Below are 138,039 nucleotides of genomic sequence, written 5' to 3'. Positions count from 1 at the left end.
TAGGGCTGGGCCATAAGACGATATATATCGTCAAAGGAATATAAAAAAAGTCTATATTTTTCTATTTCGTTTCTATCACAATGTCAAAAAAAAACAGCAGTTGAACTGTGCTAAAGCAATATTTATGTTATTTGGACAATGCCTTATGCTCCGATTCTTTTATTATGTTCATTTTGCACTAAAGTTCTAAAATGAAAAAATACTCTACTCTATTAGGTTTGACCATGTGAAATTTTCATAAATACTATTTATTTACTGAATTACCAGAAAAAATAATGTATCGTGATATGTATCGTTATCCACATATGAAATGAACTATATTGGGATATTTAGCGTTATCGCCCAGCCCTAGGTGGAGGTATTTTACAAGTGAGGAAGGAGGTCTTCTTTCTGATTTTATCTGAGCAAACTCAAACTGGTAATCTTTTAACAATTTCATCAATCAGGTCTGATTCAGAGTCAAACTCAATGTAAATATATTACAAATATGAACTTCTTTTTTCTGTGTAGGCTGATTTGAAAAAAAAAGTTAGACTTGATTGGCACCAGTGTGTGTGTGTTTGTGTGTGTGTGTGTGTGTGTGTGTGTGTGTGTGTGTGTGTGTGTGTGTGTGTGTGTGTGTGTGTGTTCACCTCTGCCAGGTCAGGTCTTCCTCCAGGAAGATGTTCCTGCTGGCCTTGCGTCCACCCACAGGTGTCCGCGGCTCGCTGGGCTCCAACACACTCACAGAGCAGGGAGAGTCGGACAGGGCGCTTAGGTCCTCTCCAATCGAGCCAGAGTCCGCTGAATGAGCGTAGCTTAGCGCTATCTTACGGCAGTACGTACAGGCCCGAAGGTCTCCTGGGTTCAGAGAAGTCCGATAGACAACAAAGAAAGACCGGGAAAGGAAGAGTGTTTTAATTGGTTTTCACTGCACAACTAAATGAATCAGATGTGTTATGATACACTCATAACTACGTTAAATTCTCAAACAGAGGCCAGGGCCTTTAATTACCTTAACTGAAGAGGGTACCAGGACTTTATATAAGGACCATGTTATGGAAAAATTCAGTGACTCGCACAGGGTTGTGGCTTGAAGGAACACAGCTACGGCTGGAAGTTACGCAAAATCTCGCAAAATGTAATATATTATATTATATTATATATATAATTTTAATACTTTTTACAGGAAACGCGTGTTTGTTCCTCAGGAGCGTTTTAATCCAAACCCCAATGTTTTTCCTACACTTAACTAGTCGTTTTGGTGCCTAAACTTAACTGTCGTAGCCGCAGGACGCTCATTTTTTCTCGGCTAAACACCGTAGCGCTCTCTCTTCTTGCCACAACCCTCGCACGGTTCTCATACAGTACTTCAAATGTAGCTACTGCCATCTTGTGGCACATGTACGTTACTACAAAATACAATTTGTCTCAGACATTAACACACATACTAGCCTGGGTCCTACCAGACTGAAGGAAAATGAAAATTTAGCGGAAGTCCGTAGGAGGGCGGAGCCAGGCTACACACATACACCCACACTGACTGAAATAGGACAATAACACTGAAGAACAACAAAGGGTTGAAAAGAGCACGTTCATATTGTTGAAATTATTAAATCAAAGCCATGGAAATGTACATTATGCTTAGCTGTCATTTACATTATATGAGAGGCACCAAGAGTTTATCCACCTTGTTTTTTTTGTATTTGAGACCCGGCTTTTATTTGAGAAATACAGCAACTCATCGTCACTTACCCGTGTAGCCCATGAACTTTCCGGGGATTTCTTGGTTGCAGCAGCGGCTGCAGAAGATCTGGCCACACAGCCGGCAGTGGTGGCGGCGGCGGAAGGTTGTGAACTTCTCATTGCAGTCGTAGCACTCTTTACACTGGCTATCTGGCATCCAGTACTGCTTCAGATCGCTGTCCTGAAGAGGACCAAAAACCACAGCACACTGCTTTTATCCACAAAGCGAAACTGCATGGGTTCAGCTTATGGCAAGGCTTTTCAAATTGCCATGGCACAGAATACAAATATTTTAAATGTTCTTAGCAAAAGTGTGTTTACTGCTGTGTCTGTTCATTTACTGTATAATACATTTAAGATATGTCAAGATGTACAAATGTAGCAAAGAAAAAAGGTTTGTAAAGGTTAAGATTGGATGTGAATACCTGGCTCTTTCCCTCCATTATTTCCTTCAGCCTCTTCAGTGCAGTGCGAAGTTGCACAGCTGTGCGAGGGTCATGATTGCTTAGAGGCGTATCTGACTTCCTGCTGCCGTCTAAAGTCATGCATGTAGACAGAAACACACAAACACAAATAAACACAAGAACCGAAAAAGGTTAATGTATTCTTTACAATCTATCCTGCTGCATTGTCAAAGATGCCTTTTTTTCTTTAAATATTTATTGAATATACAGCCGTAATAATTGAATTCCTCTTCATCACAGTTCATTTAAACATGACCGCTAAGTGACAAACATTTGACAATGCACTTCAACACATCATAAAACACTTTCGTAAAAAGTTGCAAATGTGTATAAAATAACACATGATGCAATTAATAAAAAGAACAAGAAACAAAAACATGTTGAATATAAAGGTTAGCTTTTGAAGTCATTCATGACAAACATCATTCCAATTATTATTAGTACCTGAGTGGAAAACATTAGGGCAAACCAAAGACTAATAGAAAGTGCTTCATTGAAAATGCAAATATCAAAACACGCGCACACACTCGCATGCACTCAGACACACAAAACCGTTTGTGTAAGGCCACTCAGTCAGACCGAGTTGTTAAAGTCAAGCTAAAAGCATCTTTAGTAAAACAACAGTGCAGAAGACCCCTCACCTGGCCAATCCACTGTAATCAGAAAAGACATGAGAACGGATGTTACAGCCTGTACATTCATTCATCTTTCTGATGACATTACATTACATTACATGTCATTTAGCTGACGCTTTTATCCAAAGCGACTTACAATTGCTATATATCAGAGGTTGCACGCCTCTGGTTAAGTGTCTTGGTCAGGGACACATTGGTTGATGTACCGCAGTGGGAATCGAACCCAGATCTAAGGCATGTGTCATATCCACTGCGCCATCACCACCACCTTGACAAAATCTGTTTCAACCCCAAACATCATATTTCATTTGCTTCAAGTCTGCGCCTTTCTTTTGCAGATTCCTCTGGAAAGTAAAATATGAAATGCAAAAAGAACTTTCTGTTTATGTGGATAAATACAGATATTGAAATTAAATTATTCAACCTAGAATAAAAAAAATACTATAAAACATTGACTGCAAGAAAAATAAAAAATAAACCAAGGTGACACACTCCTCTTAACAAAAATAATGACAAACGACAAAGTCCAGAATTCACTTTTTATACATTTGAAAACACTTGTTTCTCTACTTCATCAGTATTTTGGTGTTGGATATGATTTACACATGTCAACCCTGCTAATAATCGCGATATCGCTCTTTATATGTAGGTTCTAATATTTACAAAATTACAACTGACACAATTAAACAAAACAGAGAAAAACAGACATTACACCACTCCGAATGAATCTATATCTAAATAATAAGAGATGACAAAAAGCCCAGGTAAGAGACTCACTACAAATAATCAGTGTTAGATATTGACGTTTCTTTGAAGGTAAACAACTAATTGTTTTACAGCTTTAAGAGTGCATGAGGTAACTCAGCTTAAATCTACGACATGGTCCATGATGCTATCAGTGGCCTCTGATTAGTTCACTCATTACAAGACAGTGGCTTTTGATCAACTCACAGGGTTTCAAATTACAGATAATGCATATCAGGTTTCATAAGAATTGCTAAAGCCAGATGGAATAAAATGAATGTTCTGAAGTATTGATGCTCCTGTATAATCTGCCGGTGAAAGAAAAGCAGCGCATACTGTACATCAACAGCAACATTTTACAGAATTCCAAACTAAAACTAAGATGTCAATCATTTAGTCGCCAAGCTACTAAGAGACCCTGACTTAATGAGATGCATTGAAGTTTCATTTAAAAGCTGCAAAGATTCTTCACTACTTATGGAGAACACCTTACACCGACAGCTAGAGAAAAACAATGTGAAGCCCCGAAGAAATGCTTTACAATAAATGTTTCGTAGAATGAACATTAACCGCAAACCTGTTTCTGACTTAAGACAACTTTTCTATCTGATCAATAACACACAAATGTCAAATAGCAACATCTGTACGTTTGTGTGTTGTGTGTCTTACCGGAGGCAGTGGAGGTACGTCGGAGGTGGTCTGGGTGCTGTTTCCGGTGCGGCCTCGAACCGTACAGGGAGTGAGTCGGACTGGAGGACCAGCTCCTCTCCGATTGAGGAGAAGGGGGTGGCACATCTGGCTTCTCTGAAGATGTTGAGGGAGGACGTCCCTCCTCTACACACACACACACACACACACACACACACACACACACACACACACACACACACACACACACACACACACACACACACACACACACACACACACACACACACCCTTTAATTCCTGTTTTGTGGCGTCCCTAGTCAGCTCAGTACTTATGAGCACTCTTATTTGTTAATTTTAATCGCGATTACGATTTTGTCTCCTAATGTTCACAAAAACAGAGTAATCCAGAAGAATTATTATGCACATTACCTTTTGCAAGTAAACTCTTATTTTGTCTTGTGTTATGAATAATAATACAAAAAAATTCAAACAGGAAAAGTATGAAGGGAAATTCCACAGCTCAAGGTGTTTCCACTGTTGATCTGTTTTACTGTTTTTTTAACTTCAATAAATGCAACATCTTTCCAAAAGACAATGAGTAATTGTGTGAAATAATCGTGATTATTTATTTTCCTCGAGAGCGCAGAGGGTGGGGTGGTAGAGGGTTTTTGTTCATGTTCAATTTGTGTTTATCTGTTCTGTGCACCGTCTGCTATTACCTGTCACACGTTGTGGAATTTGTTTGTATTTCTGTAGGTGCAAATAAAAAATGTATCACAATTTTTTATTTTATTTTTTTATAATCGTGATTATGATTTTTTTCCATAATTGAGCGGCCCTTACATAATGTCATTTTTACACACATTTTATATATATTTAAATATAATATAATAAAGTGCATCAGGCCCGCGCTGCCACAGTGAGGGGAGGAGTGTTGTTCAGAGTGCAGGACTTCAGAGGCGGGACTATAAACACCAGAGTCATGTGACTCGCTGGTTCCTGGCAGGCAAGTCCATTCACATGACCTCATAAGACTGGTTAATAACTTCTGTAAACTGCTGCAAAACACTGCTCAGGATAGCTTTTTTTCATATGCTGTAATGTTCGACGACCAAGTTGGTGTAAACACACACAGGGAATTCGACTTAAGCTTGTTGTTGCTCTCAAAGTACACAGAAACATACGGCTAAAAACAAGGACAACAAAGCTGAACACCGTAAACTGAAACATGCATATTCTGCTTTTTATACTGTAAGGTCACAATGTAATACGAAATAAAGATTGGAATCGATTAATCGATTAGTTGTTGGTCTATAAAATGTCTTCCCAAAGCCCAATATAGCGTTCTCAAATGTCTCGTTTTGTCCACAACTCAAAGATATTCAGTTTGCTGTCACAGAGGAGAGAAGAAACTAGAACAATATTCACATTTATGAAACTGGAATAAGAGAACTTTTACAAAAAAGTTGATTAATTTAATGGTAGACAACTAATGATTAATCTTCGCAGCTCTAATCAATAACTTCATCTAGGTGCTTGTAGGCGTGCGTCCCTGACCTTTGTTGTTGAAACGAAACAGGTTGACAAATGAGCTGTATGCGGAGCGGAGGGGGGGCTCATCCTGCTCTGGAGTCAGTGGTTTGAAGTGGGTCAAGTGGGATGGGCTGGTGGGCGAGAGAACAGGCGGCTCGACGCTCCAGTCCGTTGAGGATGACGACGAGGACTTGTCATCAGCAGCCATGTCACTGCTCGACCTGCTAGAGATGCAAAAAATATATATATCTTAAGCATGTACAGTACAGGCCAAAAGTTTGGACACACCTTCTCATTCAATGCGTTTCCTTTATTTTCATGACTATTTACATTGTAGGTTCTCACTGAAGGCATGAAAACTATGAATGAACACATGGAATTATGTACTTAACAAAAAAAGTGTTAAATAACTGAAAATATGTCTTATATTTTAGATTCCTCAAAGTAGCCACCCTTTGCTCTGATTACTGCTTTGCACACTCTTGGCATTCTCTTGATGAGCTTCAAGAGGTAGTCACCTGAAATGGTTTTCCAACAGTCTTGAAGGAGTTCCCAGAGATGCTTAGCACTTGTTGGCCCTTTTGCCTTCACTCTGCGGTCCAGCTCACCCCAAACCATCTCGATTGGGTTCAGGTCCGGTGACTGTGGAGGCTAGGTCATCTGGCGCAGCACTCCATCACTCTCCTTCTTGGTCAAATAGCCCTTACACAGCCTGGTCAAATAGCCCTTACACAGCCTGGTCAAATAGCCCTTACACAGCCTGGAGGTGTGTTTGGGGTCATTGTCCTGTTGAAAAATAAATGATGGTCCAACTAAATGCAAACCGGATGGGATGGCATGTCGCTGCAGGATGCTGTGGTAGCCATGCTGGTTCAGTATGCCTTCAATTTTGAATAAATCCCCAACTGTGTCACCAGCAAAGCACCCCCACACCATCACACCTCCTCCTCCATGCTTCAAGGTGGGAACCAGGCAGGTAGAATCCATCCGTTCACCTTTTCTACGTCGCACAAAGACACGGCGGTTGGAACCAAAGATCTCAAATTTGGACTCACCAGACCAAAGCACAGATTTCCACTGGTCTAATGTCCATTCCTTGTGTTTCTTGGCCCAAACAAATGTCTTCTGCTTGTTGCCTCTCCTTAGCAGTGGTTTCCTAGCAGCTACTTGACCATGAAGGCCTGATTCACGCAGTCTCCTCTTAACAGTTGTTCTAGAGATGTGTCTGATGCTAGAACTCTGTGTGGCATTCATCTGGTCTTTAAACTGAGCTGCTGTTAATTTGCGATTTCTGAGGCTGGTGACTCAGCAGCAGAGGTGACTCTTGGTCTTCCTTTCCTGGGGCGGTCCTCATGTGAGCCAGTTTCGTTGTAGCTCTTGATGGTTTTTGCAACTGCACTTGGGGACACATTAAAAGTTTTCGCAATTTTCCGGACTGACTGACCTTCATTTGTTAAAGTAATGATGGCCACTTGTTTCTCTTTACTTAGCTGATTGGTTCTTGCCATAATATGAATTCTAACAGTTGTCCAATAGGGCTGTCGGCTGTGTATCAACCTGACTTATGCACAACACAACTGATGGTCCCAACCCCATTAATAAGGGAAAAAGTTCCACTAATTAACACTGACAAGGCACAAGTGAAAACCATTTCAGGTGACTACCTCATGAAGCTCATTGAGAGAACACCAAGGGTTTGTAGCACTATCAAAAAAGCAAAGGGTGGCTACTTTGAGGTATCTAAACTATAAGACCTGTTTTCAGTTATTTAACACTTTTTTGTTAAGTACATAATTCCATATGTGTTCATTCATAGTTTTGATGCCTTCAGTGAGAATCTACAATGTAAATAGTCATGAAAATAAAGAAAATGCATTGAATGAGAAGGTGTGTCCAAACTTTTGACCTGTACTGTATAATTGATCAACTTTCTTTAAATGGTGTTAGGACTCTTAATCAAGTAGTGAGAGTGATGATTAGGTCTTAGATCAGTTATGGTAAAAAGCAATATCAACAACTGCTGTGTTTTCATATGCTGATTTTCACATCATCAACATAAAATTTATTTTACCCCTGCTTTACATCCTTTTTCCCCTGCCATTATAAGGCTTATTTAGGCTTAGGCTCAGCACCAAGCCGTTTTGGGCATCGCCTTAGTCTATATTCTTCGCGTTCCACTTCCGGGATTGCTCCGGTGCTGCAGGAAATTCTGTCGGATACACGTATTTTCCAATTCCTTCCGCTTTCTTTGTGTTGGAATTTTAAGTTTGGTGGATTTCTGAGGACTATGGTTAACTGCTCCTCAGATCTCTGCAGGGTAAATCCAGACAGCTAGCTAGACTATCTGTCCAATCTGAGTTTTCTCTCGCATGACTATTTTGCAGCAGCTCTGTGCGGAGTTTAGCGCCGCCCATGACGATTCTGATTGGTTTAAAGAAATGCCATTAAACCAGAGCACGTTTTCCTCCCATCCCCGAAAGCTATGTGGAGTAGCCAGACCCTCCTTCAGCGTGCTTTGGAGGAGGGTCTGGCAAAGTGAGACGAGTATAAGCCAAATTAATGTAAAATGAATTTGAGCATTATAAATAACTAACCAACATTTTAGACACAGATATGGTTACAATAATGGTCCAAAGTGATGTGAAATTGCATTTTCTTTTAATTGAAAAACTTTCAAAAAAATTTGAGGGAGGACTACTGAATCCCCAGCACCAAATATGCGCACCTAAGTCTTCCACAAACCTGGGGAAAACACTGCATACTCACTGCTGTCATGCAGTTTTTTGTTTAGCAACTTATCAATCATTTCATGATTTTGATAATTAACTTGTTCTGTCATTGATTGAGAGGGAATCAGAGAACTAGAACTACGTTCAGGTGTATCATTATCAGCACTGTCAAAAAAAACAGTGAGGAAAGCACTCAGCCCTCTTGTACCCCTGTGAACTACTGATCTGACTGTACGTTATAAGCCAGCATCAACCCAACTGTATATTTAGTGACTTACTTACTAAAACGGCATGTACAACCCTGTGTACACGAACACATAAAAGTGGAAATGTGAAGAAATAAAGTGATTGCAAACAGGAGAATGACCTCAAAGGAAATGCAATCATATGAAACTTAACCATGTGATAAATTACCACAACTTGAGGAAGTTAACATTTCAGTGCAACCCTTTTATGTTTCAAATAATAACAACTTTTCTAAAACATTATAGGATAGCTTTAAAAGAGATCCATCTGATTCTGGTTTCTTATTCTCAGGATATCACGAAACATGTTTCTTTTGTCATGGCTGTGTTTTCATCTTTTGTACTACATGTGTGATTGTTGTCTAACTTTGTGCGTACTTTTCTTTTTGTTTGAGCGGAGCTGCTTGTGAACGCAAATTTAATTTCAGTGTAAACTGATAATAAAGTTGTACTGTATCGTATTAGTAGAGTTTGAACATTATGAGATTTTTTTTTCTGCTCTTCTGAAATTTCTGTTTTCCCTGAACAGGAAAAAGATTTTATTTTTTTGTATCCACACTGTGCTATTACAATCAAAATCTGAACTATCTAGTACTGGATCCCTGGATTGCAGTGGTGGAATTTAACTAAGTACATTCACTCAGTTACTGTACTTAAGGACAACATTTAAGGTACTTGTACTTGAATATTTTCTTTCCATGCTACTTTATATTTCTACTCCACTTCATTGCAGAGAGAAATATTGAACTTTTTACTCCACTACTAATTTATTTAACAGCTTTAGTTATTTCACAAATTAAGATTTTTGCAAACAAAACATATGAAGAGATTATAAAATAAGATGTTTTGTTAAAAATTAAACTACTACTGTACAACACATACAAGTAGAGCTGAAACGATTAGTTGATTAATTAATTGACAGAAAATTAATAACAGCTATTTTTCATGCAAATATATTTCAGGGTTCCAGCTTGAAAAATGGGAGGACTTTGTGGCTTTTTCATGTAATTCAATTCAATAAAAACAATTCAACTTGTAACACAGTTGTCACAGTGTGGCTATTAATAATAATACTTCCTCCACTCCTGCTGGATTGCATGGATGTATTAAGTGAACGCTGGATTGTCCAACAGATGAAGTCGAAATCAGGATGTGAACGGGTGATTAGACTCGGCTGATAATTCTACTGTAGGCTACATCTGTTAAACTCGAACTACATTCCTTGTTCATTTAACGTTACTAACAGTGTAATTAAACGGGAACACCCTTCAAATCGCCTCTAGACTTACCCTTTGAAGAAAGCTACCGACTCTGAGTTTGAAATGCATGCCATTTTAGATAATATGAAAAGGGAAAACAAGGGGGGAAAGCAGAAGTAGCAGCATCACATTCTCCACCTCATCATGTGATCATAACAGGAGGCCGCAGCATGACTGCTGTGTACCGACTATTTGACAGATTATGGACCAAGCCCTCCGCTTTATCAGACAGGATATCACTAATATAACGAACATACGATAATGTTCACTATCACTTGGATGTGCCGATAGTCTGCAGACAGATTACGACCGCCAAAAAAAAAGTATTTTAAGTAGTTGTCGAATTCACTTAGCAACTGCCTTGTAGCCTCAGCTAGCGAATTTAATTGCATTTTGTACAATGTAGCTTATGTGTCATCGTGTTTGTAACATGCGACATTTTCAACCACATTTAGCAGCAACTACCGTTGAACATAGAATAAGTAATATAGGGTTAGCTAGCGTTAGCCAACTGGCTTCATAAATTACAGTAGTACAGCTGTATTTTCTTCCCAGGATAGCGAAGGCATGTCCCGCCCTAATCTGCCACTGAATGGCTTACATTGACATTCTTACCCTAAACCTAACCAATCCTGTCCCGTGTGCCTAAACCTAACCAACCCAACCAGAGCAGGAAGCGAGTACTACCCAATCTCAGGGAGATAAGGGCGAGTCAAACTATCGCCATCCTAGGAAACATTTGCCCAGCTGTATTTCAAGATAGCTAACGTTAGCCTCATATGCTAACTAGCCGGTAGGTTGCAACAACCTCCTTCCTGGAACAGTTGACGCATGAAACATAACGGAACTGCCGTGACAGCAAAAAAAATGCGAATTACCCGTTAACTGTATGAATTTGACATCAATGTATGAAGCAGTCCGACCTCGGAGACATCTGTAAAACACCTGAAAGAAACCGCGACACCAGCAGCCCTGACGAATCGAGACCTGCACTTCTTTGATGCAACTGTTGTGATCCATGAAGAAAAAACAGCACGTAGAACTATCGATTGAAACCATAAACGGCAGCTTGCATACTTCATTGTTGCACTACTGCCATCTTCTGGAGTTAGTTAACTACTACAGTGTCCGTCCAGTATTTTTTAATTTATTTTTTTAAATTCACTTTTTATTATATAACAATCGTACAAACAATCAAGGCACAATGTGATGTGTCCGTCCAGTATGTCATATTTACCTAATCAGTTATGTATACAAATACACAGTTTGTTTTTTTCGGTTCAATCGTTGAAATCAAAAACAGAAAACGGAAATACGGCTTTGTTTTTTTCCCGTTTATTCGTTTTTGAATTGAAACGAAAATCGAAAAAAAAAACATGCTCTTTCTGTTTGTTCGTTTCGTGGTTCAAACGAAAAAAATAACTATTAAATGAACGAACCATACACTGATTGTACACGGACTGTCGGACCCAAAGAGATTATGGCAATGGATGTAAAGCAAAGTCATGGGCAAAGCAGGCAGAAAAGGGTTAAATCAATATATCGTTTTTGATTGGCCTGCATCTTCTATGACGCGCCTCCAAGCGCATGCGCGGAAAGACGGCGGACTTTTTGTTTATGTTTGAAAGTTTAAAATGGAAAGAGAGCAGCGTTTCCCCGTTTCCCACTTTCTTTAACTGTCTATGGTTTCCCACAATGAATTTAGGTTTTTTTAAGGTCATGAAAGATTAGCTAGCTTACTTTGATCAATTCACGGTCATCAACAAGGACATTTGGTTGAGCAAAGTCGTCCGCTGGTTAACAACGGTAGGTTTTTGCCCCACATTTTGAGAGTAGCCTAACTACTAGCTAGCTAGTTAACGTTAAAGTTAACGTTAGCTAGCTAGCTAGGTTTGCAAAGCGGATTCACCATTCAAATATACAGGCTTCAAAATTAACTTTTTCGTCTACCAGCCAAATGGCTAATGAATGTTCAAATATTACCAGCCATTCAATAGATTACCATTGGGTTTTTTGGCTGGTGAGTGAAGCAAATCTACCAGCCACTTGCATATTTCACCAGCATTTGGCTGGTAAACGGTGTTAATTTAGAACCCTGCAAATATACCGTTAACATTAACGTTTGGACGATAACATAAACAACTTTTTTTGTTGCAAAGTTAAACACCTAGCTAACCTAACGCTCGCTCTGTGTTGGGTATGATCGGTTTGCAGATGGAAAAAGTATTGTCGGTTACTTACCAAACGGGCTTTGCTATTGGTTAACTTAGGTGCTAGTTTTATTATTGTCGCCCAACATTCCGTGTGTCAGTATTGCATTTTCACAAATAGAATAAAGCTGTCACAAATCTGAAACTGTTTTAAGGTTAAGTAAAGGATCTGAAAACTTTGTGCACATCACCCAACAAAACCAACGTTAGCCAACTTTGTTACATGCTTCTGTGTGTGCTAAATCACTGGTGATGTACAAAGTTAACGTGCTCGTTTTCTTTCAGGTTATTAATTTCGTGACTCAGGAAGCTCTACATATTTATCTATCCAGCAATGTTACCTATGAGGAGGACCATGATGACGCCTCTCAAGCCTTCCACGAATACTTCAGCTGCAACAAAGATCAAAAATAAGATTCTCAGTGAGTCTGTCATTCATTTGAGAACACATTTACACACCAATATTTATGTGGCTTTATGTTGCACAACTATACTAGCTACAGGCTTTGTGGCATTCTCCAAAGGAACAGAACATGTTACATTGATGTTGCGATGCTTCTCCATACTTCTTCTTGAATAGACACCTCCTCCTTCTTCAAGGTCTCTTTGAAGACCAACAACAAGGCCTTAGCCCTTGCCTTGGAGGCACAGAAGGAGAGGAGCAGGCAGCTGGAGAATGGGATTGTGTACTATCAGAGACAAGTGGAGGAACTGTGCTTCGAGCTGGCCGCCAAGAAATACAAGCACAGGAAACTGGTTGGTTTGTTTGCTCAAAATTATTTAGAGTTACAGCAATTAACATCAAGACCTGTTTGGCAGAAGGCAACCATTTTGTACCATACAAGTATTGATTATGATGCACAGACTGTTTCAGAAGTGTTCTGTTTGATTGGGTGATTAATTGCATTGACTGCAGTTCATCTTGTTTTTCTCTCACAGCTCCTCATCCTGAAAACCCTCCACAGCAACACTCTGCAGCACTTGGACATGGTGGCTGACCTGTTCTCTGACAGTGTAAGGATTCCTCTCAAAAAGTATTAACAATTGCTGTTTTTGTAACATAGGTAGGAACAAAATCACACTCAAAATTAGTACAGCAGTATCTTGATATAAATATTTTTACGGTATTTGTTGCAATATTGTAGAGCTGCAACGATTAATTGACTCGTTGTCAAGAATTAAATATTCGCCAAATTCTGATAACCGATTAAATGGTTTGAGTGATTTTTTTATTAAATAAAGTAAACAATTATCTGATTCCAGCTTGTTAAATGTGAATATTTTCTAGTCTCTTCTCTCCTCTGTGACAGTAAGCCGAATATCTTTTGAGTTGTGGACAAAACAAGACATCTGAGAACGTCATCTTGGGTTTTGGGAAACACAGATCGACTTTTTTTCTCCATCTGACATTTTATAGACCACACAACTAATCTATAAATTGAGAAAATAATTGTTAGTTGCAGCCCTAAAATATTGAAAACCCTTATGACAAAAACTGAAAGATGTTGGTCCCGACGAGACATGAGAACTGTGAACCTCGATGTGTCAGTGAGAATTTTGTCAGGATAGTATTATATGGAAAGATAAGAATTTATATTTGTGATTGCACAGGGTGTGAAAGTGTGTCTTTGTTGTTACCAGATCTCATTGAAATAGTTACAGACAGAAAACTGAACACACTAAGCCAATCGCACACAAGCACATGCATTCAAACAACAGCTGAAACAATCGCAGGCATCTCTAAAAAGGCCTAATTCATCAAATGGGATAAAGCTGGGATAAGTCTTTTGTAATTCTATTCATTTGGGGCAAAATACTGGACTGTAGTCATCCCGCGTACATTATTTACTGATGAGTTATCAAGAGTCAGGGGTCTGGTCTAATGAACAGTTCTAAATTTGGGAACAGAAGTGATGTACTGGGGCAGCTTTAGTAGGAGACATTTTTAAACAAAAGTGCTAGAATTTAAGTTCTCTTCTTGTTGCTAGTGATGACGGGATATTTTTTATAGTCGAGCACAGACATGGTGCTCGGTATATATATATATATATATATATATATATATATATATATTAGTTCTTGTGTCATTTGTTCCACATGGGGTTTTAAAAGTCAGACTGCTTTCTAACCAAATGCACACATATTTATAAGATTAAGCAATAGAAATATTGTAACAATATATAGAAAATGCCTGCAAATATCAAACTATGCCAAACATAATCTGTGATTACCCACAGGATCTTCCTAAACTGTCTGAGGACAACAAGACCTTATCTGGTGACATCGACAAAGAAAATCTTATAGCGGCAAGGTGAGCAAATACTGTATTCAGGTTTATGTTTTTTTTGTTTTTGTTTAGGCAGCTGTGAATGACTTCTGCTTTTTCTCTCTCTGTCCTCTAGTCTTACAGATCGGAGACCTCCTCAGCCAGAAATTTTAGGGGATTTGTTCTGTCCCCTCCGAAAAGTAACCGCGGACTTGCCTGAAAAAAACATTGGTGCAAATATCTTCAATATCCAGAACAGACCACGAGAGGCCACTGATATTTTCTGTGGTAGGGTGCTTTAGAATTTTTGGTGTTACTCATTATAAACCCACATTTTCCAGTAGCTGCCCTGAGATACTGATGAAGAATTCCCTGGAAATAAGACATTTGTTTATTTTTCATAACTTCTTTTTCACAGATAACATAGATGCTGAGAAAAGGCATTCAAGCCAGCTTATACAAGCTCCCCAGACAGGAACATCCCGTCCGTCCAGCAGTCTTAGGGTTGAAGTGGAGAGGCTGTCGTCGATGTTCTCTCAATCATCGGTGTTTGATATGATTCCGAACAGTCAAACCTCCTCAGCTGTAAGCACGTGTGAAAAACCTCAGCCATCTGTTTCTGACGACATTCCCCTACCAAGTAGCTCATCCATGGAAATGGAACCAGAACGTGGTAACAAACAAGAGAAGACTGTGCTTCTGGATACAACAATGGAGATGACGCAATGTAATGCTCCTGAGATAGTCACTGTGGCAACCAAGGCCAAGAAAACGGGCTGCTCTGGCAAGCCGAAAAGCAAGAAGAACAAGGAACAAGCCTGTGGGTCAAGTGTGGCTGAAAATCCACAGGTGAAAAAAACTGTGGATTCTAGGTTGAGTGAGGTTCAGAGTGCTCCCACTGGCACGTTGTTACAGACAGATGGCCATGCACTAGAGGATAACACACACTCAGCGTCAGAGTCACCCAAAGCACAGTGTAGGAGTGTCCTCACATCTCGCATTCCCAAATTTAGCAAGTCTAAAGCCGTCAACAATCAGAAAATGGTAAAGGACAAATTAAAATCCCGTGACCATACCGAGTCAAAAACAGTGTCCCCGGACATTGCTATGCCGGACATGGACGATTATTTCATGGATCCTGAAAATGAATTACCAAAAGCCAGCAAAGGTGTAAAATTACCACAGGAGATTAATACGACGGAAGAGGCCGCGTCCAATATCACATGCAGGAGGTCCAGGAATAAAGGCAGGAGCCGGTCTTCGGTCGCCAGGAAAACGTTTTTCACTTTGCCTCCGCTATCGCGTGAAAGTGAGTGCGGTCGGTCCAAGTTGGACCAGGTCCAAAACGAAGTGGAAGAAGTTGTTCAGGGAAAATATGAAGCATGCAAAGACCAAGAACTTCCAGAAGAGTTCCAGCTTTGTGCAGATAAAGTCACACATCCAGAGTCTGCACATGAGGACAATAATCCACAGCACAAAATAAAGGCAAATTTTGGGGCAAGTCAGAAATCGAGATGCAGAGGCACGTTCGTCGTCTCAGTGGCCAGAGATGGCACCTCACCGAACGGAGCATCAACAGCAGAAGGTGCCGTAGAGCAGGACGTAACACCTCCTACAGGATCCTCGGACCGTGAGACTATGGATGCTGGTGTCATTCTGAAACATTCAGAATCGAACCTGCTCAGCGATGGAGCCTCTGTCAAGGAAACACCGAGCTCCTGTGAGCGTCCTTGGTTGGCCACTCTGGATTCAGGAAGCCCTCAAGATGGTTTGAGCTGCAACGATAAACGCGAAGTACCGCCGCTGGACAAAGACTTCACTTCAGGAACAGAGTTTCAGAAACCTAAAAAAGCCAGGAGAGAAGAAACTAGTCGATCCAGTAAGAAGAAAGCCGTGCAGAGGGAGGAGTGTGTTGATCATTCAAATGACAGGAAAAAGAAGGAAAAAAGTAGCCGTAGCAACAACAGATTTAGGTCCAAATTGGACCAGGTCCACAACGAAGTGGAAGAAGAAGTTCAGGGAAAATATGAAGCAAGCAAACGCCACGAACTTCCAGAAGAGTTCCTGCTTTGTGCAGATAAAGTCACGCATCCAGATTTAGAACTTGAGGACAATAATCCACAGCACAAAATAAAGGCAAATTTTGGGGCAAGTCAGAAATCGAGATGCAGAGGCACGTTCGTCGTCTCAGTGGCCAGAGATGGCACCTCACCGAACGGAGCATCAACAGCAGAAGGTGCCGTAGAGCAGGACGTAACACCTCCTACAGGATCCTCGGACCGTGAGACTATGGATGCTGGTGTCATTCTGAAACATTCAGAATCGAACCCGCTCAGCGATGGAGCCTCTGTCAAGGAGACACCGAGCTCCTGTAAGCGTCCTTGGTTGGCCACTCTGGATTCAGGAAGCCCTCAAGATGGTTTGAGTGGCAACGATAACCACGAAGTACCGCCGCTGGACAAAGACTGCACTTCAGGAACAGAGTTTCAGAAACCTAAAAAAGCCAGGAGAGAAGAAACGAGTCGATCCAGTAAGAAGAAAGCCGTGCAGAGGGAGGAGTGTGTTGATCATTCGAATGACAGGAAAAAGAAGAAAAAAAGTAGCCGTAGCAACAACAGATTTAGATCTGAGGACGCGGCATGTTATCTTGAGGACAGCGGTGACGCCTCACCTCTCTGTGGTATTGATGGTCCCGACGGAAACGACAAGCAATTAGAAGATTTACGAGTGGTTGACTCACATTCCAGGATCAGTGAAAAGGATGAAATCTTTGAACATTTGTTTGATTCAAACCCCAACGTCGGGTCCAAGTCCAAAATGGCTCAGGATGCAAAACGGTATAGAAAGACTTCCAAGCTTCAAACACGCACAGAAACCAGAAATCCACGGGAAACCAGTGACGAGGCAGTTCATCAGAAACTGGGACACCTGCTGGCGGATGAGATGCCCCCGTGGCTGGACATAGAATTCAGCGTCGCTGACACAGAGGTCGGCTCTTTACCCGCGAGTCCCAGGAGGGAGACATCAAGCAGGGCGGCAGTGATCGAGGAGTCTGCTGCTGTCGCAATGGATTATTCTCCAGGTGTGGTATCCGTTATAGCCTTTTTCTTTTATTTAAATGTCTACCTTGATACACATTCAATTTCCAGCGCAGACGGTATGTTTTCTAGTGTTGCATTTGAGTGGTTGGTCTGCAGCGTTGTTGAGGTATCTTGAGTGCAAAATAGTTATTTACTGAAGTAATGAAGTTGGAGCACGTTGACATTGATGTTTGTACACCTGCAACCTGTTTAACAAACACCGTGATGGATGTAAAGTGCAGTGCAGATTACAGCTTTTAAGGGTTGCAAGGACTTCTTTTTATTTTTTATTTTGGTGGCATCTGACTAGGTGGCATCTGATTAGGGGTGCACGATTCAGAAAATGTCACGATTCGATATTGATTTTTAGGGCCAAGATTCAATTCAAAATCTATTTTCGATTCAAAAACGATTCTCGATTTTAAAAAAAGTGTTACTTTTCCCATGTGATTGCAGTAGACCTACAATTTAAAATATAAAATAATTGCATTTAAAAAAAATATGAATCGATTTTTGAAATTCTGTGAATCGATTTTGATCTTGATGTGAATCGATTTATTTTTATTTTTTTCACACCCCTATTGGTTATTGTTTAAAAGTTATGGTATTGATACCAAAAAATATACCTTTTTTGAAAGCTTATTTAAAAATAAATATGAACATGTTTTTCTACAAAAACCCTTTTCTTCATTTGACGAAAGCTGCTAAAGCTTTAAATACTGTTTAAACACAACGAGACTTAGACAACTCTACAACTAGCAAAATTTTGATTTTGAAACCAAAAAAAGTATTAAAGGAGGATTCCGGTCGATTACAACACGTAGCTCTGTTTGTAAATTTGGAGTAGTGTCAGTAGCGAGAAAAACAATCGGTGTGTTGCCTACACCGTGTTATCCTCCTGCTAGCGTTAGCACCCGGGGGTGCATGCTTTTAGCCTCTTAACATATTTGAAATGTCATTAAAAGTGCCTACCCATGTGAAGTGATGATGTGAAAGAAATGCGTAAAAGTCGTGCTAATTCAGCTCTGTTTAGTTCTGCTGTTGAGACGGCAAGACGAGCACTTAGGGACCGTCTACAAACTACAACACCGAAAAGAGATACAAAAATATTTTCAAAAATATGCTTATTTTTTAAAAGTAAGTACTGTAGTACAACTAGCAGGAGACAAGTTATAATTGAGGTAAGTTTGGAGACACTACCTTATTTAATCATTAAATTAATATTTTTGTCGCTACTGACAACACTCCAAATTTCCAAACGGAGCTACGTGTTGAAATCGACCGGAATTCTCGTGTGTGTGTGTGTGTGTGTGTGTGTGTGTGTGTGTGTGTGTGTGTGTGTGTGTGTGTGTGTGTGTGTGTGTGTGTGTGTGTGTGTGTGTGTGTGTGGGAGCTCCGCTCTGTGTCAATATGCAGAGAGGACAGATAAGCTTGCGCTTACGCCCATTTTTCGGTGCCATAAAAGTATCGACGTTCGGTACCCAGTCCTATTTAGATTACTATCAGTTAAAGCTACAGATTGTAGTTTCTGTCTCCCCCATGAGTAACTAGTACAGTGCCCGTTGTAGTGTTAATTTCGTCAGACGAGACAAGACTAAATATGTTCGTCAACGACCTTATTTTCCATGACTAAGACGAGATGATGACGAGACTGCGCCTGGTCTACCCTGGCTGTAGATAGGTGGTCCAACGCATTTTTTGTCTCAGTGCAAGTAATTAGGTTGTTTTTTGTCTTTTGTTGGCTCACTTTCACTCACAAGATGCTAACCGGCAACATAGGATTCCATTCACTACGCTAAGCTAACTAGCGGCGGCGCTGCCGGTGTTGCACCGGACTAAAACAATGCATGCACAAAAAATGCGTTGGCCCACCTATCTACAGCTAGGGGAGACCGTGATGAGCCCTATTTCAACAAACGGTGGTGTGTCCTTTTAAAGCTACCTAACCCTAGGTTTTAAAAAAAGGGCGATTTAAAAGGGATAAAAGTCAACTTACTTCTGATGTATTCTGTTGCAGCAGGACGAGTCTTGACATCTCTAACGAACACCCCAGACAGGGAAAATGGGGGGAGAACCAGGAGACGAAAAGGCGTCGTCAGTTATAAGGAGCCGACCCTCAACAGGTGAGGACGTCTTGTCCACCATCTGTGGTTGCAATCCTGTTTCAGTATTGATTATACCAGAAAACAGCAGCATCTAATTGTTGTATTAATTAATTTTTTTTTATTTTTGGAACAGCAAAATGAGGCGTGGAGACAAATTCACCGACAGCGAGTTTCTGAGTTCTCCGGTGTTTAAGGACGGGAAGAAAAAGAAGAAGAAGCAGCAGCAGCAGCAGAAGATCAATCCAAAGTTGGATGAATCCATTTTTATGGACTAAATAATATTATTATTATTATTATTATATTATTTTTGGCCTGGTTTATTTTAAGTTATTTGGTTTTCTTAAGATTAATAAAGACCTTTTGGTCTTGGTCTTTTGAGTCACACTTCAAACATTGTTTGCTGGTTACCATTTTTGTACCGTATATTATATTCTTTGTATATTGTGTGTGCAAACATGGAAACTACTCTGTATGTTCTGATAACCACTGTTCCACTTATTTCCCAGTATTATCTAGTTGGTAATGTGTCAGAGATGGACAGGGGGTTGGTCATAAATGATTCAGTCCAGACTGTTCACCTGAGAAGTCTGTTCTGCATCGCTGTCTAAGGCTTGTGTTCCCCCGAAAGGTTACCATATTCAGTGTTGCACGACCGCAGCCAACCACGTGTACGTTTTTTTAGCATCATGCAAACAGAAGGTCTGTAAGCTTGTTTACGGTCATACAGAATTGTGTGGTGAGTACAGATGCTTGCATGTTGACCTTGTTTTAAATATGCCACTGATTGTTTTTTTGTTTTTTTTTTGTCTGCTCATTAAAATTTGTTTTTGCACAGGAGAGCTGGATTCAGTTTGGGATTTGTTGCACTCTGTCACAAAGGTGGACTAGACGTACTGGACTGTTGTGTTTGTTAAATTTGTTGGTAGCTCTCCGTGTGGGACCAACAAGGTGTCAAGTTCATGTCTTGACTATGCAGCAGTAAATGAACCCCTTATTTTTAGGTTAACGATGTCATGCAAGCTAACTTTTAGCCACAGGTTCATCACTTGTTGACACTGGCTTTCCACTTCACTCTGTTCTAGTCATCATCCTTTAAGAAGTAAGACAGTTGTTTAGATGTTTCCTGTTGTTTGGTTTGCAGGAGTCCTACATGAAAGGAATTCATTCAGAGAATGGAGGCAAGGCAGCTGAAAAGAGCTGTTGAGGCGCTTATGTGAGTGGCTGTTGAAAAGCACAGAGATTCCTAAAAAGCACATTTTAAAATGCCAACTGATTATATGTTGTTTTCCTAATCTTAACAGTGGTGATTACATTGGGCAGAAACTGAGAGAAACTTCTTTTGATCCAAAGGGGAAGGGGACCTCTACAATGCTGGATGACCTGGTAAAAAACAGTTAGACATGTTGTCTTTATCTGAAGCAGAGCTGTGACAAAATGTTCCATCTGCAAACATCAGTGGGTAGAAGACACAATTAAGGGGCTGAGCTGTATAAACAAAAAAATGTAAGAAATGAATCAACTAATCATTGCAATAAGTGCTTCAGTCTCACGTTGCTATGTATTCTCTTTCTGTGCATGCTACAGGCTCACTATGACCTGGCCATTAGTGTTGCCCTTTGGTGGTTGGACAAAGAAGAGGGACGGGACATGCTTGACGGAGACATCATGTGAGCTGCTAGTGTTTTGATAGACTCAAGTTAGACTAACGATTTCATGGAAGAAGTACAGTAATGCCACAGTGTGGAAATACTCTGTTATAAGTAAACGCTCTGCATTCAAACTCTTACTTGAGTAAAGATACAAAAGTATGAGCAACAACATATACTTCCAAGTACCAAAAGTACTCCTCATTGAGAATAGCTGATTTCACAATAATATATTATTGGATTATCATTTTGATGCATTATTGTGTTAGCATCACAAAATACTTACTCAGTTTTTTTTTTTTTTTTTCTATTTTAAATGGATTATGCATTGGAGAGTGCCCAGATTAAACCCCTCTGAGGGTTTTTTGCATCTCTTTTTTATTATGTGTATATTAATCTGTAGAATGTGTACATGTGTAAACCAATAAACTAAATGTTGCAGCCTGTAAAGCTCATTTGAACAAATTTATCTGCAGGGTAGCTTTAAAGTGCTCATGTTATGCTTTTTGGCTTTTTCCCTTTCATTTATTGTGTTATATATCTTTTTTTTGTGCACGTTACAGGTTTACAAGGTGAAAAAGCCCAAAGTCCCCCCCCAAAGGGACTTACCATCTCCAACAGAAAACACTGTTTACCAACTGCTCCAAACAGCTCTATTGTAGTCCAGCCTTTACTTCAGAGACAAACATGGTCACTTTGTAACACACGTTATAATGCTCGCCTAGCTGCTAGCGTGGCACGCCCTCAAACTGACTGACTGGCTAGTAGTCCTATAGCTACTGCGCATGTGCGACTCTCAACAAAGATGGAACAGAAGTGAGATGCCTCACTCTGTAGCTAAAACAGAGAGCTCAACACACAGGGTGAAAAGAGGAGCTGCAGCAATGTGCAGTACAACTAAAATAGGGTGTTTTTTGAAAATTAAACCACATAAACCTATTCTGGTACAACCTCTAAATACAATTATGAACCTGAAAATGAGCATAATATGAGCCCTTTAAACCTGCCTTCAACAGGCGACACCAAAGACAGCAGTAAAGGGGCATAGGGTTAGGAAAGAACTTTAGAAAGGGTGTCAAAAGAAGACGTCCTGTAAGAGTCAAGCTTTGTACAAGAAAGAAGTGTGTGTTCTGTGTGTGTGCGGTCTGCTGGGGATAGTGGATCAGATAGATAGATAGATATTGATCCCAAAAATGGGAAATTACAGTGTTACAGCAGGAAAATATCAGACACACGGCACACATACAGAATATACATGAAATAATAATAGGATAGAATACAAGAACAAATACTTAAAATATATACAAGTTGGAAATAAAAATGTACAACTGCTTAACTAGTATTGATAAAGATGTAGATAAACCTATTGTGCAAGTTGCACTTGGTGCTTTAAACTGAATAAGGCTCATAGGAGCTGGAATATTTCAGTTCGACGCCCCTACCTGTATGGAACTTCTCTGGCTGCGTCCAGGTATAGAGTTGTTTGAATAAAACTTCTCTCCACTTTCCTCTCTACCACAGTGGAGCAACAAGCAGCTCAGGAAGTGCCCAGTACCCTAATCGCTTAGAACGAGAGGCCATGATCCTGTCCTCATTTGCTGGGATAATTATGGTGAGTGTCATTTATACTTGAATGCAGTTTTTATTAAATCATCTTGATGTCCCAGTAAAGTTCAATGCCTACAAACAAGAAAAAGGCTCAGTTTGCTAGTGGCTTACCTTTGCAGCATTTTCCTGCTTCAGAACAGCCTGCCGGTGGACGAAATCCTGGCTCTGTACAGGTGTAAACCAGCTGCTTCATACTCGAACCAGAAATCCAAGGTGCAAGCATCCTGGATAATTTTTTTACACTCATGCTTAGAAGAAGCAGACAATTATTTTGTACATGTTTGTCTTGCATAGTTCTGGTAATATAGAAATGTTAATCTTCTACATTTATTGATTTTTTTTTATCCCTAGGGCACAATTGTGTACCCCTTCACTCTGTCCTACCATCCGTTTGCAATGCTTGGCTCTTACAAGGCGGTGTACCACTCCAAGAAGCACAGTAAGTGTGTGGAAATATTAAACAGTTATCTGGTATTATCTGGCCTGTGACTCTTTATAGCCAAACAATGCCTACTCACATGACCTGTCATCGCAGGTTGCACACGTCAGCCAGTAATGCTGAAATGTTTTCTGTTACATTTCTTATTTTATTTTCAAAATGCAGATTTATCTATGTCTGTGTGTGTGTGTTGTGTGGTGGTGTGGTTGGGGGGGTTTAAGCTCTGCAGAGAGAACAAAATTGTTAACATTAAAGGGATAGTTCGGATCTTTTGAAGTGGGGCTGTATGAGCTAGTGCGTGTGTTAGCTACAGTAGATTGCGGTCGGAGCGCCCCCAGTTTGGAGAAGCAGTGAGGAGTACCGACACGGAAGCTAAGCTATGTCCTGCTGTGGACGGGGGCAGCAGCTAAACACATTTTAGACACCTAAAAAAATGTATATCAGTTTAAGTGCATGCTTTAATTAGAATATTTTCAGCACTTTACCTTGCTGTCAGACAGCCCTTAATGACGCCGTTATCTCTGCTCTCGTCAAAGCCACCAGACTCATTTTACCTCACAGAACCCGGGAGTTGCTGCGCTACTGCTGCCTCGATCAGCTAGTTAGCTTGTGTTATTGTCTGACTTTGGTGAATCCAAACTAACCTTTTACAACACTAAAGTCACACAATAACACAAACTAACTAACTGATCGAGGCAGCGATAGAGCCTCGATCTGAACTATCCATTTTGGTACTGTATTTGAGTGAATCGACTTTCCACCACTTGCTTTTTCTGTCCTAATCTAATTAATCATCACACTCATCATCAGGTGTCAGTTATTTTAAAATCCTTCAAAATCTCTCATAGGTCAAAAGTTGAAAAGATGGCTGTCTGAGAGAGAGAAGGCTAGTGTCCTACCTGGACGAGTTTCAGTGCACTCTTCTTCATCTTCCTCCTCCTCGTCTCACTCCTTCCTCAGTGTGAGTAGCCACATTATCCTCATTTCTGCTGTATTTTTGTTTATTATCATTTTAATCCAGAATATCTCAGAGGAAAAGGGAAATTAGAAAATGACGGTACAACAGAACTAGACTAAATCGTGTTTCAGGCTATTGATAAAAGCCATACTGTAGGTTTAAAAAGAACTGTGTGTTTGTTTAAATGTGCATGAAAGGCCTCTACTGCCACCCTGTGGATCTGAACAGACACCACCTATATCTAACACCACCTCTCCTCTGTGTCACTCTCAGGACAACAGTGATCGCCGGGAGGAAAGAGCTGAGCACCATGAAGGTTCACTGGAGTCTCTGCATGACTGAAGTCCGCCTCCTGCAGTCACGTTTTGTCCTCACGATGGACTTGATATCTAATTTCTTGAGGGAAAAAAGTGTTTGAGTACAAGAGTTTCTCACTTCTGCTGTCTTTACTTTTCGGTGTTCACTTTATACTGTCACACTGACAATGTTTAAACTTCATGTAGTGGATAAGTATCTCATAAAACCACACTTCAAAAGATCCAAACAACCCCTTTAAGACAATTTCTATATTTAAAAGTAATAAAGGATTTATTATGTATATATCTAACCCAATCCACATGATTATTAATTGATTGACAACAGTAGAGCTGGACTATTTCCCTGTTATTTACACAGATTATTTAAGTTTTTTAGATTTTCAGCTCCCACAGGTTCAAATTTCAACTAACGGTTTCAACGGTTAAAGACTGTGTTGTTTTGTGATGACCTCTGACATTCTGCGTGGAAAGATTAATCCTCCTGATGATGGATTAGCGGATAAAATGTCTCTCTGATGTGCATATCAATAAAGAGGGCCCAAAGTGGGTCAGTAATTTGCCTGGTAGGACTTTTGCATTGATGATTCAGGGATTTTTGCTCTATACCCAGGATCAAGAACTTTGGCAGCGATGCCAGCGCGTTAAATCCCCGCTCATTGAAAAAACAGCTAAAGTGGGATCGGCTAACCCTTTGATTGAGGTTTATATAGCGGGGCTCTGGTGCTGCTTTGTGAGACCACCATTTTCCGTAGGTGACTGGCTCCAGCACTCTTTCCAGGATGAGTAAGGTATGTTTTCTGTCTACAATGGTGTTCACAAACCCGCTAGCAAATGGTTGAACACACTATAATTATAACCAGAGCAATGCAGAAAATACTGGAGATTAATGCATCTTCTAATGATATCAGATCTCTTTGGTAAAAAGGCAGCAGTTTAACAAAGCTGCTGTAACTGTTGTGTAGCTATTTACATCATGATTATGTCCTGGGTGGGAAACTAACTTTCACAAAGTGGATACAATGTAAATCACCCACACTTAAAACTGTCTTTGACCTCTTTTACTGGCTTTTCGTTGAAGAAAAGCAGCATGCAGGAAAAAGAAAAAGGAAGGTAAATAACTTATATACAGCAGGGACATGGTTACTACTGCAACAATAAAATGTTCTCCATTGGCATGACCATAATCCTTGCAGGTTGTGCAGTTTATCAGAGCTGCAAAGATGAATCGGTAAGTTGTAGTCTTTTATCCTCGGGGAAAAGACTACAATCCATTAAATCTAATAAATTGCACACTGCACCAAATTCCAAGCAATTTAGTTGCATGGCAATAAACCATTGAATAATAGATTAATCAGTTTGAGTCATTTTTGATGAAAAAAACTTTTCTGATTCCAGCTTCTATAAATGTGAATATTTTCTAGTCTCTTTACTCCTCTGTGACATTAAACTGAAACATTTGACAAAACGAGACATTTGAGAACGTCATCTTGGGCTTTTGGGAAACTGGTAGACATGTTTCACCATTTTCTGACATTTTATAGACCAAACAACTAATCGATTTTTCGATTCAAATCTTTAGTTTGTGTTATATTGTGTCCTTTTACTTACAGTATGAAAGGCAGAATATGTATGTTTATGTTAACCGTGTTAGCCTTGTTTTTAACCGTATGTTTCTGTGTACTTGGACAGCAACATTTTTCACCATTTCATAGACCAAACAACTAATCGATTAATCCAGAAAATAATCAACAGATTAATTGATAATGAAAATAATCGTTAGTTGCAGCCCTTAAGTTTATAATGTCAATATAAGATGCTGTATGTAATTCATCAGTGTTTTATGAATGTTATTGTGCCCTGTGGCTAACTGATCTCTCCCCGTTTCTGCTTCCTCTCCTGGACTCAGATCACATTTTACGAGGACAGGAACTACCAGGGTCGCTCCTATGAGTGCGACATCGACTGCCCTGACATGCATCCCCACTTCAGCCGCTGCAACTCCATCAAGGTGGAGAGCGGCTGCTGGGTGCTGTATGAGAAGCCCAACTACACCGGCTACCAGTACGTCCTGACCAGAGGCGATTACCCAGACTACCAGCGCTGGATGGGCTACAACGACACCATCCGGTCCTGTCGTACTTTCTCCTATGTGAGTCAATATGTTGTGTCACATATATTGGTTTTGTGACGTGCGTGGACCTCAGAGACAATGAAGAAGAGGAATGAATGCTCCTTGGTGCAAACCCTGTTTTATATGCACTCTTGAGACGGTAACATAGGATAATTAATGAAATATTATTTGATTTAGATGGTTTAGGGGTTAAGGATTATAGATGTATAAAAATAATGTTTTGTTTCTGAGAAGCAACTTGTTATGTGTGTTTTTAAGTCCCTGCATGTGTGCTTTGTTCTGATTTCTGTATTTTTTGTGTCTGCATAATGCAAAGAATACTAAATATATTGTATATTTAGTTTTTCCGCTTATCCTCCTACCGAACATAAACTTCCACAAGATACTAAACTAGATGGTTGCTGCCGTGGTCCTGCTCAACGCCCTGCTACGCCCTGCACTGCTACTACTATTATTACTAGCCATAGTTTTATTATCTTTGTTGTTACTATAATTGCCACTATTCATACCTGCACAACTGCTATAACTATTATGAATCATATTTCTGTATATCTGTATATGTGTCTCTGTGTCCCAACCAGCAGCGGCAGATGGCTTCCCCACCAAGAGCCTGGTTCTGTCTGAGGTTTCGGCCTGTTTAAAGAAAGTTTTTCCTCGCCACCAGCACCAAATGCTTGCTCTTGGGGGGAATTGTTGGGTCTTCGTAAATTTTAGAGTGTGGTCTAGACCTACTCTATCTGTAAAGTGCCCTGAGATAACTCCTGTTATGATTTGACTTTAAATAAGATTGAATTGAATAATGGTTAAAGAAATACCTCAGACACACACGGTGGAGCTCCTTGTCCTGATGCACTTCCTGTTCTAACCTTGTATTTCACTTAACCGTGTTTCTCCAGACCAGCGAGGGCCCTTACCGCATGCGCATCTACGAGCGTCCCAACCTCCAGGGTCAGATGATGGAGTTCAGCGATGACTGCGAGTCGGTGCAGGATCATTTCCGCAGCCGTGACATCTACTCTTGCAACGTCATGGAGGGCTACTGGACCCTCTACGAGCACCCCAACTACCGCGGCCGGCAGTACTTCATGAGGCCCGGAGAGTACCGCAAGTTCAGTGACTGGGGGGCCACCTGCGCCACCACCGGGTCCTTCCGCAGAATCACAGATTTTTAATCAGGAATCTCATTCGATGCGATTTAATTTACATTATAGTTTCACCAAAGCACCCATTTCCTTCCTCTAAAAGACATCTTTTTGGGGTAATGTTAATAAAATATGTGGTACAATATGGAGTGGGATGTTTCATTCAGCTATGATAAAAAGATTGACCTGGCAAAATCAATATGATATTGTTTTAAATAACGTAATAAATGAATCTATTGTGAACTATTTTCTCTGTGCTTGTGAATAAATATTTTGGTTTTGACTGATTAAACCAACGGGCTCGTAAAAAAAAAAACCATTTTGGGTAAAATAAAAATCGTCTTTGGACACACATAAAACTATTGTTATCATGATCATGAATAAGTATTTTCACTCTTGGTCCATTATGGCCCTCAAAAAGATCTCATACCTATTAGTCAGCTTTTCTTTTTTTTTTAAGGGGAGTGGGGGGCTTTTTAGGCCTTTATAGGACAGCTGAAGACATGAAAGGGGAGAGAAAGGTAATGACATGCAGCAAAGGGCCACAGGTTGGAGTCAAACCCACGGCCGCTGCATCGAGGAGTAAGCCTCTGTGTATGGGCATGCGCTCTACTAGTTGAGCTACCCAGGCACCCCTAGTGAGTATTTTTGCGCATATGTGAACACTGCGAAGGGACTCCGACCCCTCTGGAACGAACCATACTCAGACGTGCTCGGGAGGTTTTTCTAAATACAGACCGCTTAAAGTCCGCGTTGTGGTTCTCTTCACCTATGTTGTGAACACAACACGCTTCAGATTCGTTTGGCCTTGTGCCCTGTATGTATTTTAGCCCTGAGGTCCCATCAGAGCTGAGGTACCAAAAAGAGAACTGAGTCCTCTTTCAAGTAAACAGACAATGTGAATGCAAAAAAAAAAACAGTGTCCTTTTTCTGTTGGTCCACTTTAAAGCAACACCAAAGATTCTTTTGTACCTTAAAATAATCTTTCCAAAATCGTTTCAGTGGTTCATCAGCTCGTAACAGGATGAACGGCACTTCTGCATTCGCTTTGCGGCCCTCTATCGGCTATATGCAAGTTTGCCAGATCGGGTAGCGGATTTGTAGTTCGAATGAGACATAGACATGGACAGTTCCGCTTCCAACCTGTAGGGGGACCGAAGAGGAAAAGTGCTGTGGTGTTGCTTTAAGTAAGAGGACTCGTTCGTTTCAAGTGTAACATATGTGAAAACACCCTAACATTAATACAAGACCCCATTACCACACATACTTCACAAGAACAAAAAAAGGAGGCACTTTAAGAATTTAGTGTTTATTGCTGGTTTTATTTATTTTCTATGAGATCCACATGGTTGGACATTCAAATAACTTTGGTATTTTCCTCTATTTTGGTCTGTCAGTCACATTCCCACAGACTGAATGACAGAAAGCATCAATAGTGACAATGGGGCTACTATTCACACCATGTAACTGATGGTAGCTACAGTACAGAACATATTTAGAAAACACTGTTTACAGTTATTCGTATATCTATCTGCACTTATTTACAACATATTTTTTGATACACGCTACGGATACACCAACTCTATCTGATTTAAAAAAAACAGAAGATAGTTAAAAGAGCTCAGCATTGACTGTTCCAGCCCATCCATGTTGTGGCTTTTGCTAGAAGCTGCACAGTGTCTGTAACAGTGGACATGACAAACAGGAGTAGGAAGACTCCTGTAGGGTCTCTGCTGACACCAGGCCTCATTTGAATAACAACACACCTGTATATAAAGATGGACTTCAGCTTTGGTGATCAAAAACACAGGAAGCGCTTTGACCAACAGCCATCATGGGAAAGGTTTGTGTCCAGTTTTACTTTGCAAATGAAGACAATGTGCGAACAAGTGCAGTGTTGGGGAGTAACTAGTTAATAGTAACTTGGTAGTTTAATTACAAAATAAAGGTAACGGTAATCCGTTACAGTTACTGAGAAAAAAATGTGTAATTAAATTACAGTTACCTATGAAAATGTTCATGATGACATTGGGGGTTACATGTGAATATTTTCTGTAAAAAGCTAGGCTATATGTTGAATAATATTATTTTTGGTGCTCTGGATCAATTTTGGGATTTTTAAGTTCCTCTGGCTGCAGTTCCTGTAACTCTTTCAGCTCCTATTCATATAGGTCAACGAGGGTCGGGTTTCCGGTACAGACAGACCAACAACGGGACAATTTTAACAATTTTCGGCATCTTATTCATCACTAAATTCACTTCTGACAGCGTTTTAACTGTTTAGATTTCGAATATAGGCAGTCTTGCGAAAATTGATGCCGAATTGACAATTGGCTTCAAAGTTTTCGGAGTTGAGAAGCTCCATGAAGTGAAGCGACAGCCAGCTAGCGCAAGACCCGGCCACTAGCTTGTTGCTCGGCCAGTCATGCTCAGAGACCCCACTGTAAGCTGGAGGTCTCTCAGACCGGTCTCGTAAATAAGAGTACTGGCCACTTGGCCAGTGCGAATGCAAATGGAAAAAAACAGTTTTGGGAGAGAGGAGTTAGTAGAGCTGCTTAGAAGTGGACTTTTCCTATAACTACATTCCTGTAACTACTTGGTCGGAAAGCGGCTAATGTCTTCTTTTGCCATCCAGATGCTTTTGATTGGTTCTCCTGTTTGAATTTGCAGGGCCACCCGTCTAACAGTTAAATTGGCTCTCAAACTGTCTGAGAGTTGAGTTGAGATATTGGAAATATAAAAAAAAACAACATTTCATACAAAAATCTGACAATGGTTCGAACATAAGCATGCAGTGCAAAGAACGTTTGCCAGCGGTCAAAATTCTAGTGATGGTCAAATGAAGCTTCGTGAACCATTTCTTTATTTTCTGAGCTCACTAGATTGGTTTTCAACCATTTGTTGAAGAGAGAGCCATCTAGTGGGCTCAGAAAAAAGGGAAAATGGTTCACGAAGCCTCATTTGGCCATCACTACAAAACTCATAAATCAATAATTGTTTTATTTCATATTTGGGGCTGTGTGTGCTGTGATATTTTTGTTGTTGTTTTGTTATGATTTTAAATCTGTGACCTCAGAGTGATCTAATATTAAAAAGAGGTGTTGAAGTCTGACTTTGTAGGTGGCTGTTCTTCAAAATGAAATCATCACAATCTTAATTCATGTGATGAAGGAGTACTGCTGCCAGGTCTAAACATTTGACAATGGTTAACAGTTGAAAACAGTCATAAGAAATATAAAAAGATAATCAAAAAGTAAATTTAATGTGATAAGTTACATTACTTTGATAAAGTCATTGAAATAGTTAAACTACAATTACATTTTAAATAGGGTAACTTGCAACCTATTACATTTCCAAACACAGTAACCTTCCCAAACACTGAACAAGTGCAGCACTGGCTCTCTGTGGTTGGTCATTGTGATTAAACATCCGAATGTGACTCATTCTGCTCCGTCAGATTATCTTCTACGAGGACAGGAACTTTGAAGGCCAGCACTATGAGTGCATGAGTGACTGCGCTGACCTGCACTCCATGTTCGACCGCTGCCGCTCCATCCGGGTGGAGAGCGGCATGTTCATGATCTACGACCGCCCCGGCTACATGGGAACCCAGTACTTCATGAAGAGGGGAGAGTACAACGACTACCTGGGAATGACGGGCATGACTGAGTGTGTCAGGTCCTGCCGCATGATCCCCGTGGTAAGGCCTTCTGTAAAATAATATACTTTATCTTTCTTAGTATGATCCAAATGAATAGGGATGTTATGATATACTCAACTCACGATTCAATTCATGGTTTTAAATTCACAATACGATTTTTCTCAGGATTTTTTTTTAACAGAATGAGCTGCAGACAAATGACCTAAAAATATTCCTTTATTTCTATAAACTGTGCAAAACAACAGATGTGTCCTCTTATCAAAAGTGCAACTGACATTATATTTTATCTTAAAGGTGCAATATGTAATATTGTATGTAATACTGGCAGCTAGCGGTTAAAATAGTTACTGCACTACCAATTCAAAATACTAGAGAGTCGTTTCCCCCGCCCCCTCCTGCCCAGACTCGAAGTTCACGGGGGTTGCCAGGCTGAGACCGCAGCATTCACAACAATGTTGCTAGACGCTTTTCTCACATAGCCAGACATTACTTCACAGCACAGCAGAGTAGCTAACGTTAGATGCTAGTCTCACATAGCCAGACATTACTCCACAGCACAGCAGAGTAGCTAACGTTAGATGCTAGTCTCACATAGCCAGACATTACTCCACAGCACAGCAGAGTAGCTAACGTTAGATGCTAGTCTCACATAGCCAGACATTACTCCACAGCACAGCGGAGTCTTTTCAATGAGCGGAGTAGCTAACGTTAGATGCTGGCTATATTGACAGTCATAAAAGCCTGTGCTCACGCGGAGCTCTGTAACCAACTGAAAATTACAGTATGAACTGCTAAAAACACAACAACCTCACCGTCCTCTCCACACGCCAGTCAGGCACACTTCCTGGGCTTAGAATTACAATACGAAACGCTAAATATACCACTACCTTGCCGACGGAACACACTTCGTTGGCTTAGAATTCCGACAACAATCGCTAAACATACTGCAAACTCATAGTCCTCTCTTTCCGATTTACAGCCCCCCTCTCGTGGCTTAAAATAACTCACCGTTGTCGGCTCCAGCCACTGAACTACACGTTGTAAACAGACATGGGCTGCTTGCCTGGTCCTCCCGGTAACGTTAGCAGTTAACAGGGTTAGCATGGCGGCGTTAGCCAGGACCAGTCGGGATCACTTTACTGGCTGTGTCTCAATTGTTTTTGCGAGTAACCAACTCGGGTACTCTAGCTATATAATGGAATGTGAGTACACAAATGTTGAAATGACATAAAATGCCCGTCCCTAGTGGCTGTGATAAATTAGCCTGAAGCTATGCTTACCTGTTCAGGAGGAAATAAGCCAACTCAGCGTCCTTTTGGGCTCTAAGCTGTCTCCATCTTTCAAATACATCTCCATTATTTACCAGGGGGTTGTTACGTCTCTGGTCACGCAACTGTTAGAAACATGCTGTTTTCTTTTTTTTAGGTCGGGTAGAATCTATCTCCGTTGATCCTGTTCGTTTGTGTGCTGCTTTCATGGCTGTACTAACGTTACAGCTGTAGCGCGCTGGGTTTACGTTTTTACAGGTATATCTGGCAACCCGGCCTGGCTGTCAAACTGGGCCGTTGATAACAACACACAGATCAAAACATAAACAGAAATTCCGTCACGGAATGTACATTTCAAAAAGAAAAAATACTGATACTGTCAGAAAAGATAGTATTTCAGTTTAACAGGTTTCCTTAATATCTGATGAGGCATTGGTGTCATTTCTGGATTTATTACAGTACAAATATTACATATTGGACCTTTAAATAACAAAAATATAACTCAATAAATAGAAAAAAAATCTCTTAAAATAAATAAACTAAGACGTAGTGACGTCTGAAGTCAAAACATGTGAAATCAAAAGTAGATTATTATTATCTTAAAAATTGCATCACGATTCATTTTATATCTCAACCGATATTTATATTGATTTTAAACTGATTCACAATGCATTGTTACATACCTATAAATTATGCCTACTGCTGCCTCTAAACCTTTTATAGGAAGAAATATAGTCTGAATAAATAACTTTAAGGGATAAAACAACTGAATTTGATCATAAACCGACAGAAGTCAAGCTGCTTGTGCTCCTCATCTGCCTTTGTATTAATAATTGAGGGGTTTCACCATTTCATTTAGGGAATATTTAAGCAGCCTATCCCCTAAATTGCAGATTAAGTGAAAGGTATGCATAAAATTAAGCAATTTAAGGGAACTTCTGTTTATAATTAGACCTTTTTTTCGTACTGAGCTGCATTTCTACAATGCACAGATCCACAAATAGTCAGAAATGGTGAAGATTTATATCAAGGACTCTTTTGTAACTCCAGATGTAGTAGAAAAGCACACCATATATACTTAGCAAGTTTAGTTTAATGTAGTTTATTTGCACAAAAGATGATATAAAACACACACTAGAAAACAAAAAAAACTATTTCGGTGCAGGAGAAGAAGGAAGCCTGAAAGACTTATTTAAAGTCCGCCCCTTAATATACAATAAAAAACTAAAAATGATAAAATGACAAACAGCTCACCTGGCAGAGCGCGTGCCCATATATAGAGGCTCAGTCCTCGCCTCAGCGGCCCAAGGTTCGACTCCGACCTGCAGCCTTTTGCTGCATGTTGTTCCCCCTCTATTTCCCCTTTCATGTCTTAAGCTGTCCTATACAAATAAAGGCCTAAAATGCCACAAAAAATTATCTTTAAAAAACAAAAAATGAAACAAGCAATACAACAAACAAACAAATAAACAAACAGGGAAGCGTAACACACACACACAAAAAAATATATATATTTTTTGTGTGTGTGTGTTACACTATGCATCTACTTTGCAAAAAAACGGGTGATATTAAATATAATACTGTTTTATAAACAACCCTTCTAAACCCAACTATAACTTTAATCAGTGAATGACAAGTTATGTCTTTTGATTCTCCATTACAGGCGCTTGTAGGCCGACTGTGTCATCTTTGGACAGAGCCAGGCTGTTACCACCTGTTTCCAGTCTTTATGCTAAGCTAAGCTAACTATCCGCTCTTGGTAGCTTACATTTTTACCGTACAGACCAGGGATCGATGCATAGACTGCATAAGTGAAGCCCAAACATCTGGATTGCCCCCTAGTGGCTGGCTGCAGTATAGGTCATAAGCCCCACCCCCTCCATGTTAGCGGATGGAACATGGGCCAATAAAAAAATAAAAAACATGGTTTCGGTCATGATGTTCAAGTGTTTGTTTTTTATTAGTCATTTGATGCTTTAATATGGGGTGAAACAGCATGATTGACAGCTGTGATTGACTCGTGAGTGGTCGGGTTGGGTGTATGGGCGGGGACAGCAGTTCCTCCTCCCGATCACTACTGCACAAACTCCACCAAAATTCCAAAATGGCAGCGCCCATATGCGGGATATATTGGCTTCACTTTTGTACAGCGGTAGGATATGGAGATGCGTTATTATGGATCCCACGTAACTTCTAGGCAGGTTCCGCCCTACGAAGTAGCCTGATTGGTTGGGGTTAGGAATTGACCTAGAGTGGTTAAGGTTAGGATAGCTGATTGGTCAGGGGATAGGACCTGAACAAATCGGGTTACGTTACCTAGCGTAAGCGTGGCCAATAGTAGCGTGTGAATGCAATTGAAGGGCGGGCCTTGCCTAAAAGTTGCGTGGGTTCCATAATAACGCTATGGAGACTCGTCGTCCATCATTTGTTTTCAGTCTATGGTACAGATGTGTGGTATCAGTCTTCTCATCTAACTCCTGATGAAGCAAATAAGTGTATTTCCCAAAATGTCAAACTTTTTTCTTTAAAAAATAATTAAACAGCATTTGCTTTTTAAAAAGGCAGCATTATCTTTTTCGTTAAGATTTAAAACTCTGAGTGACGTGTGAAAAACAGTAACTTTTGTTGAGATGTAACCCTCTGATCTTCCCGCCCTCTGCAGCACAGCGGCAACTTCAGGATGAGGCTCTACGAGCATTTCGACATGGGAGGTGAGATGATGGAGCTGACAGACAACTGCCCCAACCTCATGGATCGTTTCCACATGTCCAACTTCAACTCCTGCAACGTGATGGAGGGCCACTGGCTCATCTACGAGCAGGCCAACTACAGGGGGCGTCACTACTACGTCCGGCCCGGCCAGTACAAGAGCTTCAACGAGTGGAGCGGCAACAACTCCAAGATCGGCTCCATCAGGCGACTCATGGATCTCTAAAGACAGAAGTACAGTTCTTGTGAAATGTCTGCTCTTTGCCTTGTTTCACACGCTGAATAAAATGGCGTCAGTGCTCAATTGTATTCAGTTTTGTTCTTGCTCTCTGCGTCTGGAGGGCATGTTTTCACATGAGGATGTGAAGGGGTCATGGCCCGACATCCTGACTCTCATCAGAGGCTTGAATAAAATCCTGCAAGCGATGACACTTAACCACACCGAGACTCAAGCGTTATCTATTGTAAAGCCGAAGAAATGTCTGTCTGCCTGTCCCCCTTTTAGCCAGTGCCCTTTTCATTTACACATAAACAATACAGTTCAAATAAGTCTTACCATAAGGTCCATTTAGTATCTGTTTTGGAGCTTTAGATCAGAGTTTGCCCAGTTGTCATGGGAGGTCAAGAGTGAACTATGAACCCCACAAAGTCCTTAAAGTGAAATTTTAACATCTATTTTTCTCTGACAACTGGGAAAACTGTGAGAAGATCAAAAGCTCCAGAATAGCTGCTAAATGAACAATGTGGTGGATTTGTTTGAACATTAGGTTAACATAGAACACATACAGATGAACAAATGAATACAAATGAATACAAGGATAATTGTTCTTGAAATTAGACATTTAAACCTTTAACAGTGTGTAGTTCCTGTGCACGTGTATTTATGTGGAGAGAAATGAACATCCCCACCAGAGGGCAGTGGTAGAGAGTTGAAATTTATCGATAACATGCTGTGGACATAAAAGAGACACAAATGATCTTATGAAACTAATGTTATAATTTTGGTAATATCATCATCTTCAAAGACAGTTGAATGAATGAACAGATGATATGTAATTGGTATGGTCACTGTTAAATACATCAACATATATACAATCAACATATATAAAGGAGCTGTAAATAATATTATTACCTGTGAATATTCAATTTGACAACACTTGAATCTAAAACCTAAAACTGAATTTTTTGTTAAAAGAGAACAAAGTGGTGTCATGTGACATTAACACTGTGAAGTAAATAGTTCTGATAACAAAAGTTTCAAACGGGCTAATCTGGAAATGTAAGTCTTTGCCTGAAATCCATACCAAGAACTCCACTAATGCCAGAAATCATCTATCCATGAGCAGCTTTGATGAAAGCATAAACTAGAAAATAAAAAGACTAATATTAGGAGGTGTACAAAAAAAAAAACACAGCACCCATTCAGTGATGACAAAGAGTTCAGGAGTGTTTCATTACAGAAACCTCCTGTCACAACACCACACCGACCCCAAACAACCTGTCAGCTCTGACCTGTACAAACGTACCTCCTAAACATCTCTTCAGGGAAACACTGCGGCACAAACGGCAAAGATTCCTGGCTATTACAATATGAATGACACGTGCAGAGTCTGCATTTCACATTCACTATATATGTGACAGGTGGGAGTCTTCAAAGAGCTGGATGGATCACACGGGGCAAGGCACATGGCAGAAAAACGGGCCAACATGTCGAAGGTAAACATCAGAAGATGACAGAACACTCTTCATGTTGATATGGGATGAGAAATGCTCTTATTGTGAAAGTGCAATCAGGCATCCAGGCTTTTCTTTTGAATTATTGAGCTACATTTCTGGTTATTTCTTTCAAAATCAAAAGAGGAGAAAGTGTATTAAACACTTGAAAATACCCAGAAAAGTGTCAATTAATCAGAAAAATGCACATTTTATTTCTGTATGTTGAACAGATTTTGATTAGCAATAAAATGAAAAACCATTTCAATTTCTTTGTGTAGATTATCTTCTATGAGGACAAGAACTTCTCCGGGTGCAATTTTGAGTGCAGCAATGACTGTGCGGACCTGATGTGCATCCTGAAAAACTGCAACTCCATCAAGGTGGAGAGCGGCTGCTTCATGATCTATGAAAAATCCAACTACAGTGGGGACCAGTACTGCCTGAAGAGAGGAGAGTATCCTGACAGCCAACACTGGATGAGTGCCATCGCCTCGGTCTGCTCCTGTCGCCTCATACACGCGGTGAGCTCCTGTTTCTGGAAACTTGTACACCAACCAGGGTTATACAGATACATCAGTTTCATTATATATTGAGCTATATAATGTTGTTAAATATTGGATATTGGTATGATCATATCGCTGTGGATGATTTGATGGAAATTATCTTCTCTGACCAGAACAATTCATCCTTACACACAGATTTCTACGTAGCCCCTAAAGGGACATGGGGAATTCTTTTTTTTGCGCACAAGAAACTTTTTCATGAGCGTGAGATTCTTTTCTTGTAAGCACACAAAAGTATCTCGTGCTCACGAGAAACCGATCAGCGTACCAGTCAGAATGGCTGCCGAGGAGGTATTCATCTTCCTGAAAACGCAACGAAATGTAACTGATAGTGTCATCAACATACTTAAAGCTATAGTGCGCAGCTATTTGATATTAATGAACGTCGGATACATTCAAGCCATTGCCAAAGTATTTGATACAAAGCTAATCAAGCATACCAGCTCCACAAAGGACTTTCTGTATTTCTCAGTACGGCTGTGTTTACTAAATGGTGTAGTCGGCTGACTTTCGTGCGCAGAAGCTCGAGCAATGTGTTTCATGTATCCGCTGAGAAAGGACAACAGCAGCGTTCAGCTTTGGAGACAAAACATTTCAAGATAATTACCTCTTCTGAAGAGTCCATCATGTTTTTTCTAATCCTCTGTGTCCTCCTTGAATTGACAGAATAAACACTACTAGCAACTGCGTGGAGGAGGGGTGGGGTTGGTGCGCGATCGCCAAAGGCTTGCGTCATGTGGATGCGCCGACAGTATTGTTTTCATTACTTAGAATTTCTTCATGGGTGGCCTGTGAATGTGAAATATTAACTTTGGTCACATTATGTTAACAGTACTATAGTTTTGCTAGCTGTACACGAGAATCTCGTGTGCACCAGAAAGTATCTCGTGCCAGATTTCCATCAAATTTTTTACAGAAAATGCTAATTTCTGCGTGTTTCCATCCACTCCTGTTGTATAAATATTAGGAGTTGGGCTTATCAAGATAAACAGTTGGTGTCGCTAATTCTCCAGTCAGGTGCAACCATTGCCGAAAAAGAGGAACAAGTGAGATGACGTAATTAAAAGAGCTCCAGTCAAACCCCAAATGGTCGGACATTTTTTTTTTTAAAAACATGATGGATATATGGCATTTAGGTTGGTTTAATGTACAAATTTAAGGAAGGTTACAGTCTCCTCATCGCTTCACAGATGTTTTTGTCAGCCACCAATTTTGGTCTCTTCAGTATACGTTTAAGCAACATGCCTCATTTACATCATGCTTATGTGTTAAAGGAGCAGTGTGTAGGATTGAGGTGGATCTTTTGGCAGAAATGGAATATAATATACTGTACGTACATAACTATATGTTTTCATTAGTGTATAGCCACCAGAAACTAAGATGTTACATTGCCATGTTTCTACAGTAGCCCAGAACAGACAAACCAAACACCGGCTCTAGAGAGGGCCTTTCGCTTTTTATTTTACCTGAAGGCCACTGTGTCGGATGTCAGGCATTCTAATCCCCGTCCGCTATCTATTTTCCAAGGGCACTGCAATGCATCCGGGATGTAGCACCGCCCAAGACTCTGCAGTCAGCCTCACTAACAAGGCCCCGGACCCCCACTGGGACTGACTCTTAACCCTCCCCGCCCCCCATCCCTATTCACTACACTTTGCACTATCCTTCATCCTGGACTAAACATCTGCTTATTGCACATACTGTATATTCTATGCTTGGCACATTCTGCACTCAACCCATTCAGCCTTTTATTTCTTTTCTTATGCAACAACTACTTTGTATGTATATATTTGTTTTCTGTATTTATTGTTTATTTCATATAAATGTTTAATGTTTGTTGGTTTTTGTTTGCACCATTCACCGAGGCAAATTCCACATAAGTGTACTTATTGTGGCAATAAACCTTTTTCCGGTTATGATTATATCGCCCAGCCCTAATGTCATCATTACAAAACATTAAATAATGACACATGTATAATATGTTTTATATTATGCGCTTTACTAAATGATTCCTCTCTCTTTTTCAAAACCAGCAGCCTGGGGCGTTCAACATGCGCCTGTATGAGCGTCTCGAGTTCGGAGGTAAGGTGATGGACCTGATGGATGACTGCCCCAGCGTCATAGACCGCTTCCAAGTGAACGACATCTTCTCCTGCAACGTGACCGATGGCAACTGGCTCTTCTATGAGCACCCTAACTACTGCGGCAGGATGTACCTGATAAGGCCTGGAGAGTACAAGAGGTTCAGTGAGTGGGGCGCCAGGAGCGCCAGGGTCGGCTCCATCAAACGCATTCTGGACTATTGATCTGTTTTTTGGAGGATCCCAAAGCTGCACCGAGGTTTTGGGAAGGCTCCGTGCTCAGAGAAAGACTATAAAAAATACCAAATACTTTATGTGACTCTTAATTTTTTTGGTAATATTTTGTTACTTTACTTCAGGAATTAAGACAAAATCCTGAAAAGCTTCTGAAATATTAATCAGAATTAGAATAGTTGATTCCCTGATTTTAGGATGGACTCATTGCAGAGCAATCACCCTACATCAAGAACACAAACAACAACGACAAGTAAATATAAACAACCAAAAAATCGTATCATAAATGACGTTATCGTTCTCTTGTCCCCCTTGGCCACGTCGGAGAATACTTGTTGAATGATTTGATTTGAATTTGCCGTTGGCCAATCAAGAATTAAATTGGTGCCAGTCTTGTTAGAAGAAGAAGAAGAAGAAGAAGAAGAAGAAGAAGAAGAAATGATGGCTACGTATGAGCTAAATCCAAAGAGAGTGTTTCAAGCGTCCTGGAAGAAGGAGTTTTCTTGGGAGGCCGTAGAGGATGTCGATAAAACAACTAAATATAACAATTTAGTCTTTGTTGTTATTTGAAAACCACTAATAAGAAAAACTATTTGTATAGGCCCCAGTAAAAATTTACTTTTGGGCAAGTAGCCCGATGGGTTGAACCTTGTGAAGTCTTAATAGGCCATTCAGTTGTGAGCAGGACCTCAGACTTTTAAAAACACAGTGTGAGTTGTGAATAGAGTAACCTTTACGGCTATTGTACAACTGCAACGATTATATCTGGTCTATGATGAGTGAGGCGTTTATGTAAATCCTTCATATGAAGTAATATTTATTCTACCTCAGAAATTATGTTGGCCCATGTTCGTTTCAGATGAAAGAAAAAAAAAAACTCTAAATATCTCTTTAGGTGATAGATTGTACAGTTTATCATGTGTCGGCCACGTTAAATATCAATTTAATCTTGCTGATGCTGTGCTACTGCACACAGTATATCAGTCTATTGTACAGTGGTATTTTCTGGGAGCGGGAAATTGTGATGAATATGGAGGAAAGAACAATAACTCATCACACACCAAGAGTCATCTATACATAAACAGATTTTTTCCAGCCACACACACACCCCCCCGCCCCTGATCCATCATCACTGTGAGGGATATATTAGAATGACAATGCTTTATGCTGTGCAACCACACAGCTGCCCTTTCTTTTCTTTTTTTTTATAAAGCACAGTGGCTTGGCTCAGGGACAGCATTGACTGACCGCTTATACAGTCTGACGCCAACATAACCATGGGGAAGGTAAAGAAAATGACTATGGGTTTATCCACACTTTCTACACACCTGTAATTTCATTTAATAATTATTTGGGTTTGTACCTCTTCTTGACTCCACAGCTCTGTGTTAAAAACTATCTTTGTGCTTTTGCAGATCATTTTTTATGAGGACAGAAACTTCCAGGGGCGCTCTCATGAGTGCAGCAGTGACAGTGCCGACCTGCACTCCTACTTCAACAGATGCAACTCCATCAAGGTGGAGAGCGGCTGCTTCATGGTCTACGAGAGGCCCAATTACATGGGCAACCAGTACTACCTTAGGAGAGGGGAGTACTCTGATAACCAGCGTGTGATTGGCATGAACGACTGTGTCAGATCTTGCCGTTTGATCCCCCAGGTAGGGTTAAAAGACTTTGTTTGAGATCTTAAAAAAAAGTGCTGTAAAAAGAAAAAATAACCCCATTTGAAATTTTATTCAAGTTTTTTGCTGTTAAATGCTTGTTTATTAATCAAGAATTATAATATATATATATATATATATATCTGCATACCATTGAGATATATTATTGTGCTGCACATAGTAACAGAGTTTTCCATCCTGTGCCAGCACCAAGGCTCCTACAGGATGAGGCTTTACGAACGCCCTGACATGTCCGGCCAGATGCACGAGCTGGTGGACGACTGCCCAAATGTCCAGGACCGCCTCAGCATGTCCGACTTCAACTCCTGTAACGTGATGGACGGCCACTGGCTGATGTACGACCAGCCCAACTACAAGGGCAGAGCGTACTACCTGAGGCCCGGAGAGTACAGGAGATACAGCGACTGGGGAGGCGTCAGCCCAAGAGTCGGCTCCCTCAGGAGAATCAGTGACTTGAACTGAAGTCCAGCTTCTTTTCAATGCATCTTTCCCTGAGTTTAACTGTCTGTTTTCCCAATAAACTTCATTTGCTTCATAAAACATTCACACTTTTCTTCTGTTTATCTGCCGGTTCTCAGGTGGTTTGTTGCCTCACGTATTAATATAATAATAATTACAACAAAGCTTTAATGTCATTTTGTAAAATTCAGCTCTTCCAGTTGATTGTTACAGAAGAGAAAAACATCTACTGTCTGGCTAAACCATGTGTAAACCATAGCTTCTGGTTAGGGGGGCAACTGCAGTTTAATCTCCTCTATGCTTAGGCTAAAAAAACCAAACAATGCATGAGTCGCCCTCTCCCACTTGTGCCCCTGATAGGATTATCTAGTCTCTATACCGGCAGAATGCATCCATATAATTAGTGTTTAACACAAAAGAGCATATAGAGAGTAGCAGCACAGACCGGAGTGTGTGAGACAGCATACTGGCATGGAAATGTGAGCTAAATGTCTTAAATACTATGAGATAAACAGTAAAAGATCAGGATGCATATGTCTCAAAATAATACATAACAAATAGTTTAAGTACATATTTGTAAATGCACGGCATAAAAAACAAAAAAAACAATTACAACCCCCCTTTTTTAGTTTTACCAAATCCGAAATAAAACATATTGACTTAAAATGATAAATGTCTTATTGTAGCAACAAAACCCAATTAATATATCTTGTATAATACATCTAGAAATTATGAGAATCATACACATTCTGTTTACAGTTGTGTTAATATTTAGAAGAGGAGAAAACGAAAAAATGTAGTTATTACAGTTAATATACAATATTTGATGACAAAAATCGTCCAAATTTGTTTCTGGGAAAAAAATCAATTCCCACAAAATGTACTTTCTAAACACCAGAGTATATTAAAAGTTTCATGTGTCTCTCATTTATCATACAATTGCTAAAGTCATAGTTATTTTTCTTATAACTAAATAATATCAAACATTGATATCAAACATCTGTGAGAAGCCTAATATCATTTAAACATAAATATAAGTTTACATTTGAACTAATATTACACATAGACGATGACATATCTTATCCATATCCTCTATAGTCCTTAAAATTAAAAATAAATTAAACTAAAACAGGACTTGTCATTATCCTTTTGGTATGGATAAACCTCAGATATCAAGGTTTTATATCTACAAATAAATATGTCATGTCATAATGGAAAACATCTTCCATTATGGATGTTTAATGAACAATTATATGTAATCAAACAAACAATACACACAACCTGTGGTGAACACTGATGTCGTGACATAAAATAATAGTCATTTTTTTGCTATATGTCGATCAAAATGAGTCAAAATACTGCTGTGTAATATTATACTATTAAAGGGGGAGTCTTCAAAGAGTCAACATGGCTGTGACACATCAAGGGAATTGTAGTCCATTAAGTCCAAACTGTCAGATAGTTGAAGAAACATGCGGTACAACACCTGAACCGGAGGGTAAATGTGGCATTAGTAAATGAAGTACAAGTTGACACAAGCATCCCACACACACACACATACAGTACATCGTAACAACAAACTAATAAAATCTTTAAGTCTTTACGTAGCTTACGGACCAGCCCGGTGTACACTTACTGTACTTATTTTCACACAGTGGGGTTGCTCAGGTAGAGCGTTAGGGAGAGTGAATGGCTTCCTGCTCTGTTATGCAACATATTTAATGCGAAAGGGCTGTTCCATATTGTTCTGCAGCCATTGTCCACTGGATGTGTGGATACCATACTAGTCTTTTCCTTTGTCCATGTGTGTCAAAACACCAAACCAGTTAATTATTTATCCTTTTTTTTCAAATACAAATCCATATTTCTGACCCAATGTTGTGCTCCAACAAAAAGGTAAACATGTGCCAGTAGCCTTCAATTATAACTACGAGAGAATTTGAATAACAATACTTTGTTTGTCAAGAGGTAGTATAAAAAGCCCTGAAAACATGGGGAATCTCTCCAACGGAGACCATGGGCAAGGTTAGTACTGTTTTTCCTCTCTGCTCACATTAAATGTAAGTTACAGTATGTATAGTATGTTTTATGTTGAGCTGAATTCTTATTCTTTCTTTGCTGAAACATGTGATTCGCACTTGAGCTCGTGACACTTTTATTCTCCACCAGATTATCTTTTACGAGGACAAGAACTTCCAGGGTCGGAGCTATGAGTGCGGCAACGACTGCACGGACCTTCACTCGTACTTCAGCCGCTGCAACTCCATCAGGGTGGAGAGCGGCTGCTTCATGATCTATGAGCGTCCCAACTTCATGGGCCACCAGTACTTCATGAGGAGGGGAGAGTACCCCGACTACCAGAGGTGGATGGGCTTCAGCAGCTGTATCCGCTCGTGCAGGATGATTCCACTGGTAAGAAGACAACAAAAGACAATTTGTTTTAAAGTCTGTGATCATTCAAAAAGCCAGGATGCCATCCGTGCATATTTTTGTGTTGTTAAACTGGATTATTTGTGAGCTTGTGGTTACAGAAGACATCATTTCCTTTGGTCCCACAGTATCGAGGCTCCTACAGATTGCGTATCTATGAGAAGCCCGACTTCAGCGGCCACATGATGGAGTTCATGGATGACTGTCCCTGTGTGTCTGACCGTTTCCATCACCGCCATGTCTACTCCAGTAATGTTATGAATGGCTTCTGGATCTTCTATGAGTACCCCAACTACCGAGGCAGACAGTACTTCCTGAGACCTGGGGAGTACAGGAGGTACCGCGACTGGTGCGCCACCTGCGCCATTGTCGGCTCCTTCAGGAGGGTCACCGAATTTTAGCCATTGAGCGAAACCTTGCTGTAAATATCAAACACTTAGTTTATTAAAGATGTTGAATTTTTAATCTCCTTTGTGAATGTGTTTTCATTAATTTGTCAAAGTGTGATTTTGTTGTCTGACCGTGAGTAAATAAAAGGAGCCTCATAAGGACGATTAAAGCCCTGCCGACACTTTAACTGTGTGGTTTGCGGATCTTGTACTTACTCTGTAAATACTTTTTTTTTTTATTTTAATTGTGTTTACTCCTTAACTACAAGAAACAAGAGGGGTACGCATCTGTAACTGTACTGCAGCAAATAAACTACCCATCAAAGTGGATAACACAAATCTTTTCCTCTTTGTTTTGACTCACTTATGTTCACTGTACTGTACTCTGTAGAATATTAATTATAAATCATTATATACTATCATAATATATACTACTATAAATCCTTACATAAGTAGCATGACCTACTTTACAGTACCCCTTAAGTTACTGGTATTTAAAAACATAGATCTACTTATGAAATTGCTCAAAATTATATTACAAAGACTTTTTTTTTTAATTTTAAAGTAGAGGTGAGATAATAATTTTTTGGTAAGTCATAAGCAAACCAAATCAAGATAAAGTTGAAAATGATTATAGTAATAGTAGATCAATATTTAATTACATTTTATTTTAAATTTGATTTAATTAAAACAACTTGAATGAATAAGTTATTTACTATCTGATAGCCCTGTACAGGCTGTGACATAACACCAGAACCTGGATCAAGCTCTCTCTCTGTCTGTTTAACACACGCACGCACGCACGCACGCACACACACACACACACACACACACACACACACACACACACACACACACACACACACACACACACACACACACACGTTAGAGGGAGAAAGACATAATGAATGTAGAGAAAGAGAAGTAGATAGTTATAGTTATCTATGACAGTAGTTTTAGGTTTATCATTTACATTAAGGACAGGCCTGTCCATACAGATTAGATTGTTACAGATACATTTGTATCATAAATAGTTTTTCTTCCTGAAGATTTATCTGTGTGAACCAAACTTGAACCAATCCTCCCGTCCTCTGGAGCCTCTTTCTTATCTATCTACTCTCACCTCAAGTGTATAGAGCGATTGTTAGAAAATGTATATATTCTCATTAAACCTTTAGAACATTGTGAAATGAACCCTGCTTAGTGTCAATTTGTTCTCCGAGCGCTTTTAACTGCTTTCAGAGTCAATTCACAGAGGTCAATAGATGATAGGATACGGACCACAGATCAGATTGTTTCCTAACACCTGCACCCTGCAGCCCTGCAGAAAAAAGGTGTTGCCACCCACTTCTTTCCACCTGGTCATTAATACTTCCCCCCCACTGATCCCTACATCCTTCACGCAGGTGTCTAACTAAAGATGTCGCTGCATGATCCCTCACTGGCTTCCCACTCACAAAAACATCCCGTTGGATTCGTTGGAATGTATTCAGAGGGTCGCAGGTAGCAGCCCACAGTTTTATATATTGTTCAATTACATAATATAAATATTTATGGTTTTCACATAAATGTATCTACTTGCCTTTTTAAAAATGAGTAAAACTAATTGAATGCTACTCTCTAACAAGTTATAGTATAACTACAGTGTTTTTTCTTCATTCATTGCTGTTTTCATTACATTTTCTGAAGTAATGTGCATCAGTTTGAATAAGTGCGGTTCATAAATCCCACAAAATGAGCGGTTCAATCGCTGTGTCTTGTTTGGTTACAGGCTGTGCATCTTACAAAATAGTGGCTACGCTCATTTTCATATCCTTTTTCATACCTATATGACATCTCATTGCTACAAATTGCCTTAAATAGAAGATAGATTTATGTAACATCACATGAAACAACATTCTTTTAATTTACAACACAGGGTTCGTTTTCAGTCGGGGCTTGAAAATACAATCACATAATAATCAGTATGTTTAATTCTTTATACTAACTGATTATTTGTACAGGTTTCTGGGTTTCTCAGGGTTTATCATGGATGTGGGCTGCTGTCATGTTGTTTCTACCGGTGATGATCAGACCATATGTGGAGAACGTTCTGACTGAGAGTGGAACACACACAAAGCTTATGCTTATAATAGACAATGTAGATGCTGGATGCCAGAAATGTATGGATGGAGAACTATTGTTACACATTTATAGACCCCGTTCAGCAAAAGTCATACTGCTAATTCATCGGTTTTGCACATTTGAATAACAACACATCATGACCCGTGGGGTTTTGTATATAAAGGTCCTGGAATCATGGAGTTGGCAGAGCAAGTTGAACCATCCACTGGGGAAAAAAACTAAACCACCATCACCATGGGCAAGGTAATGGGGATTTTTTCTTATGTTTTCACATATTAAAAAACAAAATACATCAAAATTTAAGGTTACCACTGATATGAACATTCTTAAATCCAGAAGAATCTTAAATCTTCCCTCTGTTCTCCATTGCAGATTGTCTTCTACGAGGAGAGGAACTTCCAGGGTCGCTCCTATGAGTGCATGAGCGACTGCTCTGACATGTCCTCTTACCTGAGCAGGTGCCAGTCCTGCAGGGTGGAGAGCGGCTGCTTCATGGTCTACGAGCGTCCCAACTACATGGGTATGCAGTTCTTCATGAGGAGGGGCGAGTACCATGACATGCAGCGCATGATGAGCATGGGAATGATGTTCGACTCCATCAGATCCTGCAGAATGATCCCTTATGTAAGAGACCTCATGTATTAATACATCCTTTTTATTTTTTTACATTTAACACTTTATTTTTTAAAATGTGTGGCCATACTTACATTTTCCCGGCATTGTATTACAGCACAGAGGTCAGTTCAGGATGAGGATCTACGAGAGGGAGAACTTCGGTGGTCAGATGAATGAGCTGATGGACGACTGCGACAACATCATGGACCGTTACCGTATGAACGACTGCATGTCCTGCCACGTGATGGACGGCCACTGGCTGATGTACGAGCAGCCCCAATACAGAGGCAGGATGATGTACCTGAGGCCCGGGGAGTACAGGAGCTTCAGGGACATGGGCATGAGCGGCATGAGGTGGATGAGCATGAGGCGTATCACTGATATGTGCTAGACTTCTGTATTTGACTTAAGTAAATAAAAACAATGTGTAATTCAAAACCATATTTGCCAAGCACTTGCTTCCTTTGTGTGTTTGTGCATAGCAGTTAAAATAACTAAATCTCATCCAAGCAGCAACTTCCGTGCATGAAAAGTGAAGCCAATGCTTAAGCGCCTTAAACCTGCATTCTATCTAATTTCCAGCAGGGGGCGACCCCACTGTCTCAATTTCTATTGAGAAAATGACCCTACTTATCACTTCATTTATTACCTCAGTAAACATTTTCATAATGAGTTTATGGTCTCAATCAGTAGTTAGAAATGTTCTTCAAAAAAGCATGATGTTCATTTTGTAAATCATGGTCCCATTAATTTTAAAATAGACGATAAAGCAGGGAATGCTTTAGGGGCGTGACTACACACCAACCTGTCATTCAGGACAGAGGCTTAGCAATGCTAACTATGGCACTGTGTACATTAAAATAGATCTGAACTTATGTTGTCAGTATTTTCATCTTGAACTTTGACCCTCTCACTGTTTGTTTTCACTTCATCAAAGTTGATTGGAACATTTTTGTCGCATAAAAATGTGTTTTTCAGCGTTTGGTAGCACCTTGTCAACCAAAGCTAGCTAGCTAGTGCAAGCATTAGCTGGTAACTTAAGGGACAGTTTGCAGATTTTCTGTACTGCTGTATATCCAGATGAATGGTGCCAGTATCCAGAGGTCTGCTTTTACCCGCCGGCAAAACTCTGCTGGATGATTCGAGTCAGATGGGTTGAAAATCAGCGACTTCCCCCCTTTTTTTGCGTTTAGTTTAGCCCAGCGCCATCCTCTCTTTACTTTTATACTAATATGAGTTTTTGCACCAACATAACCAACATATCTAGTGTCTTGTACAAGATTTTGATGCTGACTTTGTGAAAATACGTGATCTCATGGTAAAGCGTATAAATGGCACATCACTTTTCGGTGTGTTTTGCGTATCATGAAACACGTTTTAAGCTATTTGCGTGTCATTTTACGCCTTGTTTCCATTCACAACTCGTCACATCCGGATGCTTTCTTAAGTTACTTAATCAACGTGAATAATCAAAGTCTATGGTTTAGTTACCATAACTTCACTTGGCACACAAACACTGCTTTGTTATACCCATCCACCTCCACTCATACCATACTTCTTGGTCTTTATACTACGTCTCTTCATTTCCGGAGTAGTTTCTCTGAGTGTGTAATATTGACATGGATGGGTTTACCAACAAGTCCTCCAAACCATGCGAATACAAAGGTTGCTTATTCATAACCTCTAATATGACACACAGGAGCGTTTTCCATTGTCATATCTAAACCAGAGAACGTAACAGTCACAGTTTCATCGGAACTGAAACGGTTTAATTTCAGTTCACATTAACATTGTGAAACAAAGGTTACAGTTCAGTTTAAGCAGAAAAACTGCTTAGTTTAACTTAGTTTAGAAAAACATTGTGGTGTGGATTCAAATCAGACATTACTTCCGGTTACACATGGGATGCAGTAGCGTAGCTCTGTTTGTTCTGTAAAGTAAAAAAAAAACTCGCCATCCACTTTTATTTTCAAATGTGACACGAACAGGGACTGCCCATTTCTCCGACGCTCCATTTTTCCGACCTCTCAATAATTTGAAAAATTCCCTTTGGTCCTACAGCCCACTAGTCCGACATCCCTTTCGTGGCGAAATTACGAATCCCACTATGGCCACGCCAACACCCGCTCTACGAAGCAGCTCGATTGGTCGGGGTTAGGCATTTGACCTTGAGTGGTTAAGGTTAGGATAGCCGATTGGTCAGGGGATAGGACCTGTCCAAATGGGGTTACGTTACCTTGCGTAAGCATGGACGCCTGGCCAATAAATGCTATTGAAGGGCGGGTCTTGGCGTGGCTGGTGGACGTCGGACTAGTGGGATGTAGGACCAAAGGGAATTTTTCGGGTTATTGAGAGGTCGGAACAATAGAAATGACATGGCACCACACGAACCCCGCTCTCCTGAGTAAAAGTCCTGTTCATTTCTCACTAGCTGTAGAGGTAACTATGGTCAGGGTAAGTGTTACTGCTACTAGCTGCTGTTTCTCACTGGATTATCGGTCATGTTAGCTACAGCCGACAGATTAAAAAAATATGTTAAAAATACATGTGCCACATACAAATCTACCCCTAAATAAGAGTTTTACCGATGTCCAGCAAGTTTCTTTATTTCTAAGCAATAACAATGTCCATATATATCATGAGATACAGCTCAGGATGGGCAAGTTTCTTTAGTGTTAAAACAAATAATAAACAGATTATTCTCTCATTAATAGAAACAATGGTGTGCAGTCTGTTTGAGTACATACTGTAAAAAAAGCCACTTTACACTGGACTTTTCCACATTCAAAGATTGTGTTAGTTTAGTTTATTACTTTTTTAATAACTGGGTGTTCATCATATTGTAGATTATGCACAAAATAATTCATAAGTGATTTACACATGTCTATGTTGTCAAGAGGGAAAACACCCTGTTGACAAGTAAAACCATATACATCTTTTGTCATTTGTGGAGCTGTACCAGCTTTTCAAAAAGGCTGACGTTCAAAACAATTGATTAACATTACAGAGATTTGTATTCTAAGAGCCACGCTCGCCTTTAGAGTTGCATTGTGTCACACAATGAGGAAAGGTCTTTTCGTCATTCACTAGAGTTTAAATAATAGAAAAGCCATTTTGTGTGAGTCACAAAATTTTCCTGAACCCTTTTTTTGTTAAAAAATAACATAAATGTATAAAGTATTAACTATTTATTCTATATCTTGCTTTGCATTTATTCAAAACAAATATTTTTGCTGTGATTTGAAAAAAAACTACTGTAATTCACTGATTCACTACATTTAACTATGACTGCTTCACAGTTGTACTGTAGTACAGTGAGGCTTGAAGTTGGCCTTATACAGGCTCAGCCAATAAAATAATTTAATAGTGTGACTGACATGATGCAGGGGCATCAGACTGGAGGGGGAAAGGGGACTGAGTATACAGGGCCATCATGTGAGGAGGGACCACAAAGATACACCCCTGGACATAAACAAGATGTTATTACCCAGCAAATAATAAGTTTTGTTTAGAATCAAATGCATGAAAACAGGTTAATTTAATAAGAATATTCACTATTTTTATGCCATACTTTCATTTTCTAAAACTATATGCAAATGTTGCCACCTACATCTTTTTATTTTTCTAATTTACTAGTGCAGTGCCTGTTCAAGAAAGTGTCTGTTTGGAATGGACCGACTGCTTGGCTTATTGCTACTTGCAGCTTTCTCCAGAACCATTGCACCCCAAAATAACTTACAAAAGGACCCCACAGCACTTAATATGCAACTCAACTGTATACTATTGACTTACTGTTTACTTCTACTTCAGAGAAAAAAAAACGGTACTACTATATTTACCTGACAGAGAACGTTGCAGATTCAGATTCTACTCACAAAATATCACAATTAAAATATGATGCATTATTATCCAGTTTTTGGTGGATAATCACTTTTCGGCACGACACCGGTAGCCCATTGCGAAGACACACTTGACTGAGAGCTGTGAAGCCCCGCCCCTGCAGCTGAACACAGGTGGCTGTTTTTTTTTTTTTCTCAACTTCTGTTGTGCGGTTGTTTAGTTTTATTCACAGTTTATTAATATCCAATATCCAACGCTGTCCAAACTGCTCCAAATTCCAAATGACAAGTTCATTGGGTACCCAGGAAGCCAAGTGTGAAGCAGATTGGATGAATAGTTTTTGAGATATTTGAAAGCCAACGGGCACACAAACAGCTGTACATACATACATACATACAGAGGTTCCTTGATTTATAGTTAGATTAGATGTGTCACCGTGTAGAACATTTTTCTTACTTACTGACTGAATTTAGTACAAAAAGAGGCCACCATGTGCCATTGATTGTGCACTTGATCATCAATGATAAAACCTGGTTTATTATTAAAAATGAATTTCTCTGGCTAACATTAATTGTACATTAATTTAAATTGATACTGTATCTATTATTGATAACATATAATTCTTTTTTTTTTTTTTTTTTTAAACTTATGAAGTAAATAATAACAGAACCAGAACAGATCATCAGCATCCATGACAAATAACCTTTTAAGCATTCTTTGTTATCTGTGTTATGTTATAAAGAATATTTAGCATATAAATAATATGTGTTTGCTAAACCCAACATGCCACTGGAAAGAGGGGGTAACTTGTGTTGCCATCTAATAGTGTGCAATATAGTGACCCTAAAACCTTACTTGATTTTCTGGATATAGTCAATCATTTTTGTTTGTGCATAGTTAGTGTGTAAATGCATGTGTCAACCTCTATACTATGATTTTACTTTGTTGTATGAGTTTCACTCACTCACTAATAAGTAACGGAGGAATTCATTTAAAAGAGAATCACTAGATTTTTATTAAAGATCTTGCTTTTAAACGCTCATGCTCTAATAACAGGAGTCCATGATACGCCTCATGCTCATCCACTTCATGCCACTCATGCCCATGTCCCTGAAGCTCCTGTACTCTCCGGGCCTCAGGTACATCTGCCTGCCTTTGTAGTGGGGCTGCTCGTACATCAGCCAGTGGCCGTCCATCACGTGGCAGGACTGGCAGTCGTTCATGCGGTAACGCTCCATCATGTTGTCACAGTCGTCCATCAGCTCATGACTCTGACCACCGAAGTTCTCCCTCTCGTAGATCTTCATCCTGAACTGACCTCTGTGCTGTAAATTCAAATGAGGGAACATGAATCACTGAAATCCTTTAAATACTGTAATACCTTCATATAACGTTTCATATATAATTAAAGTAATGAGTTACAGTACCATGGGGATCATGCGGGATGACCTGATGCAATCACTCATGCCCATACGCTGGTAGTCGGAGTACTCTCCCCTCCTGACAAAGTACTGGTTTCCCATGTAGTTGGTGCGGTCGTAGACCATGAAGCAGCCGCTCTCCACCCTGCAGGAGTGGCACCTGCTCAGGTAGGAGGTCAGCTCAGCACAGTCGCCGCTGGTCTCATAGGAACGACCCTGGAAGTTCCTGTCCTCGTAGAAGATGATCTGAAAAAGACATTATAATGACAGCGTTTCATTATTAAAATGATAAATTTCATTATTTATTTTTTTTACATCGTCAACTGAAATTGGAGAAAAAATCCAAAGCTAAAGCAGCACACACCTTGCCCATGGTCATGACTACAGTTACTTTGGGGGCTGTACAGCTGTTTTGGCTCAAATGGGACTGCACACTTTTCACGATGTCCCCCCTGTTGTTTTTATACCTGACCCCACATCCAGAGGATACATGACACCATTGTTCAAATTCCTGACAGAGCAACTGGGAGCAGAGGCCCCCGTGTACAGTTTAATTCAAAGTGAACTTCAACAGTTCGTGATTTGCGGTGGTTGCATTTGTGAGAAGAGGCCCTGCTTTGTATTGTTTGTGCTGCTAAACAACACGGGACATGTTTTCCACAAACATACTGTACCTTGCTTTGAAGGGCGCATTAAATATGTTACTTCTAATTTAATGTTTTAATAGGTGAAACAATACACCAGAAGACAGGAAAGACACCAGAAAAAACAGGATTGATAGCAGTGAACAAATACACAACTTGCTGAAGCAGATTAAACTGTAGGACACTAGAAAACATGATGATTGTATGAAATTTAATCATCATTACATATAGAAAAGATTAGGGCCACATGTAACATTTATTTAGTTTCTGAGATTAAACCATTGAACAGATTTTAAACAGTCACAATCATACACCAGAAAATATGTTGATGATTTTTTATTATTTCGAAATGAAAGTATATGTATCTTTACTTTGTTTTTAGAATAATATACTTTATAAAGTATTCAAAGATGCATTTTTTTATGTTTATTTTCAACTGACTAGTGATTGCTGACAGTGACTTTCATGGTTTTGAGTACTATATAGCATCCAAAACCAGCTCTCTTTTTATTTATTTATTGTTTTACACAATCTTCAAATCATTTGCAATTGCATGCTTATATTTTATTCATACAAATCAATTCAACAAAGTTGCGCAAGCTGTAAAAAGCCTAACTGTATGTTAAAGGTCCCATGACATGGTGCTCTTTGGATGCTTTTATATAGGCCTTAGTGCTCCCCTAATACTTTATCTGAAGTCTCTTTTATATAGGCCTTAGTGGTCCCCTAATACTGTATCTGAAGTCTCTTTTATATAGACCTTAGTGGTCCCCTAAGACTGTATCTGAAGTCTCTTTTATATAGACTTTAGTGGTCCCCTAATACTGTATCTGAAGTCTCTTTTATATAGACCTTAGTGGTCCCCTAATACTGTATCTGAAGTCTCTTTTATATAGACCTTAGTGGTCCCCTAATACTGTATCTGAAGTCTCTTTTATATAGACCTTAGTGGTCCCCTAATACTGTATCTGAAGTCTCTTTTATATAGACTTTAGTGGTCCCCTAATACTGTATCTGAAGTCTCTTTTATATAGACCTTAGTGGTCCCCTAATACTGTATCTGAAGTCTCTTTCCCGAAATTCAGCCTTGGTGCAGAATTACAGCCACTAGAGCCAGTCCCACAATGAGCTTTCCTTAGGATGTGCCATTTCTGTGTCTGTAGCTACTGAGGAGGAGAGAGGGGGGGGGGCAAGGTGGAGGGTGGGGGTGTGGCCTTGACCAACTGCCACTTTGCTCGTTTGAAAGCCATGATGTCTCTCTCTCTCATGGGTGGGCCAAATTCTCTGGGCGGGCAAAGCAGAGAAAGGGGAGGTAACCTAAAGCCTGGTACAGACGGCAGGATAATTAGGCCGATTTTAGCCCCGATTCACCCCTCCCGACAATCTTAAGATTGCGATTATCGTAAAATAATCTGATCAGATATTCCTGCCGTGTGTGGTGTGTTAAGACTGCTCTCGTCTGCTCGGAAGGACGTCGGGACCGCTCCGATCTCAAATCGGGGATATCCAAAATGTTGGATTTATTTGGCCCGATTTCTCCTCGTGTGTGGTGTCCCCCGGGGACAAACGAGCACGCCCCCTGTGTAAAATAAATAAAGTCAATGGGAATAACTACATCCACAACTGCAGTCCACCAGAGTACATGGAAACGAATATATTAACGTTTATTAATCTGTGTAATACCTAACGACATTTCTATGAGAAAAAAACAAATCACCTCCATATCATGATGTAGCAAGTATAGTCCATGCTCGCGTTGTCTTCTTTGACCATTGCCTTTTCTTTTGATAACGTTTCTTTTCGGTTAAAAACACACTACAAACTATCGCCACTGCATCCTCTTCGTCCGCAATGATTGTTTACTCGGAAGTCACGTTTGATCTCAAGGGATTTTGCGAGATTTCCCGTCTGACCTGGGAATGCTCGGCAGTCAAATCGGTTCGTGTGTGATGTGTTGATTTTGCCGTGTGCTGCGCACCACACGCTGTACGACCAAAACTGTTAGACCCGTGATTTTTTATCACCGTGTGTGGGGTCTCTCAGGATTGGAAAATCGGCAGACAATTTTAAAATCGTCCCGTGTGAACCAGGCTTAAGGAGCAAGATTCCACATCGGCTCATCTGAGCTTTCATTTTTTCAAAGGCAGAGCAGGATACCCAGGGCTCGGTTTACACCTATCACCATTTCTAGTCACTGGGGGACCATAGGCAGGCTGCGGGAACGCATATTAATTTTAAAAAAACCTCATGAAGTGAAATTTTCATGCCATGGGACCTTTAAACATCTGTCAAATAATCGTGCACCATGTATGGAGAGTGGAGAGTATTTTATAATTATAATTATGTGTGGCGCATTATCAAAATGTGTCCAAACAGCACAAAGCAAAAAATAATTTGTCTTTTCAAATCTGGCATACAATTGATCACATAAAGTATCTCATTCTGTTTTTTAATAATAACAATATATTTATTCACACCTTTAACTAATACCAATGAATTTTTGAGTGTATCCCTTAGCAAATATTGCAAAGTTTCTATAAATAACCACTTGAGTCTGTTTACGTTAATTGAAATAGAGGAAGTTTAATTGTGAAACCATTTAATGACTGAGACCCTAGAACAGAACATACTGTATGTATCAGAAAATGTGTTCGATACTTTGAGGAGGTTGGAGGTTGGTCTCCTGCTCTGCGATAATGACTAAAAAAACCCTGACTTCAACTCTTTATAATACTTAAAAACTTGATAAATATGTGGTATTCCAGGCTGTGTTTTACTATAGGCACTTTATGTGTCTTGGGCAGATTAGATAGATAAGATAAACCTTTATTGATCACCAGAGGGGAAATTGGATTGGTCTATATAAATTAGACAGCTACCAGATTTTGATTTATGAAAAAACAGGTGTAAATGTAGCATTAGTGGTTATTTGTTATTGTCACAGCCAAGGCTCAGTGAGCTGGACAAAGAGAGAGACCACACAACAGGGTTTTCCCTACCATTATAAGGCTTAGGTGCAGCACCCAAGCCGTTTTTGGCACCACCTTAGCTGAATGAATTTGAAATCAATGTGAGCACCAAAACTAATTAAATTACTTTTCTCAGATCTAATGATTGTAGTTGGTCCCCATTGGACTTCTTTAATTCAATTCAAATTTATTTATAGCGTCAAATCCTAACAGAAGTTATCTCAGGACACTTTACAGATAGAGTAGGTCTAGACAACACTATAATTTACACAGACCCAATGATTCCTCCCAAGAGCAAGCATTTGGTGTGACAGTGGCAAGGAAAAACTTCCTTTTAACAGGCAGAAACCTCAGACAGAACCAGGCTCTAGGTGGACGGCCATCTGCAGCTGCTGGTTGAGACACAGAGACACTGATACAGATATACAGAAACATGTTTCATAATAGTTACAGTTGGCAAAACAGTTGGCATGATGAACAGTGGCAATTCTACCAACCATTAAGATAATAGAACTATGACTAGAAATAATAGTCGAGCAGGACCACAGCAGCAGCTGCAACCATAATCCAGGTGCCACCACAATCCAAACAAATCTGCAATGCGAGAAAGCACAACGACTCCGGGGAATAATCTCCCTGGAGCTAAGTTAGTAACAAGCATTACTGGGACATGAATGCACACAGATGGAGAGAGGAGGAGAGAGGAGCTCAGAGTTTCATATGAAGTCCACACAGGTGTAAACAAATAGGATTTACCATGTGGTTATTTCCTTTAGACTATTTATTTATTGTATTACTAGAAAACATGCTATATGGTGATATATATCGTTATCAAGGTATGAAATTACCTTTATCGGAATAGAAGATTTTCGCCTTATTGCCCAGCACTATCTGCAGGCAACCTGCAAAGGGAAAAACAGCAGACAGCAGAAGGAGCACTGACAGAGTCAAACTACTCAATGAAGAGGTGGCAGATAATAGCAGGCACTTTTAACTTCAGATTTCTTATCTGGCTAAAGCAGATGCATAAATGGGACTAGGTGTAATAATGATAAATCAAAAAGAAGAGTATCCAGTTCTAAATTTATTGACATAATAATTTAAAAGTGGAAAGAAGTTACTGAATACTGGCTTCTTTTCATCCTGTTAAACTCTGTCCATCTAAAGTGTACAGCACCATTTTCAATCGAGTCCTCGTGGTCTCCATTCAATCGATAATCCTTATTTAAATCCACATGACTGTGTGGTCTCTGATGTTGTGGAGGAATGTGTACTGCACACCACTCGTGGATTGTCCCTTTAACAACTGAATCAGCCAAATGATTAAATGCTACATAACAAAGAAAACTGTGACCTCGCTTATTTACTCCTTCCTGAGTAAAACTATCACACAGTGATATTTTATGTGAGAAATAATCTCTAACCTCTCTAACCTTATGTTTTTATACTCCAAGCTACACTCTCACAAATATTTATTCATAAAATCAGTAACAACATCAGCAATAACTCTTTTACTAGTGGTACTACAAATATATATTTTTAAGTCTACTTAAACTCCTACCTAAATTTTAAATATTTTTAAATGCATTTCTTGGTAACTATACATTAACTTTAATCTACAGAAGAGAAATAGAGGCATTTCCCCCTTATGTCTTCTCATAAACCATTATATATATTGAATAATATTTATAACTTTGCAAGAACTTCTTTAGTTGAAAATATGAGTTTGTAAATGATAGATATAATGTAGAGGATAACAGAACCAATCAATGAGCAACCAAAATTATTTATAATCTCGATCTCTGTTCCTATTGCATATTCAAAAATTGCATTCAAATTGTACAATACACACAAATAAATCTGATTAATAGATTACCAACAATAAAGATTGCGTATGCCATGTTGAATTTGGAAAATATTTTATTTCTGAGTTGTTTTTAAAACAGATTCATTTGTAAAGTTAACAGGAGTCAGTGATGCGTCTGATGGAGCTGAACCTATTTCCATCATATCCCATGTCCCTGAAGCTCTTGTACTCTCCGGGCCTTAGGTACATCATCTTGCCTCTATAGTGGGGCTGCTCGTACATCAGCCAGTGGCCGTCCATCACGTTGCAGGACTGGCAGTCAGACATATGGTAACGGTCCTGGATGTTGTCGCAGTCGTCCATCAGCTCGTACATCTGACCTCCGAAGTTCTCCCTCTCATAGAGCCTTACTTTGTAGGACCCTTTGTGCTGTTATGAGTAAATATGTAGTAATTAGTCATTTTGATGGAATCTTAGCTCCTGTTAGCAGTCATTTGATATACATTTCGTAACAACTGGGTGTCATACCATGGGGATATTACGACAGGACCTGATGCAGTCACCGAAACCCATCATGCGCTGGTAGTCAGAGTACTCCCCTCTCCTCAGGAAGTACTGCTGACCCATGTAGTTGGGACGGTCATACACCATGAAGCAGCCGCTCTCCACCTTGCAGGAGTGGCACCTGCTCAGGTGAGAGGACATGTCAGCGCAGTCGCTGCTGGTCTCATAGGAGCGACCCTGGAAGTTCTTGTCCTCGTAGAAGATGATCTAGAATCCAACAGAGCAGCCAAAGTTCAGTGTCAAACATACGGATGGATGGTTACCAATATCAACCCTGATGTAAACAGCAATCATTATGGAAATGAAATTATGGTAAAAGTGCCAAAAAAGGATGCATCCATGTAGCCTTTCTTAGCAGAATAATTTACAGTATAAATACAAAGACAAGAATTTAATGTGTGAATACATCATAGGAGCAACAATACTAGTAACATATCCATGATACACTTACCTTGCCGTGCATGGTGGCTGATACGTTGACTGATGCTATAGCAAATCCTATCCAGGATTTAAGCCTTTTTTATACCTAACGTGGCATCCACACAATCAATGGTACCATTGTATGGAAGCCATGAGTCAGCAGCATGCAATGTTAGACCCTCTGTTTGTAAATGCTGATGGGAAAGGGTTGTTATGCATACTCACAGGCTCTATCTTTCTAGATCAAATGGCTTCTGTATCTGTCGTTTAAATTTGTGATTACTTTAAATATCACAGGACATGATTCAATTCCTTTGGGTTTAAAAGTAACATGGAGACATTAAAAGGTTGAAAGTACATGTCTGAAGCATCTTTAAGGTATAGTGTGAATTTATTATGTTATCACAAATGCTGTACTGATACTAAAAACAGTTTGAAACAATAATGTAACATTGAACTTCACTGATCTTAACATTCTCAAGTGCTCATAAAAAGGTGCTGACGCTATTTCAAATGTCTGCATTAATTCCATACGTGCAGCAAATACCTGTTTAATTCTTTAATTCTAAAAAAGTCTTACTTGTTTTAAAAAACATTGGTTTTCAAACTTTTTCCGCAATGATGTTCCCCCTTTGAAATATTTTTTCAGTCATGTACCAATGCAAAACTATATAAATACTAAACAACAATCTTGTAACTGAAAAACAGTAAAAAAAAAAAAAAAAAAAAAAAAACTATTTTAAATGTTTAGAATCCATCACTAAATTATTCAGTATTACAGTATAATTATTTTAGGAATTATGCATGACCGATATTTTTTAAATATTTCGGTCAAAATCTCATGTACGCTTGTGGCAGGGTTGGCTCTGCGGGTAGAGCAGGCGCACATATACTGAGAGGTTTATGCCTTGACGCAGAGGTCCAGGGTTTGAATCCGACCTGTGACGATTTCCTGCATGTCATCCCCTTCTCTCGCCTCTTTCTCACCTAGCTGTCCTGTCAAATTAAAGGTGGAAAAGCCCCAAAAAATAAAAATCTCATGTACCCCCTGCAGTACTCCAAAGTACCCCTAGGGTTATGGGCACAGCCCGAAAAAGCTACGTGGCACCTATCTCTCCATCCCATGGGCCCACCACCTGTGGGAGGAACCACTGGGGTCAGGTGTGCTGCCAAATGGGTGGCAGTGAAGGTCAGGGACCTTGATGGACCAGACCCGGGCAGCAGAGGCTGGCTCTGGGGACGTGGAATGTCATCTCTCTGTGGGGGAAGGAGCCGGAACTTGTGCAGGAGGTGGTGCGCTACCAGTTAGATCTGGTGGGGCTTACCTCTACGCACAGTCTTGGTTCTGGAACCATACTCCTGGATAGGGGTTGGACTCTTTTCTTTTCCGGAGTTGCCCAGGGTGTGAGGCGCTGGGCGGGTGTGGAGATACTCACAAGCCCCCGGCTGAGCGCTGCTATGTTGGAGTTTACCCCAGTGGACGAGAGGGTCTCGCCTCCCTACGCCTGCAGGTTGTGGGGGGGGGGGGGGAACTCTGACTGCTGTTTGTGCACCAAACAAGAGTTCGGAGTATTCGGCCTTCTTGGAGACCTTGAATGGGGCTCCAGTGTGGGACTCCATAGTTCTACTTGGGGACTTCAACGCACACGTGGGCAATGATGGAGACACATGGAGAGGCGTGATTGGGAAGAATGGCCACGCTGATCTAAACCCGAGTGGTTGTTTGTTGTTGGACTTCTGTGCTAGTCACGGATTGTCTATAACGAACACCATGTTTGAACATAGGGATGCTCATAAGTGTACTTGGTACCAGAGCACCCTAGGTCGAAGGTCAATGATCGGTTTTATAATTGTTTCATCTGATCTGAGGCCGTTTTGGACACTCAGGTGAAGAGAGGGTGGAGCTGTCAACCAATCACTATCTGGTGGTGAGTTAGGTCAGGGGGTGGGGGAAGACTCTTGACAGTCCTGGTAAACCCAAACGGGTAGTGAGGGTGAATTGGGAACGTCTGGAGGAGGCCCCTGTCCAACAGATTTTCAACTCACACCTCCAGCGGAGCTTTTTGTGCATCCCTGTGGAGGCTGGGGGCATTGAACCCGATTGGACAATGTTCAAAGTTTCCATTGCTGAAGCTGCGGCGGGGAGCTGTGGGCTCAGGGTCTTAGGTACCTCAAGGGGCAGTAACCCATGAACACCATGGTGGACACCGGTGGTCAGGGAAGTTGTCCGACTAAAGAAGGAGTCTTTCTGGAATATGTTATCCCAGAGGTCTCTGGAAGCAGTTGCAGGGTACCGAAGGGCCTAAAGGGCTGCAGCCTCTGCCGTGAAAGAGGCAAAGCAGAGGGTGTAGTAAAAGTTTGGAGAAGACTTGGAGAAGGACTTTCGTTTAGCACCAAGGTGCTTCTGGAAAACCGTTTGCCACCTCAGGAAGGGGAAGCGGGGAACCATCCAAGCTGTGTACAGTAAGGATGGGACATTGTTGACCTCAACTGAGGAGGTTATAGGGTGGTGGAAGGAGCACTTTGAGGAACTCCTAAATCCAGTAAGTCAGACTAATTTCAGGTGAGGGTTGGCTTCCGCCAGGGCTGCGCTTTGTCACCAATCCTGTTTGTAATATTTATGGACAGGATATCGAGGCGTAGTCAGGGTGGGGAGGGGTTGCAGTTTGGTGGGCTGGGGATCTCATCGCTGCTCTTTGCAGATGATGTGGTCCTGATGGCATTATCGGCCTGTGACCTTCAGCACTCACTGGATCGGTTCGCAGCTGAGTCTGAAGCGGTTGGGATGAGGATCAGCACCTCTAAATCTGAGGCCATGGTTCTCAGCAGGAAACCGATGGAGTGCCTACTCTAGGTAGGGAATGAGTCCTTACCCCAAGTGAAGGAGTTCAAATACCTTGGGGTCTTGTTTGCGAGTGAGGGGACAATGGAGCGGGAGATTGGTCGGAGAATCGGCGCAGCGGGGGTGGTATTACATTCAGTTTATCGCACCGTTGTGACAAAAAGAGAGCTGAGCCAGAAGGCAAAGCTCTCGATCTACCGGCCAGTTTTCATTCCTACACTCACCTATGGTCATGAACGTTGGGTCATGACCGAAAGAACGAGATCCAGGGTACAAGCAGCCGAAATGGGTTTCCTCAGGAGGGTGGCTGGCGTCTCCCTTAGAGATAGGGTGAGAAGCACAGTCATCTGTGAGGAGCTCGGAGTAGACCCGCGCTCTTCTGCGTCGAAAGGAGACAAGTTAGGTTTGGGCATCTGCGTAAGGATGCCCCTGCTGGGGCGCCTTCCTTAGGGAGGTGTTCCAGGTACGTCCAGCTGGGAGGAGGCCTTGGGGAAGACCCAGGACTAGGTGGAGGGATTATATCTCCAAACTGGCCTGGGAACACCTCGGGATCCCCCAGTCGGAACTGGTTAATGTGGCTCTGGAAAGGGAAGTTTGGGGTCCCCTGCTGGAGCTGCTGCCCCCGCGACCTGATCCCGGATAAGCGGACGAAGACGGATGGATGGATGGATACATTTTTCGTTCTGTGACGGAATGTCTGTTTGTGTTTGGGCCTGTGTGTTGTTATCAAGTGCCCATTTTGACAGCTGGACCCGGTTGCCAGATATCCCTGTAAAAACACAAACCCAGCGTGCTACAGCTGTATTACAGCCGTGAAAGCAGCAAACAAACAAACGGGGTCAACGGAGATAGATTTGTTCTACCCGCCCTAAAAATGAAAAAAGTTTGCCATCTTTCTAAACGGTTGCATAACCAGAGAAAACGTAAAACATGGGTAAATATTGGAGATACTTTAAAAGATGGAGACAGCTTCGAACTTAAAGGACACAGAGTGGACTAACTAATACCATCACGGCTAACGTTAGGATAGATATTTTAAGTAATTTCAACATTCACATACGGTCACATTAAATTACATAGAGTAACATTACGCGTGTTAGTTACTCACAAATTTTTATTTCGACACAGCCGGTGATGTGTTCCTGACTGGTGCTAACGCCCCCATGCTAATACAAGCTAACTGCTAATGTAGGATCCATGACATATGCCAGAAACCACAAGTTTGACTTCCTCATGATGGAAACATGCAATTTAACACCCTGTAGCCTGAATTGTTAGATTGGGAAACAGTGTTCTCTAAAGGTTGCTCTGCAATGTATGTAACGTTATGTTATGTTATTGTGGCTAACATACCATTGCCAGCTTCACGGTGATGATATGTTGGACAGTAAGATGATTCCCACTTTCTTACAAACTGACATGCAACAATAAGTTGCATAATGTGTAATGTATTGACAATACAGTAGACAAGCTGTATAACGATTCTGGAAGTAGTAGTACCGACAATCTCTCCCCTACCGACATTTTTCCCCCACTTCAGTTCAGCGGGCGTGACTGTGCCCTGGGTACAGACGACTGTGAGGTTGTGGTCTTTTTAGTGGCTACTGCAGTGATGTTACGCTGAGAAAAGGTGACTGTCAGTCGTTCACAAAGCTCTGCAAAGTTGCAGTCTTTTTAGTGGATGTTGTTACGGGTAGTCAATTAAAGGTGACTGTCAGCTGTCCACGAGAGCACAGGCTTTTATAATGCCAACATAGCAGCATCTAGCAAATCCGCTGCTCTGTGGAGTAAGGTCTGGCAATGTGAGACTAGAATCAAGCTAACATTGACATTGTGTGACGTTGGATTTAGCGTTCTCAACACCTGGCAACTCCTGTGAACTTTGACGCTGGGGAGGAGGGGCCCGGGGAGACGACGCTCTTCTGTATTTTGAATTTGGACTGCAGTAACCATTTTATTCATTTACCATCTATTTTTTTGGGCTGCTAATGGTTGTCAGAAAGCATTACTCTTTACTTTCATAGCCAGCGCCCTGATGGAAAGAAAAAGGGGTGACACAGATGTACTTTTTTCTCCACCGGCCAAATCTACTAGCCACTTCCATATTTTATCAGCATTTGACTGGTGTTAATTTTGTGCCCAGTGCACACACACAACAACATCTACCTGATGTCATTAGCTGTTTTCATAATTACAGTAGCTCATTTTTTTTTTAAGATTATTTTTTGGGGCTTTTCTCTTTATTGACAGTGGATAGACTGGAAAGGGGTAGAGAGATGGGGGATCACACGCAGCAAAGGGCAGTGGGTCAGATTTGAACCCGTGCCGCTGCAGGACTCATCCAACATGGGGCAAATGCTCTTACTGGGTGAGCTAGAGGCTGCCCCAACAGTAGTTCATTTTTAACGTTAATGTTAACATTAAACATAGTGGTCCGACCTATCTGACGTTTCTGCTGCTTATTTTCTGTACTGTGTTGCTTTGCTGCATCTCTGATAAACCAAATCTAACATTATGAACAGCAACATCTCACTGCAGGTCGGATTGACTGCTAGTACGGGACGCAGGAGTATTCTACCCGGAAGTTATTGTAGACAAACATTGTGATTGGGTCTATAGTTTTTACTTTATATGGTAGAATAATTTAAGTGTAGTAAATAGTAAACTGTACATCTAAATGTATTGTTTTTATTTTATTTTAGATGGAGTACATGTTTATGAATCTCAACTGGATAACACCTGTAGCCAACACCAATAACCTCCTTGTATTTAATATTGGCTTTGTGTGAAGCGGCAGCTTCTTCGTGGGAAGTTAAGTGGGTAGACATCTTCTTGATATCTAATATCATACTTGCACTGCTCAGTGTCTTTATCTGGATATGTGCTGCTTCTGTATCGGAGATACTACAAACCTTGCATAAGTTCGCAACATTTCTGCAACCACACCTCTCTTACCTATCCAACCCGCTCCACACACACTCAACACCTTGTCGCAGGTGGCCTGTGGAACTGCCAGTCTGCCACTATGCCACTGGCAAGACTGAGTTAATCTCTGGCTTTGCCAGCAAGCAATCCCTTGACTTCCTTGCTCTCACTAAAACCTGGATTACACCGACCAACACAGCCAACCCTGCTGCTCTCTCTTCTGCCTACTCTTTCACCCACACATCCAGACCCACTGGTAGAGGCGGGGGTACAGGCCTGCTCATTAACCCCAAGTGGAGATTTTCTCTCTACCCACTGCTACAATTCACTCCACTGTCTTTTGAACTTCATGCTGTTACCATAACGCATCCGGTACAACTCATCATTGTTGTTAACTACCGCCCACCAGGTCTTCTGGTAGAGTTTTTGGAGGAGCTGGATGTCCTTCTTTCAAACATCCCTGAAACTGGCCCTCAGCTGGTACTTCTGGGCGACTTCACTATCCAGACAGAGAAGTCAACTGACTTCTTACATCTTCTCTCTTCTTTTGCCCTCTCACTCTTGCCTTCCCCACCCACTCACAAAACTGGCAGCCATCTAGATCTCATATTTACCAGAAACTGCTCTACATCCAACCTTACTGTTACTCCACTCAGACCATTTCTTCATCTCATCCTCTCTCCCACTCTCCCAAGCTCACAACCACATATTTCAAGAGACACTATACCTGTCCGCCGAAACATTCGTTCACTCTCTCCTTCTTCTCTGGCGCCATCTACTTTATTGACCCTCCCTACATCTGACTCTTTCTTACTCATGCCTCCCAACGCCGCCACAGACACTCTCCTCTCTACTCTATCCTCCTCTCTTGACTCTCTCTGTCCTCTTACTTCACGACAGGCTTGCAAGTCCTGGCTGTTTCCCCCGACGCCCTCAAAGAGGCAAGAGTGACCCCACTGCTCAAAAAAACAACACTCGACTTGTCTGAAGTAAATAACTAGAGACCTGTCTCCCTTCTTCCATTTCTATCCAAAACTCTTGAGCGTGCCATTTATAATCAACTCTCTACTTATCTCCACCTGAACAAACTTCTTGATCCCCACCAGTCTGGCTTCAAGGCTGGCCACTCAACAGAAACTGCCCTCCTTGCTGTCACTGACCAGCTTCACATCACTAAAGCAACCTCTCTCTTCCATCATCATCCTTCTGGACCTTTCTGCTGACTTTGACACAGTGAACCACCAGATCCTCATTTCGATACTCAAGGATCTGGGTGTCTCAGGCCAGTTGTGACCAGTTTTGCTTATTTAAAGCTAATGTACTTGCACTTCCTACTTGTTGTCTGGAGTTTGCCCCTTTTTAATTTGAAGTCGCTTTGGATAAAAGCGTCAGCTAAATGACATGTAATGTAATGTAATATTGTTTATACTCGTTATGTCATGTAACCTGCTGTTTGTATTGTATTAATTGTATTTTATGGTGCCTTCTTGGCCAGTTTTTTTTTTTTCCCTAAAAACCCCCCCCCCCCCCCCCCCCCCCCCCTCTTCCCCCCTTTCCCCCCTTCCCCCCCCCCCTCCTTCCCCCTCCCCCCCCCCCCCCCCCCCCCCCCCCCACCCCCCCCGAAAGGGAACTCCCCGCCCGAGTTCAACGATACCTCACACAAGACTCTACGTCATACGGTTCATTAGCTGTGAAAAGGGGCGTGGCTAATGCATAGGGGGCGGATCAAACCATCACCAATGAAGAAGGAAGTCTCTGCTGAGTTCAATGATACCTCACAAAAGACTCTACCTTAGATGGGTCAGTATTTATTAAAAAGGGCGTGGCTTCAACATAGGGGGCGGGCCAAACCATCACCAATGAATAAGGAAGTCTCTGCTGAGTTCATTGATACCTCACACAAGGGTCTATCTTAAATGGTTCAAATTTTAAGAAAGGGGGCGGGGCTTCAACATAGGGGGCGGGTCAAACCATCACCAATGAAGAAAGAAGTCTCTGCTGAGTTCAATGACACCTCACACAAGACTCTACCTTAAACGGTTCAAATGTTATGAAAGGGGGCGTGGCCTGAGTGAGTGGGCGTGGTCATATTATAGGAGGCGGCTCATTATCACATGTAGACCACACATTCTAAGTTTCATGTAAATCGGATGATGTTTGTCATATAAGGCGCATTTCCTGTGGCCAGGGGGGGGCGCTATGACCAAAAGTCAATTTTGGCCTGTAGGTGTCCTCAGGCCTGGACCCTTGTCCATCGTGAGAAATTTCGGGCAGATACGACAACGTACACTCAAGTTACAACAACTTCTTTGGTCATCGTTTTTCTTTTAATAACTTTTCATCGTTAAGGTGTTGGGATGGTACAGACCAAGTTTGAAGTCCATCGGATGAAATCTCTAGGAGGAGTTCGTTAAAGTATAGCACCTTGACTTTTAGGCCTACTTCCTGTTGCCACTAGGGGGCGCTATGACTTTAAGTAAATATATGCCTTTATTTGTCCTCAGGGTTGGACTCTTATGAATCCTGAAAAGTTTCGAGGTAATCGGACAACGTACACTCGAGTTACACCCACTTCCTGTTTCGGCGGCGAAATGCACAAAATGGCCTCCCCGCCACGGCCACGCCCTATGACGAAAAGTTTTTCTTTTAACAACTTCTCATCTTTAACATCTTAAGATGGCACAGACCGAGTTTGAAGTTGATCGGATGAAATCTCTAGGAGGAGTTCGTTAAAGTACGACATGTGGAAATGGCCAAAATCGCACTAATTTCGAACTTTGAAATCAAAATGGCGGACTTCCTGTTGGGTTTAGGGTATGGCTCTAATGAAGTTTTTTGTACATCTTGACATGTTACATATGTGTACCAAGTTTCGTGAGTCTACGTTAAACGCACTGGAGGGGCTCAATTTTCTTAACTTTGTAGGGGGCGCTAGCGAGCCATTTTTGTGCGCCTATTCCCGAAACCCTTAAAATACGTAAATTTTCACCAGACTTGATGCGACCGCCAAATTTGGTGAGTTTTTTAATATATTAAGCCCCTCAAAAAGCCAATTCATTTGACGGGAAAATAATAGAAGAAAGAAAGAAAGAAAGAATAATTCCTTCAGTTTCAATAGGGCCTTCGCCGCTGTCGGCGCTCGGGCCCTAATAATAAATAATAGTAGTGAATAATAATTAATACCAGTGTAGCAGTATGAGTTGAACTCCTAACTACCTGGCGCTCTTTTGACCAATCACTGTCTAAGGGCCCTGTATAAAAGCAGCTAGCTGTCCCCCTTCCGCCCTCTCTTGCTCGTTGGTGACGGAAGTCCTCTACACTTCGGTCGCTCACTCCGTGAGGTGTTTTGCTGTGCTACAGGTAGGGTAGCGGCTTGGCTGCCTCCACACTCATTGTCACTGTTATTTTGTTGCCGTTATTATATACTGAACGCTTTGTAGATCTTCGGTTGGCGGGTTGTCCTTCACCTTACCGGTTGAACGGCCGTGAATGAAAAGCGAGTAACACTGATAGCTGCTGCGGTTTGCATGATCGGAGCTGCCTCCCTCTGGGTCTACTAAAACTCTGCTTGAACGGTATGTGGGCTAAATGGGGTCGGATTTATTCGTTATACTTATTTGGTGTTAATTATTATTTTCTGTAAACGCTAGGAACACTGAAGCTGCCGGAGATCCCTGTTAGCTGCTTAGCACTTCAACTACAGGCTGCTGTTTTGCCGAGGCTGCTGTTTTGCCTAAGAAGGCTTTTGCCGGGATTGCTGCTGTCCTTTAAAAATCCTGAGTATCGTAACTATTGCTGCACGCCTGTGTTGCCTTTAGGGCTACTGGGCCAATGTATAAACCACCTGTTTTTATATGAATGAATGTATGTAGCTGAGGGGTTTGGCTCCCTACATTAATTTGGTTGATTTAGTTGTTTCTTTCTTTACTTTCTTTCCATTTTTTTCAATTTAGTTAAAAGTTTTAGTTATATTTTTTTTCTTTTCTTCAGTGAGTTTTCTATTTTAACATTGAGTTTCTTTGGTTATGTTGTGTTAATTATAAGTGTTTTGTTTCTTTTGAGTCTATAGCAAAGTCTTTTTCTTTTGAATTCTTGTTTTGTACGGCCTGTGGGAACCTATACTGGTTCTGGCCTTTATATTGTGTCTATATTGTGTTAAATTTGTTTCTTCATAACTTTGTTTATATTGATTTTTGATATTCTTTCTTGTGGAGTGAATCCCTTTAATTGTGTGTGTGTGTGTGTGTGTGTCTGTTTCCCATTTGTCATCCCATTTTTAGTTGCTGAGAGCCGAAGGTGGTGGTGTTGGTGTCCGTGTGGTGGTATCTCCTTCCCTGTGTGCTGTGTCTCCCCGTTTTCATTTGCAGTGTTAACTGTTGCGTTGTTTTGTTGTGTGTTCACGGGGGACTTTCCCTGGGATCCCCTTTACCATCCTCGTTCCCTTCTCCCCCTCCACTGGTAAGCCTCAGCCCTAATTATTTTTCCCCTTTTTAGTGTGAATGTGTTTTAAATTTATTAATTTAATTTATTAAATTAAAATGTTTGTTTTTAACTTTATTGATTTTTATTGAAATAAAATTGTATTCTTTTGTGAGTTGAACCTCTTCTTTGGCACCTTTGTATATTTACCTGTGTGACCTTAAATATATCAATCTTGCAATTGGAAGTAAAATCATTCATTAGTAAGTGATAGCATTCTCTGGGTGAAATTCCCAGGGTGGCGTTGTCGGTGTGTTTGAGGTAGGTTTCATTTAGAATACTACCTCCTCTGTTCAGTCAGCTCTCGTGTCGCCACACCAGGGCTGACTATTGCTGCTTTAGATGAGGTCATACGACGTGTCACATCGATCATAATCTCACAAATGTTATGATATAGATGATGCAAAAGACACAGTATTTCACAGCAGTTACTCAAAATTAATAATTTGTAATGACATCTGTGATACTTTTACAATTTCTTTCAGTTTAGCTCAATTGTGATTTATGTAAACAAATGTTTATTTTTTTTTTACATTTTCTGTTGCAGAATATCTATATGCAAAGGATTTAAAAAACATATTTATTTACTCTTCAATGTTTGTGTGATAATTTACATTTTAACAATGTGTTGTGTCTGTGATGTCATTTATTTTTTATTCTTTTCATGATTATTCAAGGGAAAAATGCCAGGAAAATCTTCTGTAATGTTGTGAAAATGCTTTGTTTGGACATCTCTTTATAGTTTGATCCTCATTGTTTATTCAGTTTATTGTGTTCATAAAATCAACCTTTTATGTAGACATAAATAAGGAAAAAAGCCACAAGCTCAAGTTCTTTTGTTTTATTTTTCATTTTTTATTTTAAAATGAAAATGTCTAGCACATGTCCATGATGCGCCTCATGCTCATCCACCTCATGCCACTCATCCCCATGTCCCTGAAGCTCCTGTACTCTCCGGGCCTCAGGTACATCATCCTGCCTCTGTAGTTGGGCTGCTCGTACATCAGCCAGTGGCCGTCCATCACGTGGCAGGACATGCAGTCGTTCATACGGTAACGGTCCATGATGTTGTCACAGTCGTCCATCAGCTCATTCATCTGACCACCGAAGTTCTCCCTCTCGTAGATCCTCATCCTGAACTGACCTCTGTGCTGTTTTTTGTGTGTGGAGAGAATAAAAATGTCTTAATATCAAGTTTTGTGCTGGTTGTCACCCGTAGTAGAATCCATATGACTGATGCTGTTTTATACCTACCATGGGGATCATACGGCAAGACCTGATGCTGTCCCTCATTCCCATCATGCTCATGTAGTCAGCGTACTCTCCCCTCCTCATGAAGTACTGGTTTCCCATGTAGTTGGGACGGTCGTAGACCATGAAGCAGCCGCTCTCCACCCTGCAGGAGTGGCACCTGCTCAGGTAGGAGGTCATGTCAGCGCAGTCGCTCATGCACTCATAGGAACGACCCTGGAAGTTCCTGTCCTCGTAGAAGATGATCTAAACAGTGATGCATTAGTTTATACTCAACAGTAAAATGAATAGAACTGTATCTAACAAGTCTACTGTATATTATGTTTAAACTATAACAGATGTGATTTATTTTGTGAAATGATCCTGGCGCTTACCTTGCCCATGCTCATGTCAGTGGTGGTCATACTTGTAGATGAGCTGCTGCTGATGCTACTGCTGCACTGCTGTCCTGTTTGGTTTAACCCTTGCTTTTATACCCGACCAAACCCTACAGAGTCAGTGGGCCCCCATTGTTTAAATCCCTGACCCAGCAAAATGGTATGGAGCGCTGTACAGGCTTGTGTTTCTGTGTTGCATAATCATATGACTGGGCCCTCGAAGACTTTAGAAATGTTATCCTTTTGACCAGGTAACACAAAGCTTCTTTTTTTTTCTTTTATCCAATTCTAAGGTCATGCCTGTTTCACTGTTTACTATGTCAGAGGCAGTTAAATTAAAGTAACACTAACAAACTGTACTGGTTATTGTATGTTATATTAATAGTAGTAATAATAGTTGCTGTACTTCATGATGCACCATAATTAATATCTGATGTTTAAACAGTTTAGTGCATCACTGTGAATCTGATGTGGATTTTATTATAAAAAGGAAATAACTCAAACTAAGACCACATCAGACCGATCCGACAGACATAGGGCATTGATAACGAAAATGGGTGTTGGGTGCAACAATTGATCGTTTTATTCTGTGTAGCGTATTATACTTAACAACAACCGACGCCACATCTTGGACGCCTTACGATGTTCCGACAAAAAGACGAGCAAGTCAGAATGTTTTTGCCTTCTCTCACAGAGTTTGACAAATTCCATGACATGTTCCATGACCGTTATGAGCACAGAGCACTCTTCTGCGCACAATTGGAAACTTGGATGTGTTTTACTAAAGTGTTCCTTGTGTTACCATGCTAAGCTAACCTGGGCTTGTATAACAAAGACACACAGCTACTAAAGGCTAGCTTAGCCGGTAACATTAATCCCCCTGTCTCCTTTTTCCTGAGTGAGACCTAAACTGGAGGGTTGAAAAGAGGGGGTTGTGCTGTGTTGAACTGACTCACCTGTTTCATTTTATGTTCTGGAGAAAAAAAACAGAAAATATGTGACACCCACACAATTTTGTATGTTTTTTTCTTGTTTTCACTTTCTCCAAAGTTTTGCTAAAATTCCCACACCAACAATTTTACATAACTATCAAAATCCAATTTTCCTCTTAGAAAAGAAACACTACAAGCAGGGCCATGCTGGGACTGAAATTCAGCCCGGGACTTTAAGATGGAGAGGCATTTTACACGAGTGCCCTTGGTGCACGAGCAGAAGGATTTTTTGCAGTTATTTTAATTCTAATAGTGTTTTTATGGTATAAAGAGAATCAGATTACGCTGAAGACCTTCAAGAAACTTTAGGATGACACCTGCCTCCTCAGGTTGTGTAAGCAAGTCACCACTGCACTGAACACAACCAGGTCAGCAAAACCTAATCTTGAACACATAAGTCACAGTATACGGCTAACTACCAGCATGTCATGTGCACAGTCAGTTGGAGTGATAAAATAGTTACAAATACTCACACTCATATACTCAAAAACTACAATGCAGTCCCATAAAATAGAGATTTGTGTGTGTGTCCTTACTTTCTCAGCTTGGCTCCCTGGCTCAGCTTCCCCTGTGATGGCCTCTGCTTACTGATTGTGCAGCTACATATGTATGACAAGAACATCAGTTATAAATATGACTAAGAATAAAACATTTTCTAATTCAATCTGTGCTTCAGTCAAGTTATTATCTAGTATGTGGAACTATTGGCATTTTATCCTATATGTAAATATCTGATTGATTGATATGCCTAATATGATTGCCTACCCAGGCAATCATGTGTCACTACTATGATATGCCTACCCAGCCCTGCACACTGCCCCTCTACCTGTCTGTTTCCTGCTCTTCCTCTCTCCTCCTCTCTCCTCCTGCTGCTCCTCCTCTTCTCTCCTACTGCTCCTCCTCCTCCTCTTCTCTCCTGCTGCTCCTCCTCTCTCCTCCTGCTGCTCCTCCTCCTCTCTCCTTCTGCTCCTCCTCCTCTTCTCTCCTCCTGATGAGAGTGTATGTGTGCAACAATAGAAAATAAAAACAATTAGCTTATTGTTGAAGATAAAAAAGTTAAAACCATGCTTATGTTTTAGTTCAATATACTTTTAGGTAAAAAATGTAACTTAAAAATGTAAACTGTTGTGTGACTGAGTGAAGGAATATTTCAATACTGATTAAGCCTAATCAGCATTTGTCTGCCTCACCCCAAACTCAAGCTTCTAAAGAATTAATTAGGTCATGTCTGTTATTTAGCATGAAAGTAGATGCTGTAGAAGACTCATTGTCCTCACAGAAAAGGTAACTGTTGTTCCTGCTTTTTGGGGAGCCACTCCCTGCTAGGCCAGACTTGATTATGTCAAAGAATGAGTATTCCTGTAGTTTAGAAACAATTGACACCGCCTTGGTAAGATCCTGTGACCGGGTATGGCCTCAAGACATATAGATTGGGAATTTACACCTTTTCTTTTGAGAGACATCTGACCAATAGGGGAAGATTTCATTTGAGGAACCACCCATGTGTAGGGAATAAATGTGTGATCCTGAGAATGATTCAGGGCTTCATCTGTGACCCCGCAAAGGGAAGCATGTTGTAGTCCGCAGTTTACAGTGTATTGTTTTGTCATGTCGCATGTCTCAGGACTGATAGATGTAATTCCTGAAGAGGTGGCATGTCATTTCAGTCCACTGCTCGCAGTGTTTCATGTTTTATGTTTGATTGTTTTTGTCATGTCGTTTTCATCGTGTTGTTCATTAAACCTTTTGCTTAACTTTCAATTCGACCCCAGCCTCTCCTTCCTCCTCAGAAATCAAACGATCACGTCTTTTAGAATTTCTCAACATTATCAAAGCAAAAATTTGGAGACAGAAACAACTCAGGTATACAAGCCTAAAACTCCTAAAAACCTAAAACTGTCCTACCTCACATCACCAAATCCAAACCTGACTGAAAGTAAACTCTTTTTTCGGCGCCTTAAGTTTGAGCCAATCGGATGTCAGGAAAAACGAGGATCAGTCCAAGTTAGGAGGGGCCGCTTGTGTCCCCCCTCAAGATTGAAAGTATTGGTTTGGCCCGGTCTGAGATATACTCAGGTAGGCTCCCCTACTGGCATGCGTGACAGTGCATCTGCCAGGAAATTATCTTTTCTGGCCAATTATCTTCTCCTGGTCTGTATAGACCTCCACCTCTTGGCCTTAGTGAGCTAGATGCATCTCAAAGTGCTTAAAAACCAAAACGAGACCCAAAGCTTCCTTTTCAATATTCGAATAAGCATTCTGATGTTTATTTTGCTTTTTCAAGTAATAAGTGACTGGTCTTTCTTGTCCAACTGCATCTGCTTGCATAGGCACTTCCCCAACGCCAATGTCACAGGCATCCACAGCAAGTTTGAACGGTGCCTCGAAGTTGGGTGCAAGTAACACCGGTTCACATGCTAATATAGCCTTCACACTCCTAAAAGCATGATCACAGGTGTCTGTCCAAACATACTTAGCATCTTTCTTAAGGAGATTATTTCATGGCTCAGTAACGGCAGCAAAGTCAGGAATAAATGTCCAGTAGAAATCACACATATCCAACACCTCTTCAATGAGAAGCACATAAGCCAACTCCATCCTCAAGATCTTCAGCCTAAAGGGAGTTAGCCTATGTGGAGGTTACTCAACTGGGATAGAACGGCCTACATCCACATCATGGACAACTAAAGTTGTGGACCCTGGGACATCCTGGATAGGAGGGGAGAAATCAGCTTTCAAAACACACAGGCCACCATGACCTGGTTATGCCCACTCCACTCGTCAGTAGCGAATAGAGTAGGAGGTCTCCACTTCCTCATAAGCTCCGAGGCTCGGCACTTCAATGGTTTAGCTCCTATTTGGCGAATAGGAGCTTCTCTGTCATGATTGGTGACTGCTCCTCGTCAACTGCTCCTCTCTCTTGTGGGGTACCCCAGGGTTCAATTCTTGGCCCAATCCTGTTTTCTTTATATATGTTGCCATTAGGGGCTATTATAGGAAAGCACAACCTGTCTTTTCACTGTTATGCAGATGATTTGCAAATTTATTTGCCTATGAAACCGAATGACAGTGTCGCACTACACTCCCTGCTTAATTGTATTAATGATATTAAGTTGTGGCTGTCACAAAACTTTCTTAACTTGAACGAAGATAAAACGGAGTGCATCATCTTAAGTACTTCAGCCACGACAAACGGTCCATCTTTAAGTTTGGGAGCACTGGCTTCATACTTTAAGCCAGCTGTCAGAAATTTGGGGGTTACTTTTGAATGTTACATGAAATTTGACAAGCAAATCTGCAATGTTGTGAGAATGAGCTTTTTCCAGCTCCGTCTCCTAGCTAAAGTTAAGCCATTCCTTAACAGGCATGATCTAGAAAAGGCGATCCATGCTTTTATCAGTTCAAGGTTGGATTACTGTAATGCTCTCTATGTTGGTTTGAATCAAACCTCCATCTCACGCCTTCAACTTGTGCAAAATGCTGCTGCTCGGTTTTTAACAAATACATCTAGACGTGCACATATCACTCCTGTTCTTTACACCCTACATTGACTCCCTGTGCGTTTTAGAATAGATTTTAAGATTTTATTTTTTGTTTGTAAAGCCCTTAATGGCCAGAGAATGGGCTACACCAGCAGAAGACCCCACTGGGTACCACTCATCTCCACTAAAAATGGGAAAATGAGGCTACATTTTGCACAATCTCACCAAAATTGGACAGTTGAAGACTGTAAAAATGTACCCTGGTCTGATGAGTCTCGATTTCTGTTGAGACATTCAGATGGTAGAGTCAGAATTTGGCGTAAACAGAATGAGAACATGGATCTGTCATGCCTTGTTACCACTGGGCAGGCTGGTGGTGGTGGTGTAATGGTGTGGGGGATGTTTTCTTGGCACACTTTAGACCCGTTAGTATCAATTGGTCATCGTTTAAATGCCACAGCATACCTGAGCATTGTTTCTGACCATGTCCATCCCTTTATGACCACCATGTACCCATCCTCTGATGGCTACTTCCAGCAGGATAATGCACCATGTCACAAAGCTTGAATCATTTCAAATTGGTTTCTTGAACATTACAATGAGTTCACTGTACTAAAATGGCCCCCACAGTCACCAGATCTCAACCCAATAGAACATCTTTGGGATGTGGTGGAACAGGAGCTTCATGGCCTGGATGTGCATCCCACAAATCTCCATCAACTGCAAGATTCTAACCTATCATTATGGGCCAACATTTCTAAAGAATGCTTCCAGCACCTTGCTGAATCAATGCCACGAAGAATTAAGGCAGTTCTGAAGGCAAAAGGGGGTCAAACACGATATTAGTAGGGTGTTCCTAATAATCCTTTAGGTGAGTGTTTAGGTGATATATATATATATATATATATATATATATATATATATATATATATATATATATATATATATATATATATATAAAATGTATTTTTGGTTGGAGGGGTGTATTTTATGGAGTTATTATATTATCATGTCAACATAGTTTATAATATGAACAATCACACTGTATGTGTGTTGTGTGATAAAACAGTATCACCAGTATTTGTAGGTGTTGTAAATCAAGTGACACACTGTCTAAACATGGATGTATTAACTAAGAAATAGAAGAGATAAGTTCATATATTAAACCCTTGCCCCTATAACATACACATCAGTCTGCCAGAAATTCAGAAGAAGAGGAAGAAGAAACACCTCCATTCCTCTCTACCCCAGTAGAAGAAGAACGCCCCCTCTCTCAGAGGAGGGGGGGGACTGTTGATACAACGTGTGTACATATCGTCATTTCAGAGCGAAGGAACTACTCATCCCATAAACCACCGCACACTAGATGAGTAACTTAGTATTTTAAGTAATGCAGGAAGTGTGCATTTAGTTTCCATGCTTATTGTGTTTCCACAACAATGTTAGTGAGTAAATTTACTGAAATGGCCACCACACAATAACAGAGGAGTGTGATGCGTCAGATGAGAATGCAGAGATTTAGTCGCATATTTCATGGCTGTAAAAAAACAAAACAATTTCCAGTACAATAAATCGTTGGGCGGGATCATCCTATTATTCCCATATCATTTTGGAGGAGTTAGTTAGGTTATTTGTGACCCAACTCCTGGGTTAAAAAGGGCCCAGGACCAACTAATTTCTGGGTTATTTCAACCCAGAAAATGGGGTTGTTCTTTGGACCTCAGAAGTTGGGGTGATATTAACTACAATGCTGGGTTATTTTAACCAAACATTTGGGTCTTGCTGCGTTGCGACTTTTTCAAACATAAAAAAAAAAAAAACTACTTTCTCAGGGTCAAACCTTGGCACCAGAAGGAAACTTACAGATATCAAAATATTTCGTTGTTCCTGACGCCTCTTACCTAAAACCAGCCTAGTTTTTTTCCAAGTCAAGCTTCATCTTTTCATGCTCCTTCTCATTTTTTCCTGTCGTTCATGTTCTTGTGCTTTTTCTTTCTCCTGCAGTCATGTTTTCGTTAACTGAATTGCAGTTAATCAAAATGATCAATGTGAGTTGTGGCTTCTTAACCTCCTCTAAAACCTTTAACTCCAAATACTCAATCACTTTACTCAGTTCCTGTTTATCAAGTTTAGCTAACCGTGGACGGGTTACTTCAATTTCAAGAAACTCCTTTGGCTCAAATTCTTCCTTGTTCAATCACCAAAAGTGGGAATACAACAATGTATAGACAGGCTATGTGAAACAAATGTTAACCAAATGTCAACAATTGTTTTGCTGAAAAGCACAAGCAACCATCCAACCTGGATGTTACACAATCGCCTACGTTTTTATGACCACAAGCTAATCAGCAAAACCCAATCACATAACAGTGGCCAACCACAAAACTAACCAAATACAGGCCAACTCACGATTTCAAAAGAAACCTAAGCAGTAGGCCGCACCTGCGCCAATCCACCACGGCTACCAAACACTACAACGACTAATTAACACGCAACGCCACAGTACAACACGTGCCGCAACACCTAATTAACACTAGAGCTGTCAGTCCTCTATAATACCATTCAAATTGTATTTGTTATTTTTTTATATTTGAATAATATTTGAATATTTAATGCTCAAATGCAGCCTGTTATAAATATGTACTACACTACTAAGGCTTATTCATTGTCAATGCCACTATAACTCCTAATTTCCACTGGTTGTGGAACGGCTCTGTTGCTCTGCTGTCCATCAGTACCCACCAGGTCCGGATTTGTTGCGGAACGGCTGCGGCCATAACTGACAGCTGAAGTCACGAGGACCCACAAGATCGCGCGATCTAAGCTAACCTGGGCTTATATAACAAAGTCCCAAAGCTACTAAAGGTTAACCTGGCCGGAAACATTAATCCCTGTCTCCTTTTCCCTCTGTGTTACATTAATGTGAGAGTGAGACCTACTGGCCTGGATGAGTGTATACTTTCCTACCTAAGAGGGGTTATGCTGTGTTAAACTGACTCACCCAGCTGCTGTTTCATTTCGCATTCTGGAGCTGGGCCTGCTGGCGTCGGTCACTCCTGCCGTCGGGTGGACGCTGTTCCGCATTCACTGCTCCATATCCTCTCGTTGGGACATTGGGACTCGACTAGAAATGTGTGGTTTGCAGCGTGCTGCCTCCGTCATTGCCTCCCTCTGGAAACAATCTCAAACTGATTCTCCATCAGCCTAACAACACACACTATCAGCTGACACAGACTAAAACACTTGGGAGTTGTAAACTGAAAACTGGCTCGCGAGACAAGGCACAATTAGAGTAATATTTCATGTCTGAAATGTTTACTAATTGGCATAAACATTTAACATTAGCTAACACTAGCTAGCTCAAGTTGCTACTGTTAGCTATATCACGGGTTGACCATGATTGCACCTCTGATCAGATGTTTTTTAAAGTCTGAAACACCTTCCACATTTCATAGGCTGTACAGATATTCACTCATGGTCTGAAACCTTTAACTACTTTAGCAGCCAGTAAGTTTTATTAAGCATTTATCAGCAACACCCTTGGGCAGGTTATTTAGCTAATTAATGAATGTGCTGAGTGTTCGAGTTTGTTTTTAAACTTCACCATAACCAGAACTTTTAAATTATCCTTTATAACCAAGTTAACTTTTAATTTATAAAGTATGACAATTAAGGTGCCTCACACGTAAATAGTGTATACACGTGTGTAATAATGATACTAATTTGTACCTTGCTTTAAAAGTGTAATGGCCTAATTATGATTTCATTGTTTAACTTTTGATTATCCGTAGCCTGTAATATTGTGAATTGTTAAACCCATAATATTAATCCTTCTCTCATCATCAATTGTAAGCCTTGTCTGAAACAGTTAATTGTAGAGCAAAATTTCTCATCAGATTTTAAACCTTTTAGTGTGAAAATGTGCTTCCTAAGAGTAGCTTGCTGCCTAAACTTTTTTTTTTGTTTTAATTTCATGACCCATTATTTTTTGGTATAATACTGTATATTATTTAATTGTGCATTTGATACATTCAGTGAACATTCAATGAACATTTAGTTGCAGGAGTCCATGATACGCCTCATGCTCATCCACCTCATGCCACTCATGCCCATGTCCCTGAAGCTCCTGTACTCCCCGGGCCTCAGGTACATCATCCTGCCTCTGTAGTTGGGCTGCTCGTACATCAGCCAGTGGCCGTCCATCACGTGGCAGGACTGGCAGTCGTTCATATGGTAACGGTCCATGATGTTGTCACAGTCGTCCATCAGCTCGTAACTCTGACCACCGAAGTTCTCCCTCTCATAGATCTTCATCCTGAACTGGCCTCTGTGCTGTAATACAATACAGGGGTAATGTAAGTATGGCCACACATTTTAAAACTAAAAATGAAGTTTAAATGTATAAAAATAAAAGCAATGTATTAATACATGAGGTCTCTTACATAAGGGATAATTCTGCAGGATCTAATGGAGTCGAATGTCATTCCCATGCTCATCATGCGCTGCATGTCATGGTACTCGCCCCTCCTCATGAAGAACTGCATACCCATGTAGTTGGGACGCTCGTAGACCATGAAACAGCCGCTCTCCACCCTGCAGGACTGGCACCTGCTCAGGTAGGAGGACATGTCAGAGCAGTCGCTCATGCACTCATAGTGGCGACCCTGGAAGTTCCTCTCCTCGTAGAAGATAATCTGAAAATAGTGAATTGTAATGGTTAGAGAGAAAAAAAAGCAGCAAGGGGAATTTGGTGATTCTATTTTGTAAACAGTAATTTCTGATTATTACAAAAGATTACAGATTTACCTTGCCCCTCATGTTCATGCCTGTGTTGGTCATGTTGGTTGTAGATGTGCTCTTGCTGAACTGCCTTCCTACCTGGTTTAACCCTTTCCTTTTATACACAACCAAACGTAAATAATGAGTGCCCCTCCCCTTCAGAGAGCCCCCTTACTCAGCAACTCACTATGGAAGCCAACAGAATGTAGAGGTTTTGTCTCTTTTTTTCAAGGACTGGCTACCATATGTCCCGTCAAAAAGAGTAGTGTTTGCTTTTTTTCCTTTCTTTCTTTTATTAGGCTTTTCAAAACACAAGATAGCCAGTATCAAACACACTGTTTCAGGTGCAATTGTTTGTCTACATTCTTATTTCTGAGAGTTAGTCTCTAGCACTTTCCTGATGACATCACACAGGTCTGGGGCCAACATGACATGGCAACACGGCAAGAATTTAATTGCCTAATCTGACACAGTGAAGAAGTCTTAACATAACAGTTGAAGAAAAAATTATACAATTAATCAAATGTATTTAAAGACTAATAAAATACAGTAAGTGATAAAGATTGACCTCAAATAATTTTATGATAGTAGTATGAATATGCTCGGATGCATGATTTGGTATTGAAAATCAACTAAAAATGTTAATTTTAGTATGTCTGTATGATTCTGATATTGGAGATATTAGCTACCCCATGATTATTTATATAGCTTGCCTATTTCAAATATATTAAAAGAAATGTAATATTTTAAATGTTCTTGTTTTAACTGTTGTAATGAAAACATAATGAATATGATAATAATATGTTTTGGCCATCAATTTTATTTATTTCTAACGAAAAACCTTGTTCTTACCATCAGTTTAGTATGGCAAATAGCTCTAAATACTTTCATACCAACATTAGCCTAGGCCAACATTCGTACGGAGAAGAAGTGGACTGCCCATTTCTCCGATGCTCCATTGTTCCGACCACTCAACAACCCGAAAAATTCCCTTTGGTCCTACAGCCCACTAGTCCGACGTCCCTTTGGTGACGAAATTACAAATCCCACTATGGCCACGCCAAGACCCGCCCTACGAAGCAGCTCGATTGGTAGGGGCTAGGCATTTGACCTTGAGTGGTTAAGGTTAGTATAGCCGATAGACATTGGACTAGTGGGCTGTAGGACCAAAGAGAACAGAAAGTCGGAACAATGGAGCGTCGGAGAAATTACATGGCACCGGAGAAGAAGCCATTCAGAAGAAAGCATTAGAGCTAACGCAAATTAGTAGGCAGAACAAAACACTGAACTATAATTGCTGAATTATTCTAACATTTAACCAGAATTTAAGCGAACTGGCTAGCAAAAAGAGACATAACTACTGTAATATTTTGTTTAAGATTAATTTTTGGGCTTTTCTGTCTTTATTTGATAGGACAGCTAATTGAGAAAGAGGGGGAAGACATGCAGGAAATCATCACAGGTCAGATTCAAACCCTGGTCATAAACCTCTCAGTAAATGTGGGCCTGCTTTACCCACTGAGCCAACCTGGCCACACTACAGTAATATTCAACATCTTCAATCTTGCTAGGTTGCATTAACAACACACATTAGCTAACAGTAACTAGCTTAAGTGGCTACAGTTAGCTACATCATGGGTTGACTGCAATGGTACCTCTAATCAGAAGTCTGAAGCGCCTTTCATGTTTCATACAATGTGCAGGTGCTCACTCATGGTTTAAAAGCTATAAATACTTTAGCCACCACTTTTGTAATAAAGGAGTAACTTGCATTTATCAGCTAAATCTGCAAGCAGGTTATTAATTCAAAATGTGCCAACAGTGTAATGAATAAATGTTTTACCTTGCTTTGAAATGTAATTTCATTGTTCAATTTTTAATTATCCATAGCCTATATGTAATGTTTAATAATTGTTATATACCTGAATATTTATCCTTCTTTTGAGATCAATGGTAAGCCTTTGTCTGTTGGGTTTAACAGTGATTCAGATGTTCAAAAGAAACATTTTAGGATAAAAATCAATAAAAAAAATCAAATATACTTAATTTCATAACTCAAATATATTTTTGTATAATACTGCATAATATTTCATAGTGACAGTTGGACAATAAGCTTGACAGAAGTTGAAATAGTGCAGACATGATTTATTTATTGGTATTTCACACATTCAGTGAACATTTAGTTGCAGGAATCAGTGATACGCCTCATGCTCATCCACCTCATGCCACTCATGCCCATGTCCCTGAAGCTCCTGTACTCTCCGGGCCTCATGTACATCATCCTGCCTCTGTAGTTGGGCTGCTCGTACATCAGCCAGTGGCCGTCCATCACGTGGCAGGACTGGCAGTCGTTCATACGGTAACGGTCCATGATGTTGTCACAGTCGTCCATCATCTCGTTACTCTGACCACCGAAGTTCTCCCTCTCATAGATCTTCATCCTGAACTGACCTCTGTGCTGTTTTTTGGAGAGAACAAAAACAAATACATGTCTTAATATCAAGTTTAGTGCTGGTTGTCACCTGTAGTAGAAGAATAGTATCACAGATGCCGTGTTATACCTACCATGGGGATCATACGGCAAGACCTGATGCTTTCCCTCATTCCCATCATGCTCATGTAGTCAGCATACTCGCCCCTCCTCATGAAGTACTGGTTTCCCATGTAGTTGGGACGGTCGTAGACCATGAAGCAGCCGCTCTCCACCCTGCAGGAGTGGCACCTGCTCAGGTAGGAGGTCATGTCAGAGCAGTCGCTCATGCACTCATAGTGGCGACCCTGGAAGTTCCTCTCCTCGTAGAAGATGATCTGGAAATAGTAAATTGAAATGGTTAGAAATTAAGCAGCAAGGTGAATTTAGTGATCTTATTTAGTAAACAATAATTTCTGCTTATTACAAAAACATTTTTTAAAGTACCTTGCCCCTCATGTTCATGCTGGTGTTGGTCATGTTGGCTGTAGATGTGCTGTTGTGTTTAACACTTTCCTTTTATACACGACCAAACGTAAAGAATGAGTGCCCCCTCCCCCTCAGAGAGCCCCCTTACTCAGCAACTTACTATGGAAGCCAACAGAATGTAGAGGCTATATACATTTTTTCAAGGTATTGGGTACCATGACGTCCCAACAAAAAGAGTAGTGTTTTTTGCCTTCTCTCGCCAAATATGACAAATTCCACATGTTTCATGGCAGGAGCAATAGGAGCACATAGCTGTAAACATGGTGATGAGGAATGATGTAGGTGTTGCTAGGTGGAACTGTGAAACAGAGGAAAGGTCTGTCATTTTTCTTTCTTTTATTAGTCTTTTCAAAACACAAAATAGCCAGTATGAAAAGCAGCACTTCAGACACCATTGTTTGTTTACATTCTCGTTTCTGAAAGTTAGTCCCTAACATATTCCTGATGACATCACACAGGTCTTGAAAGATGGCAAGCTATGATTGGTTGGGGGCCAACATGGCATGGCGACACGACAAGCATTTATGACTCTTTATTTTCCTTATCTGACATAGTGACCATTTTAATATACAAAAACATTGTGTAGTCTTAACATAAGAGTTGAAGTAGATGCGAAAAGAAATATTCAGCCAACAAAAGAATAATCAAATGCATTCAAAGACTAGTAAAATACAATGATAAAGATTGACCTCAAATAATTTAATGATAGTAGTATGAATATGCTCAGATTTGTGTCTTGGTATTGAAAATCAACTAGACTTTTTTTATTTTAGTTTGCGTTTGTATGGTTCTGATATTGGAGATATTAGCTACCCCATAATGTACTGGTTAACCTTTTATTATTTCTATATTTCAAACAAATTAAAAGAAATGTAATATTCAAAATGTTCTTGTTTTAACCGTTGCAACTAGTAAATGTTGATCTGTAATTTCATGTGTGTACCACCCCCACTGAATATAGCTTCCAAAAACTGATGGTTTGGGAAGTGTTTGATAAGAATATGTTCCTTTGACATAAAAACAGAAATGTCTACTGGATAATTTAAGAATTACAGCTTTCTATAGTATAGCTAACTATTTTAATTATTCCAAGCGAGAAGCCTTGTTCTTTCCATCAGTTTCAGTATGACAAAGCGCTCTAAATACTTAGATACCAACATGAACCTCAGGCAACATTCGTACAGAGAAGAAGGCAGTCAGAGGCGCGCATCAGAGCTAACGTTTAACAAATTCGCATTACTTAACCGTTGTAGTGTAAACAAAACACTGAACCACAATTGTTGAATTCCTCTAACATTTAACCCAAATTTAAGTAAACTGGCTAGCGAAAAAAGGGCATAAAATAGGGTAATTTTTCATGTCTTGAAGCTTACTTGGTTGCATTATTTTCATCCCTCTATGTATATTTTTCAGTAGTTGTTCTGACATTTTAATTTTTGCTATCTTATTTTATTTAATCTTATTTTTAATCTTATTTATTATTTCTAGTATATTTCTTGTATCTTCTGTATGTGTGTACAGGGCATGAAGTTAACTTTTTTGACCACCAGCCACTTTTTTTTTTGCCTCATAAAAGGTGAAAAACAGGACTTGCTGTGTCTCTATGATCCTGTCCTGTCCTATTCATGGTAGCCTACTCGTGGACATTGCGCACATGCTGTAGTAGGGGGGCCCGCCTTAATAATACTGCATAGGGGTCCGGTGTTGGCTCGTTACGCCACTGCATATAAGAGATGAGAGGACTGACAAAATCTGGAGTAGCCGACGCGCACCACAACGACAAAAAAACAGTGGTGAATGTGGACCATAACACATGAGTTGTTGCAAGAAAGTTGCAACTTTTTTTGTATAGTTCTTAAAAATAAAAAAATAAAAATAAAAAGGAAACTTGTTTTGGGGAGAATAATAATTAGTACTATTAATTAATTACTCTGGGCTGAGATTTTCTAGGAACCTTACCAAAAAGGCTCAGGCTGATGATGTTGGTATAATATGAAAACGGCTGGTGGATTTAAGACACAAAATAATAATTTATTGAATGAATCAAATACGAACATATGTGTCAGTGGCTTGTTGATCTTTACATTGTTAGTTAATGTCCTATCCTGGGCTGGGACTCACATTCATACGGTTTCATATTGGACTTTAACTTATCATTGCACTTCCAATAAAGTAGCTGTCCTCAATTTAGGTCATCCTGTAGGTCTCATCTGCGTTTTTTCCTGCATCCACCGTGTGTGTGTGTGTGTGTGTGTGTGTGTGTGTGTGATTGTGTGTGTGATTGTGTGTGTTTGTGTGTGTGTGCGCGTCAGTCGCGGGGGAAACGGAGTAACAGGCCCGCCCGCTGCAGACAGCTGACAAGATGAAACAGCAGCAGCGTTCAGAGACTTAAGAGTAAAAAATCGTTCCAGCGTACATTGATGTTACAATGTAGCCTATACATGTTGGCAGGACGGTCTGAAAAGTGTTGCACGGTCTTTCGCTGTACGTTTTGTTGGTAATGTGAGATGTTTGAGTCACAGACACGTCTCGTCTTCATAGCATAAACAAGGAAATTAATTTGACCCGTTCTCCCTCCCGCTTGGTCAGTGGCTGCGCGATAGGGAGCCCCGGCTGTCAATCAATGTCTTCCAGTGATGCGGGCCCCTGATTGGACCAGGCCCGTAAGCAACCGCGTACCCTGCTTACCGATAGTTAGGCATTTGAATCACTCAATTCTCATTGGCTACCCGCCAAAGTGGCAGGTAGATTGACAGTGTTACCCGCCAATTGCAAAATTCACCCGCATTTGGCGGGTGTTAATTTCATGCCCTGTGTGTGTATATCCTTGGTTACTTGTAACTTACTGCTATAAAAGAGTAATTTCCCAATTTGAGATTAATAAAGTATATCTATCTATCTACCTATCTATCTATCTATCTATCTATCTATCTATCTATCTATCTATCTATCTATCTATCTATCTATCTATTACAACTTACATTAGCTAGCTTAAGTGGCTACAATTAGCTCCCCCATTGGTTGACTGCAATGGTACCTTTAATCAGATGTATTTTGAAGTTTAAAGCGCCTTTCATTGTTCGTAAGATGTACATGTGCTCACTCATGGTTTAAAACCTGTAAATACTTTAGCCACCACTTTTGTAATAAAGGAGTGACTTGAATTTAAGCAACATCAGCAAGCAGGCAATTAATTCAAAATGTGCCAAACGTGTAATGAATACCTTTTTCCCTTGCTTTGAAAATGTAAAAGCTATATACCTGCATATTAATACTTCTTTCAAGATCAATGGTAAGCATTTGTCTGTTGGGTTTAACAGTAGGCTAAATGAGATTTGAATACATTTTAGGATGAAAATGTTCTTGCTAACAGCTGCTTGCTGTCTAAGTAACAATCATATCTATTTAATTTCCTGACTCATATATATTTTGTTATAATACTGCATAATATTTCATAGTGACAGTTGGACATTAAGAATGACAAAAGTTAAAGTAGTGCATAAATTGTTTATTTAATGACATTTGATACATTCAATAAACATTTAGTAGCCGGAGTCCATGATACGCCTCATGCTCATCCACCTCATGCCACTCATGCCCATGTCCCTGAAGCTCCTGTACTCTCCGGGCCTCATGTACATCATCCTGCCTCTGTAGTTGGGCTGCTCGTACATCAGCCAGTGGCCGTCCATCACGTGGCAGGACTGGCAGTCGTTCATACGGTAACGGTCCATGATGTTGTCACAGTCGTCCATCATCTCGTAACTCTGACCACCGAAGTTCTCCCTCTCATAGATCTTCATCCTGAACTGACCTCTGTGCTGTTTTTTGGAGAGAACAAAAACAAATTAATGTCTTAAAATCAAGTTTAGTGCTGGTTGTCACCTGTAGTAGAACAATAGTATCACAGATGCTGTGTTATACCTACCATGGGGATCATACGGCAAGACCTGATGCAGTCTCTCATTCCCATCATGCTCATGTAGTCAGCATACTCGCCCCTCTTCATGAAGTACTGGCTTCCCATATAGTTGGTGCGGTCGTAGACCATGAAACAGCCGCTCTCCACCCTGCAGGAGTGGCACCTGCTCATGTAGGAGGACATGTCAGAGCAGTCGCTCATGCACTCATAGTGGCGACCCTGGAAGTTCTTCTCCTCGTAGAAGATAATCTGAAAATAGTGAATTGTAATGGTTAGAAATTAAGCAGCAAGGTGAATTTAGTGATCCTATTTTGTAAACAGTAATTTCTGCTTATTACAAAAAGATTTTTAAAAGTACCTTGCCCCTCATGTTCATGTTGGTCATGTTGGCTGTAGATGTGCTGCTGCTCCTGAACTGCCTTCCTACCTGTTTAACCCTTTCCTTTTATACACGACCAAACGTAAAGAATGAGTGCCCCCTCCCCCTCAGAGAGCCCCCTTACTCAGCAACTTACTATGGAAGCCAACAGAAGGTGTTATGTACATTTTTTTCAAGGACTGGGTACTATGACGTCCCGACAAAAAGATAAGTGTTTTTTTTGCCTTTTCTAGCCAAATATGAAAAATTCTATGTGTTTTCTGACGTTGACCAATTGGACCACAGAACTGATGATGTAATACTAAAATTAACATTATTAGTTGATTTTCAATACCAAATCACAAATCGGAGCATATTCATACTACTATCATTACATTATTTGAGATTAATCTTTATCACTTACTGTGTTATATTATTCTTTGAATACATTTCAGTAATTGTATGTTTGCTGAATCATTCAGTTTTCTAATCTACTTCAACTCTTATGTTAAGACTACAGGCAAAAAACACTTATTTTTTTGTCGGGACGTCATAGTACCCAGTCCTTCAAAAGAATTTACATAACCCCTTCTGTTGGCTTCCATAGTAAGTTGCTGAGTAAGGGGGCTCTTTAAGGGGTAGAGGGGCACTCATTCTTTACATTTTGTCGTGTATAAAAGGAAAGGGTTAAACCAGGTAGGAAGGCAGTTCAGGAGCAACAGCACATCTACAGCCAACATGACCAACACCAACATGAACATGAGGGGCAAGGTACTTTTAAAATCTTTTCGTAACAAGCGGAAAATCCTGTTTACTAAATAGGATCACTAAATTCACCTTGCTGCTTAATTTCTAACCATTACAATTCACTATTTTCAGATCATCTTCTACGAGGAGAGGAACTTCCAGGGTCGCCACTATGAGTGCATGAGCGACTGCTCTGACATGACCTCCTACATGAGCAGGTGCCACTCCTGCAGGGTGGAGAGTGGCTGCTTCATGGTCTACGACCGCACCAACTACATGGGAAACCAGTACTTCATGAGGAGGGGCGAGTACGCTGACTACATGAGCATGATGGGAATGAGAGACTGCATCAGGTCTTGCCGTATGATCCCCATGGTAGGTATAACACAGCATCTGTGATACTATTGCTCTACTACAGGTGACAACCAGCACTAAACTTGATATTACATTCGTTTGTTGTTGTTCTCTCCAAAAAACAGCACAGAGGTCAGTTCAGGATGAAGGTCTATGAGAGGGAGAACTTCGGTGGTCAGAGTTACGAGATGATGGACGACTGTGTCAACATCATGGACCGTTACCGTATGAACGACTGCCAGTCCTGCCACGTGATGGACGGCCACTGGCTGATGTACGAGCAGCCCAACTACAGAGGCAGGATGATGTACATGAGGCCCGGAGAGTACAGGAGCTTCAGGGACATGGGCATGAGTGGCATGAAGTGGATGAGCATGAGGCGTATCACTGATTCCTGCAACTAAATGTTGACTGAATGTGTCAAATACCATTAAATAAATAATGTCTGCACTATTTCAACTTCTGTCAAGTTAATTGTCCAACTGTCACTATGAAATATTATGCAGTATTATACAAAAATATATTTGAGTTATAAAATTAAGTATATTTGTAAGCCATTTAAGTGTGGCTAGACGGAACTGTGAAAATGAGGAAAGGTATGTCATTTCTTCCTTTCTTGTACTGTATTCAGCTTTTTAAAACAGAAATTAGGCAGGTATCAAACACACTGCTTCGGACACCATTTTGGTTTACATTCTTGTTTTTGAAAGTTTGTCCCTAGCACATTCCTGATGACACCACGCAAAATCGTGAAAGACGGCAAGTTATGATTGGTTGGGGGCCAACATGAAATGGTAAAACGGCATGAATTTATGATTCTTTAATCACCTAATTCTACACAGTAACCATTTTAATATACAAAAACACTGTCTTAACATAAGAGGTGAAGTAGATTAGAAAACTGAAAGATTCAGCAAACATACAATTAATCAAATGTATTCAAAGAATAATATAATTCAGTATGTGATGAAGATTAATCTCAAGCAATTTAATGATAGTAGTATGAATATGCTCGGATGCGTGATTTGGTATTGAAAATCAACTTACAATGTTAATTTTAGTTTTTGTTGTATGATTCTGAAATTATTGGAGATATTAGCTACCCCATAATGTAGTGTTTAGCCTTATTATTTATATATTTCAAATAAATTAAAATAAATTAAATATTTGAAATGTTCTTTTTTTAACTGTTATAAAGAAAACATAATAAACCGTGACCGCAGACCGTAGTAAATGTTGAATTGTAAGTTCAAATCAATACGTAACACCCCCATTGCATGTAGTTTCCAAGAACTGATGGTTTTTGTGTTTTTTTGTGTTTAAAAAAATCCCCATTGTTCCTTAAATAAATAAACAGAGGAGTCTCCTGGATATTTTAACTGTATTATCATTATAGCTTTTGGCCATCAATTTTAATTATTCCAAACAAAAAGCCTTGTTCTTTCCATCAGTTTAATATGGCAAATAGCTCTTGAATACTTTGACACCCACATGAGCCTCAGGCAACATTCGTACAGAGAAGGAGCCAGCCAGAGGAATCAGAGTTAACGTTAGCAAATTCACAATGCTTCACCGTTGTAAGTGGAACAAAACACAGAACTATAATTGCTGAATTTATCTAACATTTAACCAGAATTTAAGTCTTAATAGGTTGCATTAATAACAAACATTAGTTATCATTAGCGAGCTTAAGTGGCTATGTTAGCTACATAATGGGTTGATTTTAATGGTGACTTCCATATTTCTTACAATGTACACATGGTCACTTAGGGTTTAAAACCTGTAAATATTTCAACCACCACTTTTTAAATATAGAAGTGACTTGCATTTCTGTTTTTTTTTTGGGGACATTTTTGCTCCAATGGATCAATGGAAAGCCTTTGTCTGTTGGGTTTAACAGCAATTCAGATTTGAAACATTTTAGGATAAAAATGTTCTTGCTAACTCCTTTTTTACTTCTATAGCTGGACACTTAGTTGAAAATTTACCAAGAAAACCAGGGTCATATGATGGTGAGGCCATGTCTAAGTATTACTCTAAGCTTGGAGTTGTAGCAGACTCTTTTTGCCTTTCTATGGTTTCACAGGATGAGGTATTAAAGTTATTGAATGAACTTAAGTGTTCGAAGGCAATTGGTCTAGATGAAATACCAGCCTGATTTTTAAAAGATGCTGCAGAATTCATTTCTCCATATCTCACTCATATTTTTAATCTTTCAATTATGTCAGGTAGATTTCCGAAAGATCTGAAGCTTGCTAGGGTTGTTCCGCTATATAAAAAAGGGAACAAATTAGAAGAGGGTAATTATAGACCAATTTCGATTTTGGGAGTCATTTCAAAAGTCTTGGAGAAAATAATACAAGAGCAAATATATAATTACATTAGTAATTTTGATTTGTTTTATGATTTGCAATCTGGTTTTAGAACATCTTATTCTACGGATACCTGTTTATTATATCTAACAGACTATTTAAGAAGAGAGATCGATTTGGGGAGTTAACTTGGGGGCGCATGGTATTGCTAGAACCACAACAACAATAGCATTTAACACCATTAACAACATCAAGTAGGTTATAACAATAAATAGCCGTAGTATAACAGTGCATGCAGTAATTGATCAGATTGACTGAAAGGCAACAAAGAGTTGATATTAACTGCACTCTATCTGAGGCAAGAGAAATAACGTGTGGGGTGCCACAGGGTAGTGTCCTGGGTCCATTGTTGTTTCTCTTGTATATCAACGATATGAAATCTGTTTGCAATTGTAATCTTTTTCTCTATGCGGATGATTCAGCCTTGGTGTTCTCCAATAAGGACATAAAAGTTATTGAGAATCATTTAAGTGATGAGTTACAAAATATAAGGGAATGGCTGATAGAGAACAAACTGTCTTTGCATTTGGGTAAAACTGAATCTATTTTATTTGGTTCTAAAATAAGGTTGAGTAGGACTCCTGAGCTTAAAATTTTTTTGGGTGGTATCCAGATTGAAGCTAAAAATTGTGTTGAATATTTGGGCTGTGATTTAGACAGTTCTGTGAGTGGAGAAAGTATGAGTCAAAAGGTTATCAAAAAAGTGAACCCAAGAATAAAATGTTTCTAAATAAAGAAACTTTAAAAATGTTGGCAAATGCTTTAATTCAGCCACACTTCAATTATGCCTGTACTACATGGTACAGTAGCACACCCAAGAGGATAAAAGTTCAACTTCAAACGGCACAGAATAAATTAGTCAGGTTGATTTTAAATCTCAACTATAGAGATCATATTGGCTCTTCTGAACTTAAGAAATTAAAATGGCTGACAGTTGAAAACAGGGTGAGACAGTTGAAACTAAGATTAATAAGAAAGATTTTGTATAAGAATGAGCCAAGGTATTTGAAAGATTATTTTAAGCTTATTAGAAACTCTCATAGCTACTCAACGAGAGGTAGTGCCACAGACATAGTTCCGTGTAGATTTAAGACCTGTTCTGGGCAAAATACTTTTTTGTACATGGCGGCAATGGAAAGGAACAAACTCCCAGTTGAAATTAAGTTAAGCCAGTCAGATCGTTGTTTTAATCGAGCATGTGGTGAATGGTTGTTAAATGCTAATTAGATTCAATCTTTTATGTAGTCTTAAATGAATATTTATTATTACAGTGTATATATTTGTATTTATTTTGTATTTGGATGTGGTTGAGTGTACATAAGGTACCTTTTAGTCATCTGTAGCTTGCCTGGACATCTTTGTCAGACTATAATGAGGACCACAATGGAAATAAGTTTGTAACTTTCTTGTGTTATCCTCGACAGTTCTGATAAATGTACAATGTCACTGTGTTGGCATCTTGTTATGCATTTATTTCTGTTACTCTCTAATAAATCAAACAAAAATCAAACAAACAAAGCTACATAATGGGTTGATTGTAATGGTGACTTCCATATTTCTTACAATGTACACATGGTCACTTAGGGTTTAAAACCTGTAAATATTTCAACCACCACTTTTTAAATATAGAAGTGACTTGCATTTCTGTTTTTTTTTGGGGACATTTTTGCTCCAATGGATCAATGGGAAGCCTTTGTCTGTTGGGTTTAACAGCAATTCAGATTTGAAACATTTTAGGATAAAAATGTTCTTGCTAATAGCTGCTTGCTGCCTAAAAAAATCAAATATACTTAATTTTATAACTCAAATATAGTTTTGTATAATACTGCATAATATTTCATACTGACAGTTGGAAAATAAACTTGACAGAAGTTGAAATAGTGCAGACATTGTTTTTTTTAATGGTATTTGACACATTCAGTGAACATTTAGTTGTAGGAATCAGTGATACGCCTCATGCTCATCCACCTCATGCCACTCATGCCCATGTCCCTGAAGCTCCTGTACTCTCCCGGGCCTCATGTACATCATCCTGCCTCTGTAGTTGGGCTGCTCGTACATCAGCCAGTGGCCGTCCATCACGTGGCAGGACTGGCAGTCGTTCATACGGTAACGGTCCATGATGTTTTCGCAGTCGTCCATCATCTCGTAACTCTGACCACCGAAGTTCTCCCTCTCATAGATTTTCATCCTGAACTGGCCTCTGTGCTGTTTTTTGGAAAGAACAAAAACAAAACATTTCTTTATATCAAGTTTAGTGCTGGTTGTCACCTGTAGTAGAAGAATAGTATCACGGATGCCGTGTTATACCTACCATGGGGATCATACGGCAAGACCTGATGCTGTCCCTCATTCCCATCATGCTCATGTAGTCAGCATACTCGCCCCTCCTCATGAAGTACTGGTTTCCCATGTAGTTGGGACGGTCGTAGACCATGAAGCAGCCGCTCTCCACCCTGCAGGAGTGGCACCTGCTCATGTAGGAGGTCATGTCAGAGCAGTCGCTCATGCACTCATAGTGGCGACCCTGGAAGTTCCTCTCCTCGTAGAAGATAATCTGAAAATAGTGAATTGTAATGGTTAGAAATTAAGCAGCAAGGTGAATTTAGTGATTCTATTTTGTAAACAGTAATTTATGCTAATTGCAAAAAGATTTTAAAAGTACCTTGCCCCTCATGTTCATGTTGGTGTCGGTCATGTTGGCTGTAGATGTGCTGCTGCTCCTGAACTGCCTTCCTACCTGGTTTAACCCTTTCCTTTTATACACGACAAAACGTAAAGAATGAGTGCCCCCTCCCCCTCAGAGAGCCCCCTTACTCAGCAACTTACTATGGAAGCCAACAGAAGGGGTTATGTCAATTTTTTTCAAGGACTGGGTACTATGATGTCCCGAAAAAAAGACTAGTGTTTTTTGCCTTTTCTCGCCAAATATGAAAAATTCTACGTGTTTTGTGACGTTGTCCAATACGAGCACAGAACTGTAAACATGGTGATGACTGATGGCATTTTTTCTGTAATTTATTCTTTCTTTTATTAGGCTTTTCAAAACACAAATTAGCCAGTATCAAACACACCGCTTCAGACATCATTTTTGTTTACATTCTTGTTTTTGAAAGTTAGTCCCTAGCACGTTTCTAATGATACCACGCAGGTTGTGAAAGACAGCAAGCTATGATTGGTTGGGGGCCAACATGACATGGCAAAACAACATGAATTTATGATTCTTTAATTGCCTAATCTGACACAGTGACCATTTTAATATACAAAAACATTGTTTTAACATAAGAGTTGAAGTAGATTAGAAAATGGATAGATTTAGCAAACATACAATTAATCAAATGTATTCAAAGAATAATTAAATGCAGTAAGTGATGAAGATTAATCTCAAGTAATTTAATGATAGTAGTATGAATATGCTTGGATTTGGAATTTGGTATTGAAAATCAACTAACAATGTTAATTTTAGTTTTTGTCGTATGATTCTGATATTATTGGAGGTATTAGCTATCCCATAATGTAGTGTTTAGCCTTATTATTCATATATTTCAAATAAATTAAAAGATATGTAATATTTGAAATGTTCTTTGTAACTAAAACATAATGAACTGTGACCGCAGTAAATGTTGAACTGTAATTTCAGTTAGGGTTTAAAACCTGTAAATACTTCAACCACCACTTTTGAAATAAAGAAGTGACTTGCATTTTTGTTTTTTGGGGTCTTTTTGCCTGTAATTGATAGGACAGCTGTAGACAGGAAAGGGAGAAGAGAGAGCTGGGACGACTTGCAGCAAAGGGCCGTGGGTTGGAATCCTACCACGGTCACTGTGGTATGGACTAAACCTTGGTAGATGGGGAGCACACCCTACCTACACATCGACTAAAGCATTAAGTAAGGTGGGTAAGTCATCATGCATACGTTGTGTTCAAATCAGAATTTGGGCAGTGATGACCACATTTTTTTGCAGAAAAATTAATCATGATCATGCTTAATAAATCATAATTCATAATGATATGCCCACGTACCTAATGCTTTAGTTGTGTTGGTCATGTATGAGTTCACGAATGACAGACTATGAACACGTCAGCTCCTGATGATTCATGATGACACACAGAGTTCTAGCAGCAAACACATCTCTAGAACAACTGTTAAGAGGAGACTGCACGAATCAGGCCTTCATGATCAAGTAGCTGCTAGGAAACCACTGCTACGGAGAGGCAACAAGCAGAAGAGATTTGTTTGGGCCAAGAAACACAAGGAATGGACATTAGACCAGTGGAAATCTGTGCTTTGGTCTGATGAGTCCAAATTTGAGATCTTTGGTTCCAACCGCCGTGTCTTTGTGCGACGCAGAAAAGGTGAACGGATGGATTCTACATGCCTGGTTCCCACCGTGAAGCATGGAGGAGGAGATGTGATGGTGTGGGGGTGCTTTGCTGATGACACTGTTGGGGATTTATTCAAAATTGAAGGCATACTGAACCAGCATGGCTACCACAGCATCCTGCAGCAACATGCCATCCCATCCGGTTTGCGTTTAGTTGGACCATCATTTATTTTTCAACAGGACAATGACCCCAAACACACCTCCAGGCTGTGTAAGGGCTATTTGACCAAGGAGAGTGATGGAGTGCTGCGCCAGATGACCTGGCCTCCACAGTCACCGGACCTGTACTCTTGCCGTAAAGTGTTACCAGTGTTATTCTAACCAACAACGCACACACACACACACACACACACACACACACACACACACACACACACACACACACACACACACAAATGTAATCTCATTTGATAGAGCAGATCGCTTCCCTATTGGAAACATTCATTCCGTATATTTGTTAGAGGAGTGAATTTGCTAAAGAATCATTTTGTTGGCTTAAAGCCTACTGTGAAATTGCGCACAGGTGTCAGCAAAATTGGCCCGTGTGACGAGTAGCGCCTTCAAGGTGGGAATGGTCATGCGGTTCCTCTCGTCAGTCTGTGTGTTGTTCATGAGCGAAAAGATCCGCTCAACGGGAGCATTTATGCCCGGTTAAAACCCTTTCACTGTCTATGGTTAAAACGAGACAGATGATTAGAGGTATTGCAACAATGTTTACAAATATACATTGTAACGCTGGCTGTACAGATTATGCAGACGCAGACCGGTACGATTGACTGACACACACACACACACACACACACACACATTGTTAAAATCATAGGCTGGATGCTTTATTAGTCTTTTTACATGGGTTTAGTTAATGATCGGCCCATAATAAGACCACGTCGGCTATGTAATACTGACAACCGGGACAATTTCATAGTGGTTGGTGTAAACTGGGACGTTTTAGCGTCCCGACAGGCTTTTGTCGGGACTCGGGACACACAACTCAAAATCGGGACTGTCCCAGTCAAACCAGGACATCTGGTCACCCTAGGTTTAACAGTAATTCAGATTTGAAAGATTTTAGGATAATAATGTTCTTGCTAACAGCTGTTTTATTTTATAACTCAAACATAGTTTTGTATAATACTGCATAATATTTCATAATGACAGTTGGACAATAAACTTGACAGAAGTTGAAATAGTGCAGACATTATTTATTTAATAGTATTTGACACATTCAGTGAACATTTAGTTGTAAGAATCAGTGATACGCCTCATGCTCATCCACCTCATGCCACTCATGCCCATGTCCCTGAAGCTCCTGTACTCTCCGGGCCTCATGTACATCATCCTGCCTCTGTAGTTGGGCTGCTCGTACATCAGCCAGTGGCCGTCCATCACGTGGCAGGACATGCAGTTGTTCATACGGTAACGGTCCATGATGTTGTCGCAGTCGTCCATCATCTCGTAACTCTGACCACCGAAGTTCTCCCTCTCATAGATCTTCATCCTGAACTGACCTCTGTGCTGTTTTTTGGAGAGAACAACAACAAATGAATGTCTTAATATCAAGTTTAGTGGTGGTTGTCACCTGAGGTAGAACAATAGTATCACAGATCCTGTGTTATACCTACCATGGGGATCATACGGCAAGACCTGATGCTGTCCCTCATTCCCATCATGCTCATGTAGTCAGCATACTCGCCCCTCCTCATGAAGTACTGGCTTCCCATGTAGTTGGGACGGTCATAGACCATGAAGCAGCCACTCTCCACCCTGCAGGACTGGCACCTGCTCATGTAGGAGGACATGTCAGAGCAGTCGCTCATGCACTCATAGTGGCGACCCTGGAAGTTATTCTCCTCGTAGAAGATAATCTGAAAATAGTGAATTCAAATGGTTAGAAATTAAGCAGCAAGTTCAACAGTGATTTATGCTAATTGAAAATAGATTTTTAATATTACTTTGCCCCTCATGTCCATGTTGGTGTTGGTCATGTTGGCTGTAGATGTGCTGTTGCTCCTGAACTGCTTTCCTACCTGTTTAACCCTTTCCTTTTATACACAACCAAATGTAAAGAATGAGTGTCCCTCCCCCCCAGAGAGCCCCCTTACTCAGCAACTTACTATGGAAGCCTACAGAAGGGGTTATGTACATTATTTTCAAGGACTCGGTACTATGATGTCCCGAAAAAAAGACTAGTGTTTTTTGCCTTTTCTCGCCAAATATGAAAAATTCTACGTGTTTTGTGACATTGACCAATAGGAGCACAGAACTGTAAACATGTTGATGACTGATGGCATTTTTTCTGTACTTTTCTCTTTTTTTTATTAGGCTTTTCACAACACAAATTAGCCAGTATCAAACACACCGCTTCAGACATCATTTTTGTTTACATTCTTGTTTTTGAAAGTTAGTCCCTAGCACATTTCTGATGATACCACGCAGGTTGTCAAAGACGGCAAGCTATGATTGGTTGGGGGCCAACATGAATTTATGATTCTTTAATTGCCTAATCTGACACAGTGACCATTTTCATATACAAAAACATTGTCTTAACATAAGAGTTGAAGTAGATTAGAAAATGGATAGATTTAGCAAACATACAATTAATCAAATGTATTCAAAGAATAATTAAATGCAGTAAGTGATGAAGATTAATCTCAAGTAATTTAATGATAGTAGTATGAATATGCTTGGATTTGGAATTTGGTATTGAAAATGTGGTATCTTTAGTAGCGATGCTGTGGTGATGTATGGAGAGGAATCCGCTGACACTGTTCTTGATTATAAAGGTTTATTACATCAAATAATTCAGCATCAATTACAGACCCTGCAAAAGATCTGGAGAGGAAAGTTTCCCAATTCTCAAATTAGTCACTCTAAGTTTCTGCTGTTGAAACACTGTATATATATTCCGGCATGGTGTAACATAAGACATAGTAATGTGGGAGGTAAGGGCAAGAATAGAACAAAGCCCATATAAGCCTCTAACAGAGAAATAACAAGAATAGAGCAAAGTTGTAAAACTTCAGATACTACAAAAATCAATTAACAATGTTAATTTTAGTTTTTGTCGTATGATTCTGATATTGGAGGTATTAGCTATCCCATAATGTAAGGCAAGGCAAGGCAAGGCAAGGCAAGGCAAGGCAAGGCAAGGCAGCTTTTTTGTATAGCACATTTCAGCAAAAGTGCTTTACATAAAACATTAAAGAGCAGTTAAAAACAATTTAAACAAATTAAAAACATTAAAAGACAAGAATAAAATTGACAGTGCAGTATAAGAATAAAATTACAGTGCAGTATAAGAAATTAAAGTTAATAGATTATTTAAAGAAAAGCAACATCAAAAAGATAGGTCTTTAGCTTAGATTTAAAAGAACTGAGAGTTGCAGCGGACCTACAGTTTTCTGGGAGTTTGTTCCAAATATGTGGAGCATAAAAACTGAACGCTGCTTCCCCCTGTTTAGTTCTGACTCTGGGGACAACAAGTAGACCTGTCCCAGACGACCTGAGAGGTCTGGGTGGGTCATAGTGTAGTAGCAGATCAGAAATGTATTTTGGCCCTAAACCGTTTAGTGATTTATAAACCAGTAAAAGTATTTTGAAATCAATTCTCTGATGCACTGGAAGCCAGTGTAGAGACTTCAGTACTGGAGTGATGTGATCCACTTTCTTGGTTTTAGTGAGGACTCGGGCAGCAGCGTTCTGAATCAGCTGCAGCTGTCTGATTGATTTTTTGGGGAGACCTGTAAAGACACCATTACAGTAGTCAAGTCTACTGAAGATAAAAGCATAGACAAGTTTTTCCAGATCCTGCTGAGACATAAGTCCTTTAACCCTTGATATATTTTTAAGGTGATAATAGGCTGATTTTTTAATTATGTTAATGTGGCTTTTAAAATTCAGGTCTGAGTCCATGACTACACCAAGATTTCTGGCTTTGTCTGTTCTTTTTAACATTGTCGTTTGAAGCTGAGCGCTGACTTTCAATCGTTCCTCTTTTGCTCCAAAAACAACCACCTCCGTTTTTTCTTCATTTAATTTAAGAAAGTTCTGGCACATCCAATCATTAATCTGTTCAATGCACATATTTAATTGTTGTATTGGGCTATAGTTCCAGTGGAAGCATGTAGATGTTGAACAGAAGAGGCCACAGAACTGAGCCTTGGGGAACTCCGCACGTCATATTTGTATGCTCAGATGTATAATTACCTATTACCTAATTACCTAATGTAGTGTTTAGCCTTATTATTTATATATTTCAAATAAATTTAAATACATTTAATATTGAAATGTTCTTTGTAACTAAAACATAATGAACTGGGACCGCAGTAAATGTTGAAGAAGTGACTTGCATTTTTGTTTTTTGGGGTCTTTTTGCCTGTAATTGATAGGACAGCTGTAGACAGGAAGGGGAGAAGAGAGAGGGGGGATGACTTGCAGCAAAGGGCCACGGGTTGGAATCCTACCACGGCCACTGCGGTAAGGACTAAACCTTGGTAGATGGGGGGCACACCCTACCAGGTGAGCTACCAGGGCACCCAAAAGGAGTGACTTGCATTCATCAGCAACATCTGCAAGCAGGTTATTAATAAGAATGTGCTAACTTTGGAACAAATACATTTTTACCTTGCTTTGAAAATGTAATAGTCTTAATTTGATTTCATTATGCAATTTTTGATCATACATAGCCTGTATGTAATGTTTACTAATTGTTATATACCTAAATATTATTCCTTCTTTAAAGATCAATGGAAAGCCTTTGTCTGTTAGGTTTAACATAGGGTGACCAGATTTCCCAGAACAAAAACCGGGACACTTTGCGTGTGACTGTAGTGGTCGTGCACGTACACGCTTTTTAACGTGAACATGTGCCAGCCCAGGCCATACATAGACACAGACAGATTAGACAAAATGTTGCCAAAAGCACACATATGCCAACTGCTCACAACATAATGGGGTATCTCAGTTAATATTCATGAATTTTCTTGGTATGTAGCCTACATATCTAAGAAATAATATTAAAAGACATTAAGTGAGTTTCGTGTGGGACCAACCTTATTTTTCAGAATTAAAGCATTCTTTTGGAAAATGCACCCACTGAACTTGTGAAAAACTTTGTGAAAAGGTATTTTTCATTGCATGGCACAAAACAAATTATTTGGAACTGCAGCCACAGGCTTGAACTAAAGTTATGGTAACACTTCATGGTAAGGGTACATGAATTATAAATTCATACATGAATTAATTCATGATTTGTGCATTGCTTCATTCCTTTATATCTTATGAATCATCAGGAATTGACATGAGTTCATAGCCTCTCATTCATGACCTCATGCATGAACAACACATTGACTAAAGCATTAGGTAAGGTGGGTACATAATTATGCATACATTGTGTTCAAATCAGAATTTGTGCAGTGATGACCACATTTTTTTGCAGAAAATTAATAATCATGATCATGCTTAATAAATCATAATTCATAATGATGTGCCCACGTACCTAATGCTTTAGTTGTGTTGTTCATGTATGAGTTCACGAATGACAGACTATGAACACGTCAGCTCCTGATGATTCATGGGATGTTAAGGAATGCAGTAATACATAAATCATTAATTACATAAACCATAATAATACATATATCAATTAATTCATGAATGAATTAATGATAATTCATGTACTGTTGCCGCAAAGTGTTACCAGTGTTATTCTAACCAACAACACACACACACACAAATGTAATCTCATTTGATCGAGCAGATTGCTTCCCTATTGGAAACATTCATTCCGTATATTTGTTAGAGGAGTGAATTTGCTCAAGAATCATTTTGTTGGCTGAAAGCCTACTGTGAAATTGCACACAGGTGTCAGCAAAATTGGCCCGTGTGACGAGTAGCGCCTTTAAGATGGGACTGGTCATGCGGTTCCTCTCGTCAGTCCGTGTGTTGTTCATGAGCGAAAAGATCCGCTCAACGGGAGCATTTGTGCCCGGTTAAAACCCTTTCACTGTCTATGGTTAAAACGAGACAGATAAGAAGAGGTATTGCAACAATGTTTACTAATATACATTGTAACGCTGGCTGCACAGATTATGCAGACACAGACTGGTACGATTGACTGACACACACACACACACACACACACACACACACACACACACACACACACACACACACACACACACACACACACGCACACGCACATTGTTAAAATCATAGGCTGGACGCTTTATTAGTCTTTCTACATGGGTTTAGTTAATGATTGGCCCATAATAAGACCACGTCAGCTATGTAATCACTGACAACCGGGACAATTTCATAGTGGTTGGTGTAAACCGGAATATTTTAGCGTCCCGACAGGCTTTTGTCGGGACTCGGGACACGCAACTCAAAATCGGGACTGTCCTGGTCAAACCGGGACATCTGGTCACCCTAGGTTTAACAGTAATTCAGATTTGAAAGATTTTAGGATAAAAATGTTCTTGCTAACAGCTGTTTGCCTAAAAAAATCTAATCTACATAATTTTATAACTCAAATATAGTTTTGTATAATACTACATAATATTTCATACTGACAGTTGGACAATAAACTTGACAGAAGTTGAAATAGTGCAGACATTATTTATTCAATAGTATTTGACACATTCAGTGAACATTTAGTTGTAGGAATCAGTGATACGCCTCATGCTCATCCACCTCATGCCACTCATGCCCATGTCCCTGAAGCTCCTGTACTCTCCGGGCCTCATGTACATCATCCTGCCTCTGTAGTTGGGCTGCTCGTACATCAGCCAGTGGCCGTCCATCACGTGGCAGGACATGCAGTCGTTCATACGGTAACGGTCCATGATGTTGTCGCAGTCGTCCATCATCTCGTAACTCTGACCACCGAAGTTCTCCCTCTCATAGATCTTCATCCTGAACTGACCTCTGTGCTGTTTTTTGGAGAGAACAAAAACAAATACATGTCTTAATATCAAGTTTATTGCTGGTTGTCACCTGTAGTAGAATAATAGTATCACGGATGCCGTGTTATACCTACCATAGGGATCATACGGCAAGACCTGATGCAGTCTCTCATTCCCATCATGCTCATGTAGTCAGCATACTCGCCCCTCCTCATGAAGTACTGGCTTCCCATGTAGTTGGTGCGGTCGTAGACCATGAAACAGCCGCTCTCCACCCTGCAGGAGTGGCACCTGCTCATGTAGGAGGACATGTCAGAGCAGTCGCTCATGCACTCATAGTGGCGACCCTGGAAGTTCCTCTCCTCGTAGAAGATAATCTGAAAATAGTGAATTGAAATGGTTAGAAATTAAGCAGCAAGGTGAATTTAAAGATCCTATTTTGTAAACAGCAATTTATGTTAATTCCAAAAAGATTTTTAAAAGTACCTTGCCCCTCATGTTCATGTTGGTGTTGGTCATGTTGGCTGTAGATGTGCTGTTGCTCCTGAACTGCCTTCCTACCTGGTTTAACCCTTTCCTTTTATACACGACCAAACGTAAAGAATGAGTGCCCCCTCCCCCTCAGAGAGCCCCCTTACTCAGCAACTTACTATGGAAGCCAACAGAAGGGGTTATGTGAATTTTTTTCAAGGACTGGGTACTATGACATTCCGACAAAAAGAGAAGTGTTTTTTGCCTTTTCTTGCCAAATATGAAAAATTCTACGTGTTTCGTGACGTTGAGCAATAGGAGCACAGAACTGTAAACATGTTGCTGACTGATGTAAGTTTTTCTTTCTTTTATTAGGCTTTTCAAAACACAAATTAGCCAGTATCAAACATACCGCTTCAGACATAATTTTTGTTTACATTCTTGTTTTTTTATAAAGTTAGTCCCTAGCACATTCCTGATGACACCACGCAGGTCGTGAAAGACGGCAAGCTATGATTGGTTGGGGGCCAACATGACATGGCAAAACAACATGAATTTATGATTCTTTAATTGCCTCATCTGACAAAGTGACCATTTTAATATACAAAAACATTGTCTTAACATAAGAGGTGAAGTAGATTAGAAAATGGAAAGATTCAGCAAACATACAATTAATCAAATGTATTCAAAGAATAATAAAATGCAGTATGTGATGAAGATTAATATCAAGCAATTTAATGATAGTAGTATGAATATGCTCGGATTTGGAATTTGGTATTGAAAATCAAAAAAACAATGTTAATTTTAGTTTTTGTTGTACAATTCTGATATTATTGGAGGTATTAGCTATCCCATAATGTAGTGTTTAGCCTTATTATTCATATATTTCAAATCAATTAAAATAAATTAAATATTTGAAATGTTCTTTGTAATTAAAACATAATGACCTGTGAGTGTAGTAAATGTTGAACTGTAATTTCATGTACTGTATGTAACACCCCCATTGCATGTACTTTCCAAGAACTGATGGTTTCAGGGTTGTTTTGTTTTGATAAAAAAATCCCCAGTGTTCCTTCATTAAATAAACAGAAGAGTCTCCTGGATATTTTAACTGTATTATCTTTATAGGTTTTGGCCATCGATTGTAATTATTCCAAACAAAAAGCCTTGTTCTTTCCATCAGTTTAATATGGCAACTAGCTCTTGAATACTTTGACACCCACATGAGCCTCAGGCAACATTCGTACAGAGACGGAGCCAGTCAGAGGAATCAGAGTTAACGTTAACAAATTCACAATGCTTCACCGTTGTAAGCGGAACAAAACACAGAACTATAATTGCTGAATTTATCTAGCATTTAACCAGAATTTAAGTGAACTGGCCAGCAAAAAGATGCATAGCTAACATAATATTTAATGTCTTAAATCTTACTAGGTTGCATTAACAACAAACATTAGTTATCATTAGCTAACTTAAGTGGCTATGTTAGCTACATCATGTGTTGATTACAATGGTGACTTCCATGTTTCGTACAATGTACACATGGTCACTTATGGTTTAAAACCTGTAAATATTTCAACCACCACTTTTTAAATATAGAAGTGACTTGCATTTTTGTTTTTTTGGGGCCTTTTGCCTTTAATTGATAGGACAGCTGTAGACAGGAAAGGGGGAAGAGAGAGGGGGGGATGACTTTCAGCAAAGGACCGCGGGTTGGAATCGTACCACGGCCACTTCAGCAAGGACTAAGCCTTGGTAAATGGGGGGCACACTCAACAAGGTGAGCTATCAGGGCACCCAAAAGGAGTGACTTGCATTCATCAGCAATATCTGCAAGCAGGTTATTAATTAAGAATGTGCTAACTTTGGAACAAATAAATATTTACCTTCCTTTGAAATTTGAAATATTTTTCATTGCATGGCACTAAATGAATGATTTGGAACTGCAGCCACAGGCTTGAACTGAAGTTATGGTAACACTTTACGGCAAGGGTACATGAATTATGAATTCATGCATGAATTAATTACTGCATTACTGCATGCATTACTTCATTCCTTTATATATCTTATGAATCATCAGGAATTGACATGAGTTCATAACCTCTCATTCATGACCTCATGCATGAACAACACATCAACTAAAGCATTAGGTAAGGTGGGTACATCATTATGCACAAGTTGTGTTCAAATGATGACCACATTTTATTGCAGAAAAATAAATTATCATGATCATGCTTAATAATTCATAATGATGTGCCCACGTACCTAATGCTTTAGTTGTGTTGTTTATGTATGACATCACGAATGACAGACTATGAACACGTCAGCTCCTGATCATTCATGGGATGTTAAGGAATGCAGTAATACATAAATCATTAATTACGTAATGCATAATAATACATATATCAATTAATTCATGCATGAATTAATGATACATCATGTACCCTTACCGTAAAGTATTACCAATGTTATTCTAACCAACTGTCAGGGTCCCACCGGCACTCACTCCTCCCCCGTCACTCACTCCCCTCATCCGCTCACAATCTCCTCAGTACTGATTGCACACACCTGCACTTCATCACACCACATCAGCAGTTCACCACCTGCACCTCATTAGTCCACCACCTTATAAGCAGCACACACACACTCACTCCTCGTCTGGTCTTGTATGTAGCATGACTCACAGACTCGCTCTTGCCAAACTACCTGTTATCCTACGAAGTACTTACCTGTTGAAGATCTGCCAGTTTGTTCCTGCCTCTGTGTTCCTCAAGTTGGATTTTGCAATAAACGTCAAACTTCACTCACCTTCAGTCTGACTCCTGGTCTATCCGTGACAGAAGACCAGACCAGCATGCAAAACCCAACGGAACCCGTGGAGAATCCAGGTCGAGATCCATTCACCGAGCTGGTGCAGGCGGTGCGTCAGTCACTCCTTCCTTCTCCGCCTGCGAATCCACCCACTGTTCCCGAACAGATTCTCCTCTCAGCACAGCAGCATCTACCTCCGCAAACACCCGCTGTTTCGGCTGCTGCTGCTGCCGCGGCGAGTCCCATTGCCAGACCAGCGACATTCTCTGGAGAAGCGGAGGATTGCAGCGGCTTCCTGCTCCAAGTGTCGCTGTATTTCCAGATGCAAGCTCATCTATTCAACAACGATATGGCCCGAGTGGCTTTCGTGATCTCTCTGTTGTCGGGCAGAGCTCTCCAGTGGGCCCAGTCGCTGTGGAATTCGAAATCCCATGTGGTGACCTCATTGTCGAACTTTATTCAACACTTCAAAGAAGTTTTCGGGCAGGTGGTGGCAGATCTCACCGTTCATGACCAACTCTATCGGCTTCGTCAAGGACAATCATCAGTGAGTAACTATGCTCTTCAGTTTCGCACTCTGGCCGCTCTTATCACCGCCTTCTGATGTCCGCCAGCTAGTGGTGGTATACGATGACACGATGGGACTAGAAAGCCTGATTCAAAAGACTGTTCGTGTCTCCCAACGTTTGTCTGCCTGTGAAGATTCTGCCACTGCTTTTTCTCCTTCACCCCTGGTACCGACTGCCGATTCTCCAGCCACCGAGCCCATGCAGATTGACTCCTACCGTCTGTCGCCTACCGAGCATCAGCGCCGTAGACGACTCAGGCTCTGTTTATACTGTGGAGACGGAAAACACTTCATCGGAGACTGCCCCGTTCGACCCCAGCGCCCTGCGGTGAGTTCCATTCAACTCCCACCAATGATAGAAACTCTGATTCATACTCCAGTACAAGTGTTGACTGCGCGTATCTGTGTCACAGCGCAAGCCCTCATTGACTCTGGCTCAGCGGGGAACTTCATCTCCACTCCACTCCTACAAACGTTAGGGGTCCGAAGACGTCGGAGCAGTCAGGAATTTAGAGTTCACACCATCCAAGGAAAACCGCTGGGCAAGGGACGGATTCGCCACTTCTCCCCCACTCTGACGCTCCGTATAGGCAGCCTACACTCCGAAGAAATCACGTTTATGGTACTGGAGGACTCCACTGCTGAGCTCATCTTGGGAAGGCCATGGTTAGTGCAACATCAACCCACCATCGACTGGACAACCGGTGAGATCCTTCAATGGGGTGAGGGCTGTTTTCATTCCTGTGTCACACCACTGCAGAGGATTCCCCAGTCCAGCCCTGTCATAAAACCCCGGTTTCCCGTTTGCTCCACCTCCATCGAAAGTCCTGAGGTCCAACACCAAGTGGAACTGCCCGTTGACTACGAGGATTACGAGGATGTGTTCAGTGAACAGCTGGCTACTAAGCTACCTCCTCATCGGCCTTGGGACTGCGCCATCGACCTACAACCTGGAGCCATTCCTCCTAGGGGCCGGGTCTATCCCCTCTCCATTCCAGAACAAAGAGCCATGGAGGAGTATGTGAAGGAAGCACTTCAGCAGCAGTTCATTCGCCCATCTACCTCTCCTGCCGCTTCCAGCTTCTTTGTGGCCAAGAAGGATGGTGGCTTACGGCCGTGCATAGACTACAGATCCCTCAACTCACAAACAGTGAAGTTCAGATATCCCCTTCCTCTAGTCCCTGCCGCACTGGAGCAGCTGCGTGGAGCCCGCATCTTCACCAAACTAGACCTACGCAGTGCATACAATTTGGTCCGCATTCGTAAAGGAGACGAATGGAAGACGGCATTTGTCACACCCTCTGGACACTATGAATACCAGGTCATGCCCTTCGGACTGGCCAACGCCCCAGCTGTCTTCCAGGGGTTCATGAATGAAGTTCTCCGGGAGTTCCTCAATAACTTCGTTGTGGTCTACATAGACGACATTCTCGTGTATTCTTCCTCCCTCTCTGAACATCGACGACATGTCCGTCTGGTTCTGGAGAAACTCAGAGCATACGAACTGTACCTGAAACTGGAGAAATGTGAGTTCCACACCCCCTCGGTGCAGTTCCTGGGTTATATCATCGACCAACAAGGCGTCCAGATGGATCAGAGGAAGGTGGACACCATTCGACACTGGCCTCATCCCTCTACTGTAAAGGACCTCCAGCGGTTTCTCGGTTTCGCCAACTTCTATAGGAGATTCATCAACAACTACAGTCTCATCAGCGCTCCTCTAACCTCGGCCCTCAAGGGGCAGCCCAAAACCCTGTCCCTGTCTCCAGATGCCCTCTCCGCCTTTACACGCCTTAAGGACGCCTTTTCTACTGCCCCATCCTGGCTCATCCCAACCCAGAACTACCTTTTGTTGTCGAGGTCGACGCATCCTCCACCGGTGTTGGTGCGGTGCTTTCTCAACGCCAGGGGACACCTCCCAGACTCCATCCATGTGCCTTCTTTTCCAAGAAACTTTCCCCGGCAGAGCAGAACTACGACATCGGTAATCGGGAGCTGCTGGCCATAAAACTGGCCCTAGAAGAATGGAGGCATTGGTTGGAGGGAGCCGATCACCAGTTTGAAGTCATAACTGATCATCGCAACCTGGAATACATCAGAGAGGCAAAACGATTGAATCCCCGCCAAGCTTGTTGGGCCCTTTTCTTCACTCGCTTCGACTTCCACATTACCTACCGACCGGGCAGTAAGAACGGCAAGGCGGATGCTCTCTCTCGTCTTCACCAGTCCGCATCAGAGGAGCTCCAACCTGAACCCATCCTCCCTCCAACCATGTTCGTCAGCCCGATCATCTGGGACATTGATGAGCAGATCACTCAGGCGAACCTTCTCCATCCCGCTCCGCCGGGTGGCCCTGAAGGAGCGGTCCTCTGTCTGTATCGGACAGAGGACCGCAATTCATCTCCAGAGTTTGGCAAGCTTTCTTCAAGCTCCTCGGGGTTACAGTTAGCCTGTCTTCAGGATATCATCCCCAGACTAATGGACAAGCTGAACGGAAGATCCAGGAAATCGGACGTTATCTACGGACATACTGCCACCAGAACCAGGACAGCTGGAGTCGTTTCCTCCCCTGGGCAGAATACGCCCAAAACTCCCTTCGTCAGACCACTACAGGACTCACCCCGTTCCAGTGCATCCTGGGTTACCAACCACCTCTCTTTCCCTGGTCGGGTGAGCCCTCAGAGGTGCCTGCCGTTGACTACTGGTTCCAGAACAGTGAAAAGGTGTGGGATTCGGCCCACGTACATCTCCAACAAGCAGTACGCCAGCATAAGACACAAGCAGACCGACGTCGGTCCGAAACCCCTCAATACCAACCTGGCCAAAAGGTGTGGCTTTCCACTCGGGACCTTCGCCTCCGCCTACCTTGCCGTAAGCTGAGTCCATGATACATCGGACCCTTCACTGTACAGAGGCAGCTGAACGACGTCACCTACAGGCTAAACCTTCCACCTCATTACAGAATCTCACCATCATTTCATGTCTCTCTTTTGAAGCCCTTCACTGACCCTGTCTCTCCTCCTTCCACAGACCCTGACACCGAGGTGCCTCCTCCTCCCGTTCCCGTCGACGAGGAGGCGATCTATCGAGTTCGCACCATCATGGACTCACGGCGGCGAGGTCCTTGCCTCGAGTATTTGGTTGACTGGGAGGACTACGGTCCTGAGGAGAGGTCGTGGGTTCCACGTTGCGACATCTTGGACCCCGCTCTCCTCGTCCAGTTCCATGCTGACCATCCTGATCGCCCCGCCCCCAGGGGTCGGGGCAGACCTCGTCGCCGTGTTCGCCCCTTTTCTCGGTCGTCGGGAGCCTCCTTGGGAGGGGGGGGTACTGTCAGGGTCCCACCGGCACTCACTCCTCCCCCGTCACTCACTCCCCTCATCCGCTCACAATCTCCTCAGTACTGATTGCACACACCTGCACTTCATCACACCACATCAGCAGTTCACCACCTGCACCTCATTAGTCCACCACCTTATAAGCAGCACACACACACTCACTCCTCGTCTGGTCTCGTATGTAGCATGACTCACAGACTCGCTCTTGCCAAACTACCTGTTATCCTACGAAGTACTTACCTGTTGAAGATCTGCCAGTTTGTTCCTGCCTCTGTGTTCCTCAAGTTGGATTTTGCAATAAACGTCAAACTTCACTCACCTTCAGTGTGACTCCTGGTCTATCCGTGACACCAACAACACACACACACAAATGTAATCTCATTTGATAGAGCAGATCGCGTCCCTATTGGAAACATTCATTCCATATATTTGTTAGAGGAGTGAATTTGCTAAAGAATCATTTTGTTGGCTGAAAGCCTACTGTGAAATTGCGCACAGGTGTCAGCAAAATTGGCCCGTGTGACGAGTAGCGCCTTTAAGGTGGCAATGGTCATGCGGTTCCTCTCGACAGTCCATGTGGTGTTCATGAGCGAAAAGATCCGCTCATCGGTAGCATTTGTGCCGGGTTAAAACCTTTTCGCTCGATGGTGTTTTAAGCCTCCAACGTCGCCTTCTAGGCAGCTAACCCTAACCTTAACCCTAAACATAACCATTGCCGCGCTGCCTGGAAGGCGACGTTGGGGGCTTACAACTCCAAACACCAAACCCTTTCACTGTCTATGGTTAAAACGAGACCGATAAGAAGAGGCATTGCAACAATGTTTACAAATATACATTGTAACGCTGGCTGTACAGAGTATGCAGATGCAGACTGCTACGATTGACTGACACACACACACATTGTTAAAATCATACGCTGGATGCTTTATTAGTCTTTCTACATGGGTTTAGTTAATAACCAGGCTATAATAATACCACGTCGGCTATGCTAATACTGACAACCGGGACAATTTCATAGTGGTTGGTGTAAACTGGGACATTTTAGCGTTCCGACAGGCTTTTGTCAGGACTCGGGAAAGGCAACTCAAAATCGGGACTGTCCCGGTCAAACCGGGAAGTTTGGTCACCCTAGGTTTAACAGTAATTCAGATTTGAAACATTTTAGGATGAAAATGTTCTTGCTACCAGCTGCTTGTTGCCTAAAAAAGAATCAAATATACTTAATTTTATAACTCAAATATAGTTTTTTATAATACTGCATAATATTTCATACTGACAGTTGGACAATAAACTTGACGGAAGTTGAAATAGTGCAGACATTGTTTTTTTTAATGGTATTTGACACATTCAGTGAACATTTAGTTGCAGGAATCAGTGATACGCCTCATGCTCATCCACCTCATGCCACTCATGCCCATGTCCCTGAAGCTCCTGTACTCTCCGGGCCTCATGTACATCATCCTGCCTCTGTAGTTGGGCTGCTCGTACATCAGCCAGTGGCCGTCCATCACGTGGCAGGACTGGCAGTCGTTCATACGGTAACGGTCCATGATGTTGTCACAGTCGTCCATCATCTCGTAACTCTGACCACCGAAGTTCTCCCTCTCATAGATCTTCATCCTGAACTGACCTCTGTGCTGTTTTTTGGAGAGAACAAAAAGAAATAGATGTCTTAATATCAAGTTTAGTGCTGGTTGTCACCTGTAGTAGAACAATAGTATCACGGATGCTGTGTTATACCTACCATGGGGATCATACGGCAAGACCTGATGCTGTCCCTCATTCCCATCATGCTCATGTAGTCAGCATACTCGCCCCTCCTCATGAAGTACTGGCTTCCCATGTAGTTGGGACGGTCGTAGACCATGAAGCAGCCGCTCTCCACCCTGCAGGAGTGGCACCTGCTCATGTAGGAGGACATGTCAGAGCAGTCGCTCATGCACTCATAGTGGCGACCCTGGAAGTTCTTCTCCTCGTAGAAGATGATCTGAAAATAGTGAATTGTAATGGTTAGAAATTAAGCAGCAAGGTGAATTTAAAGATCCTATTTTGTAAACAGCAATTTATGTTAATTCCAAAAAGATTTTTAAAAGTACCTTGCCCCTCATGTTCATGTTGGTGTTGGTCATGTTGGCTGTAGATGTGCTGTTGCTCCTGAACTGCCTTCCTACCTGGTTTAACCCTTTCCTTTTATACACGACCAAACGTAAAGAATGAGTGCCCCTCCCCCTCAGAGAGCCCCCTTACTCAGCAACTTACTATGGAAGCCAACAGAAGGGGTTATGCACATTTTTGTCAAGGACTGGGTACTATGACGTCCCGAAAAAAGAGAAGTGTTTTTAGCCTTTTCTCGCCAAATATGAAAAATTCTACGTGTTTTGTGACGTTGACCAATAGGAGCACAGAACTGTAAACATGTTGATGACTGATGGCATTTTTTCTGTAATTTTCTCTTTCTTTTATTAGGCTTTTCAAAACACAAATTAGCCAGTATCAAACACACCGCTTCAGACATCATTTTTGTTTAAATTCTTGTTTTTGAAAGTTAGTCCCTAGCACGTTTCTGATGACACCACGCAGGTCGTGAAAGACAGCAAGCAATGATTGGTTGGGGGCCAACATGACATGGCAAAACAACATGAATTTATGATTCTTTAATTGCCTAATCTGACACAGTGACCATTTTAATATACAAAAAATATTGTCTTAACATAAGAGTTGAAGTAGATTAGAAAATGGAAAGATTTAGCAAACATATGATTAATCAAATGTATTCAAAGAATAATAAAATGCAGTAAGTGATGAAGATTAATCTCAAGTAATTTAATGATAGTAGTATGAATATGCTCGGATTTGGAATTTGGTATTGAAAATCAACTAACAACGTTAATTTTAGTTTTTGTTGTGTAATTCTGATATTATTGGAGGTATTAGCTATCCCATAATGTAGTGTTTAGCCTTATTATTTATATATTTCAAATAAATTAAAATAAATTAAATATTTGAAATGTTCTTTGTAACTAAAACATAATGAACTGTGACCGCAGTAAATGTTGAACTGTAATTTCAGTTAGGGTTTAAAACCTGTAAATACTTCAACCCCTACTTTTGAAATAAAGAAGTGACTTGCATTTTAGTTTTTTGGGGCTTTTTGCCTTTAATTGATAGGACATCTGTAGACAGGAAAGGGAGAAGAGAGAGGGGGGATGACTTGCAGCAAAGGGCCGTGGGTTGGAATCTTACCAGGGCCACTGCAGTATGGACTAAACTTTGGTACATGGGGGGCACACCCTACCAGGTGAGCTGCCAGGGCACCCAAAAGGAGTGACTTGCATTCATCAGCAACATCTGCAAGCAGGTTATTAATTAAGAATGTGCTAACTTTGGAACAAATTCATTTTTACCTTGCTTTGAAAATGTAATAGTCTTAATTTTATTTTATTGTTAAATTTTACATCATACATAGCCTGTATGTAATGTTTACTAATTGTTATATACCTGAACATTAATCATTCTTTCGAGATCAATGGAAAGCCTTTGTCTGTTAGGTTTAACATAGGGTGACCAGATTTCCCAGAACTAAGTGGTCGTGCACGCACACGCTTTTTAACGTGAACAAGTGCCAGCCCAGGCCAGACATAAACACAGACAGATTAGACACAATTTTGCCAACAGCACACATATGCCTACTGCTCACAACACATAATGGGGTATCTCAGTAAATATTCATGAATTTTCTTGGTATGTAGCCTACATATCTAAGAAATAATATTAAAAGACATTAAGTGAGTTTCGTGTGGGACCAACCTTATTTTTCAGAATTAAAGCATTCTTTTGGAAAATGCACCCACTGAACTTGTGAAAAACTTTGTGAAAAGGTATTTTTCATTGCATGGCACTAAACAAATTATTTGGAACTGCTGCCACAGGCTTGAACTAAAGTTATGGTAACACTTCATGGTAAGGGTACATGAATTATTAGCATTACTTCATTCCTTTATATCTTATGAATCATCAGGAATTGACATGAGTTCATAGCTTCTCATTCATGATCAGATGTGTATAAAGTACTAGAGACCCATACTTGAGTAAAAGTACAAGTGCTCTATCAAAAAAGTGACTTCAGTAGAAGTAGAAGTACTCTTTAAGCACCACACTTAAGTAGAAGTACTAAAGTATTAAAAAAAAATTGTACGTAAGTATTGCAAGTAGTTTATTTTAAAATTTACTACTCAAGTACTTAAAGTAAAAGTACAAGTATTGTGTTATTTTGTTATTAAAGAAAGCAGTCAAAAGTTTGAATATCATATTGTTTATATATTATGTCAAATGTTTAGCCGTGGCTGTAGCCAAAGGAATTAACGAATATTAAATATATTATATTATATTAAAAATAACACATATTAACAAATACTGAAATAAAATGTACAGTTATCACACTGTGCAAGTAAAATGAACATCCTCTCCTGCACAGTAATGATTAAAGCCCCCAAAAACGTATCACCCACTAGCTAGTAACATGTGTGATGAACAGGAAAGTTAGGAAGCTAGCAAAATACAGATAAACTAGCAGCTTCACATCACAGGGTCAAACGGTTAACATTCAGTACTAATTTCAGACTGAAACAACTCAGGAATAGCTTAATCTGCTGCAACAATAGCTAAATAGAAAGAGTACAAACTTACATCGTCTCTGCCTTCTGAACGGGCAACCATAATGAAAAACACGACGTTACGTTGTAATTACGTTATTATCATACGTAACAAATGTAGCCATAACTACACACACTGTAACCTACACAGTCTCCGTAGCGTGAGGAATTCACAACAGTAACAAGTAACGATTCAGCAGATAAAAAATGTATCGGAGTAAAAGTATTTCATTCATCAAAAATATTTACTCAAGTAAAAGTGGAAGTGGGAGAAAAAAATAAGTAGAGTAGTGAAGTATTTTTACTTCGTTACTATACAGCCCTGTTCATGACCTCATGCATGAACAACACATCGACTAAAGCATTAGGTAAGGTGGGTACATCATTATGCACAAGTTGTGTTCAAATCAGAATTTGCGCAGTGATGATCAAATTTTTTTGCAGAAAAAATAATAATCATGATCATGCTTAATAAATCATAATTCATAATGATGTGTCCACATACCTAATGCTTTAGTTGTGTTGTTCATTTATGAGGTCACGAATGACAGACTATGAACACGTCAATTCCTGATCATGGGATATTAAGGAATGCAATAATACATAAATCAGAAATTACATAATGCATAATAATACATACATCAATTAATTCATGCATGAATTAATGATAATTCAAGTGTTACCAATGTTATTCTAACCAACAACACACACACACAAAAGTAATCTCATTTGATAGAGCAGATAGCTTCCCTATTGGAAACATTAATTCCGTATATTTGTTAGAGGAGTGAATTTGCTAAAGAATCATTTTGTTGGCTGAAAGCCTACTGTGAAATTGCACACAGGTGTCAGCAAAATTGGCCCGTGTGACGAGTAGCGCCTTTAAGGTGGGAATAGCCATGCTGTTCCTCTTATCAGTCCATGTGATGTTGTGAGCGAAAAGTCCACTGATCCGATGCTCGGGCTATAATTAGACCACGTCGGCTATGTAATCGCTGACAACCGGGACAATTTCATAGTGGTTGGTGTAAACCGGGACATTCAGTATTTCAGATTTGAAACATTTTAGGATAAAAATGTTCTCGCTAACAGCTGCTTGCTGCCTAAAAATATCAAATATACTTAATTTTATAACTCAAATATAGTTTTGTATAATACTGCATAATATTTCATATTGACAGTTGGACAATAAACTTGACAGAAGTTGAAATAGTGCAGACATTATTTATTTAATGGTATTTGACACATTCAGTGAACATTTAGTTGCAGGAATCAGTGATACGCCTCATGCTCATCCACCTCATGCCACTCATGCCCATGTCCCTGAAGCTCCTGTACTCTCCGGGCCTCATGTACATCATCCTGCCTCTGTAGTTGGGCTGCTCGTACATCAGCCAGTGGCCGTCCATCACGTGGCAGGACTGGCAGTCGTTCATACGGTAACGGTCCATGATGTTGTCGCAGTCGTCCATCAGCTCGTAACTCTGACCACCGAAGTTCTCCCTCTCATAGATCTTCATCCTGAACTGACCTCTGTGCTGATTTTTGGAGAGAACAAAAAGAAATGAATGTCTTGATGTCAAGTTTAGTGCTGGTTGTCACCTGTAGTAGAACAATAGTATCACGGATGCCATGTTATACCTACCATAGGGATCATACGGCAAGACCTGATGCAGTCTCTCATTCCCATCATGCTCATGTAGTCAGCGTACTCGCCCCTCCTCATGAAGTACTGGCTTCCCATATAGTTGGTGCGGTCGTAGACCATGAAGCAGCCACTCTCCACCCTGCAGGAGTGGCACCTGCTCAGGTAGGAGGACATGTCAGAGCAGTCACTCATGCACTCATAGTGGCGACCCTGGAAGTTCTTCTCCTCGTAGAAGATAATCTGAAAATAGTGAATTGTAATGGTTATAAATCGAGCAGCAAGGTGCATTTAGTATTTTGTAAACAGTAATTTATGCTAATTCCAAAAAGATTTTTAAAAGTACCTTGCCCCTCATGTTCATGTTGGTGTTGGTCATGTTGGCTGTAGATGTGCTGCTGCTCCTGAACTGCCTTCCTACCTGTTTAACCCTTTCCTTTTATACACGACCAAACGTAAAGAATGAGTGCCCCCTGCCCCCCAGAGAGCCCCCTTACTCAGCAACTTACTATGGAAGCCAACAGAATGGGTTATGTACATTATTTTCAAGGACTGGGTACTATGACGTCCCAACAAAAAGAGAAGTGTTTTTTGCCTTTTCTCGCCAAATATGAAAAATTCTATGTATTTCGTGACATTGACCAATAGGAGCACAGAACTGTAAAGGTGGTGATGACTGATGTAATTGTTTCTGTAATTTTTTCTTACTTTTATTAGGCTTTTCAAAACACAATATAGCCAGTATCAAACACACCGCTTCGGACACCATCTTTGTTTACATTCTTGTTTTTGAAAGTTAGTCCCTAGCACATTCCTGATGACACCACGCAGGTCGTGAAAGACGGAAAGCTATGATTGGTTGGGGGACAACATGACATAGCAACACAGCACAAATTTATTATTCTTTAATCACCTAATCTGACACAGTAAATATTTGCATATACAAAAACATTGTGTAGTCTTAACATAAGAGTTACAGCACATGAGGAAACGGAAAGATTCAGCAAACATACAATAGGCTCTGTGCACAAGCGTAGTGACGAACTTCCGCTGTAGCCAGAAGTCGGCATATCAGTTTCTGGTTCACCTAAAGTGATCAGTTGGTGGTCAGTTTTTAGTAGATGTCTCCAAGACCTGCCTAAAATAATGCCATCGTTGATGCCTGTTCCCCTGCTCCAACAAACAATCGCAACAAGGGATTCAAACTCTACGTATCGCGTTATCTGCACAACTACTAGAGTAAGTAGTTTAATGTGTTGTGCCGGACAGCTAGCGGCTAAGCTAGTTAGCGACGTGTTCATTTTTAGTGTAGTATAGAAGCTTGTTTTTCTTCATTTTAAACGCAAAGTGTCCGTTTTTTGTATTATCATTTGTATTTCTGCCCCTCTCAGTTTCTAATAAAGATCAGGACACAGGGGAAGTCGTGGTCAGGGGATTGTGCTACAGGTCCATGAGGAAAGCTAAGAAACTTAAGATTAATAAGTTCAAGTTCAGCCAACACTTATACGCTTGTTACTTTAATAACCTGGCGTTCCTAATGTTCCTGGGGATTTAGCTGAGGTCATTTATGTTAAATATATCTCTCAAATCTAATGAAAACTTCATTAGACAGTAGGCAGGTAAGTTTACCTAGCCGATCCCCTCCGGGTTAAATGCGTTCTTATTCAAGTTTTTCTCAACTCAGTCATTTATTTAAGATGCAATCTTGTATTTAAGGTATTAAGCTATAATTTTTCAAAGAAAAACAATTATGGATCTTGATCTAATGCAGTTGGCATATTATACAACATACTCTAGTCCAACATATAGAAATACATGACATTTGGTCTGTGATTATAGAATATTAGATATAGAAGATATTGAAAAAAACAAGATTGTGTCCTAAAAGAATGGTTAAAGAGTGACTAAGAGAAATTACATTTTACTTATACAGGTGGTACTGAAAGATTCCAGTCCTGTGGAGCTGTTTCATCACAGCTGCACACGTGTTGTTGGAGCAGCATTATGCAACCACTGTGTCGCTTTGCTGTTCCAGTCAGCACATTACTCTTAGCTGAAGGTGCCAGTGGTCCCTCCTGTGCTAAGCTTTACTGAAGGAGAACAGCAGTGGCACAAGCCCAGAACTTTGGTAAGTTTGCACTGTAGTTATAGAGCTGTTGGATATATTTTCTAACTATATTTAATTTCTAACTGTATAACTGCATAACTTGATAGGATATAAAACCAGGCCATGTGGATAAGATGGCTGTGCTTTCTGCTAAACCAAAGTGTAGAGCAACAACAGATGGTGGAAGGCAAAACCTAAATATTGTCAATTTATTACAATATGTTGGATGTTTGAATTATAATACCTGTGTAGATATGCCACTTTCCACTCATGTAAGTTTTATGTTCCACACAGGAGCACACTCTACAAAGGCCTCAGTGGGGATTTGCCTGATCTTTCCATCCTTCGGGTGAGTAGGGATATCATATCAACCAAAATCTGTATACTAGTATTTCATGATTTTCTTTTTCCTCCCCTTTTGATAAAATGTACCCATTGATTATACAAACAAGTATTCTGCTTTTGAAGAAAAAAAAAGAATGAACTGAAATCAATCAAATGTTTACACAAGGGTCCTCTATTATGAACTTATTTGTAATGGTGTGTGGCGCTGTCCATGATGTGCAACACATTGTGGTCATGAAAATGCATGGAAAATGTATGGTATGTTAATTTTGGTTGTTTGATATTGTGGTATATTGCTAATCATTATATTGTTACATCCCTAGGTGACAGAGTAAATCAATCAATAAAGTCAAATAAAGATTTCTCTACAGCAGAGGCGCCGATGATCTGCAGCATGGGCATCAGCTGTGAAATTCCCCTGGTTGACTCTGCCCTTGGCAAGGTTCAAGCCGGAAGTCCATTGTCCTATCAACTACCAGCAACAGCAAAGAGAGACCTGTCCTTCCATGCTGCCCCACCACGTCCATCTGTGCCTCTTCAGAATTACCGCCTACAGCCATCAAGTTGCATGTTTGTCTGTGCTGAACCACAACAGCTACACCATAGGAGTCTGGAGGTCACCTGGGACATGGTGCACAAATTTGAATGTGCTACCAGAGCACAAAGTTCATGTACTGAATGGCATCAGCTAAGGAGGCATAGATTGACTGCCTCACGTTTCAGGGAGATCTGCCAGGTTCGAGAGAACTCTGAAGAAAGTTTGGCTAACCGGATACTGCAAGGGACCCGTCAGACGGCAGCTATGAAGAGGGGGCTCGAATTAGAGGCAGATGCTATCTGGGAATATTGCCAAATGAAAAGGGTCAACCACTATCCCTGTGGATTCGTAATTCACCCTGACGCTCCTTGGCTGGGGGCGTCTCCAGACGGGTTAATCTTTGACCCTTCAGAGCCATGTCATTTTGGGCTGATTGAGATGAAGTGCCCGAATGTTAAAAGCTATGTGGACTGCCTGTATCTCCAAATGAATTCAGGCAAATTGGAGCTAAAACAAACGCATGCTTACTACTGGCAAGTACAGGGGCAGATGCTAATAACGGGAATGAGTTGGTGTGATTTTGTAGTCTCAGCTGAGGAAGACGTACACATTCAAAGAATTTACAGAGATAGTGATGTTTTGGATGTAATCAGAGAGAAAGTAGACAGGTTTTATTTTTATGTCTACTTGCAGAAATGTATAATGCTTCAGGATTGAGATAAAATCAAATATTCTATGCTCTGTGTTCTTTAATTTTCACTTTTAATGGTATTTTTATGATCGAGATTATTTTATGCTAAATGTTAAAGTTTGTGCATCTATTATAATATTATAATAATAATAAAATGTTTGGGTGCTGTGAGCACCCAAAGAAAAAGACCAGCCATTTATTACCATTGTACTCAAGAGGAGGCAGACTTCTCTAGCACTACAGATAAGAGAGAATTCTTGGGAGTGTTAACAACTGTAAAGAACTGTAACTACTTTTTTAATTGTTGCACCTTCAAGTTCTCATGAAAAAAACAATGAAAAGACATGTCAATTTACAAAATGATAATTAAATTTTATGAATTATGTATGTTAAACATACAGAGAACATCAAAATTTCATAGTCCATTTTGGTAATTTGAGAGGAGAAAAGCGACAGTGAAGAGTTGGTTTAGGCTATCTGCAATGGAGAGAGGATAGTGCTATCAAGGAGTTTATTTTCTTTAACTCTTCTGATCATCCTCTCGACATGCACCCTCAAACGGGCAATTGACTGCGTCTTCAGAACACCACATTTGGGCCCTCTTGGTTAGGAAGACAGGACGATGAACAGTCCCAGGTACAAGTTCATCCACCAAGAATCCCTTGTAAACCATGATGACCATGTCAGGCTTTAAGAGTGGTGTAATCCCTGACTGACGAAACACCTCCTTGTCACTCATGGAACCCTCAAAGAGTGCTGATACAAAACTCTGGGCTCTGTGAGGGGACATGCCCACCATGGCCTTAAAGGTGCAGTGGGACTTGTAGGTGGAGAATACTTCGCTCTGAAGGAGCATGGATGAAGGTGTTTGACACCGTAGCTCTGTACAGTCGATGACTACTTGTGTGTCACTGTAGCTGCCATCAAAGTCGCATGGAAGATGGGCCTGTCAGGAAGAGGAAGAGCTCATCTATTGGCAGCAGTTTCTGGGGGGAGAAGTGTTTAATGAGTGTTAGTTCAAAACCACCTTTTTAATGCTTAGGCATCTGTTTTTGGGGGGAATGGGTACTTACAGATGGTCTAGTTAAAGGGCTTTCAGTTGTTGTGCTAGTGGCATAGGTTTTTTTTGCTCTGGTGATCCTAACTATTTTGGCTGCTGCTGCCTCAATCAGGTTCCAAAACGCCATCAGATGCTCGTATGAGGGGAATCTAAAATACAGTATTACAATTGAAATTTACGGTGGCCCTGAGAGGCCACAGCACGCAACTAAAAGAAAACGCACACAAATAAAACACAGCACGCAACTAAAAGAAAATGCACGCAAATAAACCACAGCACGCAACTAAAAGAAAACGCACGCAAATAAAACACAGCACGCAACTAAAAGAAAACGCACGCAAATAAAACACAGCACGCAACTAAAAGACAACGCACGCAAATAAAACACAGCACGTAACTAAAAGAAAATGCACGCAAATAAAACAGCACGCAAATAAAACACAGCACGCAAATAAAACAGCACGCAACAAAAAGACAACGGACGCAAGTAAAACAGCATGCAAATAAAACAGCATGCAACTAAAAGACAACGCACGCAAATAAAACACAGCACGCAAATAAAAGACAACGCACGCAAATAAAACACAGCACGCAAATAAAACACAACACGCAACTAAAACACAGCACGCAACTAAAACACAGCACGCAAATAAAACACAGCACGCAAATAAAACACAACATGCAAATAAAACACAACACGCAACTAAAACACAGCACGCAACTAAAAAGCACAGCGCACGCTAAAACCACGCGCAACTAAAACGCACGCACCAAATAAGACACACGCAAATAAAACACAGCAAACTAAAACACAGCATGCAAATAAAACACAGCATGCAAATAAAACACAGCATGCAACTAAAACACAGCACGCAAATAAAACACAGCACGCAAATAAAACACAGCATGCAAATAAAACACAGCATGCAACTAAAACACAGCACGCAAATAAAACACAGCACGCAAATAAAACACAGCATGCAAATAAAACACAGCATGCAACTAAAACACAGCATGCAAATAAAACACAGCACGCAAATAAAACACAGCAAGCAACTAAAAGAAAACACTGCGGGCTGTTTTATTTGCATGCTGTGTTTTATTTGCATGCGTTGTCTTTTAGTTGCGTGCTGTTTTATTTGCGTGCGTTGTCTTTTTGTTGCGTGCTGTGTTTTATTTGCATTCTGTGTTTTATTTGCGTGCTGTGTTTTAATTTCGTGCGTTGTCTTTTAGTTGCGTGCTGTTTTATTTACATGCTGTTTTATTTGCATGCTGTTTTAACTGCGCTGTGTTTTATTTGCGTCGCAATGTTTTATTGCGTGCTGTTTTCAGTTAGCGTGCGTGTTAATAGTTATCTTGGCGTGCTTGTGTTTTATTCGTCGCGTTATCTTTAGTTGCGTGCTGTATTTTACTGCGTGCGTTTAGTGGTGCGTGCTGTGGCCTCTCAGGGCCACCTTAGAAATTAGTTGTCTTGTCATACAAGTTCAAGAATAGCATTAAGAAGAAAGAGGAAATAATTACTTAATGCAATCAGTTAAGAAAAGATGTTGATCTAATAACTATCATACCTGGAGTAAAATCTGATGTCTTCAGGAGATGAAGCAAATCGTTTTACTCCAAAGGAGTTATTAAGATGATACGTTTGGAGCTGCTCTCTCAGCTCCTCGAGTTCCCTCAACACATCTTCATACTGCTCCTGGTCCACACATACGGTACCGCTGGCCCCATAGTTGTGATCCACGACCATCGGGACCATGACAGGTTGCTCAATGTCCTCCTCTGGCTCCTCCGGATCAGGTTCCGGACTTGGTGGTCAAGATCGGCGCTCCCAAACACCGGCCCGTGACTTCTTGATAAAATTATTCCACTCAAATGATGAAGGAACAGAGCCTGTTGCTAAAACCCATCTACCCGTAGCAGTAGTGAGGATTTCATGGTCTTGGAAATGTCGGCTGCACACCTTGGTGTGGGGGGTTACCGAAATTTCCACCCTCCTTATTTTGTGCAGCCGCTGCGCACGAAGGCAGGTGTCTTTCGGGAAGCGGTGGAAGCTCAAAATCTCAAACGACCTGAGGCCAAGCAAAGTGGCACACAACAGTGCTCCTTAGACCCACCCACAGTACCTTGAAACTTAAATGAGTCACGTACATTATATTTATTTTTCCGTACAACAGCATCACTCATCTTGTTGTGTGTTTACCAATGCATATGAGGACAGGAAGTAAACCGGAAACTAATATGCCGACTTCTAGAAAAAAGCGGAAGTTTGTCACTACGCTTGTGCACATAGCCTATTAATCAAATGTATTCAAAGACTTAAATAAATAAATAAAATATGGTAAGTGATAAAGATTAAAATAATTTAATGATAGTAGTATGAATATGCCCGGATGTATGATTTGGTATTGAAAATCAACTAACAATGTTAATTTTAGTTTTTGTTGTATGATTCTGATATTATTGGAGATATTACCTACCCCACAATGTACTGTTTAGCCTTTATTATTTATATATTTCAAATAAATTAAAATAAATTAAATATTTGAAATGTTCTTTGTAACTAAAACATAATGAACCGTGACCGTAGTAAATGTTGAATTGTAATTTCATGTACTGTATGTAACACCCCCATTGCATGTAGTTTCCAAGAACTGATGGTTTCAGAGTTTTTTTGTTTTAAAAATCCTCAATGTTCCTTCATTAAAGAAATAGACGAGTCTCCTGGATATTTTAACTGTATAATCTTTATGTTTTGGCCATCGATTTTAATTATTCCAAACAAGAAGCCTTGTTCTTTCCATCAGTTTAATATGGCAAATAGCTCTTGAATACTTTGACACCCACATGAGCCTCAGGCAACATTCATACAGAGAAGGAGACAGCTAGAGGAATCAGAGTTGACGTTTAACAAATTCACAATACTTCACCGTTGTAGGCGGAACAAAACACAAAAAGTTCGTCAGGGTTTACCCAGGCTAATTAATTCCCCCAAGAGCAAGCATTTAGCGACAGTGGCGAGGAAAAACTCCCTTTTAGGAAGAAACCTTGGCAGACCCAGACTCTTGGTAGTGTAGAAATATATTGGGTTTAGAATAAGAATGTCCTTTAGCCTGGGATGGCCTCATTGTCTCCTCCTGTCTGCCATGTGTAAGATAAGACGTGTTCAAATTTAGTGGAGCAAAAGTGCTCCTGATTTGTTTGATAAACAATTGGAACAGAATGCACCTAATGAAATATCTTAAAGTAACAGACAATCTTTAGGCCATGAGAGAAGAAGAGAATGAGAGCGATCCCAAGGCTAGCGCGCAACTTCGCTATCTTCTCGGAGACAGAAAATCTGAGTGATATCCAACCAATTGACGGCCCAGATGCAATGGCGGGAGGAGGAACCTGAAGATGAATAAAAGAATAGGGAAAACGAAGGTCCGGGGTCAGATCCGGAGAGACTTTGTTGGTGGCTAGGGAGAGAAAGTCTTGAAGGAGCGGCTGATCCATATGCATATGAAATATCTGTTTGCAATATCATTTAACTAAAGATTGTTATAGTTTAACTAAACGAATCCCGAGTATTCATTTCCTGGTCTGCCTTTCAACGAACACAATAATTAAAGGGCAAACTTTGAGAAGTGACCGTTGCAGTCAAAAAGACTCTGGCCTTTTGAGCCAGAGTAGAATCGGTCGCATCTTTTCCTACATGGTGACCCCCGATGTGAGGTAAAGACCAGGAAGCCGACAACTGAAGCCAACCAGAACTTTTTGGCTGGACTTCACACACCTGGACTCTTCTCTCCTGATCCAATTGGTGGCCAAAACTAAAGGTAAGAGAATTCCTGTTTTGTCTTTAATAAGACCAAAATTCTCACATTCGGACTTAAAAACTAAATTTCTGTTGGATCTGTGAGGGTAAAACATCTTGGGTTTTAATTCAAATTGGGCTAACCAGTACTGTAAATGACACTTGAGAAGTGTTGTCTGTGATTGAGTAAAACAGACACTTGAGAAGTACTGTCTGTGATTGAATAAGAATAACAGACACTTGAGAAGTGTTGTCTGTGGTTGAATAAGAGTAACACAGACAACTTGAGATGTGTTGCCTGTGGTTGAATAAAAGTAACAAGGAGAATTGGTGTCACTATATAAAATAAAAAATCAGAAGTGCATAAAGTAAATTGGGGACACGCAGTAAAGGTACAAAATAAAGAAAATGCAAAAGTGATCTCACATGGGGCTCTGTCCTAGGGGGGCATGGGTCTCAGGGGTCCTAGGAGACAGGACGTCAGAAAGTGGGGATCAGGTGCGAATCAGATAAGAGACTCCGTGGGTGACTGAGGACTCGCGATCCGAGATCAAACGATCTTCGCCTCTACCTCGCCCAAAAAGCATTCAGAGAGAGAGGATCAGAAACCACGTAGGTCTCTACTGAATCCACACTGATCTTAAGACGGAAGCAATTTCAAGCAGCTGGGGAGATCAAAATTAGATGAATTAATTTGAAAGTTATTCGAATTGGCTGTTGAAAATTCCAGAAGCAAATACTGCAGTTGGAAACTAAAATATATTAATAACCATTTTGTTTTGTTTATAATAACCATTTTGGGATTTTTTGTATAATATTTGGGTAATTACATTTGTGATAAGTATTGACAAATTGAAAATGTTAGAACAAGATTTAGTAGAACAAGGGGGAAAACTAATGAAAAAAGACAAAATTAAGACAGAGGATTTAAAGCTACTGAGTACAGGAAAAACAAAGAATGTTTTAAAATATAGGTAAAAGAGGTAGTGATTCAGAGAAAGAATGCAAAAACACACATACACCAATAACCTCCTCATCAGTTCTACAACATAACCAAAGCCCATGTTCTGATCTTTCTCTAAAAACCAGGAAGACTGCTGGAAAAACGGAGGGACGAAGAGGACACAGACTCAACTCTCGGACAGGACCGACAGCATCTGCACACCTGCATCGGGTGGAAAGACCAACGAGTACGTGAGAAAACGATGTTTGAAGCGTTTGTCTGCATGTTACAACAGGCTGGTGGGCAACATTTGGAGCGCGGACCCGAAAAAGGCCAAAATGATCAGCCCTACAACCCAGACCAGTGTTTGTACTGCAAGGACTTTGGACATTGGGTATGTAACTGCCCGAAGAAATAGCAAAAAACACCTCAGACAGAGAACAACACTTGTCCCTCTGTTTGACTGAGTCCAAAAGCTGATGAGGAAGGTACTGCTACCACACACACTGTGCTTCATGCAATGAAGAAATGCTTTGCACTGATACACTGTTTTTTATTTTTGCTATTAGGGACAATTGATAGGTTAGAAAGTTCTGAAAAAGAATCTAATCAGTTAAACCATTATAGTATGTTATCTTCTGAAACCTAGAATAAAATGTCTACTATTGAGTGTAAAGTTAAAGGGGTTCCACTCATTTTTTTTTTTGTTAACTCTGGTGCTACAAACTTGATTATTAGAGCTAAAAATGTGATACTGAAACTCAGTGGTCATTCTATTTGGTCAACTGGGGCTATAGGTCAAACAGTAAAAGAACAATTCTCTGTTCCTTTCTCATGTACATGTGTCTGATTTATGTCCACTCATTTTGCTTGGTAGTGATTTAATGTGCACTTTTAACATTGGGTTAACCCGCAACCTTTTAATTAGAATTCAACCTCAACACCTGATGGATTGAGAATTTCTCGTAATGATGCATCTGACATAACCACATTTGTTAATTACAGTGTGGCCAAAATGACCTCACTGAGGTCTGTAATCAGCCCTGCCTCTGACTGCATGAAAACTGACAACCTGCATTGCACAGCTGATGAAGAATGCTCAAAACGGTTCTTTAGAGACATAATGACAGTTTGACAACCTCACATCTGATTTGGACTGATACTGACTGTGTTGTAGCTGCATTCTTGACTGACAACCAACATCGTTTTTTTTAATAAAACCCAGCTTGTGTTTTTTCTTAAGCTCTGAAGTTTTCATATAAAATTAAAAGAATAGCGGCTTTTTCAGTTTAGTGTTAACGATTAGGATTTTTACTTGAGCCTGTCACCTAAAATGTCTGTGCACATTCCTGATGTCACTATAAAACTTTTTGCTGCAGAAAGCTGATGAAGTTTTTTGTCAAAACTCCAGTTTGTCCAACAGGAAGGTTTTTCTGGGTCATGTGATCACAGTTGATGGTAAATCCATCTCACCCAAACATGTAAGTAACTAACTGGAACCTTCCCAAACATATAATTTAGGAAAATTATTTTCCAACTGGGAATATGCGTATTACATATGTTTATTTCTATGTATACAATTATGGAAGCTCCATTGAGCTCCCTGATCCATGGTAAGGGTCTCAGTTCACATCAAAGAATCTCTTGGATGCCCGAAGCTGATGAAGCGTTCGTAAATATGAAACTGGCTCTGCAGTCTTCCCCCGACGCTGGGACTGCCAGATCCCTAAAAACAGTTTATGCAGACCATTTGACAAGCACAAGAGTTGCGTGACTCTGTGTTGCTGCAACACCACAGCGACAAACTCCGTCCGGTTGCAAATTTCTCTGCTAAACTTGATTCTGCCGCTCGAAGCATTAAATATGTCCTGTTCCACATTCTGTGTCACACATTTTGTGGGAACAGAATGAAAAACTCTATTCATCTGTGGCCAGGTACCTTAGATATTACTACTCTGTTAGATTGCAAAATGTCACTCTAACAGATGTACTGTTCTTAACTCAGATTTTCTTCTCCACACACCAGTTGACAGAGAGAAACAACTGTGTTGCAGAGCTACAGGTAGTCTGAATACCACGACCTGACCTCTCTGACACACCTCTCACTAACCCTGATTTCATTTTTTTTAGGTTAACAGTTCTTCTTCCAGAGACTCTAGCACTGGCCTGAACCGTGTGGGCTTCTCTGTTGTACCTGATTCTGATGCTATCCGATTTGGACCTCTGCCATCTCATCTCTCAGTACAAGCAGTAGAGCTCATTTGTTTCCTAACAGAAAGCTATCCAGCTTTTTCTTTCCTAATTTTGCAAAGTTGACACATGGGTTAAAAACCATGTGTAAAAAGGGGGGACGATTAGTATGATGGAAATACAATTGAGGAAAAAACAATTGTTTCACAATGGTGAAACAACATTGGTTCACAAATGATTTTTTTTTTTATCAAGACTACTGTCAGGCAGTGTAGTAGCCTACCCTACTCACTGAAATAATTCCAAAATGGAGAATTCAAACCAAAATCTCAAGTATAGTGGTTTGCATTAAAAACGCAACATGCCTACATTTGACAAACGCTCTGCTTATTGTACAGAGGTATAGAATGTGCACGCGCAAGCGACTTAACCTGTCACCCTTTTGAGATTTTGTTTACAGCACCTCCACACATTATGACTTGAAGAGGACACCCACCAGACACACCATTGTGTGAGGACCAACTGGTAACGTATTGTGTCTCACTGCAAAAGCCACAAATTCCTGATGACATGCTAACAACCACAATGAGAGCAGCAGAGACACTCAGTGAGGTGATTGGTAACTCCTCACTGTAGACTAAGCTTACAGAGCAGCAAGGCAATAGCAACAAACACTCAGAGATAAGAGAAAAACAGGAGTTGTGCATGTGCAGTTTAGGTTCAGCAATGATTTTGATAAAGTTTTTGTCATAAAAATTATAATGGTATATGTTTCCCGTATCAGCTAACAAATTGGATAAATAGACGTCAAATTAGAAGTACTTAGGCTTGCTCTACAGGTCAAAAAACTTTAATTCATAATGATTTTTAGAACTACCAGACAGCGATTAGTATAACTTTGGGTTGCAAACTAAAGATAAAAATATAATAAACAACATATTTTTGTTTAATTAGTTTTAGTTTATTGGTTATATTGAAACCAATACAGGTTGATATGAGATTTCAGCCTGAAAACAATTCATTTAATATCATACTCTAGTGAGTTCTTGGGTTGCTATATCACAAATTGCTTTAAACTAAATTAATTGATGTTGACGTTGAAAACACTCTACTTTGGTGATTTGTTTTCTTTTAAAAGAAATGATTTATTGAAATTTTTGTTGCTTTTATACAGGTTTTGCTGTGTAACACAGGACAGTGTTAACGGCTAAACCACTGAACAGATTATTTATGTGCTGCGTTTTTGAGTGATGAGCTTGTCATGCCTCAAATAGAAGGGATATAGTAGCAATAATAAATAAGGTGTTTAATAAATAAGGTGTTCACATAATTTTGAGAAATAAAAATGATCCATTCAAAGACTTTGTAGAAACCTTAAATTGTATTTTTCTAGTTTTTTGCAGTTGCTGCATCTTTCCAGAGACCTGTGTAAGTTGTGTGAGGTTTAGTGCTGAGATGGTTTGAAACCATGATGTTTAAAACCAGGGATCAACAACTTTAATACAGAGATTATGATTAAAACTAAAATCTAAATGAAAATGTTTAATGTTGATGTGAATGCTTAATGATGTACATTATGAGTAATGTACTGAGACAATGGAATACACATATTCATTTAATATTCACTCTCATATTTATATGTTTACATGAAAAGTAAGATATAATATAAGTTAAAGATAAAACTTTCACAAAAAGTAAGATATAATATAAATTAAAGATAAATCTTATAAACAGTTAAAGATAATACTTTTATACTATAAAGATAATAATTTATAATATGCTAGTATACTTTATATATAAAAGGAATAACAATTCAGTCAGGAAAAGCTTAGAGGAAACAAGAGCTTAGAGAGATAGAGAAGTGCACTGGATGACAGTCTATGAGAGACTGGCTCAGGTTACAAGCAGGCGTTTCCAGCAGGGAGGAGTCTGCCACAAGACCTTCTGTCTCTGAGCTTTCAGCACACGAACATAACAAACTTGAATTGACTCAAATGCCTGTAGGAAAAAGTTTAGAAAAAACAAGAGGTTGCTGTCCAGGCCAGTTCCTACTGGTACTTTAGAGCTAAATGTACTTTGGAATTAAGATAATGGGTTTCCTATTGATGAATTGTATAGGAGATAAATTCAACAGTTACTTTCAATCAGAAGTCAATTATATTAGACCTACTGCTTGCCTTTATCTGAGGGATATTTAGACAATAGTTCTCCTATTAATTAAGCAAGATGTGTTTTTTTTTCCCAAATGCCAAAAGCTGATTAAAATTGTGAAAATACAAAAGTAAAGTGCTAAAAAACAATACGGCCCCTGACGGTAGCATAACCCGTGCGTTAGAAGGTCTGAGAGGTCTCTCCGAAGAATTGGCTGAAAACTTGGGTATAGAGAGGACAATTTTTTCCAGTTGGAAGGGAAATTGGATTGGTAAATGGAAGAACATGGTGGACTCTGTGTGTTCCTCCGACGAGGAGGAGGAAGGAGTACAGTCACGCTGGGTCTAAATTACTCACTATCACCACCCAGTGCCCCCCTCTCCCTGAGCCACCGTTTCCTATCTCCAACTGTTTTTCTATCCTCTTATCTGCTGTCAGAGACTCCCTTTTTTGTTTCACAGATATTGCGCGGGGCTGAAAATCAGCCCATAGTCAATATAGCCTTAAGCAAGACATATGTTTGAAGTATGATTTTACAAAAGATGTTTGTTTGAAGTTTGCATGATACATGATGTTTAGATATTTCGACAAAAATAATTGTAACCATTCGTACAGTCATAGAAAGAGCAATGGATTATGCAGCTTACATTAGGAGCTAAATCTACATACAGGAGCTAAAGACCCACGCACCACATCACTCTGTCATGATATCTACCATCACATTTAACTTTTGATTGCTTATTACTGATTGCTAAATTGCCAGTAAGTCGTATGTAGGTCTCGAAAGAGGGATCCCATTATTTTGTTTTACCAATATTAGGATTATGTTCCACAGCGTGTTGGTGTGGAAAAAGAGGGTGTAAAATTATATTGGGTTTAGAATAAGAATGTCCTGTAGCCTGGGATGGCCTCGCTGTCTCCTCCTGTCTGCCATGTGTAAGATAAGACGTGTTCAAATTTAGTGGAGCAAAAGTGCTCCTGATTTGTTTGATAAACAATTGGAACAGAATGCACCTAATGAAATATCTTAAAGTAACAGACAATCTTTAGGCCATGAGAGAAGAAGAGAATGAGAGCGATCCCAAGGCTAGCGCGCAACTTCACTATCTTCTCGGAGACAGAAAGTCTGAGTGATATCCAACCAATTGACGGCCCAGATGCAATGGCGGGAGGAGGAACCTGAAAATGAATAAAAGAATAGGGAAAAGGAAGGTCCGGGGTGCAGACCCGGAGAGACTTTGTTGGTGGCTAGGGAGAGAAAGTCTTGAAGGAGCGGCTGATCCATATGCATATGAAATATCTGTTTGCAATATCGTTTTACTAAAGATTGTTATAGTTTAACTAAACGAATCCTGAGTATTCATTTCCTGGTCTGCCTTTCAACGAACACAATAATTAAAGGGGAAACTTTGAGAAGTGACTGGTGGAGTCAAAAAGACTGGCCTTTTGAGCCAGAGTAGAATTGGTCGCATCTTTTCCTATAGTAGGCAGTGTCTGACGGTGCCGGTTGGGGATGTGATGAACAGAGGAAATAATAGTCACAAGAAAGATAATGGAACAGTGACTACAAATGGTAGTCGTAGTAGTTCATGTCATAGCAGGGCACTGCAGGGCGTTACAGGATGTAGCGTGGCACAGCAGAACATAGCTGGACGTAGCAGGACGCAGCAGGGATCAGCAGAACGCAGCAGGACACTGCAGGGCACTGCAGAGCGTAGCAGGGTGTAGCAGGGAGTGCAACAGGACCACGGCGACAGCTGCAACCAAGATCTTGGTGCCATGCTAATCCAAGGAAATATGCTGGGCGAAAAAAACATAAGGACTCCAGGGCATAAACTCCCCAGAGCTAGGTTAGTAGCAAGCATTACTGGGACAAGGATGCACACAAATGGAAACAAATGGAAAGAGAGAGGAGAGCGCAGCTCAGTGTGTCAAAGGAAGGAAGGAAGTCCCCCGGCAGTCTATAACTATAACTAAGAGAGACAGGTTAAGGAGAGGAGCCTGGTCGGGCTAGAACTCTCCCCAACCGTACTGGTCTGCCTCCCTCTACTTTTATTATATTATTTATTATATGGTAGATGAATCTGACGACTGTGAAGAGAAGCAGGTGGGCCGGGCTAGGCGGACGCTGCAACTCCTCAAAAAGGAGGGCTTTCAGTTTAAATGTGGTAACGGTGTCTGCCCCCCGAACCCAGACTGGGAGCTGGTTCCACAGGAGAGGAGCCCGATAGCTGAAGGCTAATTAAGGAATTACAGTAGTCCAGCCTGGAAGTAACGAATGCATGGACTAGTTCTTCAGCATCGTTTTGATACAGGATGTTCCTAATTTTGGCAATGTTACGAAGATGAAAAAAGGCTGTTCTTGAGGTTTGTTTTAGATGGGCGTTAAAGGATATATTTTGATCAAAAATAACTCCTAGATTTCTGACAGTAGTGCCAGAGGCCAGGGCAAAGCCATCCAGGGTAGCTACATTTTTATATAATGAAGTTCGGAGGTGTGTGGGGCCCAGCATAATAACTTCATCAGCAAATTGTAGGTCATCCAGGATTTTATATCTTTAATGCATGCTTGAAGTTTAGCTAACTGACTGGTTTCATCTGGCTTGATTGACAAGTATAATTGGGTGTCATCTGCATAAAAGTGAAAGTTAATTGACTGTTTCCTAATAATATTGCCTAGACGAAGCATATATAAGGAGAACAGAATTGGTCCAAGCACTAAGCCTTGTGGAACGCCATGGCTAACTTTAGCGTACTTGGAGGATTTATTGTTAACATTAACAAATTGAGATTGATCAGAGCAATAGGACTTAAACCAGCTTAGTGTGATTCCTTTAATGCCAACTAAATGTTCCAATCTTTTTAACAGGATGGTATGGTCAATAGTGTCGAATGCAGCACTAAGATCTAATGAGACAAGTTTGGAGACAAGTCCTTTGTCAGCAGCAGTTATTTTCACCAGTGCCGTCTCTGTGCTATGATGCTTTCTAAATCCTGACTGAAAGTCCTCAAATAAACTATTGCTATGTAGAAAATCACTCAACTGATTAGTGACTACCTTCTCAAGGATCTTGGAGAGAAAGGGAAGGTTAGATATAGGTCTATAGTTGGCTAAGACTTCAGGATTGAGGGTGGGTTTTTTCAGAAGAGGTTTCACAGCTACTTTAAATGACTGCGGTACATAACTTGTTAATAAAGTGTCACGGGGCGGAAGTTTATTTTTATTTGAGCATGCTTTTATTGGATTTGCTGTGGTTTTATTTGCTGTGTTTTTATCTTTTTTATTGCATGCTTTTATTCTGAAATGTGTGTGTTTTTAATGTTGACTTCCGCCACCGGACACTTACTAATCAGGCTAATGACTGTCACCTGGGAGTGAGAGAGGGGGTTGATTGGCCCTTGGATAAAAAGGACAGAACAGGAACAGGGTAGAGGCACATGGGAGAAGGAGAAGGCCAAAGGCAGATGGGAAAAGAATCGTGGAGGAGAACACACCAGGTGAGACGCCGAAGCACGACAGAGCATACGGGACAGGCAGAGAAGCAGACAGGAGATTGGATGAAGAGAAAAGAAAAAGAACCTTAGAGGAGCCCTGAAGCTACAGCGAAGGAAACCCCAACACCGACCGCTAGCGGCAAAAAGTGGGAGAGCGTAAAACCTCTCCCTTCCGCGTAAGTCCCTTTTTGAGACCGGTGTTGGTGGTGGTAAACTGTATGAAGCGGTAGCAGTTTGTAAGGACGTTTTACTGCCGAAGTTTCTGTTGCAGGTTATGCCCAAGGAAGGTGACCTATGAAAAGGAGGCTGATTCCTGGCAGAGCCCTGTGGGCGTTTTAAAGACGAGACTCCTGTTCCGTTGGACTGTTTTAACCTTATTTTAGTGGTTGTGTTTTTAATTTTAATTGTTTTATCCTTTTAAAATAAATGTGTTATTTCTTAACTTGTTTTTTATTCATTGTTTTAAATACACTGTCTTACTGCTCTCCCCCGGCATAAAGGACCCGTTTTTAATCTTTTACCTTAGTTGTATTACTGTAGTTTTAAAGAGGTCCTAGGCCTCAGTTCAACAACCTAGGTGGCGTTGTCGGCCCCTTTTACACCACTTTTATGTATTGGATATTTTTATTCGCGCCATACCCTTATTACAAAAAACCTACTGATCATATCTAGTAATGAAGTATTAACCACGGGTAACGCTTCAAGTAACCTTGTTGAGATGGGGTCTAAGAGACAGGTAGATGGCTTAGCTGAAGAGACCTTTTAACATTAATGGTTGAAGGTCTATAGGATAAAAGTAGTCTAAGTATATGTCAGGTCTAGTCGTTCTTTCTAGTAGTCCTGCGTTTAAAGGTGAACCATTAGAAGTTGAGTGCAAAAGGTGATACATTTTATCTCTAATTGTTTATTGTATTTTATCATTAAAAAACCTCATGAAGTAGTCACTAATCGGAGCTATAGGAATAGATGGCTCAATAGAGCTATGACTCTCTGTCAGCCTGGCTGAAAAGAAACATTGAGTTGCTCTTATTTTCTTCTATTAGTGATGAGTAATAGTCTGATCTGGCATTTCTGGGGGCCTTCCTATAGGTTTTCAGATTGTCTTGCCAATCTAAACGAGATTCTTCCAGTTTGGTGGAACGCCGTTTTGCGAGATTTGTTTTAATTTGCGAGTTTGGGAGTTATACCAAGGTGCTAGTTTCCTTTGCTTCATCTTCTTTTTGAGGGTCTAAAGTCGTCTGTAGGCAGGCCGTAGCACAGTCTACAAATTTATGAATTTGGGAGGGACTAAAGTTAACATAAAGGTCTTCTGTTATATTAAGGCATGACATTGAGTTAAATGCTATTGGAATATCTTCCTTAAATTTAGCTCTGTCACATAGGCATCTAGTGTAGAAGCTTTTATCTAATTTTGTATAGTCGGGTAGTAAGAATTTGAAAGTTATTAAAAAATGGTCTGATAATACAGGATTCTGCGGAACTATTAATTAATTTAAATCCTCAATTTCAATGCCATATGCCAGCAAGGTCGAGGGTGTGGTCAAAACAGTGCGTGGCCTTATGCACACGCTGACTAAAACCAATTGAATCTAATAATGAGTTGAAAGCAGTACTAAGGCTATTGCTGTCAACGTCCGCATGGATATTAAAATCACCTACAATAAGTACTTTGTCTGATTTAAGGACTACACATGATAAAAACTCTGAGAATGCAGATAAAAATTCTGAATAAGAAGTGACTTGCATTTTTGTTTGTTTTTTTTTAAGATTCTTTTATGCGCTTTTTTGCCTTTAATTGATATGGCAGCTGTAGACAGGAAAGGGGGAAGAGAGAGGGGGGACGACTTGCAGCAAAGGGTGGCTGGTTGGAATCGTACTACGGCCACTGCAGTAAGAACTTAGCCATGGTACATGGGGCGCACACTCAACCAGGTGAGCTATCAGGGCACCCAAAGGAGTGACATGCATTTATCAGCAACATCTGCAAACAGGTTATTAAGAATGTGCTTTCTTTGGAACAAATACATTTCCCCTTGCTTTGAAAATGTAATAGTCTTAATTTCATTTCATTGTTCAATGTTTGATTATACATAGCCTGTATGTAATGTTTACTAATTGTTATATACCTGAATGTTAATCCTTCTTTCGAGATCAATGGTAAGCCTTTGTCTGTTGGGTTTAACAGTGATTCAGATTTTGAAACATTTTAGGATAAAAATGTTCTTGCTAACAGCTGCTTGCTGCCTAAAAAAAGCAAATATACTTAATTTCATAACTCAACTATATTTTTGTATAATACTGCATACTATTTCATAGTGACAGTTGGACAATAAGCTTGACAGAAGTTGAAGTCAAATTATTCACCTGGAAAAAGTAATGATGGTCGAGAGGTGCCTCATGAAATGCAGACACCTCATTTTTGAGAGCGGCCTGCCACACAGCTCCACTCCGGCTCTCCCCATCTTTACAACCAGCAGGTGGCTGGTTGTCCTCCTATAGCCACAGTGCTGCGGAGTAAGGTCTGGCCCCTCCACACATATACTCCTGGATAGGAGAAAAAAACGGGTCGTTTTTGAAACCGCATACTATACTAACATGTTAATATTGTAACATGTAGTATGCAGTATGCAAACAAAAGCAAAATTTGCTGTGTTTTGATGTCATACTGATTCGGAGAAAATCTCCTGTATGCCTCGGACTAGTCTATCTCGCCTACTGTATCCCACATTTCAAGGCACCAGAACAGTCACAGCAACCACGGTTTGCCTTTGTGGCCAATAACTGGAAACATTATACAATTTTCATATGCTATTTCATCACAAAATTGACTTCTCAGACTTTTCTATGCAAGAAATTAACTGTGTAGAGTTCGAATATGGACCATTTTACGAAAATGAATGGCGAATTGCAAACTTGCTCCGACATTGTCGGAGTTGAGAAGCTCCTCAAACTGATGCGACAGCCTGCCGGGTCGCTATCTAGCTAGACGGCCTGTCATGCTCAAAGACCCTGTTGTGAGCTGACTCTAGCCCTCTCAAGAGACTTATGGCGTTTTATTTTCCCGATCATTTGTTTAAATAACACAACACAAATATCCATTATAAGATTAATGAGAACCTGTGACTATCTGCCTTTTCTGAGTTATAAAGCTCCACAAGCTAGTGTGGGTGTAACGTTAACAAGCTCGCTTGCTGGGCTGTCATAAAAACACGGCTACAGTGTAATATATTTAATTTCATGACTCATTATATATATATATATATACTGTATATATATTGGTAAAATACTGCATACTATTTCATAGTGACAGTTAGACAATAAGCTTGACAAAAGTATAGCAATAGTAATAGTGCATACATTATTTATTTAATAGCATTTGTTAATTCAACAAAAATTTAGTAGCCGGACTCCATGATACGCCTCATGCTCATCCACCTCATGCCACTCATGCCCATGTCCCTGAAGCTCCTGTACTCTCCGGGCCTCATGTACATCATCCTGCCTCTGTAGTTGGGCTGCTCATACATCAGCCAGTGGCCGTCCATCACCTGGCAGGACTGGCAGTCGTTCATACGGTAACGCTCCATGATGTTGTCGCAGTCGTCCATCAGCTCGTAACTCTGACCACCGAAGTTCTCCTTCTCATAGATCTTCATCCTGAACTGACCTCTGTGCTGTTTTTTGGAGAGAACAAAAACAAATGAATGTCTTGATATCAAGTTTAGTGCTGGTTGTCACCTGTAGTAGAACAATAGTATCACAGATGCTGTGTTATACCTACCATGGGGATCATACGGCAAGACCTGATGCAGTCCCTCATTCCCATCATGCTCATGTAATCAGCGTACTCGCCCCTCCTCATGAAGTACTGGTTTCCCATGTAGTTGGGACGGTCGTAGACCATGAAGCAGCCACTCTCCACCCTGCAGGAGTGGCACCTGCTCATGTAGGAGGTCATGTCAGAGCAGTCGCTCATGCACTCATAGTGGCGACCCTGGAAGTTCTTCTCCTCGTAGAAGATGATCTGAAAATAGTGAATTGTAATGGTTAGAAATTAAGCAGCAAGGTGAATTTATTGATCTTATTTTGTAAACAGTAATTAATGCTAATTACAAAAAGATTTTAAAAGTACCTTGCCCCTCATGTTCATGTTGGTGTTGGTCATGTTGGCTGTAGATGTGCTGCTGCTCCTGAACTGCCTTCCTATCTGTTTAACCCTTTCCTTTTATACACAACCAAACGTAAAGAATGAGTGCCCCTCCCCCTCAGAGAGCCCCCTTACTCAGCAACTTACTATTGAAGCCAACAGAAAGCAGAGGTTATTTACATTTTTTGTCAACTGATGCTGCGTCTGGGCCCTTTGCGCGTCATCCCAACAAAAAATACTAGCATTTTTTGCCTTCTTTCGCAGAGTAGACCAACGACAAATTCCACGTATTTCGTGTCGTTGACCCATAGAAGCACAGAACTGTAAACATGGTGATGAGGAATGATGTTAGTGTGGCAAGGTGGAACTGTGAAACAGAGGAAAGGTCATTACTTCTTTCTTTTATTAGGCTTTTCATAACACAAGATATGAAATACAACGCTTTGGACGCCAATATGTGTTTACATTCTTGTTCCTGGAAG

The 138,039-nt window shown here is 40.5% G+C and overlaps 20 protein-coding genes, 3 long non-coding RNA genes and 1 pseudogene across 35 annotated transcripts in view; 12 read left to right on the top strand and 12 right to left on the bottom strand.

Annotated features, from left to right (window-relative positions):
* The window catches only part of pikfyve (phosphoinositide kinase, FYVE finger containing), a 41,426-nt gene extending 30,412 nt beyond the window's left edge, over positions 1-11,014 (bottom strand). For 2 of the 7 annotated variants that reach the window (XM_039818111.1, XM_039818114.1), the window contains exons 1-7: positions 10,016-10,080; positions 5,777-5,976; positions 4,238-4,402; positions 2,831-2,842; positions 2,151-2,260; positions 1,735-1,906; positions 633-840 (exon numbers count right to left, since the gene is read on the bottom strand). In XM_039818111.1, the coding sequence (XP_039674045.1) occupies positions 633-840; positions 1,735-1,906; positions 2,151-2,260; positions 2,831-2,842; positions 4,238-4,402; positions 5,777-5,976; positions 10,016-10,059 (911 nt within the window). In that variant the 5' untranslated portion in view covers positions 10,060-10,080. Of the gene's footprint in view, positions 1-632; positions 841-1,734; positions 1,907-2,150; positions 2,261-2,830; positions 2,843-4,237; positions 4,403-5,776; positions 5,977-10,015; positions 10,081-10,863 lie in introns of those variants that run through there. The other 5 variants (XM_039818113.1, XM_039818115.1, XM_039818116.1 and 2 more) reach the window with 4 other exon arrangements.
* Positions 11,015-11,575: 561 nt separating this feature from the next.
* si:dkey-57a22.11 (uncharacterized protein LOC569865 homolog) lies at positions 11,576-20,483 on the top strand. Of its 2 annotated transcripts, none has more exons than XM_039818971.1 (9): positions 11,576-11,791; positions 12,481-12,617; positions 12,776-12,951; positions 13,135-13,209; positions 14,433-14,506; positions 14,598-14,749; positions 14,880-17,543; positions 19,562-19,664; positions 19,780-20,483. In XM_039818971.1, exons 2-9 carry the CDS (start codon positions 12,530-12,532, stop codon positions 19,919-19,921), a joined length of 3,474 nt encoding a protein of 1,157 aa, XP_039674905.1. In that variant the 5' UTR covers positions 11,576-11,791; positions 12,481-12,529; the 3' UTR covers positions 19,922-20,483. The 2 variants fall into 2 exon arrangements, with proteins under 2 accessions (XP_039674905.1, XP_039674904.1); XM_039818970.1 differs by having other exon boundaries at positions 11,577-11,791; positions 19,559-19,664.
* Positions 20,484-20,580: 97 nt separating this feature from the next.
* LOC120570579 (uncharacterized protein C2orf80-like) lies at positions 20,581-24,842 on the top strand. Its single transcript, XM_039818973.1, has 8 exons — positions 20,581-20,859; positions 20,948-21,029; positions 21,231-21,313; positions 22,814-22,904; positions 23,036-23,113; positions 23,252-23,339; positions 24,188-24,300; positions 24,571-24,842. Exons 1-8 carry the CDS (start codon positions 20,819-20,821, stop codon positions 24,637-24,639), a joined length of 645 nt encoding a protein of 214 aa, XP_039674907.1. The 5' UTR covers positions 20,581-20,818; the 3' UTR covers positions 24,640-24,842.
* Positions 24,843-25,317: 475 nt separating this feature from the next.
* LOC120569289 (gamma-crystallin M2-like) lies at positions 25,318-28,133 on the top strand. The gene is made up of 3 exons (XM_039817112.1): positions 25,318-25,402; positions 26,521-26,763; positions 27,642-28,133. The coding sequence occupies exons 1-3, from the start codon at positions 25,394-25,396 to the stop codon at positions 27,915-27,917; spliced, it is 528 nt and encodes a 175-aa protein (XP_039673046.1). The 5' UTR covers positions 25,318-25,393; the 3' UTR covers positions 27,918-28,133.
* Positions 28,134-29,649: 1,516 nt separating this feature from the next.
* LOC120570629 (gamma-crystallin S-1-like) lies at positions 29,650-35,834 on the top strand. Its single transcript, XM_039819097.1, has 3 exons — positions 29,650-29,730; positions 31,345-31,587; positions 35,479-35,834. Exons 1-3 carry the CDS (start codon positions 29,722-29,724, stop codon positions 35,749-35,751), a joined length of 525 nt encoding a protein of 174 aa, XP_039675031.1. The 5' UTR covers positions 29,650-29,721; the 3' UTR covers positions 35,752-35,834.
* A 1,180-nt stretch (positions 35,835-37,014) lies between these two features.
* LOC120570626 (gamma-crystallin M2-like) lies at positions 37,015-40,199 on the top strand. Of its 2 annotated transcripts, none has more exons than XM_039819094.1 (3): positions 37,015-37,241; positions 37,520-37,762; positions 39,838-40,199. In XM_039819094.1, exons 1-3 carry the CDS (start codon positions 37,212-37,214, stop codon positions 40,108-40,110), a joined length of 546 nt encoding a protein of 181 aa, XP_039675028.1. In that variant the 5' UTR covers positions 37,015-37,211; the 3' UTR covers positions 40,111-40,199. The 2 variants fall into 2 exon arrangements, with proteins under 2 accessions (XP_039675028.1, XP_039675029.1); XM_039819095.1 differs by having other exon boundaries at positions 37,016-37,241; positions 39,841-40,199.
* Positions 40,200-41,318: 1,119 nt separating this feature from the next.
* On the top strand, positions 41,319-42,343 carry LOC120570628 (gamma-crystallin M2-like). The gene is made up of 3 exons (XM_039819096.1): positions 41,319-41,405; positions 41,535-41,777; positions 41,988-42,343. The coding sequence occupies exons 1-3, from the start codon at positions 41,397-41,399 to the stop codon at positions 42,261-42,263; spliced, it is 528 nt and encodes a 175-aa protein (XP_039675030.1). The 5' UTR covers positions 41,319-41,396; the 3' UTR covers positions 42,264-42,343.
* A 1,866-nt stretch (positions 42,344-44,209) lies between these two features.
* si:dkey-57a22.15 (uncharacterized protein LOC795575 homolog) lies at positions 44,210-45,155 on the top strand. The gene is made up of 3 exons (XM_039818277.1): positions 44,210-44,285; positions 44,430-44,672; positions 44,819-45,155. Exons 1-3 carry the CDS (start codon positions 44,277-44,279, stop codon positions 45,089-45,091), a joined length of 525 nt encoding a protein of 174 aa, XP_039674211.1. The 5' UTR covers positions 44,210-44,276; the 3' UTR covers positions 45,092-45,155.
* A 2,211-nt stretch (positions 45,156-47,366) lies between these two features.
* On the top strand, positions 47,367-48,261 carry zgc:153846 (uncharacterized protein LOC767711 homolog). Its single transcript, XM_039818197.1, has 3 exons — positions 47,367-47,446; positions 47,576-47,827; positions 47,934-48,261. Exons 1-3 carry the CDS (start codon positions 47,438-47,440, stop codon positions 48,207-48,209), a joined length of 537 nt encoding a protein of 178 aa, XP_039674131.1. The 5' UTR covers positions 47,367-47,437; the 3' UTR covers positions 48,210-48,261.
* Positions 48,262-52,648: 4,387 nt separating this feature from the next.
* Positions 52,649-53,530, bottom strand: LOC120569977 (gamma-crystallin M3-like). Its single transcript, XM_039818196.1, has 3 exons — positions 53,444-53,530; positions 53,086-53,325; positions 52,649-52,983 (listed from the first exon to the last, which is right to left on the bottom strand). Exons 1-3 carry the CDS (start codon positions 53,456-53,458, stop codon positions 52,705-52,707), a joined length of 534 nt encoding a protein of 177 aa, XP_039674130.1. The 5' UTR covers positions 53,459-53,530; the 3' UTR covers positions 52,649-52,704.
* A 5,064-nt stretch (positions 53,531-58,594) lies between these two features.
* LOC120569975 (gamma-crystallin M3-like) lies at positions 58,595-59,614 on the bottom strand. The gene is made up of 3 exons (XM_039818195.1): positions 59,515-59,614; positions 59,028-59,270; positions 58,595-58,928 (listed from the first exon to the last, which is right to left on the bottom strand). Exons 1-3 carry the CDS (start codon positions 59,524-59,526, stop codon positions 58,653-58,655), a joined length of 531 nt encoding a protein of 176 aa, XP_039674129.1. The 5' UTR covers positions 59,527-59,614; the 3' UTR covers positions 58,595-58,652.
* Positions 59,615-68,440: 8,826 nt separating this feature from the next.
* Positions 68,441-69,232, top strand: LOC120569974. Its single transcript, XR_005640998.1, has 3 exons — positions 68,441-68,610; positions 68,691-68,825; positions 68,901-69,232. It is a non-coding gene; the product is annotated as an uncharacterized LOC120569974 (long non-coding RNA).
* A 1,347-nt stretch (positions 69,233-70,579) lies between these two features.
* Positions 70,580-71,445, bottom strand: LOC120569973 (gamma-crystallin M3-like). The gene is made up of 3 exons (XM_039818194.1): positions 71,355-71,445; positions 70,984-71,226; positions 70,580-70,880 (listed from the first exon to the last, which is right to left on the bottom strand). Exons 1-3 carry the CDS (start codon positions 71,382-71,384, stop codon positions 70,605-70,607), a joined length of 549 nt encoding a protein of 182 aa, XP_039674128.1. The 5' UTR covers positions 71,385-71,445; the 3' UTR covers positions 70,580-70,604.
* An 8,370-nt stretch (positions 71,446-79,815) lies between these two features.
* LOC120569966 (gamma-crystallin M1-like) lies at positions 79,816-80,724 on the bottom strand. Its single transcript, XM_039818186.1, has 3 exons — positions 80,638-80,724; positions 80,274-80,525; positions 79,816-80,163 (listed from the first exon to the last, which is right to left on the bottom strand). Exons 1-3 carry the CDS (start codon positions 80,668-80,670, stop codon positions 79,885-79,887), a joined length of 564 nt encoding a protein of 187 aa, XP_039674120.1. The 5' UTR covers positions 80,671-80,724; the 3' UTR covers positions 79,816-79,884.
* A 2,010-nt stretch (positions 80,725-82,734) lies between these two features.
* Positions 82,735-103,148, bottom strand: LOC120569968 (gamma-crystallin M3-like). Of its 4 annotated transcripts, none has more exons than XM_039818189.1 (3): positions 103,096-103,141; positions 83,176-83,418; positions 82,735-83,068 (listed from the first exon to the last, which is right to left on the bottom strand). In XM_039818189.1, exons 1-3 carry the CDS (start codon positions 103,126-103,128, stop codon positions 82,790-82,792), a joined length of 555 nt encoding a protein of 184 aa, XP_039674123.1. In that variant the 5' UTR covers positions 103,129-103,141; the 3' UTR covers positions 82,735-82,789. The 4 variants fall into 4 exon arrangements, with proteins under 4 accessions (XP_039674123.1, XP_039674125.1, XP_039674122.1 ...); XM_039818191.1 differs by lacking the exon at positions 103,096-103,141 and adding an exon at positions 87,850-87,891; XM_039818188.1 differs by lacking the exon at positions 103,096-103,141 and adding an exon at positions 83,528-83,573.
* On the bottom strand, positions 87,057-87,891 carry LOC120569972 (gamma-crystallin M2-like). Its single transcript, XM_039818193.1, has 3 exons — positions 87,850-87,891; positions 87,498-87,740; positions 87,057-87,390 (listed from the first exon to the last, which is right to left on the bottom strand). Exons 1-3 carry the CDS (start codon positions 87,874-87,876, stop codon positions 87,112-87,114), a joined length of 549 nt encoding a protein of 182 aa, XP_039674127.1. The 5' UTR covers positions 87,877-87,891; the 3' UTR covers positions 87,057-87,111.
* On the top strand, positions 88,565-89,409 carry LOC120569970 (gamma-crystallin M3-like). Its single transcript, XM_039818192.1, has 3 exons — positions 88,565-88,620; positions 88,729-88,971; positions 89,076-89,409. Exons 1-3 carry the CDS (start codon positions 88,588-88,590, stop codon positions 89,352-89,354), a joined length of 555 nt encoding a protein of 184 aa, XP_039674126.1. The 5' UTR covers positions 88,565-88,587; the 3' UTR covers positions 89,355-89,409.
* LOC120569971 lies at positions 93,212-94,047 on the bottom strand (annotated as a pseudogene).
* Positions 96,889-97,712, bottom strand: LOC120569967 (gamma-crystallin M3-like). The gene is made up of 3 exons (XM_039818187.1): positions 97,660-97,712; positions 97,330-97,572; positions 96,889-97,222 (listed from the first exon to the last, which is right to left on the bottom strand). Exons 1-3 carry the CDS (start codon positions 97,690-97,692, stop codon positions 96,944-96,946), a joined length of 555 nt encoding a protein of 184 aa, XP_039674121.1. The 5' UTR covers positions 97,693-97,712; the 3' UTR covers positions 96,889-96,943.
* Positions 103,149-111,099: 7,951 nt separating the features above from the next.
* On the bottom strand, positions 111,100-111,946 carry LOC120569965 (gamma-crystallin M3-like). The gene is made up of 3 exons (XM_039818185.1): positions 111,894-111,946; positions 111,542-111,784; positions 111,100-111,434 (listed from the first exon to the last, which is right to left on the bottom strand). Exons 1-3 carry the CDS (start codon positions 111,924-111,926, stop codon positions 111,156-111,158), a joined length of 555 nt encoding a protein of 184 aa, XP_039674119.1. The 5' UTR covers positions 111,927-111,946; the 3' UTR covers positions 111,100-111,155.
* A 3,707-nt stretch (positions 111,947-115,653) lies between these two features.
* Positions 115,654-116,488, bottom strand: LOC120569961 (gamma-crystallin M3-like). Its single transcript, XM_039818184.1, has 3 exons — positions 116,441-116,488; positions 116,095-116,337; positions 115,654-115,987 (listed from the first exon to the last, which is right to left on the bottom strand). Exons 1-3 carry the CDS (start codon positions 116,471-116,473, stop codon positions 115,709-115,711), a joined length of 555 nt encoding a protein of 184 aa, XP_039674118.1. The 5' UTR covers positions 116,474-116,488; the 3' UTR covers positions 115,654-115,708.
* Positions 116,489-118,155: 1,667 nt separating this feature from the next.
* On the top strand, positions 118,156-119,791 carry LOC120569964. 2 transcript variants are annotated; one of them, XR_005640997.1, is made up of 3 exons: positions 118,156-118,222; positions 118,496-118,550; positions 118,918-119,791. It is a non-coding gene; the product is annotated as an uncharacterized LOC120569964 (long non-coding RNA). The 2 variants fall into 2 exon arrangements; XR_005640996.1 differs by having other exon boundaries at positions 118,870-119,791.
* Positions 119,792-133,339: 13,548 nt separating this feature from the next.
* LOC120569963 lies at positions 133,340-133,852 on the top strand. Its single transcript, XR_005640995.1, has 2 exons — positions 133,340-133,586; positions 133,682-133,852. It is a non-coding gene; the product is annotated as an uncharacterized LOC120569963 (long non-coding RNA).
* A 2,915-nt stretch (positions 133,853-136,767) lies between these two features.
* LOC120569960 (gamma-crystallin M3-like) lies at positions 136,768-137,605 on the bottom strand. Its single transcript, XM_039818183.1, has 3 exons — positions 137,543-137,605; positions 137,192-137,434; positions 136,768-137,084 (listed from the first exon to the last, which is right to left on the bottom strand). The coding sequence occupies exons 1-3, from the start codon at positions 137,573-137,575 to the stop codon at positions 136,806-136,808; spliced, it is 555 nt and encodes a 184-aa protein (XP_039674117.1). The 5' UTR covers positions 137,576-137,605; the 3' UTR covers positions 136,768-136,805.
* Between the last annotated feature and the right edge of the window lie 434 nt (positions 137,606-138,039).

Source organism: Perca fluviatilis, chromosome 12 (assembly GCF_010015445.1).
Source record: "Perca fluviatilis chromosome 12, GENO_Pfluv_1.0, whole genome shotgun sequence".
Taxonomy (NCBI): Eukaryota; Metazoa; Chordata; class Actinopteri; order Perciformes; family Percidae; genus Perca; species Perca fluviatilis.
The sequence above is the reverse complement of the archived record's forward strand: the minus strand, read 5'-3'. Positions and strand labels throughout refer to the sequence as shown.

Excerpts from the sequence above, each read along its gene's own strand:
- LOC120569289 (XM_039817112.1), top strand. Across the intron at positions 26,764-27,641 it reads CCTGTCGTACTTTCTCCTAT|ACCAGCGAGGGCCCTTACCG; the intron begins GTGAGTCAATAT and ends GTGTTTCTCCAG.
- si:dkey-57a22.11 (XM_039818970.1), top strand. The coding sequence starts at position 12,530 with ATGTTACCTATGAGGAGGACCATGATGACGCCTCTCAAGCCTTCCACG. Across the intron at positions 13,210-14,432 it reads CTGACCTGTTCTCTGACAGT|GATCTTCCTAAACTGTCTGA; the intron begins GTAAGGATTCCT and ends GATTACCCACAG. Across the intron at positions 19,665-19,779 it reads AAGGAGCCGACCCTCAACAG|CAAAATGAGGCGTGGAGACA; the intron begins GTGAGGACGTCT and ends TTTTTGGAACAG.
- LOC120570579 (XM_039818973.1), top strand. The coding sequence starts at position 20,819 with ATGGAGGCAAGGCAGCTGAAAAGAGCTGTTGAGGCGCTTAT. Across the intron at positions 21,314-22,813 it reads ATGCTTGACGGAGACATCAT|TGGAGCAACAAGCAGCTCAG; the intron begins GTGAGCTGCTAG and ends TCTCTACCACAG. Across the intron at positions 22,905-23,035 it reads CATTTGCTGGGATAATTATG|AACAGCCTGCCGGTGGACGA; the intron begins GTGAGTGTCATT and ends TTCCTGCTTCAG.
- LOC120569977 (XM_039818196.1), bottom strand. Across the intron at positions 52,984-53,085 it reads CATCCCGCATGATCCCCATG|CACAGAGGTCAGTTCAGGAT; the intron begins GTACTGTAACTC and ends TTGAATTTACAG.
- si:dkey-57a22.15 (XM_039818277.1), top strand. Across the intron at positions 44,673-44,818 it reads CGTGCAGGATGATTCCACTG|TATCGAGGCTCCTACAGATT; the intron begins GTAAGAAGACAA and ends TTGGTCCCACAG.
- LOC120569967 (XM_039818187.1), bottom strand. The coding sequence starts at position 97,692 with ATGACCAACACCAACATGGACATGAGGGGCAAA. Across the intron at positions 97,573-97,659 it reads ACATGGACATGAGGGGCAAA|ATTATCTTCTACGAGGAGAA; the intron begins GTAATATTAAAA and ends CACTATTTTCAG. Across the intron at positions 97,223-97,329 it reads CTTGCCGTATGATCCCCATG|CACAGAGGTCAGTTCAGGAT; the intron begins GTAGGTATAACA and ends TCCAAAAAACAG.
- zgc:153846 (XM_039818197.1), top strand. Across the intron at positions 47,828-47,933 it reads CCTGCAGAATGATCCCTTAT|CACAGAGGTCAGTTCAGGAT; the intron begins GTAAGAGACCTC and ends ATTGTATTACAG.
- LOC120570626 (XM_039819094.1), top strand. The coding sequence starts at position 37,212 with ATGGCAGAAAAACGGGCCAACATGTCGAAG. Across the intron at positions 37,242-37,519 it reads AACGGGCCAACATGTCGAAG|ATTATCTTCTATGAGGACAA; the intron begins GTAAACATCAGA and ends TTCTTTGTGTAG. Across the intron at positions 37,763-39,837 it reads CCTGTCGCCTCATACACGCG|CAGCCTGGGGCGTTCAACAT; the intron begins GTGAGCTCCTGT and ends TTTCAAAACCAG.
- LOC120570628 (XM_039819096.1), top strand. Across the intron at positions 41,778-41,987 it reads CTTGCCGTTTGATCCCCCAG|CACCAAGGCTCCTACAGGAT; the intron begins GTAGGGTTAAAA and ends ATCCTGTGCCAG.
- LOC120569972 (XM_039818193.1), bottom strand. The coding sequence starts at position 87,876 with ATGACCAACATGAACATGAGGGGCAAG. Across the intron at positions 87,741-87,849 it reads ACATGAACATGAGGGGCAAG|ATTATCTTCTACGAGGAGAA; the intron begins GTACTTTTAAAA and ends CACTATTTTCAG. Across the intron at positions 87,391-87,497 it reads CTTGCCGTATGATCCCCATG|CACAGAGGTCAGTTCAGGAT; the intron begins GTAGGTATAACA and ends TCCAAAAAACAG.
- LOC120569975 (XM_039818195.1), bottom strand. Across the intron at positions 58,929-59,027 it reads CCTGTCGTAATATCCCCATG|CACAAAGGGTCCTACAAAGT; the intron begins GTATGACACCCA and ends TACTCATAACAG.
- LOC120569968 (XM_039818190.1), bottom strand. The coding sequence starts at position 103,128 with ATGACCAACACCAACATGAACATGAGGGGCAAG. Across the intron at positions 102,987-103,095 it reads ACATGAACATGAGGGGCAAG|ATTATCTTCTACGAGGAGAG; the intron begins GTACTTTTAAAA and ends CACTATTTTCAG. Across the intron at positions 102,637-102,743 it reads CTTGCCGTATGATCCCTATG|CACAGAGGTCAGTTCAGGAT; the intron begins GTAGGTATAACA and ends TCCAAAAAACAG.
- LOC120569965 (XM_039818185.1), bottom strand. The coding sequence starts at position 111,926 with ATGACCAACACCAACATGAACATGAGGGGCAAG. Across the intron at positions 111,785-111,893 it reads ACATGAACATGAGGGGCAAG|ATCATCTTCTACGAGGAGAA; the intron begins GTACTTTTAAAA and ends CACTATTTTCAG. Across the intron at positions 111,435-111,541 it reads CTTGCCGTATGATCCCCATG|CACAGAGGTCAGTTCAGGAT; the intron begins GTAGGTATAACA and ends TCCAAAAAACAG.
- LOC120569970 (XM_039818192.1), top strand. The coding sequence starts at position 88,588 with ATGACCAACACCAACATGAACATGAGGGGCAAG. Across the intron at positions 88,621-88,728 it reads ACATGAACATGAGGGGCAAG|ATCATCTTCTACGAGGAGAG; the intron begins GTACTTTTAAAA and ends CACTATTTTCAG. Across the intron at positions 88,972-89,075 it reads CTTGCCGTATGATCCCCATG|CACAGAGGTCAGTTCAGGAT; the intron begins GTAGGTATAACA and ends TCCAAAAAACAG.
- LOC120570629 (XM_039819097.1), top strand. Across the intron at positions 31,588-35,478 it reads CCTGCCGCATGATCCCCGTG|CACAGCGGCAACTTCAGGAT; the intron begins GTAAGGCCTTCT and ends CGCCCTCTGCAG.
- LOC120569960 (XM_039818183.1), bottom strand. The coding sequence starts at position 137,575 with ATGACCAACACCAACATGAACATGAGGGGCAAG. Across the intron at positions 137,435-137,542 it reads ACATGAACATGAGGGGCAAG|ATCATCTTCTACGAGGAGAA; the intron begins GTACTTTTAAAA and ends CACTATTTTCAG. Across the intron at positions 137,085-137,191 it reads CTTGCCGTATGATCCCCATG|CACAGAGGTCAGTTCAGGAT; the intron begins GTAGGTATAACA and ends TCCAAAAAACAG.
- LOC120569961 (XM_039818184.1), bottom strand. The coding sequence starts at position 116,473 with ATGACCAACACCAACATGAACATGAGGGGCAAG. Across the intron at positions 116,338-116,440 it reads ACATGAACATGAGGGGCAAG|ATTATCTTCTACGAGGAGAA; the intron begins GTACTTTTAAAA and ends CACTATTTTCAG. Across the intron at positions 115,988-116,094 it reads CTTGCCGTATGATCCCTATG|CACAGAGGTCAGTTCAGGAT; the intron begins GTAGGTATAACA and ends TCCAAAAATCAG.
- LOC120569973 (XM_039818194.1), bottom strand. The coding sequence starts at position 71,384 with ATGACCACCACTGACATGAGCATGGGCAAG. Across the intron at positions 71,227-71,354 it reads CTGACATGAGCATGGGCAAG|ATCATCTTCTACGAGGACAG; the intron begins GTAAGCGCCAGG and ends ATCACTGTTTAG. Across the intron at positions 70,881-70,983 it reads CTTGCCGTATGATCCCCATG|CACAGAGGTCAGTTCAGGAT; the intron begins GTAGGTATAAAA and ends CACAAAAAACAG.
- LOC120569966 (XM_039818186.1), bottom strand. The coding sequence starts at position 80,670 with ATGACCAACACAGGCATGAACATGAGGGGCAAG. Across the intron at positions 80,526-80,637 it reads GCATGAACATGAGGGGCAAG|ATTATCTTCTACGAGGAGAG; the intron begins GTAAATCTGTAA and ends CACTATTTTCAG. Across the intron at positions 80,164-80,273 it reads CCTGCAGAATTATCCCTTAT|CACAGAGGCCAGTTCAGGAT; the intron begins GTAAGAGACCTC and ends ATTGTATTACAG.